Source organism: Leptidea sinapis, chromosome 19 (assembly GCF_905404315.1).
Source record: "Leptidea sinapis chromosome 19, ilLepSina1.1, whole genome shotgun sequence".
NCBI lineage: Eukaryota > Metazoa > Arthropoda > Insecta > Lepidoptera > Pieridae > Leptidea > Leptidea sinapis.
Window position 1 is genome coordinate 8,917,977 of NC_066283.1, and position 144,179 is coordinate 9,062,155.

Below are 144,179 nucleotides of genomic sequence, written 5' to 3' on the forward strand. Positions count from 1 at the left end.
CATCAAAAAGGATTCTAAAGGAATCAATTTTAAGAAAATAAATGTCATTTATGCCTTTTTACCTGGTTGTACTGGCTTGTAGTCTAGGAGATATCGGTGCATGAGTACCGAAAACTATTCCACCTCAATTTTTTTGTGATCATCTTCAAATTGCCCTATTGATGATATAAATGCATATTGCCATGGGACAACCCCGTGCTATATCATATAGGAACTGTTATTTTTCTACCGGACATTTTTTTATTCTTTATTAAAATATATGAAAGGGTCCTATGAGTTTTCACGATAAAGTTAATATTTCTCAAGTTATGAATTTTTATGGGTTGGAAATATCTCAAGTTTGGGTACTTTTGCTCCATTGACATACATGCCTTGACCTTAATAATATTTTAAGCAACTGGAGTAAACGCAGAAATGTATAGACATAGCAGTCGAAGCTTATTATGGTGTCATTTATATTTCGGCTTTGTTTTTGCATGACGTGAATTGTCTATATGTATAGAAAGTCATTTTATATCTTAAAAGGCAACGTTTTGAATAAAAGCTTCCATCTGTCATATGTCGAGTATTATACACAAAACCTTATCATAACATACTCCTATTTCTTTCCCGTGAACACTCTGTATAGTGAAAAACAAATTTAAATCCGTACAGAAGTTTTTGAGTTTATCGCATTCAGACAGACAGACGCAGCGGGGAACTTTGTTATATAATATGAACTAAATATACTTGTGCGCAGTTATAAAAGTAAGAAAAAAAATGATTTATTCAATTAGATCAAAATAACACTTATAAATTTCACTTCGGAAAAGTTGGGCCTTGCTGAGAAGAAGTAGCAAAAATCATATTTCTACTCTTTTTAATCGATAATATGTACAGTTTCATATTGCATCCACTCAAATTTCGTAAGATATTTTAATACTATAATAGCGAAACCTTAAAAAAATAATTTTCAATTTTATTTGATAAATTGTTATATATAATTAACAAGACATGTTGTGAGACACGTATTAAATGATTCAAACATACAGCGCTTTGAAACGATACACATACAACACAATAAAGTATTTATGCTCTCAATAAAACCTTCTCAAGCCACGCACTCATATTTTATGTGAAGCCGGTGAACCCAATTACACATGAATGGTTCACCGTGATCAGACATTTTCGGGGCAAAATAAAAACATGACAAGATTTATTCCCTCACTAGGAGCTAACCGACCATATTCTAATTCATCTTATTAGCGTCGCGAGTTGATAATAAATTCTATACTAATTAATGAGCGTAAAGCTTCACGATTTTTATTATAAGATTTAAAGTGCAACGGACGTGACGCAATAAATTGGTGCAAGAAATAAAAATTACATTTTGAAATTGTTTTTGTTGTCAATAAGAACCTTTATCTCCGACTACCATTAGCTTATCGGAATTAGCATATAGTAATATGACTATAGCACCAATAAAATTTGCTTTCAATGCGCCTATTAACTGTTTACGTTTTTAAGATTTATTACACACATTAATTTAAAGTCTAAATATCCCTGCAATCTGAGCGTCTCAAGGATAATTACTTGCAAGAGTAAACAATTAGGCTTAAGTTCAGTCTCGAGTTGCCTTCGATCGATTTATAATATTGTGTTCATAAAAATATTTTTTTCATACTACTAATTAATGTGCAGAAAAGTTCATTAAGTTCATTCGTATCTTTATACTAATTCATTGTTATTTATCACTAGTGGTTCCTAACAATTCTTTGAAGCGGGATGGATGCTGGCTAGATTATGGGTACCACAACGGCGCCTATTTCTGCCGTGAAGCAGTAATGCGTAAGCATTACTGTGTTTCGGGTTGAAGGGCACCGTAGCTAGTCAAATTACAGGGAAAATAAGGCTTAACATCTTATGTCTCAAGGTATTACGTTCTTTTCTCTTGAACACTTTCTTCGTCTATATATTTAAATCTTGATATAAAAGAGTGGCAATGAGTTTCTTGCTACTTCTTCTCATTAGCTCAACCCTTTACGTAGTAATAGTCATTTCCTTGACCTACATGAAAAAAGTGATTTTGATTTGATTTGATTTGATTTGATATACCCTCACATATGACTTCGCCGGACTGAGACCATTGGTTTGTTTTTCATAGAGTGTGTATTGTATTGTTCATCTGATGGTAATTGATACGCCCTGCCCATTACAATGCAGTGCCGCTTAGGATTCTTGAAACCCCCAAAAATTCTGAGCGGCACTACAACTGCGCCTGTCACCTTGAGACAAGATATTAAGTCTCATTTGCCCAGTAATTTCACTAGCTACGGCGCCCTTCAGACTGAAACACAGTAATGCTTACACATTACTGCTTCACGGCAGAAATAGGCGCCGTTGTGGTACCCATAATCTAGCCGGCATCCTGTGCAAAGGAGCCTCCCACTGGTGAACCGCTACCATATTAATGTTTCTCCTGGTGTCTATGTAGTAATACGTAACCGTGCGCATGCCGTCAGAATATAGTAAGGTCATACATATGAAAATCTCTTCTTCAACTATGATCGCCTGGTACCAAAGCACAGTTATCTCGTATTCTCCCACGGTAAATCTTATGAATTAAGTCTCTTTTTACTGTTGCAATTCTTCGTCGTTTCATCAACTTTAAAATCGCAGCGATGCTAAAGAAGTTTTAATTTTTAAAATTTATTTGACAAAAGTCACAGTAATATAAAATATCGTAGGTACGATCGTCATGATTCATGACCCACTCTGCTTATAATTCATTTAAAATCATAAAAACAGCAAAAAATGTAAGATTGATTGATCACAAAGATTGTATGACAATTGGTGGACTGTTACGGCCTTACATATAAACATGGTATAAAGTTATACCTAACAATAAACCAAGAATATGCAAAATATTTACAAAAAGACATTTTGGTGATGCTTGGTTTTTTAGGACGATTCGAAAGTTTCTAACGTTTATTTTGGAAGGCTACTTGACATACGGAAACCTTCATAATTACCATTGAATTGACAGTGTTGTCAGCGATATAGTCAACATTTTGCATATTCTTAGTTTACTCTCAGTTATAACTTTAGACCAAGTTTATTTGTAAGGCCGTCAGTGTCCAATAAAATGATAATATTAGGTCTTTACCTATGAAATTGCAGTTTTGTATGAAAAAATTTAAACGAATTTTTTGCATGTATTTTTTATTTGTATTAATCGAAGTAATCACTCATGCAATCAATGCATCTTTGACAATGCAGTGGCAGTTTATTGATGCCCATCTTAAAGAAATCAGCTGGACGGGAGGCAACAAATTCTCCAAAGGCATTTTGTACTGCCTCGGGTATTGAATTTTGTTCCCGCCAGGAAGTTATTCAAATTCTGGAAAAAGTGGTAGTCTGTAGGCGCAACGTCTGGTGAGTAAGGCTGATGACGGAGAGCTTCCAACCCCAGGTCTTGCAACCTGGATACCGTCTGCTGTGCAGTATGAGTTCATGCGTTGTCATGCAGGAGCAGCGGAGACGAGCGATTGACCAATGCTGGTTGGAGATGTGCCAGCTTCTCCATCATTGTGTTCAGTTCTTCACAGTACACGGCAGTAATGCTCACCCCTTTTGGTAACAAGCTATGAAGAATCACACGGGCGTTAGACCACCAAACAGTGACCATCACTTTTCTAGGGGAAAGTTTTCTTTTAGGGCATTGTTTAGGTGCTGAGCGAGGATCCGACCAACTTGCTGAGCGCTTGCGGTTATCAAACAGAATCCATTTTCATCGCAGGTAACAATGCGGTTCAAAATTCTTTCATTTGTGTCTCTGTTGAGCAGTGAAAGGCACGTCTCGAGGCGTACTTCGCGCTGGCGATCATTGAGTTCGTGGGGCACCCATTTGTCAAGCTTTTTCACCTTGCCAATTTGACGCAAATGGACCAATATTGTTTTGACGCTTACATCGAGCTGCTGCTAATTCAGCCGTAAATTGTGTATCATTCGCAATCAGCTTCCACAATCGCCTTTAATTCGTCATTGTTGACCAAAGTCTTCGGACGACCGCGAGAACAGAAGCGAGCAATAACAGGTGGTCCGTTGGTTTGTAGTGTTAGCTCCGTAAACGTCGTTGATGTTGCGTGCCGCTTGTGCCGCGTTGCTGCCACGACGGAACTCATATTCCATAATTACTCGAATTTTTAACGTATCCATGATGACGAAAAAGATTGAAATGCGATGAAAATGTAACACTAATCAATAAACAAGTGACTACTTTTGGAAAAAGAATTCCATGTTCTTAAAACAAAATTAATTTGCTAGGCCAGTACTGCAGAACGGCAATTTCATAGGTACCTATTAGTTACTTAGGAAATGTAAGTTCAAAATATTTTCGAACTTCTTGTTTCGACTGTAGCAAAATGACAGTAATGTAGGTCACCATTCAATTTTGTCGTTAGTACATTATAGTTTATGATCCGCTATGGTACGCAACCCTTCTTGAATCGACCAGTTATTTTATTAATAAATGAGAAGCATTGATATCGCAACAGGTAGAATCATTGACTCTCACCACGGAGCCCCCGGTTCGATTCACGCCCACCATGTACTAATTTGTTACGGTTTTCAAGTTCATATGGACGTTTATTTAACGATATATATTATATAAGGCAGGACCGTATGCCTCATACCCTGCCTCACCTCGCCTGTCAAACCTGGTCTCTTACAAAAAAGCAACTGGAGAGACTCAGAAGCTGTAAAAAATCCATGGAGAGAAGTTATATTGAATACACGTTGTGTTAGAACAGCTGATACTGGGACTGAAGTGGAGATAGACTGGCCACCTACAGAGATTTAAAACAAATCGGTGGTCTCAAGCAATTACTAATTGAGTTCCTCGAGATACAAAACGAAGGAAGAGACTCCCATTTAAGAGATGAGAAGACGACGTGGTAAACGTTGCGAGGATACATTGGCAGAGAGAAGCCAGGGATAGATACCAATGGAGAAACTTATTGGAGGCTTTTACCACCTTACGCGGTCCTTACACATAACTTTTTTATATTTTAATTAACTTCTATAACAATAAAACATTTGTTTTATCTAGTGTTTGAATGTAAATATGTGTATAGGAATAATAGAGCTCTTTTAATTTTATTTATTTAGGGTCGGCAACGCTCTTATTGGTTCCTCTGGTTTGTTTCAAGACGTATTAAGGGTCCGCGGTGATCACAAACCACAATGTGACAAGTATGTATGCTCGTTCTCCCTCCCCTTCCAAAAATAAGGGAAGAAAGAAGGTGGAACGCCCTGACCAAAACAATGCGATGTCAATAAGAATTACTAAGACTTAAATTTCACGACCTATATAACCTAATGGTGAGCGACTCTGCCTTCTGAGCTAGAGGTCCCAGGTTCGAATCCCGGTAGGTGCAAACATTTATATGATGAATATGGATGTTTATTTCCAAGTAATGATATTTATAGTATCTATGTATGTTTAAGTAAGTATATTGTATTAAATATATCGTTGTTCTGTACCTATAGTACAAGCTATGATAGTTTGGGGCAAGGTAATTTGTGTAAAAAGTGTGTCGATAATATATATTATAAATAGAGAACTATTTATAGCATGTTTATAATTTAAATTAATAGGTTCATCAAAATATACTGCTATATATGCCACGTTATGAGAGAAGATTGAATTTTTTCAGATTAAACAAAACATTGTTATGATCTCGCCACGCATTGCAACACCACAAAATTTTGCATTACTATATTCTAAGATTACTATTATTATTGTTAAGAAGTCAGTCATAAAATTGGAGTGGTACCTATTAAGGGAATGTCATAAAAAAGGCATATAAGGCATAAAAGGCATTTATTTTCTCAAAATTTATTCCTTTAGAATTCTTTTTGATGTCATTTCTTATACTACTAGATACTACTACCGCTTCGGAAACAAATGGCGCTCTGAGAGAGAAGAAGCAGCGCAAGAAACTCTCCCAGCATTCTTTATTATATATTATTGTACATGTCGACTTATGTCTTAGAGACTAAGGTCGATTATAGTTATATTATTGGTTTTCTAATCAACTAGCTGTTACTTAAACAACTTGTTTACATGTTTATAATTTCTTTATACTGATGTTTTGCGACCCCTTGTCCTGATACAACGTTATACATATAATAACCGTATTACTTACAAACAGAGAGACAGTCTTAAACTATCATCTATTTAGATTACTCTACATATTATATATAGCCATGAAAAAGCGCCAAGCAATAAAAGTCTAACGACTCATTTATGGTTTCACGATTTCATCCCACATTTTTGATTAAAATCTCATAAAACATCGTTATATCAGCAATTTCATACATTATATCCTCGGGTCGTACGCTAATGGATCCATATTATTAATGTTATATTTAAACAGTCAAAGACTCACTAAATTATTATGTCCGTTCGTCGTAGTAAAACATATAATAAAAACCAATATACTGAATTCCATAACACCTCCACACAAATTAAAAAAGTACGGGTTGCACTCCGGGAGTGTCGGCAGAAGTGAAAACTTGAACAATAACGTTGTGATTTTTGAATATTTTGAAATGGCTAGAGGAATAATTTCGCACGAATTGCGTTATTTATCAGTATAAAAGTACTAGCATTAATGTGCTTAAATAAATTATTCATTTTTGTACTATGGTATCCATAAATTACATTTTATATACATACATAAAAAATTTAACACTTCAGAAAATTTATTGAAGTAGGCGTTACTTTGCGGAAATCCATAATTATACAAATGATTTAAGTTTTCTTTAGTGTTAATTCCGCCAATATTTGTTTTTAAAACAATTCGACACGTGTTTCGCCTAAGAGCCGAGACTAATAGTCTCGTGCCAGATTTTGGCGAGACAACACGTCCTGAGGATGCCTCGTGTAGAGGCGAAACACGTGTCGAATTGTTTTTAAAACAAATATTGGCGGAATTAACACTAAAAAAAACTTAAATCATTTGTATTAACACTTCAGAACTATGTATTACAATTAATTTACTTCAAAATGTTTAGCTCTCAGAAAAATCAACTTTCATGCATAGTAAACTGTATAAATATTTCATGGCTGAGATTCGATCCCTCGTTTCGTGTTAAGGCTTAGCAATCACAATGATTCAACCACTGCTCCAATGACCACGTCTTGATCATTAAGTTGACATAGCCGAACTTTAGTTAGTTCGAAGCAGAAGAAGAATCCATAATTTCATCGACTGTCTTACGAATTTTTGATCAGGTCACGTGTCCTGACGCGAGTTTATTGTTGAATTTATATTAGTTTACGAAAAAAAACGTTTACCTTCGAACTAACACAAAGTCGAATGATTTTGTAATTTATAACTACCTAGTTTTTTTTTAGATGATGCAAAAGTTTTGAGGGAATTTAAGTAAATTAGTAAGCTAGCATCTACTTTAATTACTAAACTTCTACGGCCTTACTTAAAATAAACTATATATTATATACCGTATAAAATAAGCTTAAGTTATACCTGAGAATAAACCAAGAATATGCAAAATATTCACTATATCATTGACAACACTGCCAATACGATATTTCTGAAGTTTTCCAAATGTCAAGCAGTCTTGCAAATAAAAATAGCGGAAAAAGTTATACGTCGGAATAAACCAATCATAAGAAAAATATCTATTTATAAACATTTTTCATATTCTTGGTTTATTATAAGCCTTAATATATAATATAACTTTATGCCAAGTTTATTTGTAAGGCCGTAAGATTTAAGAGTATGTCTGTGATAAGAGTGAGCTAAATATTTATTAGACGAGCATAAACTAAAAAGTAAACATGAATGGCTGCCTTATTGGGGCTTGATTTAATACGGCCAATAAAACAGTAACTAACCTTATATAAATTACTGAACAAATAAATAACATCAGTGCTCATCAAGATTATCTTGGACAGGCTGTGGTGCATCAAATTGGTCACTGTTTGTACTAAGGGCAAGGTATTCAAGTTATTTTATTAGCTGGATCGCTAATGACGATATTTCCTTTAATCAGGTTATTTTGTGTTTTATTATGCACCTTTTTTATGCTGATGATTTTAGGCACGACCTAATAAAGATGTTCCTTTTAAATGTAAATTACAAAACAAGATATATAACTAAGGTTAAAGATTGGGCTCCGCTGCGTTCCAACTAGATAGCAGACATCGCGTAGTCGCAAAGTGCGGCAACTAATACTACGCCCAAGTGGGCGTACTCCAGCCAGTCGTGAACAATGTGTGACGTTGACGTGCCACATGTTCTGTTAAACTTTGCTAATAATTAAAACTAAAATGCCGGGTTGCGTAGTAAAACTTTGTAAAAATAATACTACAAGAAATAAGAAAGACACTGGGATCACACAACTTATTATTTTCAATGTAAAATAACACGAAGCGTGTATAAGATACAAAATTTAAAAGATGCCATTGTGTGTCAAGATGCCACGCACACAAGGATCTAATAGTTGCCGTAATAAAAAAGCTATTGTTCTTAGGTAGTGCGGTATCTAATTGGAGCGCAACGGAGACACTATTTACAAATTGGGGATATAAGTAACAAGAGCAAAACTATTTTAATATTGTACCAGGGGATCAAAGAATCAAAATGATAGGACAATAGATACAGAAACATGAAATTTGTTTAAATTTTTATGTTTTTCTTCAGGGTAGCTCATTGAGTGGTGCAGCAGTTAGCTGGATAAGGATAAAGAAACAATTCTATGGATAATTATGGCACATGAGTTGGTCCCCATACTGTCACAAATCTATACAGGAGTCAGACCGCAACGCACTTATACTTTTATAACGACATTCAATGGAATCAGTTTGAGCAGGTTCTAAGAAATGCAGAAAATGACGAAGGTAGCAGTAGGTCTTTAAATTGAAACCATAGATTATATACTGAACCGTCATCTTAAAAAAATCAAAATAACAAAAAAGCAGTTCTGCCGTTGAAATAACAATGCCTAATATAATTCGATAATTGTTACATCTTAGTTTTAAATTTAATTTTATGGTGCCATCGCCACGGTTAACAACATGATACCTGAACTTAAAATCATTAAACATACATTTTCAGACATAAATTTGATATTTACATAGTTATTGCGTACTTACGGAGAGATTTATGTAATAAAGTCATGAAAAGTTAATGTCTAATCACGTTGAGCCATTAAATTGAAGTTATAATTTCTCTACATAGTATCGAGTAGCGACCATTCGTAGAGATATATCTCTTTGTTGTTGGCCACAGAGATTGATGAACGTTCTCCTTAGGTGGCCCATGTTAATCAGATTTTCTTTTTAAGGCTCTGAACCTGTAAATGAAACAAGCCGTTCAAAGCGTGTGAGTTTTTGGATCAATCAGACGGGTTGTGTTTTGTATAATATGTATGTAATATACACATTCCTTTGGCAGGCTTCGTCGTGTTTCACTTAAATATCATTTCTTATGGCGGCGTCGTGGGGCGGGTCGTTCCTTTCCCTAAAATATCGTCGAGGGCTGTATCGATGGTTCATGCGTCATGCTCGTGAACGAGCGCTACTTGTCGTAGCGGGATGATCCTGCCGTCAAAACCTTTACTCCATGTTATTAAAATTAAAATTATATTCGTATTATAATCGTTGAGGTTTACTAGGCGATTGTTCCATAATTATTTTAGATATCAAAACTTTGAACTTATATTGAAAGTACATTACCTGGCCACTGAAATGACATAAATAAATTTAAATTATCAAAGGAAAACTATGCAATATTTTCATATCAAGCACTCCCATACAATTAGTATTTAATGATTTAAAAGATTTTATTAGTTGAAATTATATTATAGTTTTTGATGTCATTTTATTGATTAGGTAATGTCCTTGAGTTTTTTGATATCTGTAATAGTTACGGAATAATTGCCTGGTCACACTTAACAATCACACCCTGTATATCTTTTTAATCGTTAGATAATAACTTATTTATTTACAGTGTGTGTAATTGATGTATCTACGTATTGAATAACTCTTGTGTTTTTATATAAGATACAGAAAAACTGAAGATCATACAGACGATGCTATACCTGAAAGTTGCTTAAAAGCGATACAATGATATAATCCGCGGTGGGGTTAGATTTTGGTATTATTATGTGAAAAACAACAATAAAAGGTTTCATCAATTTCATTAAATCAATTTACCAGGCTCCTTTGCACATAATGCCGTGAAGCAGTAATGTATATTATGTAGCATTACTTTGTTTCGGTCTGAAGGGCACCGTAGCTAGTGAAATTACTGGGAAAATGAGACTTAGCATCTTATGTCTCAAGGTGACGAGCGCAGTAATTGTAGTGTCGCTAAGTTTTGGGGTTTTTCAAGAATCCTGAGCGGCACTGCATTGTAATGGGCAGGGCGTATCAATTACCATCAGCTGAATGTCCTGCTCGTCTCATCCCTTATTTTCATAAAAAAAACTTAAGATCTTATGTCTCAAGGTGACGAGCGCAGTTATAATGCCGCTCAGAATATTTGGGTCTTGCAAGAATCCTGATCGGTTCTGCATTGTAATGGGCAGGGCGTATCATCCGCTGAACGTCCTGCTCGTTTCGTCCCTTATTTTCATAAAAAAGTCAAGGAAATATAATCAGACATATTTAAAGAACTCAATTACAGCGGAATCCATACTCTACAGGGATCCAAACACACACAATTAAAAATTCAACAAAATCGATCCAGCTGCCTGCGAGGTTCACGTGTAGGTGTACGTGTATCTACACATGTAGAGAAGAAGTACATATATAAAACTTATGTAAATGAATTATGCGTTTAAATTCAAATTCAAATTCAAAAACACTTTATTCATGTAGGTCACAGAAATGACACTTATGAATGTCAAAAAAAAATAAAAATATTGTTTCTTATTGAATTTACCGCCACTTTGTAAAGGGTTGAGCTAATGCGAAGAAGTAGCAAGAACCTCACGGCCACTCTTTTAAGTCAAGATTTACATTTTAATTGTTTTACAAATCATTTCAATTACAATATGTGCAAAATGACGCAACAAAAATACTCAAATGTCAAAAACTGAAAGTCTTACACGAGTATGTCAAAAAAAGAAAATTAATACTTATAAACACAAGAGTTATTGAGTATAGTAGATGCATCAATCCACACATACCGTAAATAAATAGAGGCATTATGTGAGCATTTCACAATTTTAAGTTTACTAACAAATATTTTCCTCTTGTTAAATAGATTTACTGAATTGTTTCTTTGTCATTATACGAATGTAGATTCATTACTTGGGTATTGAAATCAAGAAATGAATTAATATCAATAATACAGTCTACGTAACAATATATAATTCCCTTTCATCTCTAATACGTGGGATAAAAGGTATCGGATCTTTAATTAAGGACGGTAATTTGATGGACACTGACAGCTAATATTGTGTTGAAATTGATTTGTGTTCAATTTTGAATTCATTTTGACAGAATCAATAAGCCACCGCTTTCTCGTTGTAGATGGTGAGTAATTTGTATATAATTAAGCCAGAAATTGTGAATCGTATTATATGGGCTTTGTGAATGGAATATTTATATACCGTAAGGAGTGACAGTAAGATAGCATATTGCAAAAGCTACATCAGTTCGTAAATTGGCTATGACAAGAGGGAAGAACTTTTTAAGTATAGAATAACCATCCTCGTCGTCCATCGTCCTATGTTGAAGTTACAGTCCCTTAGTGAAAATTTTGAAAAAATAATTTAAAGCCAAATACTTGCTTAAAACTCTAATAAGTTACTTCATATGAAACAGTTTGCCTTTACTAGGGAACGTTCAAATACGGGTGCAGGTGTTGAGCTTATCAACAATATTTTTGATGTGTTGGAGGAATCACAGAATGCACTTGCACGTAACTTCTATGATTTATCTAAGGCTTTTGATTGTTTTAAATTTTCAAAGCTGGTCACGAAGCTATGTCACTATGTCATAAAATAAACTGCACGCGATCTTCTGATTTCATATTTAAACAATAGAATTAACGTCGATGTGAATGACAGGAGATTTCCTAGGACTCCCCTGACTATGGGAGCTAGCTGGGGCATACCACAAGGGTCTATTCTTGGACCGTTCTCTTATCTACGTAAACGTTACGGATGACACTTCACTCATATTATACGTGAAAAGAAACCAAGTTATGTATGACGAAGTAAGCGATGCACATACACACATAGCAATATACATATGTGCCTATATTTGCAATATACATATCGCTATGTGGTAATTCAGCTGATATTCATACCATCTTTGTGCTGTAGAAGAGGCCGAGGTCTTAATGAACTATGAGCAAAATTTAAGGAAAAAACATGTTTACTGTTGCTTCTCAATATATTATTGATAATTTCATGTAGGCACATTAGGTTATAGGAACACAAGCAATTTTCTAGAAACTGTGATAATCATAATGTTAACACCAGGAACAAACATAAACTTGTTATGCCTACTACTCGGCTAATTCGAGTTAGTATGTCGAGATATAATGTAAGTGATCCTAATTGTTAATTTTTGGGGAAATAACAAAATAACGAAAATGCTTCGTTTATTTCATTTGTGTATCGTAATTTTACACGTACAATAGTATGTGTTTACTTTTATATTACACAATTGAATACGTGATTTCCTCACGTAAAACTAATACTTTACAAACATAATAGCTATTTTCGGAAAATATTTAAATCTTTTTTAGCATCGGAAACTTTTCGATTTTATAATATACTAGCTGACCCGACAGACATGGTCTGTTCAAAAAACGGGTTACACTCCGGGAGCGCCGGCAGAAGTAAAATACTTGAACATTAACGTTGTGCATTTTATAATATTTTGGAATGGTTAGTGAATAATTTCGCACGAATTGCTTTATATATCAGTATAAAAGTACTAGCATTTATGTGTTTAAATACACATATATCGTACCTATCGTACATAAAAATGTCAATTTATATTACATAAAAATTCAACACTTCAGAACTATTACAATTATTTACATTAAAAACTTTATATCTCAGAAAAAATAACTTTTATCTATATTTCAACGACTGTCTTATAAATTTTCGATCAGGATCATTTTCGAACGCGTGTTTAACATTTTATACCCATCTCAAGAAAAGTGATCAAAGTGCTCAAATTCTTGTGGGTGGAAATTCGATAAATCTGTTCTAGAGCAGTAAATTTACGAGTAAAAAACAGGAATATTCCTAGTCTCTAAGCCTACGGTTCTAAAGCTGATGTCGTGATGAGTCAATACATTGGTGGAAATCTCTGATCATAACATACAGAAATCATTCAAATTCAAATTCAAATATTTTTCGCTATCACTTATTGAACGTCAAAAACTACCACCCATTCAAAAGAGACTGCCTCAGACCACAGATTTTTTTTAATATAAAATATGGATTACAATGTGATATCGTAGAATAAACATTTATAGTTAAAGAGCCTGAGGGTATTCGCTTCATTTCCAGTCCGTGGTGTCATTAAGAAAATCGTTTATGCTATAGAAACCTTTCCCACACAAAACTTTTTTAACAATTATTTTAAATTTCGTAACACATTTGTTTTGAACATTTTCTGGGATCATATTGTAGAAGCATATACATCGCCCAACAAAAGACTTACTAACTCGACCCAACCGAGTAGTAGGCATAACAAGTTTATGTTTGTTCCTCGTGTTAACATTATGAATGTCACAGTTTATAGAAAATTCCTCAATGTGCTTATGAACATACAGAACCTTATTAAAAATATATTTAGAAGCAAAAGAAATAAAACTTCATAATTACATTTCAGACTTATATTAGAGACAATCTTAACAAAACTTTTGGTTGTCTCTAATGAAGTAAGATATGAATTCAACAATATATATACTCGTATATAATGTGTGTGTGTGTTGCAGAGTAAAACAAAAATTATAAGCAACAACATCGCAATATCAAATATATTATGACACTTATACAATTAAAAACTAATGTCTTTTATAAAATGTTTCAATTAAAAGTAATGATCGCTTACACCCATTGTTTGTTCAACTGAAGAGTAACTCCGCAACACTCAAGAGTAGTACGTACCTTAGCACAAAACGCCCATCAGTTAATAGACACCGACAAAACGATCTCAGAGTAATTATAAAGAGAATGGAAATGCAAAGATCGGACATGACATGTAAGTTACCGACTGACAACAGCGTGAAGATAACAAGACAGGAACCTGTTTAAAATTCCTCAAATCGAATATAGCCTTTATGGTTGTCTTTAACACGATTATTATATTTTAAGAGGTGTTCTGTGACTTGCACTTATACTAGAAGCGGGTGTCGATCCGTCGAATAAATAGCCTTGCGTCGAAGTGATTGATTAATGACAGGCTCGGCGAAAACAGAGCAGCTACTTAATTAAACACTCCGCATCTCGGTAATACTTAGTAACTTCAGAATAAAATGATTGCAGTCGTAATTAATTATCGTTTTGAGGCGTGAAGAAAAAATTGTTAAGTATTAGTTGAATTTGGTCTCATGAAGCATATATTTTGCTCTTTCGAAGCGCGCACAACGCGTTACCCGTAGAAAGACTAGATATATATTGGAACGAAGTTCCTTATGGGTCGATGCACAACGAGAAATTTTCTGACGTTTGCGACATTAATGATTTTTTTTGGTTTCTTCGTCCATTATTAGAACAGGTAAAGGGTTCAAGCCAATACAGCCGTATTCGTTAATATTCAATAATTTATTTCACGATTTTTACAATTTGTTTTATTACGCGAAAGAATAACTTCTTGCGTGCTTTTTTTTATTTTAGACAGTGGAATTCAGTGGAAACTGCCCATGTTTTTTAGTAAATAAGTAAAGTTAATATTTTTATAATAAGGAACTTTTATACTTTAACTTTTTTCCAAATCAAATGGTTCATATTACATATACAACTATATTATATATACAACTGCTGAAAAATGTACTAGTTGACTAGATTTTACGTACTTATTGAACCGGGCAAACTATGGATACCTGTAGGTATAGTATAAATTATTTTATTTCATTACAGTTACTAATCCAATCTTTTTAGTAACTAAAAACAACTTTCAATAGCATAACAAAATGATGCGTGATATGAAGAAAAAGATAATTGACATAGCTGGCTATGCATGTCGGAGATCTTAGCTGACAAATTGCCTACTACTCGGCTAAGTCGAGTTAGTAAGTATTTTGTGGGGCAATGTATACGCTTTTACATCAAGATCGACCACCCTCAGGCTATGAAATAATAAGTTTTATTGTACGATATTACATTGTAAGTATATTTTTTATGAAAAAAAGCCCACTGAGTTTCTTGCGCCCGTTCTTCACAGGTCTGAGGTAAACTTTTTTCGTCTTTTTTTCCTTTTATGATAAAAACCTAAGTTTTATCATTTTAATTACAATGTAGCCTTAGGCTGATGAGCAACTTAATTTACTAAGTAGAGTAAAACTAAGAAAGTGTCCATCAGCACTATTCTTATTGTGTCTATTAAGGGGAAGATAATATGTTCTTGTACTTACTAAATGTACACTTTTACTACTTTACACTTAGTACATGCTAGATTCATTATTGACTGCACTATTCAAAGTTTTTTTGAGACTTCTTACTAGGTTCGTGTTGTCGAGGAGCTCAATGGCCTCGGCATTCACTTGGTGGTGCAGTCTTAGCTTTGCTGTTGCATATTTTTGAATATTTTTTATGACTGAATCCACCTTAAGGTCACGGTGAAGGTCGTCGAATTCACAATACCCCGAAGCACCTTATTCTGAAAGCGTTGCATAATTTTTATATTAATATTTGTCAATATAGAACTATACTATTTCTCTAGTATGGTGCAACTAAGTATTAGTACTATTGGCAAGTGATCTGAGCTCACGTCGTTTTTCTTATAAGTTCGAAAAACTAGTAAATAAACTTTTATAGATGAAAATATCGATGAGGTCCGGAATTTTTTGTGGTTTAGTAGGCCAATATTTGGGTTTTCTGTGGATATAACCTTACATTTGACATCTCTTACTGCCTTAAGTAGTTCTTTTCTTTTCGTGGTGGTTAATATAGAACCCAAGTAGGTGTTTTCGGTATTAAAACCACCCCCTAGTATACACCGATTACCAAAACATGTTAAGAACCTTTTATATTATTCTCTTTTATATACTCTTTTAATTTATGTATTGGTAGGCAATATAATGCCGATATACTACAGGATATCCTTTGGTCTATACACAAACAGCAAGTGCTTGTGATTCCTGTTTTTCGCGCTTGTAAATTTCATGGTGTTGAATATTTTCTTTGATTATAACTGTACTCCCTCTTCGGGCTGTATACTTGGGGTGTAATGAATTGTAGGGTTTGTAATCCTAGATTATAGTAATATAGGATTCTCGTGAATATTGATATTCGTGATATTCTAGTGAAATGTGGCTCAGAAATCAGATACACGTCAATATAATATATACTACTGCCGTTTGCATTCCATGCCATGATTTTTAGCGAATTCATGATTGACGCTGTTTTTATGTAGCTGTCTTATTGCTATTTTCTAGTTTTTTCAACCTTTCATCAAAGGAGGATTGAATGTCCAATATTTTATTGTTTTCTTTTTCATCAATATTAGAGGTCATCTGCTTAGGTTTAGGCTTCTCAGCATGCTTATAGCTTCTTCTTTTAAATTTTGTATTAGTTTTCTTATTTATATTAGTACAAATAGGAGATTTCTTGTTATTTTTATGTTTTATCTTTCGTATCTCTTTGACTACTATACAAACTCTGTAACACAGTAGAAATATCTATAATTACCGCAGTAGATAAATTTTGGTTTTTGCCAAAAACACCAACCAAAAGTGCAAAATACATTTTTTTTTTATTAAATTTAAGAATTTCTAGATAGAAGGTATTTTCTTAATTTCTAATCATAGACAATATTTATTCTGAAAAGTTCATTATTCATTCACATTTATAAAACAATTTAAACGGTTACAATATACAGTAATGTTTACACCTGGTAGTAAGTATCTCAGTCTTTTGCAATATACAAGGAATTACAAGAGCGTTGCTGGCCTTTCAGGTGTACGTGCTTCTTTTGAAGGTACAGTATATTCCAAAGTTTGTATTGAATCAATGAAAATACTTTATTGCACTAAAAATACATAAAGTTACAATTTGTATATAATAATTATGAAAGCACAATTTGGCGATCTAATTGCTATCCAGCGATAACTTCCAGGTAACTACAGGTGTAGGAGATTTTAAATTTACACATAACTTGACATAAGGCAATAAATTAACATTATATAGGATATATATACACACATACATTAACTTCATAATGTAGAAGACATTCCATTAAAACTAATCGTTGAAAAATTATATTATTTTCAATAATATTATAAAAATAATTAAGATAAATCTTTAATTTGTGTTTTTACAATACGTATACCAACTTTACTTGACAGCTGAAACTGTGATTGCAAATTCACATTGATTACTGGCTGTCAACAAATACATAGATAAGATTGATGACGAGTTAGAACTGCCAATAAAATTATGAAAATTGCGAGTCTCCATTTGTTAACAATGTCTTATTTTGTGTGACAAGTTTATTTTAGTTCTCTATAATAATAGTAATAATGGTATACTTTTACACCTCAAGTAATGTAAAAATGTTGAGAAACATGATAACGGATTATGCAACAGCAACTGAAGTATCTCCTTATGAATATATAAAGATATACATTGAAAAATGTCCGGAGGGAACAGAAGACACAAAGTTGTCCTGGATAGCTGAATCGTTTCTAGGTATTCAAAAACACAATAAATATCTCAAAGAGATCAGCTCTTACATGTCGAATGAGCTTTCAGGTGACGATCAGGATTTTTTTCTGATTATTTTTCATGCCATCACGTTTCAAATATCTCCTACGGATATGAAATATTTGTATAAATGTTTGTACAATTTAAGCAAGCCCCTATTAAATACTTTTACTATTTTTTTGAGCAATAATGAAGCTTTAACTTATGTATCACAAGTGGCACAAAGTTATTATGATGCAACTTTTATTACTGAGAAAATTATTGGACCCTTATTTAACTGGCAACCTTATATAAGTGAAATGGCACATACTTATGCTGAATATATAAAAAAAATAGAACGACTAAAAATGAAACCATTGACTGTACCAATAAAACCAAATGTATTAAATAGAAAAAGTCATCATGATAGTCGTGATGTCGCTAGTACAGCCCCTATTGATAATCCTCCTACTTCAATAAAAAATAAAGGTACTAAAATGCTTACCAAGAGCGCAATTGATAAAAAACTAAACATAGTATATAAAAAAAATAAACAGAGAGCCAATGAACTTTTAACGAAAGTCAAAAGAGATAACAATCACTATGCCAAAGGAAAATCAGAAAACTTTTATAAGAAAGTTTCAGGTATTCAGAATGAGACAGAAAACGAATACAAAGGACCAAATTTTGTGTCCAAAAAGGCCCCTGCCTCTACTAATGTGCCAACTGTTAAGGAAAATACAGCAACTGTTAAGCGATTAAATAAAAGAATACAACAGTTTCAAAAAGAAGAGGTCCAATGGTTAGAAGATTTAGTTACAAACTATAGAAATATGCAAAAAATAGAAGAAATGCAGGAGTACGATCGTCAGGAAACAGAAAGACAACGATTACTAGACATAGAAAAAAAACATTTAATGGGTCTTCTAAGTTATGAAGAGGCACTCATAGCAAGAAAAAAGTTAAAAGAGGAAAATAAAAAGAAATATGAAGATTTCATTAAAGAAAAGGTAAAATGGGAAGAAGAAATAGAAAAATGGCAAAGAGAGGAATTGGAAAGGAATCGAAAACAGGTTGAAAAGCTTTCATTACTTGAATTAAATTTACTTGAAGCTCGAAATAACGCAACTTTGAAGAAGAAAGAGATAGTGGAAAATGTCAAAAAAAATAACAAGGAGTTATTATCAAAAGCTATGAAAGAAAAGGAAGAAGAATTAGAGAGGAAAATAAACATGATCAAGGAGTTAAAAATTTTATCGATAATTGCTAAAAAGATAAAGGTTCCGAAAATTGTTGATTTGACAGAATCTTCTGGTATTGGTTTGCTTTGTGAAATGTCAATTGCAGAGTTGCAAGAGAGGCTTAATGCTACAAAAATGTGTTTAAAAGAAGAGCTGGAAAATAAAAGAAAATCTATTAAAGAAGAAAAAGAACTCGAGAAGAATAAATTAGAAGAAACAAAATCAATGATTCAAGACTATATTAAAGAACGTGAAAGTTTAAAAAAGGATAAAAAACGAATTCAATACCGTACCCAAGCAACATCTAAAGAAATTGACGACTTAAAAAAAATGTTGGAAGAAAAACGAAAAATTCGCCAGTTAATAACATAATTTATATTTGGTGTTAATTTTATTCATATTTTTTTAGTTGTGAATATAAATAATAAAGCGTATTTTTTTCATTTTGAATAGGTTTACTTAAATATCTATGTATATATAATTAAATATAGTCTCTAGACCATAACTCTCGATAACTTAACTATCGATTCTCGTGCGTGCTAAACAGTGTTTTAAACAAAATACATATAATATCTATTTTATTAGTAAATCTGCGCTATGGCTTAAATCTCACACTATTAATGAATTAGGTACATAGGTAATCATTATAAACCAAAAGTTCACGATATATTTTATCAAATTCAACGATACTAATATACTAGAAGGTAATAATGATGTGAGAGGATACATTTGAAATGATAATGTGTTAATAGATGTACCGTATCGACATAATGGTACAAATAACGTGACGATTTCTCGAAATTGGAAAACCTAGTCAATATAATTTGGATTAGAGCAATAAATAAGTCGAAGTCGCCTGTTCATTTGTATCGGCGTATAATTTAAATTCTTTAACGCCAATGTTCAAGATTACGCGGTGAGATAGAGACACGGGCGCCCGTGTCTCGACAACCACCAAATAAATTTATATTTCCGACCGATACAGAACCGAGTTCTCTCTTTGTAGATAATACAGCCGGTAACGTTGAATGACTCTATTAACAGCTTCCCATTTAAGGGATAAATGTCAACTCCAAAACTGACCTCTGCGTACTAAAGAACGTATACGTCTTAATTAGATTTTTAAATTATATTAGCTTTTATTATATTCTTGGTATCTCGTGATACTTCTAATTTTCTGCAATATGAAATATTTATTTCAGGTCCAATAGTTTTTTTTAGACTACAATTATTAATGTGCAAAGTTTTTGATTTTGTGAAAGAAAAGACTTAGTTAATCAGTCTTTCGATTTCTGATCAAATGTTTAAGATATCAAGCTAAAGTAAGTTTTTTATTGAGATATCCTTATGCTTTTAACAGATGATCCCAGAAAATTAACAAAGAAAATTTGTTGTGTAATTCCAAAGAATTATTGTTGAAAAAATACTTATATGGTTACTAAAGTCTAAATGACTTACGAAATTATATAATATATATACATATGATATCTTGGGAATTAGCGATCGCCCCCAAACTATTTAATGTATAAATTTTATTATTATGAAATTTCGTATGAGATTAGTCCGCTGACGTTCTTCTTGTTTTTTCTGTTCTGTGTTTCGCCCATTCTTCTCAGGTGTAAGACATTTATTTTCAAATGGGTCGAAAATTTTAACATTTAGTAATTGATTTAAAAATCCGTTTCTGAAAAAAAAAGTTAGTAAAATATTTGAATGGCTAGCCTTTAAATAAGATTTTTGTGAAGAAAATTTAAAGGAAATCGCTCTCGAATCGCCTTCTGTATCTTTGCATAACGGTTAGTAATACATTAATGTGTTGTACAAGAGTAATTATCGTAAAAATATCTAAAAAAGTTGCTGCCTAACTTACATTAGCAACATAAGGGTTTGAAATATAAAATTGTTTGTTTTCCATATAATTGAATCTAATACTAGTCCCATAGTCTTCATTTGGGATCCGGCCCATAACAATATTTAGTTTATTGTGCAACATAATTTCCTTGGCAGTGCTCTCATTTCATTCTCTTTTATTCTGCTATCATTCATCTTTTGCCATATGCGCTTTATATAGTACTTCAATCATTAGGATGATAAAATAAACTAGCATCGTTCAATGCATCAACATTTGCTTTTTTAGAGTTTACTCCCTAAGAATCGATTTTCATATAAGGCGCCCTGTATGAGAAAAATATGGAGAGTAAAACCTACACATCAAATGGGATAGTAACGTTTTTGGTGCGCATCATATCTCGCGCACCTTTCACTTTTCAGTTGTGTGTGTGTGAGTGTGTGTGTGTATATATACTTGAGTGTAGTCAGCATACACAGTATACTGCGTGATAGCTTTCGCATGTAGTATAATATATCTATTAGGGTGTGCCAAAATGAAACTTCCTTGATGGGCCTTTTAAGGACCAAATTCCAATATATTGAGGCATTTCCTCACATAATTTGAGCGTTAAGGATTTATTTGATTTTTTAATTAATACGCTTTTATTAGCTTCTGATGTGAGGTGACTGGGGGTAAGTCGAAAATGATTTTTGATCAGATAAACAGTGTTGATTTGAAACTGTTGTGTTTTGGGTAAAAAAGTATAGTCAACTTGTTTCTTTAATGGTGACAGAAATCTTTTTGAAACAATATTTTATGAAAAAAACGTTAATAAACTTGGTCTTAAGAAAAAAAATAAGTAGGGAAAGATGAAATGCCGAAGGGGTAAGATTGAAATAGTGACTAAAATCGTTTTGAAGGTCATTATGTATATGTGGTGATCAATAAACCTTCTGCTCTGATAACCTAAATAGCTTGAAAATCAGTCAAAAATTGCATTCTACATGCAAGAAAAAATAATTTATCAAAAAAAATATATCGATCTTACCCCGTTGAAACGGTTGGCAGTCAGGGGTTCTCAACATGTTATAAAAAAATATTAAAAAAAATTAATAATCATGCTCATGACTGTCAAAGCCTTAGTCGGGTCCATAAATAAAACACACGTTTTTATTTAAGACCACGTAGCACACTCGTATTTTATGTTATAAAATAAACCACGAAACAAAACACAACTAAACATTATTAAAAATATTATCGTCACATATGAATACATACATACAGATATCATCTGCCTGAAGAACAGGTTGTGGAAGCTGAAATACGTTTTCCATTTTATGCTTTTCTATCCAGCACTTGTAAGCTCTTGGATCATACTTATCGACTGAAATTATATCTGAATTAAAAGGACATATTCCAGTTTTTATAAAGCCGTTGATAATACTTTCAGATTTTGTATTATTCAATACTTCTGCAAATAAGTTAGAGAATACATTTTAGGTAGCTTCACACAAACGCTATGTCGCTGCCATTCTACTAACTTGGCATCCCAGCTAGATTTAAAAGATTTAAAGACAGCCACGTCCAGTGGCTGTAAAAGATGAGACGTATGTGGGGGTAATTTTAATATTGTGACATTATGTTTTCGTGCCAACTCAACCACTTATATCAACACGAGTGCTATGACCATCGTAGACAACCAGAACTGGCCTTTCTTCGCCAAGTCCTGGAATAAATACTTTTTCCATGTAATTATAGAATATTTCCATCTCCATCCATCCCCTTCTACTAGCTGCGTAAGATAACTCAAAATCACGTGTGTCAGCCATCCAGGTGTCCCATAGATATGTACCTTTAAATATGATTAAAGGAGTCAGTTTCTGTCCTTACTGCTGTTAGAACTGTTATATCTTCTTTGCCTGTATCGTGAGTTGTTCGAGAGCATGGCGCCCCCTTTCGCCCAACTACTTTGGTTAGGGTCTGTTTGTAACCGACTCCATTGGACTTGATTTTGTTTAGTACCTGTTCAAAGGCAATCGTTCTTGAGGAGTAAACTCCAGTCGTGCATCGGAGCTGACACACAAACTTTTTTATTTTTTTCTAGCCTGTACTTCGAAGGTTTTGAGGCACTCTGCTTATTTTCGTTTGACGGTCACCGTTGCTTGTGAAATAACTAGCTTAATGCAACTTAATCAGCCATCGCTCAGCTTAGGTATGTATTTTTCAAGAATCCTGAGCGGCACTGCCTTTTAATGGGCAGAAGAACGTCATTTCTGTCTGGTAAATTTTTCTTATAAAAAATATATTGCAAACCAAAGACACAATCTCATGCCTTAATGAGTTATCATTGTATTAAGTATAATTATAACAAAATTAAACATAATATCCTAATTAAAGCAGTACAAATACGAAATCAAGGCTTTATCTGAATAAGTTAGAGATATCTGTAAGTACGAAGGAGAGCCATCGTTCCGAGATCGAGTTGATAACAGTAAAACGTCAATAATCACCTAATTGGGAGAGAACACTCCGGCCGATACCCACAGTCGTTTGGGTGAGAAACAAATAAATATTGTAACACAGATGAAGATAATTTGAGCGATAACTTAATGTGCTTACATTTCGGGTCAGCTCATGGTTTTATTGAACTACCTACGATATTATCTGTCTCTTAAGGTAGGGACATAAATTTTAAATTATCGCATTTCGTGAGGTGAAATATATAGAGACAAATACTTGGTTACTTAATTAGGTTGTTTTTTTGTGGTTTCAGTCAGCAGAAGGTAATCGTGGGGCTCACATGATGGTAGCAGTGGCACTAACCCTGTCCACCGAGCTATAGGGATGTTTGTTTCCGAGTCATGGCTGTTTATATGTCGTTATTAGTTTTTTTTTTCAAGATATGATCGTCAATATATAGCAAAATATTTGGTGCTGATTAATGTTTTTTTATGATGTAACACTTAGAGAGATTCATAATATATCGTCCAGAAAATACCGTGTTAAAGTTAAGATAAAGTAAAGATAAAGTTCATAAAACCGGATAAGTAAAGTGCTGTTATAAAACAAGCTACCTGACAATTTAACTTATTTTTTCAGTCGATTGTAATGCAATATACACAAAAATATATTACGGAGTCCAAATTATATAAATGAAAACTAAACATTCAAATTGACTTAGCTTTAACAGAATACCTTTATTTATTTACGGTAATTGTGGATGATGCAGCTACTGTACTCAGTAACTTTTATATTAATGTAAATTTACTTTTTTGACTTACTCATGTAAGTCATTGACTGAGCTAAAGATAATACTTTATTAAGATTTAAAATTTAATACTGATTACTAATGGTACAAGTGTCTAGAAACTAACCATATTTTAAACATTAAAAGTCAAACTTATTGTACCCAATAAAAAGCATAACTTTAATCATAACATTAGCCTTCTTTAGTAAGTTGTTCGATCTCGTGGGTACATTAAACAAGTCATAATATGACCGCGAAGCCAATTTGCATATGAATAATATGTGAATTTTATAACCAATGATGTCACAAGTTTTAGTGCTTATTTTGTTGAGAAAATAAAAAGTATCAAGACAGTTTTGCAGTGGGCATAACAAACATGATTATTGAGAAAATTAACATATTGGTAACATCGAGGTGTTTGCTACCTTTGCGATTTTGTATGTCTTTTCTAAATATTCGTATACAACTCAATAATTTGAAGCTTCTAGAGACTGACTATGCCACGGTATGCTGCATTATTCAATTGTAAACTACAGAACCCTTAAAATAATTTATTTGATTTTTATGTGAAGATAAAATATACAACTTTGCTTCGTGATATTATCTGTCTAAAATTATTTTGCTATAAGAAATCTTATATATAAAATTCTCGTGTCACAATGTTCGTTCCCGTACTCCTCCGAAACGGCTTGACCGATTCTCGTGAAATTTTGTGAGCATATTGAGTAGGTCTGAGAATCGGCCAACATCTATTTTTCATACCCCTAAATGTTAAGGGTGGTTCACAAGATTTTTTTTTTTTAAATTTGATGATTCAGTCATGAAAAATGAGTCAGCATAAAAAATACATACAACTTCAAATTTTCACCCATCTTCGATCAACAGTTACTTTTGTATCGCGATTTGAATATCGGTAATACAACGTTTGCTGGGTCAGCTAGTATATTATATAATTTAATAATTAACAAGCAACCTATGCCTCCAATTATAAATACAAATCAATAATATTAAATGATAATCGAATTTTTATTTGAAAAAAAGAAACCCGCTGAGTATCTTGCGTCCTTTCTTCTCGGGTTTGAGGCATAAATTTCCGAATGGGTAGTTTTTGACTTCAAATAATTTGAATTTCATATCCCATTTTGAATAAAAATATTTAAACTTTAATATAAGAGTCATGGATCTTATATTAAACTTTAATGATCTAAATAATTCCTAAATTATCTTCATTCAAGTTCATTACTTTTCTATGTTTAGTATACGGAGTGAATAATATTTTATAATTAATACAAGTTTCAGATACGAGAGTGTTGCAATGGCCGCTAATACATTCCTATCTCACGGTATTACAAATTGTCCGCTCATATTGTTAAGGACTGGACATTGGCGTCGAGGACTATCCTCGGCGATTCAAACGAATAAAATTTATTGTTATTGGTTGGGCGCGCGTACATGCATCCTCACTCCGCGGCTATCACGACTCACGACACTACAACTTTATCTGCTAGCACCTCTATTCTCAACTCCATCTCGATTGTTTTAGACTTTTATGTGACATTTCGGCGACTGATCGACAGTTTTGTATTTCTACCAATGCTTTTTGTTTCACACTTCGATTGATGTGGATTTTTATTTAATATGGTTTAGTTTTCTTTGATTTTACACTCACGTGTTACAAAATCTGCTGCACAATATTCTTCATTCAATCTGGTGATGAATACTCTAACAATACAAACCTTATCTTTCCAGAGCGTTGCATTCATTGAGTTTAAAGCTTAAGAAAAGGTTACAGATTTGAAAATGTGTTATTAATAACATTCTCATATAATAAAGAATACAAAAATAGCCTCATTTTTACTTATTAAGATTTGGACTAAGTAATGAAGTCTTTATTTTAACTGTGAATCTGTTAAACTGAAGTGAATTAGAATTATTTTCGAATAAAAGTATTTTAGTAGGTCATATTCATTTTAAGCTGCTTAGGGTTCCAATTATTATCAATAAAGACGTATTACATTATTCTCAATGCTATTTCTCTATTCGATATTTAGTTTATACACAATAAGTTTAACGAATATCTTTTTATCAGAATAGGGATACGATGCCCTATAGCGTGTAATTCTCCTTACACCGAAGGCAATTTGATAATAGTGCCATAGATCTGTTGTTTTGTTTTTGTTTTTGTTCACTCTATCAAAGCTATTTCTGTCAAACGAATATACATTTCATATAATTAAATCCTAATTAAGAATTTCTTTATATTATCTTTCATTGATTTTTACATAATATGTTTAAAATCTAGCACATATACATTTATATCATAACAGAACAGTGGCAATTGCAGGCCATATATAGGTATATATGTATCTATACACTGGATATATCATGTAGAAATAAAGGACAGTACTAACGTACGATAAGCAAAGTTGTTACTAATATTTAATCTAATTCAAGTACTGGTCTATATATAAATAATTGTGAAGTGTCAGTCTTAAGGGGCTCTGAGCTTTAATATATATGATACTGACCTGTCACGCTTGGCTTAGAAACTATAATTTATGGCACTATATTTATTCAGGCAGGCTTCAATGGTGATCAGAACAATCCAGAAATTATAGAAATTAATAAAAATCGTGTGTCCTTTATTTGAATGTAGCAGCAGTTGATAGCTTAAAGATCAGCTGTCGGTCAGCTGAAGTAAAGTGGTCATCGCCAGCCGCCACCTATACCGTCATGCAATATCACAGGAATGACAGGAGCTTTTCACGCCTTTTAGGTAGGTGCAAGCACGTTTTGAAGTTCTACGGCTTTGAAGCGGTACTGTGTTCTCGTTAGAAGGCGGATGATATGGGCCCTCAGACTGCGCAGAATCGGTGGTCTCCATGTCTCTTTTTTGCGATATAAATATAGACATTGCTAAATATTGTAATGACTTACAGTATACTGGCGTATACACAGACAAAACGTGCGAGGGAGAAGAACATCTCTAAGGGGTTTCCGTTAGTAAGATGAAAAAAGAAAGCGAATCTTTTGTTACTGTCACCAATCTTGTTTTAAAAGTCATAAACAGTGAGTTACGCTTGGCATTAGCTCCTAAGGAGCTATTTTAAATTTTACACCACTAGTTAACGCACACCTTTATAAATCAATACCAGACATCATCATCGGGCTGTCAAGTCGTCTATATCCTAGTCTTTAGTTGTTTAGTCTAAGGTTGAAGTCTACGGGTGTCAGCCTGGTGCAGATAGAATTTGCCATTTCGACGTGACGTCAAATTCATAGTGGGGAAATTCGACTGCCATTATTAATATGAATTTTTATTGCAAGCTAATACTTACTACTATCATTAAAACACTAGCGTGCATCACGGCTTGGTTTAAAATGATCAAAAAACCCTTTATTCACACACTACTTTCCAATAATACAGGTTACCTTTATAAATTCTTACAGCAATTGAACCTTAAAAGCACACAGCGGCTGATGACAAACGTTTGCTATGTCCTTTTTGTTCAGACATTCTCCTTGATTGCCGATATCCGGGACGCAGCAAATCGGGAGCTTATATAATAACAATGGGGAAAAACGATAATTGTCTCGCATAATTTGATTGTTACAGCTGTGAATTACAACGTGTATTGTAAAGATATAAATGGGCCAATTTTCTGAATTATAACATTACAATTTATGTGTTCCGCTGACGGTGAACTGTGGTTTCATTGTTTTGCAGCTTTACATTTTTGTCAAACAAAAGATTTGTATTCTTGCTAAATTATATTTGTCATTCTGTTTGAGTACTCTGAACTGACTCAGAACTGACAGAATAACATCAACGTTCTGCGAACTGCTAGAATGTTGGTTTAAAGTAACACCAGTATCTTACCCGATACTATTTAAATACCTTCCAGCTTACAGGGCACTCCCAACTTAAAGATCAGCAGCGGATCTCTTGATGACTGGTGTTTCGGATGTTCATGGGCGGTTGAATGAAATCTTCTAGCTCATTTGTATGAAGTCCAGAACATTAACTGCCGCATACAATATTCACCATCATCCTTTTTACACTATACATACTAATAATAGCATTATTAAATTTTAATTAAGCCTAGCATTAGCAATTAAAGTGAGGACCCAACATGGCACTACCACTCCTAAAGTCTACGCTTAAATTCATTTTCAGAATTATGGTTAATGTCTAAACCATCCAACCTTGAAGCTAAATTTGTATGACCGCGGAAGCAAATTATGTATGTATGTTTTAAACAATGCTTACGTGAAGGTCGATGAGGCATATTGATGTCAAACAAACTCTAGAGAGCAGGATACTCAATTTTACTGTTTCTTGTTTTGTACAGAAAAATCATATCTAAGTATAAACGGCGGGATTTTCATGATAAGATCGTACAAGACCGAGATCAAGTCTCGTACGTCGGGCGTACGGTAGGTGAGGTAGCGGATTATTTTCTTTTGAAGAATGAACGAAAGAATGAAATTAAGTTTAGAATCAAGTGTTACCCCCAAATGCTATGGACTTTAGTGATTCTTTCATTTAGGATACTGTATTGACTACTTATTGGGCTGATCTTGCGTGTGGATGATATATGAAAGCATTTGGTTGCATTGAGCTGCATGTTGTTGATTGCACCACTGAATTAAACGATCGATATCACTTTGAAGTAGCTGAGCATCTGCAGGGGTATTAATCACTCGTAATCATTTGAGATCATCGGCAAATAAATATACTTTTATATATTGAAATATATTTGATATACTGTTAATGAAGATGTTGAAAAATAACGGCCCGAGCACTGATCCCCGAGGAACTCCAGATATTGCAAGGTAAGGTTTTGACCAAAATCCATTAATAACAGTGTTGGGTTACTTACAAAGATAAACTCCACACCAGTTAAACAATGCATCTGATATCCCAAAATACTTTAATTGTTTCACAAGCAAGTTGTGGTAAACTTTATCCAAAGCCTTTGAAAAGTCTGTGTATATTGGCATCTACCTCCTGATTGTTATCAAGTGCATTTATTACTTCATTGTTGAAGCTAAGTAAATTAGTATTCGTTGATTTACCTTTGAGAAAACCATGTTGATAAGGACTAAAGGAGTTTTTAAAAGCTGTAGTGATATGATCATCTACTAGGCTTTGAAAAACCTTTCGAACATGGAGTGATTGAATCCATTTTTGAAGATGGGCACAACTTTTGCTTCTTTCCATTTGTCACGTTCATCTCTGAGACACTGTGTTATTTGGGATGACGACAAAAACTTTTAGAGCTTCCCGAATGCCTTTTCGACTTGGATTCGACGAGTGACCTCTTCGACAAAAGTGGACCTATCTAACTAGATTAATTGTCCTAGGTAGATGTACTCGTCAACAATTTTAAGAGTACAGTTCCCGACTGTTACGGGAGCAGGTGCAACATGGACATTAGACATGATCTTCGTTTTGTCTATGTGTAAGGTAAAGGGGAATTCATATGAATTTCAATTTAACGCAATGTAAGGTAATCAATTCAATATAAATAAAATAACTTAATATGCAGCGATAGTCCAGACTGGCATCGGAACTATACCAATTTGTGCTGCAAAATAGCAGTGAACTAATCTGCCTTCTGGTGTGCAATATGTAGGACGAGGTTCCCGGTGTAATAACGGATACATGAATTTTTTATAGCTCCGTACCAAAATTGTAGCTGAGATAACCCTGTCAGTCTTTCCATCTCTCGGTTTGCAAGAAAGCTATTTTATGTGTCTCACAAACCAAAATAGTAAAACTGTCGAAATTTTAAGACATTGCATTGCATATTACTACTACTTAATACGTAAGTATTCATCTCTCTTACTTAACGTCTGGTGTTACAAGAGAATGTGAGCGGCGGTGACCACTTAACACTCTTGTTCATCCGTACACTCCTTTTGTCCTCCTAATCCATACAAAAATAGTTATATCAAATTGTGTATGTGTAGTTTCCCGTTGTCTTCTTCTGTTCGTCAGTGAAGATGAACATCACCCTGCATTATACATTAAAACATCAATTGAATTGAAGATATCATGTCTTCCACCGGCTCTTCGACTTGTTGAATAATTCTTTGCAGCTGATTATGAATACCTAACCTTAACATAAACCTAACACCTAAACGACAGATTTAAAAAAAAAATATTAATAAATAGTTTTAAATTTTGTACGAAGCGGTCATATAGTATCGATAAGGCGAATTCGTCATATCGTCAATACATTAACATCTGGAGCTTTTGGTTTGTAAATATCACCCTTTGCGATATTTAGTAATACGAATTTAGCGCCAGATTGCTTTCAATTAAAATAATACTTTAGAACACACTAGAAGCAACACTCACGTTAACTATACATAATAAGCTCAAGTTTTTAGCTAAGGTTGATCACTAAGCTACAATAAATCCTAACAATTATACATCGAAGGCTAACATAAAAGAGTGTAGTTAATATAGTTTGCTGTGCACACTCGTATTGTGGTTATAATTATAGTACCGTGCGCATAATACGCAGCTGTAGGTTTTCAGGAGCACGACATTGAAACCTGTGTTACTAGATTGTTATTTATAATATTTTTATGTAATATTACTTGACCTTTTCTACGGCTTTCCTATTATTTCATCCTAACGTATAGTGTTCGGAGAACAAACAGATGTATATATATTTGTGTTTCAGAACTTATACAGCTGTCCAAATCATCGGTCTATTTCAAAGATTCGGCACATACTTAATTTAACTTTATATATTAGATGTGGCACATACTTAACTTTATTTAACATAGGTTTATGTAATACTTTAATGATGGTAAAATATAAAGTTGAGGAAATTGAAATGAAATTTTATAACATAGATTATGTAAAATCATTTTCAACAATATAAGAAAAGGGTTCTGAATACTAAACTTATGCATTTCGTTTGGTTTCTTTTATAGAACTCTTCAGAAAGTTAAAAAATACCGGTCAAGTGTGTGTTGGATATAAGGGTTCCGAATATGTTAGCGGCATTCGTAATACAATCTCTATCAAAACTTCAGCTGTATAATTATTACAGACAGATGGACAGACAGCGGAATCTTCGTAATAGAGTTAGCCCCGATTCCACCAATGAAGTGTCAAACTGTGTTCAATAAAACTCGTTTTTACGTAAACGAGTTCAAATGACAGTCTTGATCTCAATTAAAGACAAAGCGATTTCAGCAATATCTTTTGAGCATGTTGACTTAAGCTGAGTTTAATTATAAGTCATAAACAATAGAATGTATCAAATATTTGTCAAAACTGTCATCGATAAGTATGAATAAAATAGAAATTGTAAAATGTGCTATTGCGAAAACGATAGTGACAGTTCTTGAACGCGATCAAATATGTTGAACGTCCATAATTCGCCGGTCAGTACTTAAACGCGTTTAGTTTAGTTTGTGTTGGTTAAATCGGAATTCTGTAAACTCATTTACAGACATAAGCTTGATTCAAAGTGTTCTGATGGCGGTCTACTTCAATGGTGAAAACTGACTTAGTTCCTTATGAACTCAATGAAGGTTGGTTATATGGAATATTCCTTGGAGCTGCTGAGGGGTACGGGGGGCGGTGTTAATCACTTAACAATCTTTTGCCATTGCCAAAAAAATTGCATTAGAATATCAGTAAAATCACATTTAAACTAAAAATTAAAGTTATCGCTTCATGCCTTCATAAAAGTATATTTGTTTAAATAAAAAAAAATATATTCAATCTAATAAAATTTATTTCTATATTTAATAGGTACCCATTTGAAACTTAAAACTATTATAATATATTACACATTAAATTATACAACTACAAATAAATAGTTTAATTTGTTGATAACATTTATTCACACTATACTTTATTCTACTAGAATAAAACTTAAAACACTACAGATATATACTAATCCGTGTTACGACATGTCTACAAAAAATAGGAACCAAGACTTAAACTTTAGTTAAATTTTTCATTAACTTAAAAAAAAAATACTCAACCAGTATTAGGAATATTATAACAACTGTATTTTAAGTAACACTTTGGTGATTTTTTTTTTTACAATTAAAACGTGTCTTTACTGGGCTTGAATAATAAAATACGCTTTAGATTTCATGTTGCATAGTTGTGTTCAAATGAAAATAAAAATAATTATTTACACAGACCCTTTAATATAAACTAAACTTAATGAAACATTTGCTAATACGTATATACGTAGTAAATAGATATTTCGCTAATCCACAATGTCTGGATATTATTTCGCATTTTCTATTTATAAATAAAGCAAATTATTTGTGCAGACTTTAATTTACATTGATTCAATGTTGAATCATCAATAATCAGGCTTTATACACATATTTACATAAATTTACAAGTAAACTAGAGTATTAGCACTATATGTGTTTAATTTGCATAATTATTATAACAGATCATTGACACTTAAAAGAAATATTCTCGTTGGATTATCTAGCGATCGTGTTTAGTTAACTGTAAGGGCAAGTCGTTGGAGGTAACTGTTCGTTGTCGGTACGGACTCGGGGTTCTAGAAATAGTTCTGTTCTTTTGTTTCTCAACTTCGTCGTCACTCTCGTCGTGAACGTTGATCTCCTCGTCGGAATCGGAATGAGATTCGTAACCACGAGCCAATTGTATCGACTGAGCTGCCAAGAGTGCTGCCGCAGCTGAATTTGGTACTAAGGCTTTAAATGCACTGTTTTCTAGCACAGAATGGGGTTTAAATGCACTACCGTCGAAGGTTTGTTGTGATAGTACTTTAAGCGCATTAGATTCAAACTGCGCATGCTGTGATAGTGCCTTCAACGTGCTCGTGTCTTGGTGGGCGAGAGCTTTAAAAGCGCTGTTTTCTCCTCCCATTTGCGGAGTGTGGTAGGGAACACGTGAAGGGGAGAGAGAACGCGAACGGGACCGCGAGGGGGAGTGCGGGAGGCGGTGCGAGGGAGAACCGCCACCGCGCTTGAGGAGATTCATGCGCTGGTGGCGCCTCCACTTGGCTCGTCTGTTGGAAAACCAAACCTGTCAGTAACGGTAAATAAACTTGATTAGTATACAACCTTAGCCTGTTAATAATAATTAAACAACAAAATATTCATGAATGCTAATAGACGACATATAGAGGTATTGACTTGTGATAATTACTTTATTTAAGTGACATTATAAAGTGTGGCGCTTAACCAAACGCCGATTAATTAAATCTTAGATAAGAGGTTAAATTTATGAATTCTCAAGATATAACTACCTGAACTCTAGCTTCTGATAATGATGTTTTAGAAGCCAATCGTTCCCTCGTTGAGACACATGGGTAATGTGATTTTTCGAACTCCTTCTCCAGTTCTTCTAATTGGTCTGGACTAAATGTTGTTCGGTTTCTTCTAAACTTTGGTTGTTCACCATCTAATGAGCCTGAATCATCACCATCAATGTCTGCAAAAAAAGTTTTATAATATTTAGTTGCAACATATATTTGATTATGTAAAGCTCACATGGATGATCACTCAGTTAGGTACTACAGTATTACCCGTTTTGTTTTTTTTTTTCAGATTGCTTGCTATCCATATATAGTTCATCCATATATTTATGATATGAAATGAAGTTTTATATGTCTTCATTATTGTCTTTATTAGTCTTAGTCCTACATTATTGTAGCGACGTTATGCTTTAAAAGTTTATCCCAATTAGATGCACTTTTCCACATCTAATTTAATTGCAATATAGAAGTAATTTATCTCCACCTGAGAATAGATAGTAATTCTGTCTCTCAATAATAGTATTTGCAAAATAGCGCTGGTAATTCATTAATTGTTCATATAAATATTGTGTGAAAAATTGTTATGAACTATTTGGTTTTTAAAGATGGATGACCTAATAGTTTTGTGAAATTAAACTCTAATAAACAATAACACTCACCAATGAGCCCTCGACCAGATGATGATAAGAATCCCTGTTTCATAGCGTCGGGGTGAGGTACTCCAACAGATGAGGGTGAAACTCCAGGAGGTAATGGGAGGCTCCCTGGAGGCCATACGCCGGCCCCACTGCCCCAAGGGAAGCTGCCATAGGGCGGAGGAGGAGCATACAAGCCATAGCCAGCAGCCCTGGCGAATTCTGCCGCTGCTCGCTCTGCAGCTCTGTTCCTCAGTATCCTGTTTATTGATGAGACGCTCGGTGCTGTGGCGTTGGTGCACACTCCTGTACAAATCACAATTTACATTCAATTATCACACGAATCTTTTCATTCAAACAAAACAAACCTTATAACTATATTTAAATTACTATTCAACTATTTAGATCGTCGGTGCATCGTGTGGGGGGGGGGGGGCTACTAAAACTACGTCTTCCGTTATGTGGTTGCCATTCGAGGATTTTACTATCCCAACTTTTTCTATCCCAACGTCCATCTGTCCGTCGAGCTATGTGCCCTGCCCGCTTCAGTTTTGCAACCATTTAAAATTATTATGATTACATTAAATTAAAACTATCATTACGGGGAAGTGTACCAAGAATACTGACAGCATTTCCGCGTTAGATAGCTAGGCTGATCTGTTGAACGAAATAGGTGCCAGCGCTTGGGTTTCCAGTAGTCTTATTGAGGCGCGTAGATAGTACTTTGTACATTCTCCGCGCCTCTGGGCCTTATAATAATTTATTTATAAAGTAACTTATTTGTAAATTATTTAATACTTGAAGATTGGAAAGTGTAACACGTTTCCTGCATATCAAAGTATACAGTTAATTAAATAAAGAAATGTGTGGACGAATGAAAAGTGTTTAACAGTCTCCTAAATAAAGGTTATTCAAATTTCAGTTTGTGATACTATCAGGTTGTATTTATTTCTGTTTCAATCTTTGTAAGTTCACATTATTTTTATTATTCACATTTCGCTCTATTTTATTTCTTAATTCTGGTATAATACAACCATAGTTGTACCTTTGTGTAAACTTCTGCGTTCATTTAACGTAAATCTATGTATTTTTCCAAATTCTAGTCTATGCTTAATATTATAAAGAGGTGAAATATGTTAGGTTGCAGGGGGTAATCTCTGGATCCACTGAACCGATTTTGCTAACTCTGTTAACAATAGCCACATTATTTGTGAGTGTCGTAGATATATATATATATATATATAGACGACCTGTATAGCCGAGTGGTTAGCGATCCTACCTACTAAGCTAGAGGTCCCGGGTTCGAATCCCGGTAGATGCAAGCATTTATATGATGAATATGGATGTTTGTTTCCGAGTCATGGATGTTTAAATGTATTTATGTATGTTTATAATATGTATTTATGTATGTTTAAGTAAGTATATTAGAATATTTATTTAATCAAAACAAATCTTATAACTATATTTACAATACTACGACTACATAAAATTAAAACTATCATTACGGGGAAGCGTACCAAGAATACTGGCAGCATTACCCCGTTGGATAGCAAGGCTGATCCGTTGACCGAAATAGCTGCCAGCGCTTGGGTTTCCAGTAGCCTTATTGAGGCGCGAAGATAGTATTTTGAACATTCTCCGCGCCTCTGGGCCCCACGGGCCAAGTGTCTCGACACCAAACGGCACAAAGATGTATGACTCACTGAGACCAACATATTTGCGACGCTTGCTGTCTTCGGCAGTCGAAGCAGCAGCCCCAGCACCAACTGACGTAACATGGACATGAGAAGGAGCCAGAGTGTCGACGCAAGTAGCGTCCCACACCAGCGCCCTTCCCCGTGCCCAAGCCACCAGCGTCATTCCATCAGGACGCTTGCCATCGCGGCGGGTAATACCATTTGGCTCTAAAACAGCTGGTATATTAAGAGCGGCAAATGCCCTGCGGATGACTTCATTAATGCTGGCGTGACGACTGATACGGCCTGCCGATTTTAGGCAGGATAACCCGTGGCGTCCAAGAGCATCTACCTGAACGCCACATCTACATTGATGTGGTTCATTCAGTTTTATACCTAGCCGGAGTGATACGCATATTGACAATGTCATATTGTCAAGTAGCGTTCCAATCGGCGCAGAAGGCAAGGCTTGTAACCAAAAGCCCGACTCATTTTGTGTCACGGCCAAAAGACGAGCACGCTCTGTTATGTCAGTAGATGAGATCAATAGATCATCAAAGGCTGGCTTACAAAGAAGTGCGTCCCATGCTTTTTGACACTTTAAATCGTCTGGAAAATTTTGAATGTTTGCAATATTTAGCCAAGCATTGTTAGCTTCGTTCAAATACACAATCTCTGAGTTACCTGGTACATGATTTACAATTCTAGTAACCAAAGGCTGCGCACTATGAACTGAAGATAGAAATGCTGGTAAGGCAACGCCCGAAATTTTGCGAGTACCCAAACCACCAAACCGTATCGGTAAAGAGGCTTGAGACCATGCACGATCTGTAAACGCGCAATTCAATTCTGGTGTTGCAAGAGAATGTGAGCGGCGGTGATCACTTAACACCATGTGACCCGTACGCTCGTTTGTCTTCCTTTTCAATAAAAAAAATATATATTTGCTTTGCATTAGCATGAGACAGCATTGGAACTTCAACTAATCTGGTAACACTGGTGAATGAGTACGAAGTAGCGGGTAACAACTAAGTAAGTATATTGTATTAAATATATCGTTATCTTGCAACCCATAACACAGGCTATATATGCTTAATTTGGGGCAAGATAATTTGTGTAAAAGTGTGTCAATATTATTATTATTATGATTATTATATACTAAGTAGGTACCTACGTAATAATCCATCATTGTTACTAGCAACTTGTATTTATTTTTTAATCTTCGTATGTTCAAATCATTATTTTAATCCATATATCGAAGTTTTTTCTAAACACTAGCATTTTGTTTCTCAATTATACCATTAATTCATAATTGTATCTCTGCGTACACTTCTTTGGGTCACAAGGTGGTAAGTCCTGTAGTATTAAATGGATATAATAATCTTGTGGAATCAAGTTACCGAAGACTCTCAACACTTGATCATTAACGGTTACGTAAATAGTAGTTCTGCACTATTTCTTGAGCAGCTTACATATAATTGCATGGAGCACAGAACATGAGTAGTTAATCAACAGCGCGTTAAAACCGATGCGTCATTGGTCGCTTCTAAATTATTCGTTATTATAAGTTTTAATGCGTGCAGAGCATCGCGTGCCACAGCAGCCTTGGTAGACCATCCCGCGTAATTTTCAGGAAATACTCCATAAGTGCCATAATATAATCATAACCTGCTCGGTTATAATCGTCGTAGGATTCGTTGAAGCTACTGAGGAACCTGTTCCTTGTCAATTTCAATGTTGTGCAGATATATCGGGGGCTCAGGGCTCCGTGAACGGCTCGATGACCTGGCGTTGCATAGAGATGTCGTTTCATTGTGTGTTTTCTACCACATTTATCACGGGGAGTGTTCCGAAGAGTTGTTTCACTTGATTCCTACCACCTAATTCCACCTTCGCATGACGAGCCACAATTTAGGATTTCATCCTCGCCATATGAATGTGTGGCGTTCTTCCACAATGCGGTTTTCAAGGAACTTTAACCTGTGGTATGTGGAAGAAAGTTCCTTGTGCGCAGGACGATACGACATGGCTACCTTCAAAAAAAGCGCGTACATCTTTTTTAAAGACCGGCAACGCACCTGTGATTCCTCTGGTGTTGCAAGAGAATGTGAGCGGCGGTGATCACTTAACACCATGTGACCCGTACGCTCGTTTGTCTTCCTTTTCAATAAAAAAAATATATATTTGCTTTGCATTAGCATGAGACAGCATTGGAACTTCAACTAATCTGGTAACACTGGTGAATGAGTACGAAGTAGCAGGTAACAACTAGTTACCCTTATCTTTTACCAGCACAATATATATAAGTGTATCTGTTGTAGGTTAGGTATTTAATTTATAAATTAAGTCGTGAGATTACTTACTTTCTGTAGCAGATAAATCATAAATAAAATGTAACATATATATGTAAATATACCGTTTACACCAATTATTAATATGTCGCAAAGGCAAAAACAATTAAATAGTATTTACCATAAATAGACCTATTCCATTCACTGATTATTATTGGAACCTATAGTTTCAACGAGTGATATTTATATTCAGGAACAATTCAATATAATTGCTTAATGAACACTCTTTACTTATACAGCTAGTACTCGTGCATTCAAAGTAGATTTCCTACAAACGACTTGTTAACGCAAATTATACCTCGACGAACTAAAACAAATCGTATCCAATATCATTTATTTCTAGCAAATTTCTTAATAACACAACCGTTTAATATCTGTATTTAGTTATCCATTGGTATCTTTGTGGTTATTGTCTTCCTTTGAGTTTGGATTTAATATGGTCACGGTTTGTAATGAACCTCCATTGTCTGTGACTCGAAACACGTCGACATTAAGCTGCCGCGTCAGATACACCACAACCTACCTGTTATAATTTACTCAAAACACAAAGCCTTATAAAGCATAATGGTAATAGTCAGTTGCTCGCCTCTGCTTATTGTTAGCACGTCGAAAATCAAATGAACCCTATAATAATGTGTCAAATATTGTACAGTGTGTTATCATACAGCTACCAGATGTCTTCAATCAAATGACTTCATAATAATATCTTTACATAACTAATCAGATCTCCCAACTATCATCTAGGTACTTGTATAATTTAGACACGCTTATAGGAGACAAACCTACTGTCAAAACTTAAATATAAGAGATTTCCACCTATGTGTTAACCTATCACGATATCTCTGGAACCATAAGGCCTAGAGATTTGAATATTCCTTTCGGCGAGTAGAGGTCATCTAAGAACTTATTTTACGAATTTCACCCGCTAGAGCTTTTTTTATTATGAACAGAACAACGTCTGTCGGGTCAGCTAGTATATATATAGTTTTAAGTTTTATTTGATTAAATAAGGCTGCTTAAGTAAGAATTAAGAATTCATTTTAAATTTTTCCTGTTGAGGTTTATATGAAGAACTGCAGACATACCCAAATTGTCATCGACTAAAAGTCCTATTAAGGGCAGAACTGTTAGCGGCTACCAAAACTTTTATTGCTGGCAACATAAAGAAAATAACCCGTTGATAATCTGGTAGCAGTTTGTGAGAGCTCAGTAACGCGGAGCCGATATTAATATAGTTCGATGTTACACAAAAAACCAAGTATGAACTTTAAGAACGGTTAAATTGCTTTTTGTTTGGGAACAAGCATCTATTTATCGAGAACATTGTAAGCAATAAGAGTTGGGATAATAGATTTGGTTAAAAAATACACGGCACTATTTTAAAATAGAAGATTGTTTGCATTCAATAACAAATTAACTTTTTATCGAGATCGTGAAGAATTTAAACAAATTTTGTAAAAGCTTTTCTCATTTCGAATATCATGGATTTTATTAGACAAATTAAATTAATTACACAAAAACGTTTTTAGCTTTTAACTTTGATAACAAAATTGTCCTCTATTTTGGTATGTATTAGACAATATTATGACATATTTATTAAATTGTTCACTCAATCCTTTTTTTATTAAAATAACGTAATAACTAGATACAAATTTCTTTGAAAAAGTGGCTTTATTGGACTATATTTCTCATCATCGTCCGATATGGCCCAGTAGTTAGTGACCCTATCTACTCAGCTAAAGATCGCGGATTCGAATCCGAGTTGGTGAAGTTGACACACTTTTACGCAAATTATCTTGCCCTAGACTAGGCATAGCTTGTAGTGTGGACAACGATATATTAAATACGATGTACATACTTAAACACATATAAACATCATAAAAATAAATGAAATAAAATAATCCCTTATTGCTGTTCACAAATATTATAAATGATATTTTACTAAAAATAAATTTAAATCTAAATTTCAGTTCAGTTAAACAGCTTGTTTTTCGACAAAGGTCTCCTCTAAACAATTCCACGCCTCTCTGTCTTTCGCTACTTGGATCCATTTAGGCCCAGTGACTCTTTTGACTTCATCTTTCTAACATTTAGTTTGTCGCAATTTCCTTCTACTACAATCTTTTGGATACTAATCTGTTATTTTTTTTTGTTTTTTTTTTTTAACATGTGTCCTATCCATCGCCATTTCAGTGTTCTACATATTGATTTGCGTCTTTGAAAATAGTTATAATTTTTATATCCTTAAATTTTACTTTATTTCTTCTTTTAACTCCAATTATGCTTCTTTCATCAGATAAATGTATACACATACTGGGATTCCAACCTGAGACCTTTAGCTTAGTAGGCGGAGTCACTAACCACTGGAGTGTATGGATCGTCAATATAATAATAATTCGTATAGATAATATATATTTGATTTTAGTAAAAGAAAAGTATTATTTGTTGTTTTTGTCATACTTACACAGACATCGTGGCAAATGTCGGTCCTCTCCCTGTTCCACAGACCTGACTTCGATGATGTTACATCGTCGCTTTATTACAGTGTGCAAAACAAGCATGTACCTACGATAACGAAACTGCAAACCGTACTGACGCAACAGGACGAGCGCTACGGGGTGAAAGAGTAACGGGAGGGGGCTTCACGTTCGAGCGAGGTCCAGAGATAATATGGCCGAGTATATTTCCTAAAGATAAATGGTTGGTAAATAAATTTCGTGTTTCTCTTAATGATTTAGAATAACATCGAACATAATGCCCAGTCACGGCCACGCAATTTGTCTACAGTCATTTAATCTTGATTAGTCACAATAGCGACGGCTCCTATTAAAGGTTGAGATGCTTTAAACGAATAGAAAACGATAGGCCTGTAAGTTATACAAATATGAAGGCACTCATTACGTGTTTCACTTCTGATTGCTTCCCAAATAAGTCTGCTGTTTTCAAAACAACCGCTGTTTTTACATAAACTTTTAAGCTATGATATGCTTTCAATTGTCGGCTTAGTATTTTTTCTCTCATTAACATTAAACTCCACCACAGTAATTATGGCTTAAACTCTCCCCTACAGCTAATATTACAGTTATAAAATAATAGTATTTTAATATAGATGAAAACATTGATAATGTGTTTTTTTCAAATTCTGTTAATTTTAAAAACAAATATATAATGTTATGCCTACCTATAATTTAAGGTAATTTAAACTATTTTATTGTATTTGTAAATTTTTACTGCATAACCAATTAAATTGTATTTAGTTCGTCACACAAATAAGGCACCGTCAGAAGTGACAATAAAAACAAATTAGCTGGGAAATCTTAACGGATCAGTTCTGAAGTGTCTCAAGCTGGTACCTGCCTAAAAGCTTGGCTTGTCCGCAGATAAGACGGCCCGGCGCCGACGTCGTAGTTGTTTTAATCTGGTTAATTTATCGATAATTGACGGAAAACCTTTTTGTTTGTATTGCCGGGAAGTAACAGTAATTGTCACGCCTTTGAAGATTTACGTCCGCTTCTAAATTGAGACATTAACAATCGGATCTCGTGCCTAATGGTTTCAAATGAATTTATTTTGTTTACTCAAACCGGCTTTCCGATAAATTTGATTAGGCTCATTAGGTATCAAGAAAAGAAATTGAGTTTCAAAATTAAGCGTTACTTATTTACTACGACATATATTATGTGAGTTCTTTATTATGTGAATTATTTAGTAATTATATATGCGTTATTACACTCAGTCTAGCATTCATAGTAACTTTTAATATTCATATATATTTAGCGTTATAAAAAAAAATGTTTTTGCAGTTTTTTTTTCACTGTTGCCTTCTAAATAATTAAAAGATTCATCATTATTATTTACTTATTTCACATTGTTCATTTTATTGCTAATTGATATGTTATGTTATGAAAGTAAATGTAAAGGACATTTTTGAATGAAATTATACATTAAAATAAATTGGGATTTATTCTGTTGGTCTATGATTTTGTTAAAAAGTTTTTATGGGCAGTTTAATCAGAAAACATTATCAGAAATCAATCAGGCCTTTAAATTCAATGTATGTGTCCCAAAATGGACCCAAATCAGGTCAACGCTGAATAAGTAGAAGTAGTGATAAGTGACGTCACGTCGTCTAAATGAGTAATTGTTGTTGATGGTGATTATAAGGCGATGAGATCGAAGCCAATCAGCCGTCACCCGCAGAGTGCACCAAGTAAAAGGTGTTCAGAGCCCCGGGGGGGCTGCCTGCAACCGTTGCGCTAAACGCCTACGGTATGCCCCCGTCGCCCTATTTCAATTAGCAATATAGGAGCAAATTAACACTCACCAATGATTTATTGTTCTTCCTACAGCTTATCTTCCTACAGCTTATAGTAGCTGGGTATTTTATATAATGTGATGTCATAGAAACATTTAACTAGTATAAGATGCACTCAATGACATTCTATACACATATAAGGACATATCATTCTCAGTCTGATAATGGAACGAGACAAGTGTGCTTAAAGACAATGTGAGCACGCTTTTCTCCTAAGTCGTGTGTCTTCTCTCACTGTTCGAATCACACCTGAACTGAATTAATGTTTTATATTGCTTCTTATTGACCCCGAATATTTTAAGCAACTTTAGTAAATGCATCAATGTATAATTATGGCATTCAAAGCTTATTTTGGTGTAGTTTGTAGCGTGTTCCATATTTCGGCTTTGTTTATACGACGTGATTAGTCTTAGATATGTATAGAACGTCATTGGATGCAATTCATAAGCTGTCAACGGGTTTCTTGACCATTTTCGTTTGTGAGTATTCCATGAGTCCAAAAAATATTACTTTTATAATCACTTTTTTATATTAGTCATTAAGGATAGATCCCACATGGTGGTGGGTAGGCTTTTAAAGAAACGATAATAAGATTTTGAATAAAATCGTATTAAAGGAAGAATAGAATATCTTATTTTTAGTGGTAATAAAACTTTATCACACCTGATAGTTCTACGTACGCGACGAAAATGGAATTCATTTGAAACAATTTTAGAGCGATGATTTTTTATGATTTTAAAAGTTCTCTCTCTCCTCAAGACTGTGCCGCTCGTCTTCAAAAAGTACAACTCGTCACCCATCCTGCACATAGCTCCGACCTAGCACCTTGTGATTTCTGTATTTTCCCCAAAATCAAAGATTTGATGAGAGGTTTCACTTTTACCAATTCCGAAGAGGCAGTGATAGCGTTCAATCAGCACGTAGAAAACATGCCTTCAAATCTGTTTTAATTTACATGGTTTGATCGCATGAAAAAATGTTTAAAATGTAAAGGAGAGTATTTTGAAAAGCAATAAATATAATTTTTTGGTTATATCATGATGATTTTTAAGTTACGCTTAACTTTTAATGTGACCTATGTATACTGTAATATTTTGACAACATAAATATTATAAAATACAAGAAACATTACTACTGGCACTATAAAAAAAAAACTTGAGATGTCTTGCTCCATAAATGAGCGAGATTTGAAGCGTTTGAGACAAAGCTAGAAATACTCATGTAGTACGTACACCAGCCAGCAGGCTCAACAAACGTATCTATCATTATGCATCATGATAAAATGGTTGAATGTTATAAATCGTGCCGAGGAAAGTAAGCAGCTCAACCCAATATCTTATAAATTGGCGGAACTTTCAATACATAAAAACACAGAGATAACGTGGATCCGAATATCAAGCCAAATAATTAGCGCCATCTCTGGACATTCGTATGAGTAAAACGTTAAACAGTTTTGACACATTTGAAAAAACTACAAAAAAACAAAAAAGCCCAATATTTTCCACACGAGCTCACTAAAAGAAACTTAATGAACCGTGTACTCATTTGCGATTCTTTACTAAGACGTAGTGAAACCGAACCATTTTGAAAAGATTGAAACCTGGTGATTGAAATTGTATCGCGCTGCATAACGTCCGAAAAAGGTCAAAGTTGGGTCAGGCTTCACAAACTGTGACATTCATCAACCCGGGTGAACTCGCAATAAGGTGATGATGATGTGTATGGTGGGATTTGATGGGCATTATTAATTATGAGTTCTTAGCAATGGTGATCTATACATAATATAGACAAAACACCTTGTATAAAAACAAAACCGAAATATGGAATATGCCACAAATTAGGTACACCATAATGAGACTAATTCGTCTGCGATATCTATAGGTACATTGCCTTATTTACTCCAGTTGTTTAAAATATTCTTGGTCATTATGCAGCAATGCAAAACATTTATTCAGTTCAGATTTGAAAAGTAACAGTTGCCATAAGTAAGGAGAAATGTCTGCGCACATTGTGCTTATGCACACTTTTACCGTTCCGCTACCAGACTGCGACTGATATGTCCTTTTATGTGTTAAGAACGTCATTGGCTATAAGCCAGACAGAACTATCGACTTGGAACTCTGCTGTAAACCACTAATAAGATTAAAGCAATAAATTAAGAGAAAGCGGCCCGAATTGATCAAATGAGAGGTTTTTTGCGTGCTTTGATCACGATAACACTCGACTTCACACATCTTTAGCCAATCAGCAAAAATGAAAAGAGTTTGGCTGGGAGGTGTTAAAGCATCCGCCTTTTAGCCCTGACCTTGCACATTCATATTTCCACCAGTTTTGGTCTTTTCAGAATTCTGTTGCAGTGTCAGGCTAAGTCTAGTCATGTCAAGAGAGGAATGCGAAAACTACATGTCGCGTTTTTTGAACAGAAGTCACAAAACTTCTAGTGCAACAGGATTATGGTCTTGGTTAAATTCTACTGCAATAGCGTCCATTGCCCTGACAATCTGAGAGTTGAACAAGATATACTAAAATTTACGGGCAAAACCCAAGGGGTCGCGGGTTCGAGTCCCACATCGTTAATTTTGGTTACCAATTTAATTCGTATAATTAATCCCAGAAGTGAGTATTATCACTTAAAAAAAACATATTGCTTTCCTACAAGATGGCAAAAAGGCATCAAACTAAATGGCACATATAAACTGAAATTAAAATTTAATTAACTTAAAAAAATGTATTGAAATTTCATATGAAATGCGAAGAATCTTTTTCCCCAACATTATTACTAAGAGAACGTCATAAGATGTTTATGCCCCGCTATGGTGGTTAAACTCGTACTAAAAGCTTGAGAACCAATTTGATAGTGTAACAAATCATTAAATGTATCGGTTTATTGGAAGCTATGTGGATTTGATTTATTTCCTTCACACAATGTTGAGGGACGCAGGGAGACCTTGTTAGTAAACGTCAAAAAAGTTGATATAAAAACTGTGCTCCTATTTAGAAGTTACGACGTGCTTGTTAAGGATGACTTCAACTTATCAACTTCTAATTTCAGCCCTAATTTATACACGATAATAAATACCACGGTAAAGTATTTATACTTATATTTATAAAAATTGATGTTCGTTATCGTTTGACTAAAACAACTTTCAACCGATAATCATTGTGAAAATTGGCATGGCATATGTTTTTTGTAGACTAGGTTTTGCAAGCTAGTCCCGATGAAAATTGTTTTCTTGCTATGTTTCTACACGGAGAATCTATTTGCTGTATTTATAGCTGTAAAGTCAAATATTTTTTTTTATAAAATAAATTTTAGGAATGGTGATTTGCTATCTCGAATTTTTTTTTTTTTTTTTTTTTTTTATGGAATAGGAATTCTTTAGTGAGTTCCTGAATGAGTACGATTTAAGGTTGACGATTTCGCCACGAAATCCTGAAGTTCCATTCTTACGAGAAACGTAATGGTATAAGAGGTACAAACGGTACACAGACGCCTCTATTGATTGGATGAAGTTCCACAGACTAACCCTACTACAATATTATAAATGTGAATGTAAGTTTGTTTGTTACGCTTTTACGCCGGAGCTACTGAACTGATTTTGATAAAATTTAACAGCTCGTACAGCGCCCGCACCCTAGATACACCACACATTGTTTTGATACCCGACGAGACGTTAGTCCTCGTCCTGTAATAGTTTCACTACACTCACTAACACACGGACTGACTGACGGACTGACATACACCACTTACACAACCACAAACACACTCCACAAACAGACACAAACACAAACATACATGCACACTAACATTTACACTACTTACACACATACAAACATACATACATACAATCATAAACACATACACACACACTTACATACATTACACTAAACATCACCACACTCGCCGGCGAGTGTGTTCTTCTCATCTTTTCATCTTCATTTCATCTTCATTTTCATTTTCATTCTCTCTCCTTCCCACAAGCACACAGCCGGTCTGAGGTTCGAGTCTCCTTAGGAGACGCCCCGCGACTGTTGTTGCGTAGTCTTTGCGGCCTCCACGGCCCACGTCCTACTTCTCTGTGAAAGCCAGGGCTGCTAACAGCACAGAGGAGGTTTTAGTCGGTATGGGGCGTCCGCTTACGCGGACACTCGAGTCCGACATATTACGTAACAGTATTTCCTCCTCTCAAAAAAAAAAAAAAAGCTCGTACAGCGATAGACTAGAGCTTGGGAAAGGACATAGGCTGCATTTTATCCCGGAGAAATCCATGGTTCCCGCGGGCTTTGAGAAAAACTGAAATTCACGTCGATGAGCTATTAATATACCAATATTAGGTTTAGTTAGCCATAACAAACTTTCTCGAAATAAGATTCATATAATTTGTTAGGAACGAAAACCGGAACTGGAATAGGACATGAGATAATCTTCAATACCAAACTTGCTTACTTTTTAAAAACCCTGTATCTACGCGGACGAGGTCGCGGCCATCAACTAGTATAATATATATATTTCTTGTAATTATACGTAACAATATCAATTCGCGGAACATATGGTTTAGAATGTATTATTAATTCTCAGGGCTCACTTTTTACCCATGTGTTTGTCTGTATCTTTCTGAATATACAACAAAATGTCTTCATTAAACTATTAAAACTATCGTTAGACATTATTGATTATTTATTTACTCACGGTTTGTTGGAATACGTACCATGGACGAAGGACCATTCGAAGGTCCTTCATCACGGTGACTGTAGTTTAAGACTGGACATCACTACACAAACCCTGATGTACCAACTCCGACGAACCGTGAATAAACCCGATATAAATAAATAAATGTCTTCATATTATTAAACATGAGAAACTTTATTTATCAATAAATATATCGTAAGGTAGAGGATGAAGTTTCAATTTAAGTTTGGTATGAAGGACTTGACATCTTATGTCCTAAAGTGACGAACTCGATACCATTCAGATTTTAAAAAGAAAGAAAAATAAGAAAGAACTAATGGGTGAACAATATCAGTCACTATCAGATGAGCGTCTTGGTGGTTGCGAGACGTCACTCTTTAAGATAAAATAAGAATTTTGTGTATGTACATCATTAATATCACATATATACATTATAAAAGTAACAATTGGTTAGAGTGGGTGGGTGAGTTAGAAAGGGATGCCAGACAGACTAGCACCGTAACGCGTTACGTTACGAAGCGGTTTACCCTCCAATAAGATGTTATCACCTCAAAAAAAGAAAGAGAAATACCTACATTTCACAAGAGCAAACAATCTAATGCACCACTTAAGAAAGTGTGCCTCCACCAGACTTAAGTTTATTCCCACTCCTAATGACTTTCATTCAATCTAACTCAAATTCAAATAATTTTTATCCAATTAGGCTTATATTAAGCGTTTTTCAAGCAAGCAATTTTCACTATAGATATATTTCTTTTAAATTACTGAATCTACCATATGTTCGGAAAAAGTTAAGCTCGTGAGAAGAACATACAAGAAACTCAACGGCCACTCTTTTTAATCAAATATATCAGTAAATATATATCCTCTATATATTCTTTAATCCAACCTAAGGAAAGGCTCCAGAATATTTTCTTTAAATATAAATTAAAATGAAATAAAATTTCGTTATAGACTACATAAGTGCAAAATATCGAAACCTCAAAGTCGTATAACTAGTTTGTTTTATAATAAATTGTTAAGTTTGAAAAGCAACACATCATCCGGTTCGCTAATTAATCGGCGCCATATTATAATTTGTTACGGGGTTGCAGCCCACATTTTGAACCAAGGAGACTGCTATTAATCAAAAGCTGGTCAGTAGCTAGCCGCTTGAAACGCCTCGTAAACAGATATCGATTTAGTTGATAAGTTGCGCAAGCTATTGTCAAAAACTGCCAAGTCATCATTAACAAAGGCGGTAGTGGGTACCTTATTAAAATTTATATGGTGTCGATGAGCCGCTGTTTTGATAACCGCACTCTTGAAGACTATGGCCGATTAACGAGAACCCGACACTGATTAGAAAGCTTTGGTTATGACAGTTTCTATTATCTCGCAAACAAAAAAAAGTTGATTTTACTTACTGTTTCTGATACGAGAGTAAGAAATTCACCTTATGGTAAGTGATACGATTGTTCATTTCAATGCAGTGCTGCTTAGAATTCTTTTGAAGTCAGTTTGAGACAAGTCTCATTAGCCCATTAATGTCATTAGTTACGGCGCCCTTTAAGGCCTGAATTGACTTTGAATACCTATAATTCACTCTAGTTGTAACCGGTTTTATCTAAATTAATATTACTAACAGTTCTACAACAAAAAATTGTGTATAGTATAATAGGTGGGATGGTTGTTGTACTTAGATTCAGCCTTAACGCTCGTTTAATTATAAATATTACTCCAAATAAGATAATTTTGCGGCCCTCGCACCATGAGCGGTCATTTTATAACGCCTTAATAAAACACAATAAGCTTGCAGAAATAGGCGCCACTGTGGTACAACAAGTCAGCATTGATAAAGAAACCTTCCACTGGTAAGTATTATGTTATACTTGTTAAGACAATTTTTGGTACTCTACAGTAGCCAGATTATCTAAAGCACAGGGCTCACTTGATGTCAGGTGACAATCATCACGCCTCCTTAGTTTGGGAAGGGAGGTTAATTATCCCAATGGTGTTTACCCTACGATCATAATTCAAATTCAAATATTTTTATTCGAAATAGGATTCAAAATCACTTATTGAACGTCAAAAACTGCCACCCATTCAAAATAGACTGCCTAAAACCTGAGAAGAACGGGCGCTTCTTCAGTGGTTTTTTTTTTCTATAAAAATATGGATTACAATGTAATATCGTAAAATAAACAATTATAATTAAAGAGCCTGGGGGTGTTCGCTTCATTCCCAGTCTGTGTAATCATAAAGAAAATCGTTTATGCTATATTAACCGTTCCCAAACGAACCACAAACGTTTTTAACAATTCTTTTAAATTTCGTAACACATTTGTTTTATACATTTTCTGGGATCATATTGTAGATCCATATACATCGTCCAAAAAAAGACTTACTAACTCAACTTAACCGAGTAGTAGGAATAACAAGTTTATGCTTGTTCCTAGTGTTAACATTACGACTGCCACAGTTTCTAGCAAATTAATACCACCCGGAAATTTGTCGAATAACATAGAACTAGGATTTGGAAATACATAATATTATTTAATTATATATAAGAATATTTTTTTCTTATTCTTAATTTCACTAGAGCCGATGCCCTTCAGATCGAAATAAAATAATGTTAACACAATACTGCTTTACGGCAGAACAAAGCGCCGTTGTGGTACCCATAATCTAGCCGGCAAAGAATCCTCCCACTACTAAATACCCTTACTCGCCCCCTACGACACCCTTGGGCCTGGGACTTCCCTATTCTCTTTGGGCAAAATTAAACTAAGCATTTGGAACGTATGATTTTTCCATAAAAGAGATCATCACGAATTATTTATTTTCTTGAAATGATTTGACATAATCGACCAAAATGTGTGGTTTATTAAGTCTCTAAGACTTGAAAAACCACATAAACTTATATAATTCAACATCGAAGGAATCGTGTCATTGAAGTATCATAATAAAATGTTTTGTTAATATGGTTGGAATGTGATCACGGAGTATTAACTAGTTAGTTATCATGCAGCCAAGTATCGACTAATGCACATTTCTTTAATGAGAGTCCAATATCTATTACGAGTAGAATAAATATAATAACGCAGTCACTGATAATTTGATCTAATTTGTTACGGTATACAAGTGTAATAATGATAAGAATTGAAAGTATTCAGTTATGAAATTTAATCAATTTGGTGAGTTTCATAAGAGCGATTCGGGCACGTGTTCATTTACAAAGGCCTGTCATTGAATGTGATCGTTCGGTAATCAAAATTGTCTTATATTTATTTATTATAAGCTTAATTATATAGTGAATACAGTAACTGATTATAATACTCCATCATTTAAGAGGATATGAGTTGATCCCACCATCAAAATTGATACTGAAACATGAATGGACAATGTTTTTATGAATCCAAAACATACATTTAAAAAAACAGATTCTCCATCGAGTAACTAAAACAAACTATAAATCACAGGATCAGTATTGTCCATCAGAAGAGAAAATCATGTAGCTTTTAAAGTATTCATACTAGCTGCCTGCGACGTCGTCTGCGTGGACGCTTTACAGCACGAAATATATAATATACATATATATTATATATTTCGTGTATATATATATATATACCAGCATCTAGCGTGACAATAACTATGTTGCATATATGTTGTCCCGACCTCGTGTTAAAATTATAAATTTGAATTAAATTTATTAAGTAGTGATATTATAAAAATATTGGTATACTTTAAATACCAGATGCGATAAAAGTATTTATTATGATATAAGGATGAATTTGTCACTACCAAATGTGCGTAACAAATGAATTATCAATTTTTATTGTATTTTTGGTACACACATAAAAATAGATACATGTTATCCCGGGCTATTTTGTAGGACTAAAGATAAACATTTCTATTTTACATTATAATATAAGTGTTACTCCACGCTTTTTACGGCGCACGTAAAAATAGAGATAGTATACTAATTTTTCTACTTATTTGAAACCTATCGATATATTTTAAATCATTCACACTATATCTTATTAATTTATAGCCCATGTGTTATTTTGATGTGTAAGATATATTATTATAAAGTTTCGTTAAAATCCATTCAGTAGTTTATGCGCGAGTAACACACATACCTACATTCATTTATTCTTAGAAACATTCGCGTTTATATCTTATATTAGTAGGATAAGTACATTCGCGTTTATAGTATTAGTAGCAGTAGAAATTATTTTATCAAAGTAGATATTAATAAAATAATACAGTCTTTATTTATTGCGCCTTTTACATATAAATGAATGTACGTATAGAAAGAATAAAATATATGAATACATATGAATTTTATGGAATGTAAGTAATCACTTGGATTTCTTTCATAAACTTAAACCAATTTGTGTGCATAATAATGATTCTCTCCGTTATTATTAGCATATATATATAATGATAAACGAATAATTTCGAATGAGTTTTCTGTCGATCGAAATTTTGAAAAAGCCTCCTGAGTTTCTTGCTCCCGTTGTTCTCAGGTCTAAATCATACTATTTTGAATGAGTGGTAGATTTTGACGTTGAATAAGCGATTTTAAATCATATTTGAATAAAAATATTTGAACTTGAAGTTGGATACCAATGTCAAAAGCATGGAGGGCACAGAGATTAACATACATGTCACGTCGGCTACTCTAACTCGTTTACATACTTTAATCATCATAAAATAATATCGTATCGTATCAAAAAAAAATTGTACGAAATGTTTACATTAAAAACTTACGTTATTGTAGAGTACAATACGCAAATTTTAAAACTGTTCAACGATTACTTCTCTTATTGCATTTAAATTTGAACACTGCAAGCATCAAGTTTTTGTAAGATTATCTTGTGACTTTAAATGTAACGTTTGATCGATTTAATTCGTGATCGATATCTCGGAGGCTCCTTCATCAGCAGGTGGTCCGGTCCGGTCAACACGCTTTGATAAACCGAAGCCATCATTCAATCTAATAAAATCAATCATAACTACATACAGAGTACGGACAGGAATTCGTAAGCCGAAAAACGAACGGCTAAATGCACCTCTTGCAAGTTAACCGCATAAGTTAACTGTACCCTTAATGATTTTAAGAAAAATATTACTGTATTTGTTGCAAATATGTGAGCATTCACTCATACAACGGACAAGGGTTTGCGTGCGATTTTGAACATTCAACGTAGGCATGAGTGCACACCGCAGTCAACCAATTATTTTAAACACTTTTCAACAACAGACGATAATGTCAGCCAACAGCTATATTTAAGAAATGTAACAAAGTTCTCTCATTCAAAAATAGACTTAATCACTTGAAACGTTGTTATTATTTTTAAGTCACCAATACCAATCATTTTCCAATTCATTATGTTATTCCAAGTATCACAATAACAATGATACAATTAATAATATGAATTGCGTTGATAACACATTGGTTATATAATCTTAATTTTGTTTCATTAGGCGCAATGAGTAGGTTTTAATGATGATGATTCAATTGTACATAGAGTACTGCGCAGAACTCCATTAGGAATCTTATCGTTTCCTAATCCGGTATCCAATGATATCGTAAAGTAGAATTGGTCTCATAAGTGAAACCTGTTCCGCAGCCCATCGCACGCACTCTATTCTAGAGAAATTGCAATGGCAAAACGATTTAGTCCTTAGCAGAGTTCTTTATTAATTTCCCCGCAAGGCATTCTAACCCGTAACGAATTTGTGTTAAGTCGCATAATTGGGTATCAATCATTAAACCATTTAAGTTGTTTTCGTAGGCGCTTAAAATCCAGTATTACTACAGAATATGTCTTTTAGTGCAATTACTACAATTGGCTCGTTGGCCTTAGACCAGACGCCCCTTGTGCATTCATCTTGTAAATAGTCCGAAAGGCACTACACAATGTCTTTGCGACTGTTTCATTGCGCACATTAAACAAAAACATGACAGCGACTATTTAAGAATGCCGTGTCTATGATTTCAAAAGATTTTCTGCCAATTTCTTGAAATCTTATCTAATATTCCCTTAGAACACTGATATTTCTAAATTGATTTCGGTTTCCTATTAAAGGGTACACTTCCAGATTAAAAAAATTTGTCTTGATAGGATCCACGATAAATTAAAAGAATTCAAAAACTTTTGTATTTTTAACAATAAATGAAAGATCTTGGTATCTGATTATTTTTTCATATGAAAAGGTTTTTATAAAACATAATAATGGGTCTCTATAAAATAAAATATTTAATTAAGATTGTCCAGTTTATAGCAGTATTTGAATATTAAAACTAAAGAGATTAACCGAACTATTGGTACCTAACTATAATATCCTTTTAATCGCCTTTTTACCGATAATCTTCTCAGGTTACTCAATATCCCCAAACTGCCGGAGGCCATTTTGTAACTATAAGACTATTTTAGGTAAGCATTTCGTTGGCTTTACCAACTGACCTCACAAACGTATTGACATTAAATACTAAAGTTCATTACACAGGATTTAATATAATTAGATAAACCGCTTGGCAGTAATCCAAATAGTAAATAGATTGATTAGCTAATTCAAGTTACGGTATCAAGTAACTTGTGTTACATATAAGAAAAGCAAAATGGAGTTTATTTATTTGAATACAAAAACAACTACATACATGAAACATAGAAATTGAAGAATATTTCTTTTATATGTAAATCAAATGAGAAATAACTTACAAAACTTAAAAACATCGACAAAATTAATTAATGGTGACTTACTTAGTATCATGTATTTATTTAGATTTTTTTAAGATAATTGTTACTATTCTTAATAGGTTTTGTTGAAATGTAAGTGATTTTATAATTTTATAATATACTAGCTGCCCCGACAGACGTTGTTCTGTAGATAATAAAAAAAAACTGTTTTATAGGAATTTGCCAATAATATTTCAAAACATCAAGATTTATTTCGTAAATGCTCCCTGTTGTTGTAATGAAATTGTTTCATAGTGGAACTGTCAAACCATGCGTCAATAAATTCTCTCATAGAAAATATGTTCATACAAAACAAATATTGAAAATAAACATATGGGTCCCAAATTGAAATAAAAACTATCCTATCTCTCAAGTTGGACCAAACTGTATTCCATGAAGTAATCCCCATTAAAATCCGTTCATTAGTTTAGGAGTCCATCGCGGACAAACAACGTATCACGTATTTTATGCTTAGGAGCTTGCAATACAAACGACTATATACTAAGCAAGAGATTATTAGAATCTTGCAACGGCTTTGCAAGTAATTTATTGATATATGGCCCTTCCCATCAATCGCATTGAATTCGAAAGATGTTCGAAAAAAATGGTTATCTGTAAATTACCTACAAAAACCTTAATCTGCACAATATTAGCATACTCGACTCTCAATTATAATCACAAATACTATATTCACTACTATGGGAGCTAACTACTAGCATATAAAAAAGACTTTAACGTAAGTAGAAATCACTGCCGCTTTAGGTCTAATAAACATCATTAACCAAAAAATCAATAGTAAAATCCATCCTAATTGCAATAAATTATTTTTTGCTTTATTTAAGTGAGCTAATAATGCATGACTGCACTTGATGGTAAAGCATCACTTCTTTAATTATATTTGAGTTCTAGTGCAAATTAGACTGAAAACGGCCCTTATATTTTCAAATATTATTTTGTGCCGTAAGAATTAATTAATTACAAATTGCTACCACCCAGAATGTACTCAAGTTTATGTGTATAGATGTCGTGTAAACCGTTATGTGCCTGACGGGATATCCAAATTGAATGTTTTTTTCAATTTAATTTGAAAACCAAACTTTATGAACGAAGCGGGGCTCGAAACCGCGACTGGTTTCGTCCGAGCGCTCTTCCAACTGAGCCAAACGTTCAGGTGACGTATGGTTCGTAAATCTTCAGGATCTACTTTACAGTTGATAGCCTGCTCAACCCTAATAATTACATATTAGTAAATTGACTTGGGATTTCGCTCTTTCAAATCTAATCAACTTGTTTCATCGCATCGTTCATAACTTTTCTTTACAAATTTAATGTAATTAATCCTTGAAGTGAGGGATATCACATTAAAAATAACAAATAGTTCAAATATTTATATTCAAAATAGGATTACAATTCACTCATTGAATGTAAAAAAACTACCACCCATTGCTCAACATAGTACCACTACATACACTAAACCTATATATTCTTTAAATTTAACTATTCTTTAAACATGATTACGAATAAAATAAAAACAAAGAAGGTTATTATAGCAATTATATGGAAACAACAGAAGCAAGCCTGATACACGCAACCTCTCGCTTTGTAATAGGAGACGAGGCAGCACCAGTATTACGCGGAATAACTTAACTTCTCGGAACTGTTGTTATATATAATATTATTATATCTACATGCATACTTTTAGGTTATATTACAATATAATATATAATATACCTAATATTATATTATAATGACACACTCTTACACAAATTATTTTGCCACAAACTAGGCATAGCCTGTACTATGGGTATAAGATAACGATATAATACTACAATATACTTACTTAAACATTAATACATATAAACATCCATGACTCGGAAACAAACATTCATATTCATCACATAAAAGATTGCACGTACCGGGATTCGAACTCGGGACCTCTAACTCAGTAGGCAGCGTCACTAACCCTTGGGCTATAGGGGTCGTCAACACATTAAGTAGTAATATTCATAATTTTTACTAATGGACCGAAACTAATGAAGAAAATAGGAGGAGGTCTTTGCCAATAGACCCACTGTATTCCCATCAAGACCTAAGGACAACAAGTCACCACAGTAGAGAACTTACCCAAAAAAACTCACGAAAGAGAATCAGAAACTGTAAGCTATTATCTTATCTTGCGAAGTTGAAAAAATAGTTAAGAGTCACGAGATGGAGAAGTCCCCAGTACTAGACAGAATCGCAAATGAACTCACGAGAGGAATGATAGAAGAACTAAATCCAATCCTAACAAATTTGTTTAATGAAATCTTAATAAGTGACAAGATTCCTAAACAATGGGTAAAATCTCATTACATAGAAAACTACAGACCGAACAGTCAAACATATTATACAAAGTGTTTGCGAAGATATTAAACCTAAACAGATTTAGTAAACTACTCGAATGAATATTTTCTACGAAAATGAACACCACGAAAGTAGTATAGAAGAATCAGTATGTGAAATGTTTACCTGTGAAATGTTTCTTTATTTGGATTATTGTTGTAGATAACAACACAACCTAAGACAGAACACGACGCCATTATATTTCTTAATTAATATCCGTTAAAACACAGAACAATAACGATAAAAACACTAGAATTAAAATGCAGGCCAAGTTGACAGGAGACTATTGGACACTAAATTGTTACAAAACGGTTTCACGCTCCATCTATTCCGTATCTTTCTCACACCTAGGATCTATTACGCTAGTATTCTAAGTTTATTTTACAAACATACAGAAGTATTTAGTTTTGGCGTATCTATATACCAAGAGAGATACGATTAACCAATATTTATAGTGACGATTCAAAAGCGCTTAGTTTAAGCTTAATTGAATAAAATTTATTTGACTTTGAGTTTGAAATGATTTCTAAAGTATAGAAATAACGAGGTCTTAAAGGTCTGCAACATAATAATATGGATCCGGTTAGTGGTTACTAATGAGCATTAATATGGGTTTACCTCCTTTAAACGAACTATGAGAAACTCGACAAGTTAATAGAAGTCACGACGCTATATAGGAGGGTGAACTGTGGTCAAGCCATCTTGTCTACGTCAAGTAAATACTTTTTAAAAATTACTATTTGGTTTCCTGGATTGATTTGAAAGTCAGCGTGGTCGCGAGAGACTATGATACACTGATATCACTTTAGTAATATGTAGTTACCGATATATTGTTATCATAAGGTAGTCAAAAGCGAGACGATAGAGACATAATAAACAGGTAAATAAATGTATAGGATTCAGCCGGCGAGAGAATGAGATGGGATGCATTATACAGTGTTTTGATACCAGGCGATCATAGTTGAAAAAAAGATTGTCATAATTATGACACGAGTGTTCCCTTATATATTATTCTGTCTTCATGCGCTTGATGTATTATAATTACTACATAGACACAAGGCGAACATAAATATAGTAACGGTGATAGTAATGTCTTTCATAGTGGTTTAAATCATGTGTCATCCTAGCAATATGTACCAGGAATTTTGCATCGGATACAGCGATTCCGTTAATTGAGTTTTTGGACGCCAAATTAAAATTGAAAATGTCCAGCAGTCGCACTGTATCAACAACAAGATCAAAAATAATATTCGACGCAGTATTTCAAAGATATATGGACCATATTAAGACCAAAGTATTTATTTCATACTTTAGTTACCATTAGCCTCTTGTATCATTTATCGGAAATGTAGGCTCTGAGTCTGAATAAATCTATGTAATATACCTATACGAATAAAATGTAAAATAATTATCAAACTTTGTATCACTATGATATTACTAAAATCTACAATTATTATATTCTTAACGAAATTTTGCATTAGTCTTATTTTTTTTTTATGGAATAGGAGGACAAACGAGCGTACGGGTCACCTGTTGGTAAGTGATCACCGCCGCCCACAATCTCTTGCAACACCAGAGGAATCACAGGAGCGTTGCCGGCCTTTGAGGAAGGTGTACGCGCTTTTTTTGAAGGTACCCATGTCGTATCGTCCCTGAAACAACGCACAAGGAAGCTCATTCCACAGCTTTGTAGTACGTGGAAGAAAGCTCCTTGAAAACCTTGTGGCGTGTCGTGCGAAGGTGGAATTCGGCGGCAGGAATCAGGTTAAACAGCTCTTCGGAACACATTATCTTGAAGCCTAAATGTTTTGAAGGTTTCACTTCTACCTCGTGTGAACTGTGTTTTATTAGTTATCATCTTTGGAGAATAGTTAGATATAAAGAATAAATAGGTTCAGTATATGGTACTCTGTAAAGCAAGGGGTCTATCCCCTATTAGTTTACCAATAACTACCTAGAGTAAATTTTATTCTCATTTTCGACTTTTACACTGAGGTATAATGGAACGAAGTGTAATGTATACGTTTTTATCAGAAAGAGTGACGAAACGAATACGTCATCTGATGGTTAGTAACACGTCCACCGAATTAGAGCGCCGCTCAAAATTCTGGGCTCATCACCTTAAGATATAAGCTTTTTAGTATTAGCCCAGTAATTTCACTAGCTATGGCAGCCTACAAACCGGAACACAATAATGTTGTACACTATAGCTAGGCGGAAGAAATAGATGCCGCCGTGGTTACTATCTAGCAGACATTATCTGCAAGGAAGCCAGTTTCCCAGTGGTGATAGTTTACCTTCAAAACACCACGCACACTGTTCCAAAAGACTGGCAACGCTCCAATGAGTCCTCTTTTGTTCCCGATAGATTAGGGACGGTGATTTCTTATTACTCGTATCAGCTGACTCGTACCTACGCTCATTTTTCCTATATTATATTCTACTCTTAAAAGGTATAAGATACAAGAGGTAACTACAAAAAATGTATTTAATCGATAAAAATACACAAATTTTATTTTAACAGTAAAGTTGATATAATGAACAACCTGGTTTATAATCTTAAAAATACACTTTATGCACTTACGAGTAGATTTATAATAGCATTTTAAAATATGCAATCTTCTTTTTTTATAGTTCAACTGGCTGATCCGTCAAACGTTGTATTTACATATAAAGTAATAAAAAATTGCAATAAAATATGGGTTATGAAAAATAGATTACAACCAATTCTAAGACCTACTGAAAATACATATAAAATTTCAAAAAATCGGTAAAGCCGTCTCGAAGGAGTTTCTCAACTAACATTTTGAAACGAGAATTTTATATATTACCTACCAGCTGACCCGACAATCGTTGTTCTGTGAACATACTAAATAAAATATGTATTTTTTAAGAATTTGTCGATAACATTTCATGACGTCAAGAATTTAGTCGTAAAATACGCTCCTTGTTGTAATAATGAAATTGTTTCACAGCAGAACTGTTAATGCTTGTGCCAAGAAAAAATATGTCCATACAAAACAAATATAAATGGTAATAAAAATAATTATGGGTCGCAAATCGAAATAAAAACTATCCTATCTCTCAAGTTGGACTAAACTGCACTCCATGAAGTAAAATCCGTTAGTTAGTTTATGAGTTCACTGGAAACAAACATCAGGTTGCTGGATTTATATAATATATGTTTGATTGACAATTTGCATAGATAAAAAAGCATAGTCGCTGTACAAGTACTATATCTGTATTGCAATAATTAGGGCCAAGTATAAAGAATAATAATTGCGTTGTTATATTTTTGAATCTCTTTGTTGTCACAAGACAGAGCGTGTTTCGCAAGCCAGTGCGCAGAATGTGAACAAATGCGCATTTTGCTGCTCGGTCAAACGTGATCGCTTGAGGCGCTCAATGCCATTATTATTATGTTCATAGTGGGAACATTTTAGCTCCTGACTTATACAAAAACTGCTGTCAATAGAAGCAAGCAACTCGCTGATCGAATTGTGAAAGTGTACATATTATAGAGTATTTTCTTTGATTAACGCGAGTGTTACACATTTAAATAAACACTTTTTAAAGAATTAAAAAGCGTGTAATTTTTACTGTCTAACTATCTTGGGTTTTGCGTAAAAGTTACATTATTATTATTATTATTTACTAAACCTGACGTTTCGTGACCTTTCCAGATTACGTTTTCAGGGGATTAAGTTATTAATATTAAAGGTATAAGGTTTGCATAAGAGACGTATTTAATAAAATCTTTATTTAGTTATTTTATACTTTACAGTTTTTGTAGTCCTTTTTTTGTAAACATAGTTTTTATTACTTTTTAGTGTTATTAATCAAGTAAACTATAAGATTTCGTATTTTTTTATAGTCATATATTAAATAGTATTTTTTAAGTAGCTTTGGGTAGGCCCGTATTGCTTAAATTATCTTTGGGTAGGCCTACGAAAGGTTCCACGTGCCTTAGGGCCGTTTTCAATAAACTATCTTTCCTTAGTTTAACTTACTAGAGGTAGACAAATCTATCAATTTACGCTTACATACATTCCAATAACCTATCGCCTAACACCTAACCTTTATTGGACATAACTATGGATAAGTAAGATCTTGTCATTAAGCGGTGACAGCAATGTATCCGTAACTAGAGATACGTTATTGAAAACGGCCGGTAAACAATATAGATCTCCTATTTCACGTTCTTGACACTGAAATATCGTGAAGAAAGTTTGTTAGCTATGAATATGGTAGCCTAAGACCTAAGCCTTAAGACTTATCGGCAAACGGGTTAATAATAATATATACTCATTCTAAATAAAAACTCCTAAACAAGGAATACACAATCTACAATAACATCATCCACGTAAACAGAAATATTGATAAGATGAAAACTTCTAGGCCAAACTATGTCAAATTTTAATGGGACCAAATGGCAAACATTAAGCATCAAGGAATCATGAAAATTAGATCATCAATCTCAGCGTGATCATAGGTGACATACATAAAAAAATACCAAACGAATAACAACCTCCTCCGAGTTCGAAGTCGGTTGAAAATACTTCAGGATAGCTTTAACTTGAATTTCAATTTAAATAATATGCAATATTTTTACAGGTGTGACGCCTCAATTCATTCAGAAAATTACAAGTAATTGGAGACACATCGCCGACTCATCAGATGATCACATTAGATGTTCATTAGATGTTTCACATAAACAAATCGCGCTTACCTTCAGAGATCAGCCGCTCACGGATCTCCCAGGCGAAAATTGTCGGGTTTTCACGTTTGTACTGTTCTATCTTCGACACCACAGCAGGGGTCGCCACTTTGGGCTTACTACCACCAATCAATCCTGGTGGTCGAAGTGTACCTGTTAGAAAAGTATGCTGTTAATACGTATAAAGAAAAAAGTCATTCGAACTTCCGTAAAAATAAATTCATTTCTCAAAAGTAAAGTTTTATATATCTGTCGAAGTCAAGAGCGTTGAGCATAAGAATCGAGTACGAAGATGATTCGATATTCGTAGTAGCTCTGGTGTATTCAGCGTGCGGTGCAAGTACGGGCGAGAGCGAACACTGGGCGAGCGTCGAGCAGGCACTCAGGGAAGAACTATGAAGCGAGGCGCTTGTGCCACACACGCATGCCTGGAGACGTTCTCATAATATAATTATAAGTCTTTGTGAAGTGTACCTAACATTACCAGTGTAACGTTTGTTACTAGTAATGATACTTGTGTTTGTAACACCGTGTTTTAATTACAGTCGTGATCAACGTCCACAACAATGGACAACCAGAAACATCCCGACCATGTGACGTCCCTTCCACAGTCATATCTATGTATATGATATGTCTCCAGATCAATTCTGTATGGATATCTTAAAAGTCTAACATGAGCTGAGGCCTGTTTCAGAAGCCAAGAATTTTTAGACAATATACCGTCATTTTAAGCACTTTTTAATGTACTCTAGTACATACTTTAAAAAAAAGCAAAACTAATAATAATGATGATATTTGAAAATAATTTTGATCTACGGTTGAAAACCAAGGAGAAAAAGTTGAGAACGTGTTTGGAAAACTGACCTAATATGTTAAAGGCGGGTTTCTGTGAAGTGTGATCGGGGTCACAAAATATTATTAATAATTAATTTAGGTCAAAACTATTTAATAACGTCAATTGGGAAAAGCTTTTATTGATGACAGTAAGTAGCCAGAAACTCATTACCACCTTTATATATCAATTGGCATTTTACAAAATATTGATGTGAAACATCTATAGCCGCATGTAAAACCGATTTCTGGCGTGGCGACGCATGCCGTGGCGACGCGTCGCCTTGTCACAGTAATACCGTCCTCAGAGGCAATATAACTATTACCGAAGTCACTGATTAAACGAATTAAGTAGTCACGATTTGAAATAAATTCGTAAATTTTTGTATTTAATGAAAATAAATGTTTATTCAATAAATAGTCATCGTTATCTGGAAAAAATCGTAATATTTTATTTTATCATTATGACATATTTAGTTCCTATCATAATATGTTCTTTTCTGCATATTACTTTTACAAAATAATGTCGATGTTTCACAACTGCCAGGCGTCCCGTGACGGCTCGCATTTTTATTTTATACTTTATGGCACCATATTAACCATATTTTATGGCACCCTTAGCGCATTCTTTTGATGCAACTAAGTCCTGTATTAGCATTTATTTCTAGCGATTGTTTGCAATCTGTGGCACAATCGTTACGTGTGGCACATCACTAAGAGGGGCGATACCCGTCCTTGAAGTACAATGTTATTTGTATAAAATTTTTAACTTAAAAAATACGAAACTTCATGGGGTTGCGCTGTCAAAAAATTATTAATAAAATTGACAAGATATAATAATATGTAAATATGGTTATAGAAATTTATTATAACATGTATGTGGTAAATTTAAGGTTTCTATAATAATCTAAATAATATTATATCTTGTAATGGAGCGTCAGCCTCCTTGAATGAATAAATATTATTGTATGGTTATAATCATGTCTTGGCTATTGACATTACATTCTGTTAGAAAAATAAAAACATTATTATGTTTAATGATTATTGGTTTATGAGATCAGTACTAGAACGAAAGCAAGCACAAAGTGGGTGTTTTATTTTAACAACTACATTTACTGTAATTTCGATTACCTATGAAGGGAAAAGAAATATTAGTTTAAAATAAAGCTAACGACTGAGTTCTTATTTCTTATTATTTTTCCTGTGGTTTACCGGGACATAAAAAGAATACGGATGTCCCAGGCCTAAGGGTGTCGTTACAGGCAACTAAGGGCATTTACCAGTGGGAGGCTTCTTTGCATAGGATGCCGGCTAGATTATCTGCCGTGAAGCAGTAATAAAAAAGATTAAACAGTGTGTAATTAATTATTACTGAATTGTTTTATTAAACATAGTATTATGTAAAAAACATAATAATTATTTGTTTTTCCTGATTTATTGGAAAGTCAACGAGCGAGAGATTCACTTAGTAATATGTAATTACCTATACAATATATTGGTATAACAAGGTAGTATATAAGAACATTGTTTTTATTAATTTTTATTATTTATTCGTCATCATGTTTGGATTATTATAGTTAGATTTAAAGAATAAATAGGTTTAGTATATAATACTCTGTTATGCAACGGGTTATATCCCGTATTAGTCAACTTTTACCAGTGGGAGACTCCTTTGAATAGGATGCCGGCTAGATTATGGGTACTACAACGGCGCCTATTTCTGCCGAGAATCAGTAATGTGTAAGCATTATTGTGTTTCGGCCTGAAGGGCGTCGTAGCTAGTGAAATTACTGTGCAAATGAGATTTAACATCTTACGTCTCAAGGTGACGAGCGCAATTGTAGTGCCGCTCAGAATTTTTGGGTTTTTCAATAATATTGAGCGGTACTGCATTGTAATGGACAAGGCGTATCAATTACCATGAACGTTCTGCTCATCTCGTCACATTTTGTCATAAAAAAAATGAAGCGCAGCAAACCTGTGTATTTGTGTCTGGCTGTTTCAGAATTGAAAAATACGTAATCAACTTCAGTCAAACTTCGATGCAGTTGTTACAATTTAAAATCTGTTATAATTATTTGATATTAAAAATACATCTAAAGTAAAAGTAAGTAGAATAGCGTGTTAAAAAGTATAAATCACTTCAGACTACATTGTCACATTATGTCTTGCTTCCGGCTTAAAGACTAAAAATAAATATAAATCTACGTGCCTTTTGTCATGAGACGTGGTTTGAACAGTTACTTAAAGACTTCAGAGAAAAAACCTAAATCAAATTAAAGTCTATTATAAAAATACCGATAATAGCGATCGACTCCGATTGATGTAATTTCATTGAGTGCTAAACGTGAGTAAACGCAGATGGATTGTCACAATACCTGGCCAGTTATAAAACAATTCCGCACTTTCCCACTTTATAGTCTTTATCCACCTATAAATAGAGTTTATATTCCTCTATTACATGTGTCTGTTTATTTATCGACATTCGAAAGAAACATACTTTCTTTCGAAAACTGATTAACAACCGGCGGAGTAACAATGGAACTGTAAATTAGTAATAATTATAGAAACAATGACATTAATAAAATAAGAATACATATAGTATAACATTTTTTTTATGTTTTAAGAGTTAAAATATGCATAGTTACTAGTATTTATGTTATCTTTATGTTCTAAAAATGGGATTGTATGTGAGGAGTAAATATAAAAATACTTTCTAATTATGAAATGAAATCTATGAAATATATCTTTATTGCTCACCACAAAATAATATAATAAAAATCGAGACTACAAAAAGCAATAGGTGGCCTTATCGCTCAAGAGCGATTTCTTCCAGGCAACCTGTAGTGGAGTAGTTTTTTTTGAAAAGATAACCGAAGGTGATGTTAAATTTAATACTCTATATAAAAATTTCTAATTATAAATAGTGAATATCATTAAGTTTGCAGCTTGCAGTTGAGGTAACTGCATTAATTTAGTTGAATTGGATCAAAACCTTATATTTAAACCAGCAGACAACATCGTATAAAGATTCTATAATTTACCATTTCAATATTATTCGTTATTGCAAAAAGGTAAACAAACTGACGGAATATTAAAAAGTAGGACTTTAAAATTGTAAATAGGTCTTTACCGACTTATATTGACAATGCGTCGTTTCAATCAATTCCAGCATTCGAGATGACGTAAAACGAAAAATACTTTTGTACGGACAGATCTAAATTGCGACAGGCGACAAAAATATTATGAGACTATCATCTTTTAAAAGATCGTAAAGCTTTTTGTTTCGGTTCAATTTGAATTTCATAACGACGATACGGCTACGAAATATGAATTAACTCTGTTTCGAACCTCGAAAATGTGACGCTCGTGAGAAAAACCTGTACTCCTATTTTGTAATCACAATAAATTAACTTGAACGCGAGGAATAGGTAAAAAACAATCGAATTCTGTAATTCCTAAATCAGTTAGAGGATAATGGATGAGTGCGTGCCTCGGGACAATTACATAAAAAGGCAACAGAGGTTGAATTCCGGCAGGCGGCAGCGCGAACCGTTTTTCTCAGTTGGAACAACGGCCCTCCGAACCGATCACGCTGAATTATTCATCACATTATTTATATTCTCATTTTTGTCAAAGCCATTCAAGATAAATTCATACGGGTCTTTATGTCTTGATAAAAGTAAAGCCTAACGCCGAAAAGGGTGCTGAGGAGAGAGAAAAAGTCACGGTTTGAATTTACACGTTGCTAGCCGTACCGGCCATATTAGGAGCCATTACATTAATCCAATATAGAAACTTAGTGTAATAAGAACTGGACCTTATTACTTCAGATAAGATAGCTGATGTTTTTATAAAATACCTCTGTTTAATTCTTGTTAAGTACTGCCGTGATAAATAAAATCAATGTCATATAATTATGAGCGAGATACATTGAAAATATGTTTCAAGTAAAATGAGTTTTGTTATGTTTAAGTGATGTCAATAGCTTGTTCAACCTGAGAGTTGACCAAGATTTACGATCCATGCGTCACTCGAACGGTTAGCACAGTTGGTACGACCGCTCGGACGGAACCCGGCAGTCGCGGGTTCGAGTCCAGTATCGTTCCTAAATATTGGTTACAAATTTAATTTGTGTAATTATTCCCAGAAGTGAGGATTATCACTTTATAAATAAAAAATTGTTTTGATTATTATGTTATTACTATTTGAAGCCTTTATTTTGTTATAATTAATATTCTGGTAAACGTATACTGTAGTTAATTCATTTTATTATTCATAGTAATTTATTTTGTAAAAGTTTTGATATAACAAACAGACTCAATTTAAATTTATATTTATAGATTATTAATAGTTCCATATGAGAATACTTTATATCTCTCTATTTTTGATCCCTTTTTGGAATGTCAGATTATAATGATCAAAAAAATAATCAATCATTACGGTATACTATAAATATCCATGTGACATTAGTTTATATAGTTAATATCAAAAGCATATAAGTAATACTTTTTTTAAGTTAAAATATATGCTTAAAAGGAGGTTGTTGCCACTATTTCTTAAGGAGGATGGGAAACCAATAAAGATTTTTCTAATATTAGTTTTTCTGCCAACAAGCCAAACATATTTTTAAAGTTTTTCCAATTGCTTGCACTTCCCTTACTGCTAGTGCTAAATGAAACTCTAATCCCACAAGCACACAGCCGGTCTGAGGTTCGAGTCTCCTTAGGAGACGCCTCGCGACTGTTGTTGCGTAGTCTTTGCGGCCTCCACGGCCTACGTCCTACTTCGCTGTGAAAGCCAGGGCTGCTAACAGCACAGAGGAGGTTTTAGTCGGTATGGGGTGTCCGCTGACGTGAACTCTCGAGTCCGACATATTACGTAACCGTATTTCCTCCTCTCAAAAAAAAAAAAAAAACTCTAATATAATTATATCAAAAATGCAAATGTTAAGCTCTTTAATAAGATAAACAATTTATTGATTTGTAACTAATAAGATAATTATTTAATTAGGCGTTATTTTGTGGAAATCCAAAATTATCAAAAATAAAACTTTATCAGTATTCTTGAGTGCATTTTGCGCTTACATTCCTCCAATTCGACACGCGTTTTGCCGCTTCACGAGGCTTCTTCAGGAGATGTTGACTCGCCGAATTTCGGCATGAGACAGTCTTGTACTATGAGTCATACCTTTTTCTTATTTTCTCTATTACTTTTTTACTAATTTTACCTTAAGATTGTTTTGGAAATAAGTTAAGTTATTAAGATATCGTAATGACTAGTTATATTAAAGAACAGTCCAGCAATCGCAACACGATCAATTCTACACGTTACATTTTCCACCACATACAAGATCCATTACCTTTCATTCTGCACTATATTTTACTACAATGATTGAAAACCTATAAGGCTGTTAGCTCACAAGTACGCTATCCTCTGATTGATAGGTAAATTGCAGGAGGCTGGTGCAATGTTCATTTCGCGGTAATTAAATACGCTAGAAACGTAATCGCATGACCAGAGGCAATTACCCAACGTGGCCTAGGCTCAGGAGGATCGTGTGAGCCATTCAAATTGTTGTTATTATTGAGTGAAACTATTCCAACTCTAATTTCAACGCGTCTTTACTGTTCCGAGCTTCAGTATGTTTATTTATTTATCAAAGATAATGCAACATTACAGATTAAATTTAAAGCGTTACAAAGATATTATACTAAAGAAAAAACAAACAATGAAAATTATAAACTAGTTTTCTTATTTTATAGAGCTTACAGGCATCAAACTCTCAAATCTTTTCTTACATTCTTTGACCAAACATTCCATCGATATGTTCAATATGTTCTAATATAGATTCAATTATTGTATTAAAATAAGCGTTTTTAACAATCATTTTTGGTTTTAAATTTGTATAGATCTTAACTTGGACTTTGCTCAGACTTAACTAACGTAACTTAGCTAAGTATGATTAAACGTGGGCTGTCTTAGCTTAAGATCAGCAAATGGTCAATTGACTGTAAAAACGTAATCAAAGATTACGCTAACCTTACTCAGTTAAATTTACATAAGAAAAGTCTGAGTGAAATCTTAGTACGCTCTATAGATCTCAGTCTAATATTCATTCAATTTGAGCACGCCTCCAGATCTATATATCGATCTGATTTTTTTAGTTATCCGTTCAGTATTGTTTGCGATCACTATAAATTATTTTAGAGATTTTTAAGAACAAAGAATAAGTATTCGACGATCTGAAAACAATACCGCATCAATAATTATAGTGAATATCGTTTTGAAAAAAATATGTACTAAAATATAGAGTAGAATAGAATACAATTTAATGTTCCTAACATTAATTAATAATAAATCAAATAACATTAATGCCACTTTAAATTAAAAAAGACAAGGTAGGCAATAATTAATCACCTCTCGGGAAGCGGCGTTGAGTAGAATGCACGTCGAAACCGTCAGTTAATAAATTTCCATACAACAGACGTTTATGATCGGTTAAAGTCATTACACGGTGCCTCCACAATGAAGGGCAAGATCTTTTTAAGCGACGCAGAATGGTTGAAACTCTGTTGATTAAATTTGAATTAAAAAGTGGCTCTTTATATTAGCTGGCGCTAACCACACTAGATATGCCTTGTCATGTAGTTAATAGATCAAAATCTTTACAGCAAAGTGGTGTGTGTAGCCGGCCTTATAAAACTTTAATGCGATACGTGTGCTAACGATGCCTGATTCGGTGATTGATCGGTTTTTTGTTGCATGTTGAAAATAGACACAAGAGGCTTCTTCAGAAGCATAATATTTGAAAATTATTACAATAAAACTTGTTTAGGCGCGACTTGAGGTGAACTCATATTTTTTTTTTTAACTAGTAACAGTGTCTTCTAGCAGAAAAAAATCAATTCAAACAGATTTTGAACCGTCAAAATTTAAACACTGAACCAACTAATTTAATTATATGTATTACTTGCGGGATTCATTGTGTATTAATGACAAACAAAAGATAAATTGTGTCATGGGATGGTCAAGTTAACCTATTTATTTATTACATAAAAAATATATTCACCGGTTAGTGCTATTGTTAATGTTAAATAGGTAGCGGATGTGATAAGTTTGAGTTGCAAACCAAAGTATTCTTATTTACTGTTTGTGCAACAATAATTCATTGAATCATTCAAATAATTATTTATTTTAGAGTTTGACTTATTCAAGATAAATGTAGCTTATATACCATCAATCTAATAATATATATATAAATAGGAACTCGCTATTATATTTTAATTAGGTATGTACCTCAACCTTATAAACATTGTATTTTCATTTTTACTTAACTTCTTCATGTGTATGTTTCTTAGCTCGACATTTCAAAAGTTTCTTATAAAATATTCAATATTGACTTGATTTTTAACCGACTTCAAAAAGGAAGAGGTTATCAATTCGGTCGGTATTTTTTTTTTTGTTTATGTATGAACATCGATTACTCTAATTTATGATCCGATATACGTAATTTTTCGATGCAGAATAGATGCCATTTAGTCCCATAAAAATTGTACATAGCTTGGCCCCGTAGATTTCATTTTATGAAATTTTTTTTTACCTCGATGATATAATTGTTTTTTGTGTACGGCTTTTATAGGAGTATTGATTTAGGTGGACTATATATTATAATTATTATCTGACACTAAAAAGAAAAAATAAAAAAAAGTACATTTAAAAAACCGACTTCAAAAACTGAAAAGTATCAAATACCTAACTAAAAATTTTATTTAATACGCCTTTACCTTTACTATTAATAAATACTATTATTTGTATGTGCTATATATTGATAGCTTTGAAGTCTGTGCCAAGCCAAATGTAAATGTATGTAAATAGTAAGTACCTACACTCGCCACGCGTGACTTTGAGCGGGATTGCTTCGTCTAGAACAAAACAACCAAAGCGGACAGACACGCGTGGCCGTACAACCTTAATAATTACAGTAAGTAAGCTGTTTATAATATTAAGTTTTATTTTGTTTAGGGCTTGGCACCGACTTAAAACCTATCAATAGGTAGCACATATAAATAAAAGTATTTTATTAATATATTTTTGGGAAGGATGCAGTCCACACAAACAATATGATATTAAGTAACCTACTAAAAGATGAACGCAAGTGAATATTCCACAAAATAGATTTCATAAAAAATTCAAATGAATCGGAGCGTAAAATAAAAGCTTCATTTGAATAGCAAGAATGTCAACTATAGATAATTCAATTTTGATGATAGTAGCGATGTTTAAGTAATATGGCTTCATTACTGTGTGACGATCCACGGATATAATCTTTGGAGTTGGTCATTAGCTACCACCAAAAATTATAAGACCCAAATAAAATGACCGGTCTAATATGAAATTACACGCGCCATGACTCCGTTTATTGTACAAAGAATCAATGTATAAGTAAGCTTATCAAAATGTCGTTTCGTTCATGACCAAATTAAGTATAGTTAGAGAATAGCTCCATACTATACAATTATCAAAATTACTTGACGACTACATGCAATGATTTGGGTTGACTAAGAGAAAAATAAAGGTTAAACAAAGAAAAGAGTATTAAAGCAAATGAGAAGGGTAGATGAACCTCCAGACAAAATATTAATTATTTCGGTATAATATTTTAAATATTTAGACCCAAGTGACGAGACGAGCAGAACATTCAACTGATGATAATTTGATACGCCCTGCCCACTATAATGTAACATCGCTCAGGATTCTTGGGAACAACCCAACAATTCTGAGTAGCATTGCGCTCGTTACCTTGAGACATAAGATGTTAAGTCTCATTTGCCCAGTAATTTCTCAAGCTACGGCACCCTTTAGACCGAAACACAATAATGCTTACACATTACTGCTTCATGGCAGAAAAAGGCACCGTTGTGGTAGTCATAATCAAGCAGGCACTCCCAATATTAATGGTTTGTTATTTAATTAGAGCAAAATTGAATTTCAATTCTGCTTTATTCAAAATAAAATAAAAATTGCACAACGTCTTGCATAAAAGCCACCTAAGATTGTGCCTGAACTGGATAACCCTGTGTTTTAGGCGTAAAGCTGACATACAAAATAAATAATCACAAAAACTAAATAAATTATAAAATAATTCTACAGCTGTTTATGTATATACGTATAGTCCACTTAATAAAGTTATATTGGTAGTGACAGTAATGATTATTCAAGAATGGTTGTTGATATTGCTTGCTAATCTTATTTACAATCTAATATCTGACAGTACACTAGGACTCATTGAACACTATAGAAATTTAAAAAAAAAATTGTATCTATATATATAAAAATAAAAAATAAAAATCAATTGCTGTTCGTCAGTCTCGCTAAAACTCGAGAACGGCTGGACCTTTTTGGCTAATTTTGGGCTTGAATTATTTGTGGATGTCCAGGGAAGGTTTAAAAGGTTTGAATAAACATGAAAATAAAAACAACAATTTTGATGTTCCCCCATCGTTCAGAAATCAAATTGAAAGAATAGTTGAAAACGAATAACTAATTAGAATTTTTATATCTTTCTAACTTACTCAGGAGGTAAAAAGTAAACTTAATTTTAGGTAACTATAGTAGGTAGATTAACTACACTTATTAACTATCTATCAGACTATTTTTATGTAGATTTATAAATCTTAAGCTTTGTCACAAATTACATTTCTGAACGCAAACAATTTTATTTGACATTTGACAACCAACTATATTATGAAGATTGATAAATCTTAAGTTTTGTCTTTGTTTTTATTTATCCATTGAGGCAGTACGAAGTCTGTCGGGTCAGCTATGTATATATATTATAATATATATATATTTAATGATCAAAGATGCTTTGACAAAGAAGGCATACTATAGTATAGCAGATTATACAGAAGATACATGGTTTTTGGCTGGTTCTGCGCAGACCATCTTAAATTGTGTATATTATATTACGTAAACTAAACAATTTTGCTAATATGATATAAAAACATGGGCTGGGAGTTTCTCATCAGTTATCCTCCCGATGTAAAAGCCCCTTTACAAACTGATTTCGCTTCATTACCAATTGTTGCAATATGATATGGTCATCCTTAAAGCAAATAGATATAATTATATTCAATCCATGGTGATATTTTATGGGATAGAAAGACAATTAGGCTTGTGAGTTAATTAGTAACTAACTTAACAGAACCTCCTATGTTTCAATGAATTACCATAAGATTTAAAAGAACTTCGCCACCTTCTAAATAATGAATAATCTTCTAAGGAGTTAATACCTTATTGCAATAACAACCTGAGAGTTGAACAAGACATCAGCTTTACGATCCATGCGTCACTCGAACGGTTGGCAGTTGGAAGAGCACTGGGACGGAGCCCGAGACGAGGTCATTCATAATTTTTGGTTACAAATTAAATTTAATACCTAATCGCTTTATCAAAGCACCCAAGTTGTATCAACCTGAAAAAGGCAATATACATTGTTCTCAATTTTAATTTTTTATCTGAGTATTGTAAGTGAAAACAAAATCTTTCAATCTCATAAGCCCACCCGTGTTGTCTTAAAAAAGAAATGCTGTAACCAATTGATATCGTAATGCTAGTACACGCCTGTTGTAAATGCAATAGACTTATTACGAAGCGTTCAGTTTTTAATAACAATGTAAATAGTTAATACCTTGCAGACATTTAATAGATTCTTGTTCCTAATTGTAAAAATAGAAAGAAAACAACTTAAACTTACTTTATTTACACGTAAATTGGTGGGTAATTGAGTTTTTGTTAACCACGTAATACGAGCGGCTCTTTTCTGCAAATTATTATTAAAATAGAAATTTTTTTATTTAGAAAAGGGTTTTAATCTCAAACTATTTAGAATAGGAAAAAGTGGCTTGTTTTAGCCGTTAAATACAACAGATTCCTAATGTTAAGACATATTGAGTCAGTTAACATAATTTTAATGATAGATAATATTGTTTTTGCATTAATAAATCAAATCAATTTACTCTGAGTCTCGCTTTATATAACAGAAAATTTCTAACGGCACCTAATATTTAAATCAATTTGATAAAGCTATGCTATTAATGTCAGAAATAAGAAGGTGAGTTTGGTCTTGTAAAAAAATAGAAAATTACAGTTTATTGCGAAGCTTATTGATTGCTTAGAAGCTTTTAATCTGACGATCAAGTTTTCTGTATCAGACGACATCAAGTTTCCGTTAACTTGCAAAGTTATCGAAACAAAATAATTGTTGTTTGTGAGCAGTCATTTCCGAGCAATTGTGGAGAGAGTTATTTAAGTTGGATAATAACTTTTGAAGTAAAGCTATGCTATGTACCTATGTTAAATACTTAAGTGGTTTTACATGACGGCCCTGGGCGGATCATAGGCAAGCTTCCGTGGGAACTAGACATGTGACGTTACGAAATTACCACGGGCGAAAATTGATTGACAATACTTCGACTACATATAATTTCATCAGTGTAATAACGCGACATTGCCTTGTTTGTGCTGACTGAAGTGGGAAAGGAAATAAGTAGTAGGTATACTTGTTCATATAAAATATTATAACACTTGAAATGGCACTAATTATAGAGGTTTAAGACAAATAACTTGACACAACAAACATGCAACTATTTGAGTTGGAAATATATTGTGGCTTTAGAACAAATCTGATTTTAGTCTAAGAAAAATTCCAAATAAATAAAGAAATAAATACGGCCGTTCTTAAATTAAACTGTTTTGTTTTATGAGAAAATGTTTCGAGGCAAGCGAGATGTTCACCTGATAACAAGTGATACGCCTGTCAAATACAAATTGATTTTTGATTTCAGCCAAAATTTTGAGCAGCATCGCTCGACACTTTGAGATATTAGATGCTATGTTTAATTAGCCCAGTAACTTCAGAAGCTACTCCTTCCTCATCCTTCAAACTGAAACACAATATAGCTTGCATATTGCTACTTCAAGAATGTAAAATGCAACGACCCACCAATCGCGTCTTGTGCAAAAAGCCTCCGACTGGTAAAATTAAAATTAAATTTTATTCGGTTTATGTTATATAACAGCCTAAGGTAAGGTAACACCTAGATAACAGTGAAATGATTAATGACAAAAAGTGGAGATTAGCGCATTTAATTAAAAAAAATGGCAAATTACGCGCCGATAGCGGCGCAGTAACAAAAAATAGGAGCGAATGCGGAATGTATTTGCGCAAAAAGATACGCGTGGCAACTTTAGAAGTTTGGCAATGGACATACGAACATTTAACTAATTTAAATTAAAATGAATAAACAAAAAAAATACGAAGAATTTTTCCAAACACATTGTCTATAATGCCATCATCATCATTTTAGCCGGAAGACGTCCACCGATTGGTCCTGCGCTGCCCTCATCCAACGTGTTCTGCCGTCTTGACCAGATCGTCAGTCCATCTTGTGGGGGGCCTATCAACACTGTGTCTTCCGGTACGTGGTCGCCATTCGAGAACTTTTCCGCCGCAACGGCCGTCTGTACTTCGAGCTATGTGCCCTGCCTACTGCCACTTCAATTTCGCATCCATCTGGGCTATGTCAGTGACTTTTCTCCTACGATCTCCTCATTTCTGTTTCGATCTCGCAGGGAAGCTCCGAGCATAGCCCTTTCTATTGCCTTCTGGGCGACAATGAGCTTCCTAATCCCACAGTATAAGAATACCTATACTTTATTTCGAATATTAAGAAATATATAGTTGGTGTAATATAAGCATACGTATAATATCTGACTGGCACATCGTAATAATAGTATATACAACTTCTGTAGAGAGAGATAAAGGGCAAGTTTATGGTTGAAAGTGTCCTGATTATACGTTCTGTTTTGCTTACCCACGCGCTACTGCGCTCTGAACCATCCTTTCACGTATCTTGAACAAACACAAAGTAATTCGTGTCCTAATTGCATCATTCATGGTATTAATTCATGTCACTGTCACTAGACCACGAACAGGTTTGAATTAATAGTTAAACGATACTACTAACAGTTACAATAAAAAGATTATAGCGCACAAAGCAACAAAAGATGACAATTAAATTCATGGTTTTTGGTTTCAAAGGGTAGTGTAAAAGTTATGAAACATAGATTAAAACAAGGAGGGCTAACATTTGTTGGAAGCAATTATTAATTGCGTCAGTGATCATGACCATCATGATAATGAAGCATCATTACACAATCAATGAATTCAAGCTCTAAAGTTTGATACATCCAATATACGATAATTTATATTTATACAGTTAATTCTTTATTACTTTTTATGTAATATTTGATATTATTTAAACACGATTCATATATTGGATGCAGCTCCTTACAAACTTCTTTGTTATGTATATTACAACTATTGTAAAATATTGTATTTGATTGAAAAGAGTGGCCGTTGAATTTCTTGTATGTTTTTCTTACTAACTCTACTTTTTCCTAATATATAGTAGCTTCAAGAATTTAAAACACTTGAATATTTGTAGTGACGATTTAAAAGCTCGTTATTTAAGCTTAATTAAATAAAGTTTATGTGACTTTTCCCCGTATGTATGTAACAATCTTCGATCGTGATTTTCACTCACTTCAAGACATTCTATTTACTTCAAAATTTGAGCACGTGTCAAAGAACGACGACAATACTATTACTAAATTTTAAACGTATAGAATTTACCCTTTGACTGCAAGTGTGAATGTAAGTTTGTTTGTTAGCTATATATAACTAAGCCGATTTTGATAAATATTGCTACATTTTATCCGGGAAAAATCCATAGTTCCCGCGGGATTTGTGAAAAACTGTAATTCACGTTGATGAGCTAAAACTGTACCAATAGAAGGTTTTGTTTGCCATAGCAATCTTCCACGAAATAAGATTCATATTAATATATGTAATATGTTGGGAACGGGAGCGCTATCGGGAACTGAAACTCTAATAGGACATGAGATAATGTTCAATTCCAAAGTTTTCAATTATTTTAAAAACCCTTTATCTACGCGGACGAAGTCACGGGCATCAGCTAGTACATAAGTAAATAAAATAAATCATATCTTTAAACAAATCCTGTTTTTAAATTGTTTACCATATTAGTACGCTGGTTTGTTATAATAAAAAGACTCTGTGGAACCACTAATATAACTAAATCTCCATATATTGAATTATTTTCTAATTTTTAAACATATTATAGCTTTGGCAAATTCATAATTGACGCTGTCAATTACGTTACGTTTTCAGTAGTTTTATCCGTGTTTTAATGAGAAACTGATACAATAACATTAGAATACAAAGGAAATTTACGCCACTATATACAAGACTATAATAGCTCAGATGGGACATTGGGTGATCCGGAAAGCAGAAGACCCCGATTCGACTGCAGATGTCCTATTAGTTTTTTTTTGTTCAAGTTTTGTACCTTCTTAAAATCCGAGCAAGGCTCGGGCGTATATATGCAATTAAAACTTCACAGAATTTATTTTACAGTTTTCTATTACTAAAAGAATGGCCAGAGAGATATGTTGACAATACATACTTTTGTCTGCAATATTCTTGTTATCAACTCTTCCATAATAGCTCACTTATTGTTAGAGCAGTACACATTCGGTCCACATTTAGTATAGATATTTTTGATTATTTTTATTTTGAAATAAAATTACTGCTTCATATTATACTTTACATTTATTCAATCAGATTTGAACTAGTGAATTATAAATTAGATAACATTAAACAACAAAATATTAAATCACAGATTTATTACAATATACTATCGTTCAGACAAAATAACTAATTGTGCGAGATAGAAGAGCATCTGTAACGTAGACACAGTAAGATAGAAAAGGAAAACGAATCTATTGTGGCTATAACCGATTTTGATTCACAAGTCGTAAAAAGTCAGCATTGTTTAACATTTACTCCTAAGTCTGAGTTGCACCAAATAACTTAAACTATAACAAACATTTTTTAGATGACGTCATCACTTCAACTGTTAACCGTAACCGTTCAATCTGCGTCGGTTAAAGCTATTGTTAATGTTTAAATAGCTAAAAAGCGACCTGTCAATAGTTTCAAATAAATATTCGATATTGACCCTATATTTCACTTTTTAACTTTAACTATGCTAAGGAATACGATGATGCAACACATTCTGCAGTCTATGTAAAATTCAGCGTTACTGTAAATGTTAAATTTGCCTTAACTTTAACAATGAATATGCTACAACCCATTCTAAGTCTATAACTCTTACTACGATGAATTTCGTGAATACCTTCAGATGTCCAAACGATTATATTACAGTTGCAGTCAACAGTGACATTCAGAATTAGTAATATCATAGCCGTGATCAAACCTACAGATACTGTTTTGATAATAACCATAGATTGTAGAGGTATCAACCGCCGGCGGCTGTCTCGCAGACGACCGCAGTGCAGTGGCTTATAATTAACACGCTGCAAGTCTTATGAATCGATTAGGATCTAAGCTTTCGTCAATAGCAACTCTCAGGCCAGATCTCTTATCGCTGATTAATTGCAATTGAGATTTTCGTTCCGAGCGTATCATTAAGACTCGGATAAACACAGCTCTCAAGACGCGGCTTTCGACAAATCACCAAAGTTCATTTAGCACATTCGTATCTTTGATTTGAAAATGCACTCTAATGATAGGGTATTCGGATACCTTGGCAATTTGCATTATAACGCTAAAATTTTATAAACAATATTTCAAACTGTGAATTATTCAATAGCTTCTTATGCTCGCCTTAACCCTACACATAAGATAATCTTCTAAGGCTGGTTACAGATCATAATCTATCTTATCTAATACCTTTAAATGAGCAATTATTGTATATATAATCTGAATCTCGGAAATGGCTCCAACGATTTAAATAAAATTCAAAAATACAAAGGTAAATTTCGCCACTATATACAAACATCTCAGATGAGACATTGGGTGATCCGGAAAGCAGAAGACCCTGGTTGGAATTCAGATGTACCTATAGCTTTTTTGTTCAAATTTTGTACTTTCCTGAAAATCCGAGCAAGGTTCGGTCGTCCAGATATTACTAATAAATTAGGAGGCGTTTTTCTGTTCAGTTCTACTGCTAAACTACTGAACCGATCGGAATAATACTTATACCATAAGATTGCAGCGAGTTTCAGAGAAAGTTTTAGTTTATCATATGTTGGTGATTACTTATCAGAAAAGTATATTTTTTTGAATTAGAAATATCTATAATATATTCACAATACAAATACAAATGATGACAATTTATACAATGAGCGGGCGCGGTGTTCTTAATTTATATAGCAAAACAATGTTTTCTGGATTAGCACTTGTACAAAATATTTGAATGTCTGTTATGTATATACCAAAAGCAGAGAGCTGAAACTTTAAAATGGTTGCATCGATAGGTGATTTTATAATGCGTACTAAGGACATGTACAATATTTAAATTCATAGATCATTTAGTAAGATTCACGAAGATCGATGTTATCTTCAGAGTATATAATGAGTTTCTCACTAAGTCTTCTCAGAAGAAACTTTCCAAACCAATTACTGAGGTTAAAAATAATGGTTCAAACCATTCTGTTATATATTATCTACTTATATATACTAGCTGATGCAACAGAGGTACTGCCTAAGCAATGCTTTGGCAGTACATCTTTTAATTGATGTTAATAAATGAATTGAAAAATATTATACCGTTGGGAAGGCTTTTCAAATCTTAGCTTTGGCCGTAATGTCAGTTTTATTATGATGCTTTGTCTGTCTTCTGTCATACTCTTAACAAGGATTTAAAAAATCTTTTAAATAAAACACTTTAAATTATTAAAACGCATGTAATTGTAACTATGTTTTAACATTCGTTTTTGCGTAAAAGTTTCATTTTTATTATTATTTTAACTATTACACGCGTTTTAATTCTTCAAAAGCGTTTCATTTAAATATATATCACTCGCGATAGTAAAAAGAAATACTAAAATGATATCTTCAAAACCTAGACATATTTATCGTTTTATTTATCAATTCCAAATACAAAAATTGCTTTAAATACTAAACCTTACAATTTATAAGCCTACTTAACAAATATAAACTCTTTTTGCGCTTCTTATACAGGTAAGTAAAGAAGAATGAAGTAATCGAGCGCCATATTGATCGTTTAAAGTAATTATTGGCAATAACTTGATCAGTGCAATAACGGGCCACAAGGCTTCGACGGAGCTAGCCGCTAGCCTCTTTAATATCGCTTATATAAATCAATACAGCACCGAAGACCGCAATAAATATAAACTGCTTTAATTACAGTGGAAATGATATCCAGTAGGCAGAATACGATTTATCAATTATTATCGCTGAAGGCAAATTTTAGCTTTCCCATGGCTATTCCGACTACAGACTACAGCATAATAGTGTTATTTTATATATTACATTTATTGTGTGTATTTAAGAAGCGTCTGATATGAAACACAGTGAGTGTATCCGTTTGTTCGTTTATTTAAGCAGGCGTTTATTTTAACAGTGAGAGGCTCCTTTGCACGGGGTGCCGGCTAGATTATGGGTACACAACGGTGCCTATTTCTGCCGTGAAGCAGTAATGTGTAAGCAATATTGTGTTTCGGTTTGAGGGGCGCCGTAGGTAGTGAAATAACTGGGCAAATGAGACTTAACATCTTTTGTCTCTAGGTGACTGTCATTGCTATTGTTATAAAATAATCATAATCTGGTCCCAGGCTGCCCTATCACTTAGATATTCAGCTGTGGAGTGGAGGACGACAGAGCCATTTTAAATTTTAATAAAACATTTTAATTTATTTATAGATAATGCCTGAATAGTGGCTGTGACTTTATTATAAAAGTGTTTACATTTACCCTTAATGCTATGTATCTTATGAAGCCTACTAGAATTAGTTACAAGCAATCCCTCATTTCTATTGTTATAATAATGAAAATAACTATAAATGTACTGCCAATGAACAGCCATAATATCTATTTCTTTATTTTTTTTACATGATAACTATAGCATGAACAGCTCTGTTTTGCAGAGCAAATACTATATCAATGTCAGCAGCATAATGCCACAGCAATATACCGTACGTCATGATGATTTATAAAAAGAATTGAATATAATATCTACAAAATAATGAAATTTAGGTCATTAATTGGTAAGAAAATAATATACTATAAATAATAAATTAGTATGAAAGATGTGTATATTAGTATTAATGAACAAACCTCTTAAGCAAATTAAATAGACGTAACTTACCAAGAAGCTTAGTGACTGCGCCTTGTTGAGATAGAACGTGGTGGGCAATGTCGTAATGTCTGAGACCAAATCTGGATAACTCCAGCAGTCTCTGTTGTGAGAGCAGAGATGACAGTGGATGAGACGCCGCGCCTGGGTACAGAGCAGTGCCCGAACCACCGCCTGATGATGAAGGGGAAACGGGAACTGTAAATAATATTAGGAAATTTAGTAATTTGAATATTGTTTTGACAACCTTCGTCAAGATAAATCGAAATTGCTGTACTGGACAAATACATGCGAACAGCGGCCGGCAAAAGTTGTATTAAAAACTATATTATATGTTGTGGTTTATCGGAGCCTAGCGAAACTCTCTAAGAAAAAAGCGTAGTAGATTTACAGATGACGGCTTTAATCTTGTGAAAAACGGAGATAGCCGAAATCTACTGCGTTTTAACCAAGAGTTCGCTTTCAAACTTAGCTGGATTATACTTCGTCGCCATAATATTGTAATAACTATTTCAAACTTATGTCAAATCACTGCATGTTTCATACTAAACCAAATTTCAATTTTTTATTTTGCAGTGCCGCCTCTTATTACTTAGTATTTACATCCTCTTTGATTTATCGACCAAATAAATTACAATATACATAATTAACTCATATCTGTCACGTAATTCAAAAATGGAACGATCTTTTACTCCGAACATGCAACCAAGGAGGTATATAAGAACATAAAATTTAACACAAGGTTTTATTTAAATTTCGATCTGGCTTGCAAATAGAATGTTGCTTATTGACAAAAAAATGAACAATTTAACGCGGGAAAAAATTAAATTATTGTTGTTTGTTGTTCGTCATCGATTTTGAAAAATAATGGGTTCAAGTGAAGACAAATGAATTCAAGTGAAGATAATAAGTGTGATGAACTTACTCTAACGCTAATTATGAGTCAAGAGATGGCTAGAGCCGTTTCGTTATATTTTCCGCACATTATTAGTAACGTATTATTTTTAGCGCGTTAAGGATAAAATTATGAAAGTGAATGCTTACGATGCGCGCGTATAGTGACATAAAACGGACAATTTTTATTTTTTATTTTTATTTTATTTATTCGATCCACCAGTGATAATTACATTAATTCAAGCAACAATAAAATATTTAATCTAAAGTTAATTCTAAATGCATTATCGTTTAAGGTAGATACAGCATGCAATTAATATAAAGCTTACAAATATTTATATCAAATGAAGTACATACTTATACATAATTTAAAAAACGTATTAACTTATTACCGAAAAAAAAAACACAGTGTATAAAATATATTTTGTTAATATTACAAATTATTTAATTTATAACATAATAAAATTTTACTTCGGAATGTTTTGAGTGAGTCCCCGAGAGGATCCAAATATTTGCAACTATCGTTTAGTATTTTAGACATCCTGGAAATTGGTGAGTTATTGCCGAGAACAGTTTTTCGAAAAGGTCTTTAAAGAAGTGTTATTGCTTTGCGGGGATATTGAAAGGGAACATTAAATTTAATCTTGGAAACTAAATCAGGATTATCATAGATGTTGTTAAGGCTCTTATATAGAAACATAAAATCCAACAAATCTCTTCTTTGGCTCAAGCTATGTATATTAAAATATGTTAGCCTTTCTTTATACGAAGAAAGTTCTTCGTATACTACTTCGTAGACAATTTGAATGTAGAGTGATACCTTTCTATATTCTAGATCTTTATTCTGATATTTCTAAATGAACAATATGCTTATGTGTATGTTTGTTTCATCATATATTATTGAATCTTTCGTATACACAGATTATGTAGTTTGTGTTCTTGGTTATTTTATTTATAATATAATATTTTCTTAAGAACCTGTAACTTCAACATAACATCACTGACACTGAAAAATATCGAATCGATTCAGCCATTTTGAAGTCCACAGAAAACGAATTTGTACTGTATGTAATTTGCACTAATTTTGGATCTGTATGTGGAAACTTATTTACTTTCGAAGATCTCTTTGAAAGGGCACAACTTTGTACGAATTTTAGTCTCAATCTCCTTCGGAATTTGCATAATTTGTGAAGCTTAAAGCTATTCGCGGTTAATGTAGTATTATAAAAGAGTCGTAAGAAACCCAATTATAAATGAAGCTATTAACTTAACACACTATAATTTGTTTATCAGGTTAAGCATCGAAATTAATGCAAGTGGCATAACTTGTCCATAACTTAACACTTTTTATTAGCGAGACCATAAGGTGATTTCGTCAAGAAAGGTAATACGGACTGATGCAGAAAGCGGCGTACAAAAACAGATTGTATTAACAGCGATTAAAAGGTTTAATTCCCTTGCACCGGAGTCGTACGCAGCACTTACGACTGACGTCGTCGAATAATTTCTGATGTAATCGCTTCAATAATAGTAGAAAAAAGTGATATTATCTGCCCACGGTCAATAAATTAACACCGTTTAGAGCGAAAATGTAGAGTCTTACTGTCGCTGCTATTATAAATACTGTAGAGTAGAACGAGTCGGGAATGAGAGTCCGTGTCTTTGAGTGCGTGTATGTTTTTATTTGGGTGCGTGAGCAGTGAGGCCTTATTAAAATATTTCGAGTGGAAACTGGAAGGACCACTTAGTGTTGCGCGGGAGTTTCACGCCCGGCCTGATACCGCATTAAGTCAACAAGATAGCTTATTTGTGCTGAGCCAGGGATTAGGACCAATAAATCACTGATTAGAATGTATTGACTGGCGTTCTGTATGGCGCGTCCTCTTGTGACCTGTGGCTCTTTACTTTTTATGACTTCATTATTTTCATTGTGTTACTTCGCCACAATTTTTTCTATTGTTAATAAAATTATATCATCAATAGAGCACGGCAATACTTCAAGCCGGCCCACATTCTAGCGCTCTACAAAGCGCATGTCCGGCCACACATGGAGTATTGCTGTCATCTCTGGTCTGGCGCACCCCAGTATCTGCTCGATCCATTTGACCGCGTGCAACGTAGAGCAGCTCGAATTGTCGGGGACTCAGAACGAACGAATCTGAACGGCTGGATCTCATGGCGTTGCGTAGAGACGTCGCTTCATTGTGTGTCTTCTACCGCATTTATCACGTGGAGTGTTCCGAATAGCTGTTTAACCTATTCCTGCCGCTGAATTCCACCTTCGCACGACACGCCACAAGTTAAGATTTCATCCCCACCATCTGGATGTGTGGCGATCCTCTACAGTGCGGTTTTCAAGGAGCTTTCTCCCTCGTACTACAAATCTATGGAATGAGCTTCCTTGTGCGGTGTTTCCCGGACAATACGACATGGGTAGCTTCAAAAAAAGCGCGTACACCTTCCTTAAAGGCCGGCAACGCTCTTGTGATTCCTCTGGTGTTGCAAGAGAATGTGGGCGGCGGTGATCACTTAACACCAGGTGACCCGTACGCTCGTTTGTCCTCCTATTCCATAAAAAAAAAATTAGCAACGATTCGGATATTTAATCTTGTCATATTTGTATAAAATCAATTATTTGTCTCTGTCGGTTAAATATCGTTCAATTTATTTTTTGTTAATGTGAATTGTTGAGATGTTAGTACTCGAAGCTAAATAATATTTGGGCAGGAACTTGGTATAAAAGATACATACGTAACTTTGCCAACATATTATAGAACACGTTATCTCTGGTGTAATTGGAGGTGATCGCCTACTACTAAGTGATACCCGTCCATGAGTGGCTCACACAAAGAAACCGGTCAAGTAGGAGTCGCATGAAGGGTTTCATGTCACTATTTACTTCGATTGTATGTATTTCATTCGATGCCGTTATTTATTAATATATACCATGACAAAATGTCAGCTATCCAACACTTATGGATTATGAAAAACAGGCAGTTGACAGACAGACGAACCAACAGACAGCACACTGTAACATAACAGCATTAACATAACAGTAATAGTAAATTCAGACAGTATCAGGCTAGTCAACAAATTCAAAAAAGATTATAATTTTTGACGTAAAAAATTACAATAGTTATTTACAAATTAAGATGACCGAAAGGCAGCATAATAGTTTTTCGTCAATTACTCAAATACTATTAAGGAATTCTAAATTCTTTAATTAACTTTTATCGTGTGATCTTGTTAAGTATACTATATATTGTTACTTATAAAAAGGGCTCCACGAAGCGAGCAATTGCATTTTTTTATTGTCTAGATATAGTTGTCGTCATTCCGAATTTAAGGAGCTTTCGCTAATATCTTTGATACTTTTTCAAAAATTATTGTTAAAACTTGTTAACTAACCCATTAGTAATATATCTCCCCTTGGTTGCTCATTTAGGTACGAAACCAAAGAAAGGGTAGCTAATTTTAAATTATTTATCTTGTTATCATTCATCGCTATTAACACAATACCTATGCTAATATGAGCAAATACGCCTTAAAGATCAATATCTCCATGAAAATACTTTAATATTGCATAATTCTGTCATTAATGATGCATTTCGTTAGTTGAAAAAGCTCCCATAATTTATTAAGTTATGGTCGTAACTTAGCATTAATTAGTTTTTATTCGATACTTATTTTCTTTTATTAATTGAAGTCAATGAGATAATATTGGGCCTGGCATACTATTATCACAGCTGCATGTAACTTGATGCAAATTATACAGTAAGAAAAACATTGCCATCTTCGTAACAGCTCATGTAAAGGGGGTTTTCGTATAAACTGGTCAGTTATGGAGTGAATTCTTGAATGAAGTAGAGACATATATACAGCCTGTAATTGTTCAGTGTGGCCAGGCTATTATTCCGTAACTATTACAGATAAAAAAAAGACATCAATAACTTAGTGATATTAAACACTCCCATACATTTAGGTATGAGATTGTGAGAAAGGTCATTGTATCGCACAACAAGGACATCACTTCAAACATCTGTTTTGAATTCAAATTTCGAACTTACTAAGAAATAAATATTATTCAATAAAAAGATAGTTTTATTACTTTATTAGGTTGATAAAGACTTTCCTTTAATATCAGTACCAAGCTAAAATAATATTTTAAAGTAAGGCAACTAAAACCTATGAGCTAATGTCATACTAAACGTATGGGAAGTGTTTAAATACAAAATTTTGGATTTTTCTTGTTTGATTTTTAAAGGTTATTGATGTCATTTTACTGAATCCATAAAGTTTTTTGATATCTGTAATAGTTACAGAATTATCACTTGGTCACACTTAACGATTACATCCTGTATATGTAATAGTTTTCGTTTATATTTATCGTTTATCGTATAGGTTTTATAGAAAATCAGATCAGTTTTAAGCGCTGCATATTTAAAAAATTATAATTTCACAGAATATATACACAATGATAATGGTCTTAGTAATTGTATTCACAAGAAAAATTAGTAATAAATAACAAAATCTACAAAAAAATTAAAGCTCCGAGTCTCGAGTTAGTTAACATCACACAGCTGTACCAACTTTAGTGTAAATTACAAATAAACGAAAGCATATTCACAAAATTCTACTTTATTTTACAAAAATTGCATTCTGTATCACTTCTGTGGAACGGTGCAAGAAATTGATGATTATTACGTATGGATATGAGCAAAAATAAACACAGATCTTGTGCAATTTGCCTTTTAAATGCGAACCAAAGCAATTTCAGTTAAATTGTGTGTAAAATGACTTGATCTTGAGGTGCAAATACCAAGTGAACATTTCGTACGATGTTATCAATAATATCTAAATTGATCTTTTGTAGCTCTCATTCAGAATTTATTGAGGAATTTTTTTTACAACTTTTACTTCGAAAGCTCAGTATAATCTGGTGTGCTAATTTTATTAAAAATCACATTCAAATTATAATTAAAATGTGCTTTATAATAAATGTTTAATGGAGCGATTTTCTATTTGAAGAAATGAGGATTATTTGCATTGATATTTGGTTACTGAGTTTTTTCACACCGAAAATCCTTTATTTTGAGCAATGCACGCACACTAAAACAAAGTGACATACAATTCGCGAGTGTAGTAGAGAGTAGCCGCACACTTAACTAATATTCCTGGTTTGTTTTCATCGTTTGTCTAACAGCAAGAGACGCTATCTAGATGTATAAATTATTTAAAGAAAAAATTATGAGAGTGAAAATTTAAGATGCGCGCACATCACTGTTACACAAAAGTAACAGGAAGAAGATGGCTCTTAAATATCTCAATAATGTCTCATAATCTCATGTTCACTATCGTCACTAAAATACCATATGCTATCCATTTCCAAATTATCGGTAAGTAACGACCTCTTACAACCTAATTTAAATACACGACCTTGGTATTTTCACTTCCCTAGATAGAATATTTCGTATTCTGACAGGTTTTCTTAAAATTGTTTTCTTCATTGCTTTGGTGACCTTTGCAAGTGCAAGTGTTACAAACATAAACACAGTTATATTATACGAATCAGTACACAAAAATTCGATTAATACCAAGCAGATGAAGAGTTTCGAGAATTGCAAATGGCTCCATGCCTACATTTTATAATGTTATCATAGCATTTCGGTTCTCTTTATTACTACATTTTAATATTGCAAGAAAACATCACAAAGATTGGCCAAAAAAAACACAATATTCATTTTATTAGAACTACAGGTTCCAAATTCAAACATTATATTATCATAGTTTTTTTATTGTAACAGTATTTATGACTAGCCTGGTGTATAATTATGGTCGTCCATTTTAGATGCATCTTTTTCCCCAGTTATTTTTGTTTAAATGCTTTATATATAGAACACATGTTCTTATGTTTGCTGTTCACAGAGGGATAGGCAAAGATAGCGGACCTTCATTTACTACGGTCCTAACAAATTTCTTAAGCTTCCGCTATTCACAGCTCTTATGCATGTCTTCTCATACATGACTTGGAAGCGATCCACCATTCATCTTTAAATTCGAGCAAAACCAAGAATAGCCCCCTGGCTTAGGTCGTATTGAGCTGAATATTACTCTTGTGAGATATACATGCCAGATTATTTGGGTCTGTTTATACTGTTTAGATCTGAGATGTAAATATTTGAATGAATCTGCAAACCCGTTTTGTTTTACGATATTGAAGGGAAAGTGCGTTCCTGATATTAATTTAAATATTTAACGTATCTGTTGCAACGGTTCAATATATCGTTTAATAAAATGTCGGTATAATTGGATACCAATGTTAAAACGATGTCCTTAATAATAGCAAACGAATCCGATTACCATATCGAAGCTGAACGAACCACTGTGGTGGGCGCATACATTGATTTATTCATGAAAAGAAGGCTTTCGCTGAGGCTACTCATTGAAGAAAGAATATTTATATTTACTAATGTTGTAAAACCGCTCGTTCGTTCCGTGCCTTCGTACAAGATATAAAACTATTTACTTCTTAAATAATATACTTATTTGCATGGTGGCCATGTTTTTAGCTAATTAATTAAAATAATTAAAGCGAATCCATTATTGATGTATTAATATTGTATCGCAAGTCGTATTATCTTGTTAATATTTTGAATTTGTTAAGAGATGGTCGATAGGAAGGAGTATCTTGTTCTGCTGCCACTTGTTGCTGTACACACTAATACATACACTTACACACTCAGTTACACACATACATACATACAATTAACACGTTGATTCACACAAAATCCAGTTATCAATAAACTAATATTTATTCTCCGCAGCCCACTGTTGTTGCTCTCCGCTGTGAGCTATATAATTTAAGCTTTGACACTGCCCGATTCGCTGGAAGAGCTATTGAACTGCGAGCCGATTTTGACCGAATTTGATCTGAGTCCGACATATGGGCCTATATAAACACAGTATAAGAACGTGAATGTATTTTCCACCTATCGAAAAATTAGCAGTTGTAGAGACTGCCGATAGAAGTGAAATTGAAGTGAAAATTTGTAATATCGTATTGTTTAAAAAAAATCAAATAATGATTTAAATTTACTATAATAATTAAACAAAAATACTATTTCAACAATGCACAGTATAATTCAATACATTGAACTTTTCACTAAATCCATTCTCTTATAAGATATACACAGGACTAATGTTGTACTATTGTATATATACTATATAATACGGCAGCCGTATAGCTACAGAAATACTGCTGTAAGCATTTCCTCGACGCGAACTCACGAGATTTCACCTATCCAAAAAGTATCTTATTATATATATTTATATTTATTTTTTTAGTTTTTTGTCTGAGCTCTGACACCGCGGGATGGTCGGCAGTGTTATTCCGTTGTCTTCAAGAGTCAAGTTGGAGGCAAAAAGAGTGCACAGGAGATCGGCTTTCTCTTTTGACGTATGGGCCAGGGTGTCATTCCTCATGTGCAACGGTGGCATAGACGGCTGGTTGAAGTTACCAAGAGCAGCATTCGACAACGACCAGAACTTGCGTGTTCCGGTCGGGTAACTGGAAAGCTGCTCGCAGATTTTGACGACGTGCATTGACGTCGCACGGGCGATTTGCCGCTTAAAAAATCTGGAGGCACGGTTATATTTTCTCTTTAGAACTTTGCAGCGCCACAACCTAAGTTCGATACGCCTGTTTTTTGCAGTCAGATGCTGCTTTAACTGACGCGTCGATGTGTGATCTGCCACCGATCGGTACTACAGAGCTTGGTATAAAAATATCCATGCCCTGCAGTATCACATCGGCTACTGCAATGGCTCAGGCACTAGGATCATCCGAAGGGAAACAACCCTTGCCCCAAGGGTAGGATGCAAAAAGGGAACGCATTCTATCCCAATCTGCTGACTTGTAGTGCCAAACGCGGCGGGTCGCTGGTGATCTGCGACATTGGCGTCGAATAGTCACTACACTCCTGACCAGGCAATGGTCGGAGTGTAGTGAGTCAGGATAGAGGAAAGTCATAAGATTTCCCCTACCAAAAAGTGCACAACGCGGCTAAAAAAGTTTTCTCTTCAAAAATGATCCTTACGTAGACGTGATTTTCGTATTAAGAAAAATCAGCATATGACTAACAAGCGGTTCCATTCATTTTCTTTTTTCCCCTCAGTACACTTACTGTCACGTTTTAAGTTTAATATGAACAAGTGTTACACCGCATGCGTTTATGTCTTAAAACACATTAGCGCCGCATTTGTTCATTAATTAAGCCGCTTCGGTCTGTTTTAAAACCAGCTTATTATTATGCGTAGCCATCACTTGAATGGAACCTAATTAAATTCAATATTGCACCTGATATAACACATTTGGTAACATTTTACATATGAATGGGAAACATTTTTAATAATATAATGAATCGCTTCGTCAAAAGTTCAATTAAAATTGATTAATCTCTTGTTATACTAATATATATAATTTTCATTAAGCACTTAAACTAATATATCTAACAAAATTGCCGCATTTAGCTCGAAATATATTTTCTGTAACGTAAAGAATAGTTTCATTAAATTTGATATAAACATATAAGTATGTTTTTTTTGTATATATTTGGTTCGTAAGAATCAATTCTTCACAAAATTTAAATGAAATGTATAATACTGTTTCCATATATTGTTTAGTGGTAGGTTAACAATGGTAGCTTTAGACATTCAATTAGTGATTTAAAATCCTATCTTGAATAAAAATATTATTTGAATTTGAATTAAGGGACCAAACTGAACGCAGACACAGTAGTGGTGTCGTTGCAGGCGTACCTACAGTAGTAAAATTTATTGATCAAAGGATATATTATACCAATTTTTAGCAACGTAATGGAAGATCCATTCAAAAGAATATATAATATTAATTAATATCCATATTTCCAACTATATATGGACGGCTGTAAACAATTGGGCATAAACACTTTCTGTGATGTACTAATGTATACTCGTATAAGTCTAAACTAATTGCTCGCATCACGGTGCGGTTATACTGCGACATATTTTCATAACATTATTTATTATAATTATGTTCGTCTAAAGTTTTTTCGAGTGCTACAAATTTATTATCATAGCTTTAATAATTGTTTATATTATTTCGTGTTTTATGACAACACAATTTTATCAATTTACATACTTTTCTATTATGTATAATCTCATCAGCTCCGTAAAATATTCTCGTCCCGAATACCACAGTGTTTGAAGATGAAAGTTTCTAACCAGTGTGTTTCCAGTGATGACTTACGGTATGCAGAGATGGTCGCTTACTATGGGCCTGATGAGGAAGCTCATGTTCGCTCAGAGGGCAGTGAACAGGACTATGCTCAGAGTTTCCCTGCGAGATCGAATCAGATTTGAGGAGATCCGTAGGAGAACCAAAGTCACAGACATAGCGCAGATGGTTGCTAAACTGAAATAGATAGCCGGACAGATAAGTGCAGTAAGGTCTACGAATGGAGACCACGTACCGGAAGACGTAGGTAGGCTCCCCATAAGATTGACCGACGATCTGGTCAAAATTGCAGCAATAGGTTGGATTAGGGCAGCACAGGGATCAATCGTCGTGACAATCTTTGGAGGGGCCTTTGACCAGTCCAACTTAGAAATCCTTGTAGTTAAGAATAAGCTTTTAAGTTATTCATACAATGTCTCGCCTAAAATATAAATATAATGTCATCCCTTACAGTGGATTAGAATGAAAGATTAACAAAACTTTCCATAAATAAGTTAATGAAATCCAAGAAATATAAATATTAATCATTAAGGACGAAGCTATTTAGCTCATTTAAAATCAAGGCCTCCGGTCCTCGACACTAACCTATGCGAAACAAAGCGGCACTAGGCCGCTACTTCACGCCGGTATTCTGTGCGAGTGTAGAAAGTACCCCGGACGAGTCTGGCCCGATTTTGCTGACGTCAAAAGACGGCAGCGTGACTCTCCCACTTCTAAAAAGCCCATAGTCGCCTCTTACGACACCCATGGGCCTGGGACTCCTCTATTCTATATTATGGAAATAGTCCGGTTTTCAGAAGATATTGTCTTAAAATACCCGTATTTCTGTCAATAACATATGACTGGTAAGACATTTTTAAGTTCACAAAATATCGTGTAATATATTCACTAAGCAAGTATATGATAATATTCAGATATACTGTTATTACAATAAACACACCTTACAGAATCTATTTTAAAATGCTACGAATAAATATAACTCAAGTAAATAATATAAATAATAATACAATAATTATATAACAGACGAAGGTAAAAATAATTAGTGATAATAACATATTATCTCTACCTACCGAGTAGATGCTCTGTAACGCTCCGCTGTCATTGTTGGGTGACCTTTAATTAGTCATTATCCCAACAATTATGTTATTTCATACATTTGCTGTTAAATATTATTGGATATTTTTGTGCATTTTTTATCATTTTGCTAGTCATCAACCTAAGAATGCAGCATGACACTGAGTCAGTTCCTTTTGATAACAATAACTGCTACACAGTACTTTTGAATTAAGATAATCACTTTAATATTATGCATACATTTGTTTTTTTTTATCATTTGTATATTTTTATGCTATAAGTTTAAAATTACTTTTTTACCTCTAAGTCTTTTTAGTTGTATTATTCTGTGTGGTTTGTGTTTGTTATTAATAAAGTTTTCATTCATTCATTCATTTAAGAATGTGATATATTTTTATTCGTAACTAATTCATACTCGTTAAATAGAAGTATCTACATATTTGACCTGGAATAACCGCGCAAGGAATCTCATTACATTATTATATATATTTTGGTTGTATGTGGAAGAAAGATGTAATTAGGTCTTACAGCTCTTCGGAACACTCCCCAATAAGAAATCCCCAACAATCCAGGAGTACATTATAAAAATTTTGATGTTGAAATGTTTCCTGATGGTCACACAGGTTGGTTAAAATGGGAAGCTTAGACCATTTATACGTCTAGATAGACTGTGATAGCTGCAAAAACCTCGATAAAATAGAGGTTAACAGTTAACCTCAATTTTAAGCAATGCACGCACACTAACACAAAGTGACATACAAATAGCGACTGGCCTGTTTTCATCGGTTAGCAGCAACAGAGTCTATCTAGACATATAAATTATCTAAGAGTTACAGTTATGTAACCGCACAAGGAAACAATGCATATCTATATAATATATAAAAATGAATTGCTGTTCGTTAGTCTCCCTAAAACTCGAGAACGGCTAGACCGATTTGGCTAATTTTGGTCTTGAATTATTTGTGGAAGTCCAGGGAAGGTTTAAAAGGTGAATAAATATGAAAGTGTTCGGAATTAAATAAAACCAACAATTTTGTTTTTCCTTTGATGTGTCCCCCGTCGTTCAGAAATCAAATTGAAAGAATAGTTTCAAATGAATAACTAATTAGAATTTTTACATTTCTTTCTAACTTTCTCAGGAGGTAAAAACTAAACTTAAACTTAATTTTAGCTAACTATAGTTGGTAGGTAATCTACAGTTGTTAACTATCTATCTGATTATGTTGATGTAGATTGATAAAAAAAGTTTTGTCTCAAATTAAATTTCTAGACGCTAACAATTTTATTTGACATTTGACACCAAACTATATGTAGATTGATAAATCTTAAAATATGTTAAAAAATAAAATTTCTGAACCTAACCGCACCACAAAAGAAAACAAAAAATATAGTTCATCAGAAAGCTTTAAATTAATTAACAGACTGTATCATGACTGTTTGTGTCTGTCAATTTCAAATTGAAACCTTGTAAATAGCCAGAAATTCAGGAAAACTCTGTTTGTAAGTAGGCAACGTCATGTGTAATTAATTGAAAGTAATAATTAAATTTCATTCTCACCGAGCATTTTTTTATTTGTTTTAATAAAAAAAGGATTACTTTTGATTGTTTGAAGTTTATTTTATACAAAAGTTTAGGTCTTTTATTTATCGATTGAGGCAGTACGATGCCTGCCATGTCAACTCGTTATGTATATTTTTTTGGAACACTTCCCGTAAGAAATCCCCAACAATTCAAGGAGCACCGCACCATATATGCATTTTGATAGTGAAATGTTTCACTCAGGTTGGCCAATAGGGGAAGTCAGTCTCAAAAAAGATACCCTAAAAACCTCTTAAGCATATCAAATATGAATGAACGAATTTCTACTTAGCTTGATGAACATTAATCATAACACTGCGTCGTATATGATAGTTTGAATATTGGGTAACATAGACCGGAAGCGCTACTGTATCATATATCGGATCTAAAGATTAATTAGTTTGATTGTCAATACAATGCTAACAATGTCCTGTGGGTTTGTCTAGAGAACAATTCGCTCACTCATCGCGCCACCTGCCCGCCCTGTGACATAATAAATGACAATCTACTTAATAATTCATTGGAATTTATGTATTCTTTGTTGTAATAGAATTTCTGACATGTCACCTGGCGCTGAATGACCATTTAGACATCCTTTTCTGTTACACTGTAGGAGTATATGATAACGTAGGTATTACGAAATTCAAAGGATTTAAGACGTTTATATTATAAAGGTTACCAGAACATAAATGACTCTCTTAATAATAATACCACAGATTGGGAATGGAGGCTGTTGTAAATCATAAAATTGATAACGAAATTTTAAGAAAAAACAAAAGAAACTGAGCTTCTTGCATCCGTTCTTCTTAGGTCTGAGCTTTGTCTGACGCATAGATATTCGATGGTACGAGTAGTTTTAACGTTCAGTGAGTGATTTTGTATCCTATTTTGTAAATAAAAAACATTGGAATTTGAATAAAGTACGGATTCAAAGAATGTTTAGAAATCTGCTTAAAGAAGACTTGGCTTTAATTTAAGATCTGAATATCATGTGCTATTATAGTTATAATGATTATATAAAATAATGATACTAACAGAGTAACGGCAGTTATAAAAATGTAGTATATATAGTTATATAAGTGGCAGGGCTTGTAAACAAATATTATACAAGTCACCGCTGTCGCCGTCTCGGCAATTTTGAGGGTAGGGACCTGTCTACTCTCTGGCTCCGCGTAGATTTAGACGACCGCGTATCTATGCGTGTGTCTACAGGTCCCATAGTGGTAACGCAGAAACCGATTATCTCATGGGCTGCGTTCAAGCGGCAATTGACGACGTGCTTGCACAGATCCCCTCCGCTAAAATCGTAGTCTTGGGTGATTTCAACGGGCACAATGCCGAATGGCTTGGATCACGTACCACAGACTACGCAGGGCGATCTGTGCATAATTTTGCATTGGCTTATGGTCTGTCCCAATTGGTTGAGTCGCCAACGCGGCTCCCGGATGTGGATAGCCACATGCCGTCCTTATTAGATCTTCTGCTGACTACACATCCCGATAGTTACCAGGTCTTTGTCGACGCCCTTCTCGGAACGTCCAACCATTGCCTGGTCAGGAGTGTAATGCCTATCCGACGCCAACGTCGCAGACCACCAGCAACCCGCCGCGTTTGGCACTACAAGTCAGCAGATTGGGTTAGGATGCGTTCCTTTTTTGCATCCTACCCTTAGGGCAAGGTTTGTTTCCCTTCGGATGATCCTAGTGCCTGCGCCATTGCAGTAGCCGATGTGATACTGCAGGGCATGGATATTTTTATACCAAGCGCTGTAGTACCGATCGGTGGCAGATCACAGCCCTGGTTCGATGCGTCAGTTAAAGCAGCATCTCACTGCAAAAAACAGGCGTATCGAACTTGGGTTGCGGCGCTGGGCACAAAGGATCCGAACTGCAAAATTCTTAAGAGGAAATATAACCGTGCCTCCAGAATTTTTAAGCGGCAAATCGCCCGTGCGAAGTCTAAGCACGTCGTCAAAATCGACGAGCAGCTTTCCAATTACCCGACCGGAACACGCAAGTTCTGGTCGTTGTCGAAAGCTGCTCTTGGTAACTTCAACCAGCCGTCCATGCCGCCGTTGCACATGGGGAATGACAAACCTGGCCCATACGGCAAAAGAGAAAGCCGAGCTCCTGTGCGCTCTTTTCGCCTCCAACTCGACTCTTGACGACAACGGAAAAACACCGCCGACCATCCCGCGGTGTCAGAGCTCTATGCCTGAAGTACAGTTCAGACAGAAAACTATTAGGCGAGCTCTGTTTTCGTTGGACGTCAGGAAGTCGAGCGGGCCGGATGGCATTTCTCCAATCGTGCTTAGAACGTGTGCCCCTGAGTTGACGCCGGTGCTAACGCGTTTATTCCGGCACTCTTATTCCAAAGGCGTAGTCTCATGTACTCATGGAAGTCAGCCATTGTCCATCCGATCCAAAAAAAGGAGACAGTTCGGATCCGGTGAACTACAGGCCTATTGCTATCACCTCCCTGCTCTCCAAAATCATGGAGAGCATAATTAGCCGCCAGCTTTTAGTATACCTAGAGGGTCACCAGTTGATCAACGACCGACAGTACGCTTCCGCCATGGACGGTCGGCAGGTGATCTTCTGGTATACCTATCACATAGATGGGCGGCGGCTATTGAAAGCAAGGGGGAAGGCCTGGTAGTTAGCCTGGATATAGCGAAGGCATTTGATCGTGTATGGCACAAGGCGCTCCTTTCAAAACTTCCATCATTTGGGCTTCCCGAGAGTTTGTGCAAGTGGACCTCCAGCTTCCTCACTGGGCATAGCATACAGGTTGTTGTCGACGGATATTGCTCGAACCCGAAGCCCATGAATGCTGGAGTGCCCCAAGGCTGTGTGCTATCGCCTACGCTGTTTCTTCTGCATATCAATGATATGTTGGACACCTCCAACATGCATTGCTATTCTCGACCAGTGCCGGGAGAAACTTGTGTCTTCTATCGAGTCCTCTCTCGAGAAGGTCGCGGAATGGGGTAAATTGAACCTTGTCCAATTTAACCCCCAGAAGACTCAAGTTTGCGCGTTGACCACTAAAAAAACCCCATTTGTCGTATCACCGCTCTTCGAGAACACTTCTCTTAAAGCCGCGCCTAGTATCGGAATACTGGGTCTCGAAATCTCAAGCGATTGCCAATTCCGTGGCCAACTGGAAGGCAAAGCCAAATTGGCTTCGAAGAAGGAGTCCGGCCACACATGGAGTATTGGTGTCATCTCTGGTCTGGTGTACCCCAGTATCTGATCCATTTGACCGCGTGCATCGTAGAACAGCTCGAATTGTCGGAGACTCAGTGCTCTGTGAACGGCTGGATCACTTGGCGTTGCGTAGAGACGCTTCATTGTGTGTCTTCTACCGCATTTATCACGGGGAGTGTTCCGAAGAGCTGTTTAACCTGATTCCTGCCGCCGAATTTTACCTTCGCACGACACGCCACAAGTTAGCATATCATCCCCACCACCTGGATGTGTGGCGGTCCTCCACAGTGCGGTTTTCAAGAAGCTTTCTCCCTCGTACTACAAAGCTGTGGAATGAGCTTCCTTGTGCGGTGTTTTCGGGACGATACGACATGGGTACCTTCAAAAAAAGCGCTTACACCTTCCTTTAAGGCCGGCAACGCTCTTGTGATTCCTCTGGTGTTGCAAGAGAATGTGGGCGGCGGTGATCACTTAACACCAGGTGACCTGTACGCTCGTTTGTCCTCCTATTCCATAAAAAAAAAAGTCATTAATCTATACTAATATTGCTTAAATCCCCCTGAAAAAGTGCTCTGAAAGTGCCACGAAGCGTCGGGATAGCTAAAATAATAATAAAAACATAATTTTTACGCAAAAACTAATGTAAAAATAAAGTTACTTTTACACGCATTTTAATCCGTTATAAAGTGTTTTATTTAAAAGTGTAGCACTTGCGTGAATCAAAGTTAATACGTTGGTCTCTTGTGTTATTATTTCTGAAAGCGTTTTTTTGTTAATTTAATAATTTTTAGGATACAAAGGCGAGCTATTTATTTTCTTTATAATCTTCAAACCGTCCAATGCAGTAGTTATAAATTTTAATAAGTTTGTACGCGACTTGGTTTTTGATGAACTTGGAGTTGTTGGCCCGACTTTACTATATCTAATTACGGCCCATTACTCTAATTTAAATTCTAATCAAATATACCTTAAGTGATACCACTCCATTCTGATTTCTTGGGTAAGCACTTAGTACTATCTTGCATTATTACAAGTATCACATATTCAAAAAAAATACCTCCTTTTTTAAAGGACAAAATTGGTAATTTAAGGTATGTTCTTGTTGGATGAAAATCTCTTTTTTCCAACTAACACAATAGCTTTCTTTCTTTTTCCCCTTGCCTCTACAAACGTTGCCGTGGAAAGGCAAATTGATTCGAATATAATAGATACGGTACTTCAATGATAGATCACTTATGTCTTAAGAAGTGCTAAAAGTTACTTTAATTCAAGAAAATTAATAAAGGTTTCCTAAAATTAATGCAGATGTGTCATTAGCTCTTGATCTGATCGGAGCATCGAGGTTGTAATCGATGGTGTATGCTCCGACTTAAAGCCCATAAAAATGGTGTCCCGCAAGGAAGCGTGCTATGCCCCACAATGTTTCTTCTGCATTCAATAATATTAGTCACTCATTGCTATACAGACAACAGCACAAGTTATGCTTCTTACACGTCCGTGCCAACATCTCTCGCGATAGCATCGACGAGAACAGGAACAAACTTGTGCCTTCTATCGAGTCCTCTCTAGAGAAAGTCGCGGAATTGGGTAAAATGTACCTTGTCCAATTTAACCCCCAGAAGACTCAAGTTTGCGCGTTTACCACAAATAAATCCATGTATCATATCTTCGACAACATCTCCCTTCAAGCCTCGCCTAGTATCGGAATACTGGAGCTTGCCTACCACGTACCTATATGTATTTAATTAGATGTTCTTACGGTGATGAAAACATCCTAGAAACACCTGCGGAACTGAAAGGTTGCGTATAAATCACAGCATAAACTAACTCGAACTAGGCTCGTAAGGGTTTGAACCCTGCGGGTGTCTTCAGAAAATAGGCACAGGCGTCGAGATGCGAAAAAAAGGATTTGAGCTGCCTCCCAACTGATAAATATGTTAAAGGATTCTATAATTATGTTGTGATATTACCAAACAGGCATATTATATTATTGGGTCACTATTACACAAATTATCTTGCCCCAAACTAGGCATAGCCTGTACTCTGGGTACAAGACAACGATATATTTAATACAATATACATTATTAATGATGCATAAATATTTAGACATCCATGTCTCGGAAACAAACGTCCATACTCATCATATAAATGTTTGCACCTACCGGGATTCGGACTAGGCTATCTGGGTCTTCTTGTATATGTGTAGGTACATAATATAATGAATTTTTATCTGCGTTTATGTAATTATTTTCATTATTTTGTGGTATAATCAAATGTGGTATTGAAACTACAACGGTAATTGAATATTAATAGAAATTAATTTTAGATACATGTTTAGTATTTATATAATATTCATATCAGTTTGGTGTAGGTAACTTATTTTTTGTTTTTAATTTTAAAACTGTAAAGGAATAATTATTGTTTGTGTTCACCTCGTATGTGCTTATTATTTCAAAGATTTTCACTGTTTTTTCATATTTTTATAGGTCGTAAATAATAATATTTATATACATTATTATTTTGAGAAATAAAGTTCAAAAATTTTTGGTAGGTAGCATTGTATATTATTTTATTACGAAAAACATAATGTTATTATAGTAAGTTTTTAGTAGTACATACATTTGTAGTAGGAATAAGTGGTATTATTATTTAGTAGGTCATTAAAGTAATCTATATTCCATAATATTTTCGTAAAGTTAAAATAATAATAGATAATTGAGAGAGGTGGTCTTATATTTGATATCTAAATAATACTAGGTCGCCCCCATACTTACGGATAAAATTGGACGCCATCTTTATAAAAGTTTTAAAATGTAGTTTTGATGCGTTTCAATAAAGCTAGGTACACGAAATAGCTGAAAATTGGAGTGCCAGATGAGTTCACTGAATAATGCTTAATGAAGAATATAGTTATTTGTGATTCTTTATTGAATCTGAATAAATCCGAACTCTATTTTAAGAGACATGAGAGGTGTTTTTTTTTATGGAATTGGAGGACAAACGAGCGTACGGGTCACCTGTTGTTAAGTAATCACCGCTGCCCACAATCTCTTGCAACACCAGAGGAATCACAGGATCGTTGCCGGCCTTTAAGGAAGGAGTTCGCGCTTTTTTTGAAGGTACCCATGTCGTATCGTCCCGGAAATACCGCACAAGGAAGCTTATTCCACAGCTTTGTAGTACGTGGAAGAAAGCTCCTTGAAAACCGCACTGTGGAGGACCACCACACATCCAGATGGTGGGGATGATATCCTAACTTGTGGCGTGTCGTCCGAAGGTGGAAGTTTCTGAAACGATACGTCATACGGGTACCTTCAAAGATAGGGCGTACACCTTCCATAAAGGCCGGCAACGCTCCTGTAATTCCGATGATGTTGCAAGAGTATGTGGGCGGCGGTGATCACAAAACACCAGGTGAACAGTACGCTCGTTTTTCCTCCTTTTCCATATAAAATCATAATACTACACTATATCAACAATCAACAATCACTGAGACTGTTAATAAGATACTTAATATTATTTTTTGGGGCTAATTTAATGCCTCTGACACAACTTACCTACCGCCAAAGGACGTAAGTAAGTACGTAATTTATTAGGGAATAAGTAACAAAGTGAATTTTATTAACGTTTTATTTAAAACACACTGACGTTAGTTGGTCAACTAGACCATTTGTATCATACTTTAGCTACTATATGCCTCTTGTAACATAAATGTCTACTGAACAACAACATTGGACAAGAAGAAGACTGACAACTAGTGATGAAAAATAGATGGTGAAAAACCCTGGGCTAGCTCGCAATAAGGTGATGATGTGAGTATGGTGGGAGTGCAGGGGCATTGTTCATAATGGGCTCTTACCGTCGGACAGAAGCACCGCTTTAGATATCTGCTTCAAACCACTGCAGAGATTAAAGTAAGAAATTAAACAAATTGAATTTGAACTATTAGGTTCCGTCTGAGCGCTCTTTCCAACTGAGCCAACCGTTCGATTGAGGGATATATATCGCTTTAAAAATAATAACAAATTGCGAGAAATTAAAACAAAGTGGCCGGAATTGATCAAATGAAAGGGTGTGGTTTTTCATCACGATAACTGAAATTGAATTTAGCTGGGAGCCCTAATCTTGCACCTTCAGAGTTGAACCTGATTCGGTCTCTTCAAAAGTCTATTAGTTAACATCAAGAGAAGTTATCTACTTATCGTTTTATATTGATCAGAATTTCCAAATTTCTACAGCAGCGGGATCATGTCACCACTTTCAAGATGGCACACAGTCAACGATAATGTCACATAGGTGTATACAGTCAATAAATACAAATAACCTTTGAAAAAAATACATGTTGCACTCCGGGAGTGCCGGCAGAAGTGAAACATGAACATTAACGTTGTGATTTTTTTTAAATAATGACATGGTTAGGGAATAATTTGGCACGAATTACTTTATTTATTAGTACAAAAGTACTAGCATTTATGTTGTTAACTACGTTATTCATTTATTGCGCTATCGTACACAAAAATGACAATTTATATAACATAAAAAATTTAACACTTCAGAACTATTACAATTATTTTACATTAAAAATTTTAAAGAAAATTCAACTAATCATCCACAGAAAAGTGCTCAACGCCGCTAAAGAAGTTTTCACCTCAAAAATTGTTTTGAGGTGAAAACTTTGTTGAGTATCATATCAAATGAGAAAAAACTTATTCACCAACCTCTTATTAGAAACCAACAGTGTGAAAATTGGCTGCCATTTCCTCAAAAAATATATCAGTATAGTTTTGTCTATGCCCGGAAAACCACATGATAAAGTTATTAAAAGTAAAAGTTACAAAATCTAAAACATTTGAATACAAAACAGTCTAATAAATGTGTAAGAACTCAATTGTGTATTTTTAATATACTTAAACTAACATGCCGTCGGGTAGTACACTTAATAAATAAAACTTAAACTAAAGAAATTCAAAACTAAAAAAAAAATAAACTCTTAATGATACACTAAAACAAGATTTATATGTAAATTAATCGGCTAAAATTATGCCATGAAGCAATGCGCTAAGAAACATTTTTAAAATAATATTTTTCTTTATAATGTTTTGATAATGATAATATTCTATATTAAATATTTTGGACTTATTAAATAGACTGACAATATTATAATGTGATAATATGGAATTACTTTACTCCAACAATATTCAAACTAGAGGAAAATATGATCAAAGGTGTGAAAGGTTCTTTTGTACGAACCTATGTAGATAATATTATGTTTTAGGTGTTTTTACCAATTTTTGCGTTTAGTCAAAATATATTTGCTAGTAAAAATCAAATAAGTGTGTATTTTTCTATGCAACTTACCGTTCGGTGACATATTGAGCGACTGATTAATAGCAGACGAAGGCGCCGGCTCCATCTTCCAGGATGCGCAACAGGACGCCGGCGAGAAGTCAGGTGTTGGGCCGCTGCCCGCCGATATCAACATGGTCTACCACCGCGACAGCATACGCCACCAGGTTCACTACACCACGAACTGATCAGTCCAGCGCCGGTCGGTCAGTTCCGCTCCGCTCCGCACGCGCTCGCCAGAAGCTCAGCCAGAACACTGAAGAGCGCGCTTGTCGAGTGGCGCGCCCACCTCGCCAACTCCCATTAGCACGCCTCGGAAAAAATCTCCACCGAATAATAATAAAAAACCTCCACGGACTCGAGCCTCCGCGCACCTCTCACTCTAGCGCTCTTAATTCGATTTCCGAACGCGTTAAATCCACGCCAGTCTTCGATTCATTTACTACCTTCATGTTCTCTACATTTATAAAACCATTCATGCGATTTTCTCTACTAAAATTATACCCACAAGAATGTTAATCCGTTCCATATTTTTAAGAGTTACGCCTTTACAATGCTGTATTCATAATAAAACTACTTCTACTCGCACTCGTTTGATTCAGCTTAAGCTTGAAGTGTGCGAGAGAGACAGGTGCACTATCGCTTGTGTCAGAATTACAGTAGTGAGCACAGGTGATCTTTTATTAGTTCTGTAGAAAGAAGGTGTTAATGTATACCTTACCCGCTCTATCTAACAGTAGCGTGTGAACGTTTTAAGAGACAGAGGCATTGCTTAACTTAGTTAATTAAGCGCCGCTCTACTTAACCATGCTTAGCATTTTAATAGTTTGAGTAACGTGTGCGTACCATTCTAATTAAGTGTTAAAGAAGTTATTATATACTTTAACATTACGCTTATAGCGTTGTTTTTAGACTGCGTTATATTTTATGTGAATTAACGAGCAATTAAAAATTGTTGTGATTTTAAATTACAACATTGGTTAAGTATTACTTGAAGGACATAGTATGTATATAACCAAAAGTATAGTTCCAAAGATTTTTATTTATTTAAAAAAAACGCTTAACTAGATTTAAAATTATTAATACTATGACTACTTATAACTTAGCATATCTTAATATAAATAAATCGAGTGTCCTGATGTTTGTTTCCAGTTAACTCCTAAACTAATGAACGGATTTAAATGCGGATTACTTGATGGAGTGCACTTCTTTAATCAATCATTTAGTCACACTTGAGAGATAGGATAGTTTTTATATTGAAGTGAGACCCATAATTATTTTTTTTTACAGTATTGTTTTTTGTATAGAATGGAAAAGAATTTATTGACGCACACTTAAACAGTTCTGTTGTGAAACATTATTTATTATTTTTATTAATTATTTCATTATAAATTCACGATGTTATGAAATATTATTGACAAATTCATAAAAAACAGTATATTATTTATATCATGTACAGAACAACGTCTGTCGGGTCAGCTAGTTTTCTTATAATTTATGTATTTGATATTATTGTAAGTGTAGTAGGTAGTTTAAATAAATCCTAACTTTAAGAGTTCATGAATATACTTCCTGAATTGAGCAATTTATTTGAAAATTATTATTAGGTACTATTAAACAAAATGGTTAGAATTGAGACATAATTATTTTTGAAAAATCGAACATGTACTGGCACATATTGGAAAATTTTTATTATATAATAAAATATAAAATTAATTTGAAAAAGAAATAACAATACACGATTCAGAATGATTAATAAAAGCAATAAGGCATAAAATACAGACAATAATTTATATTTATTGAATGTATCATGCACTTAGTATAGGTTTTTATTTATAATTACAGGGAAAAGAGTATTGCCGGAAGGTCTTCACCGAGACACAACTGGCGCTGTTTTATATTCCAACTTGTTCTTTTTGATCGTAAACACACTTTCATTGTACTCTAGCTCTTTAATTTGTAGCAATCTCGATCGCTTGCGGTTTCCGCTTCATTCTATACTACAGCGATTTAATTGGGGAGCATGTGGATTTAAGGATTTTATGTCTAGCATATTGTTTGATTTTGTATTCTGTTAAAAGTTGTGTGGATGGATTGCTGGGGTGATGACTATGCATGAAAGTGGATAGACTCCAAATTTTTTCATGTACTTTCACACAGACATTGAAACTAAACAAAACCTGCCCTATTAAATAAACTACCCAATAGAAAACCCCCCGGAAGTTTAAATTAGCAGCAGTTATATGAGTTCAATGTAATTTCAAAGTGAATATGGACAGAAGTATTGTAAAAGGTTCATTTTATCATCAGGTTGAGGATCTACTTTTTGAAGAGGGCTAAAGTGAACATTACGATAATTAGAGAGCTTAAATATGAGACAACCGGATCATTCACCTGATGTTAAGTGATCACCGCCACCCACACTCTCTTGAAATCACAGGAGCGTTGCCGACTGAAAAGGTGTTTTGGAAGGTACCCTTGTCGTATCGTCCCGGAAAGACCGCACAAGGAAGCTCATTCCAAAGCTTGGTTGTACATGGAAGAAAGATTCTTTGAAAACCTCACTGTTAAGAAAGCCACACATCCAGATGGTAGGGATGATATCCTAATTTGTGGAGGTCCTTCATCAGAATGAGTGGAGCAAGTTCACGGTAACGTCCCGTCTCGCACTCGGCAGGTTAAGTACCTGCGAAAACAAATCTTATAACCATATTTACAACACTATGATAACAAAACATTTTTTTTTGTTATATTTCAAGAATGAAAAGCCATTCGCAGGAGTTTTCTCATGACACGAGAATTTTATGTAGTAGATAATATATATTGGAAAAAATAATCATCAAGAATCAACATTCAAGAATATTTTTAATGAATGATGAAAATAGTAAAATTTGTGATACGAATTTATTTAATTTTGTACACCAAACATTGCATATTATTATATTAATTAGGCTAAGTAATTGTGTTAATATGATTTAAGAGATGGGCTGGGAGTTTCTTATCAGTTCTTCTCCCCATGTAAAAACCCAATTACGAACTGATGTAGCTTCATGACGTTTAGCAAGTGTTGCTGAAATATATTATCTATGCTATTTTCAATCCCAATCGTAAATAAATATATTTCTATTCTATTCCATCACACTTACTTGTAACCGTGATTCGAGTGACGTAAAGTGGGCTCGGGGTTTCGTTCTTTTGAGTTTTCACTTTCGTCATGTGGTCTTAAGCAGACAATCTTTTTAAACCTTCAGAAAGGAGCTCCTCAGTCACCTAAACTGTTTTCAGCAGTCTTAAAACAAATATTTTGATGCACCGATTGGAACTCAAAGGATATAAACATAAGCGGCCATCATTTCAGATTTGCTGATGACCTAATCATAATAGCTGAAACATCAGAAGACCTGCAGTAGATGCTTCACGAGTAGCGCCAAAGTGGGATTAAATATGAACACGAAAAAAACGAAAATGATTAGCAACAAACACACGTAAATATAGAAATCAACAAAGAGACAATTGAGTATGTGGAAGAATATACATATCTTGGCCAAATAATAACCACAAAACAATTAATGATCAAAGGTATATTGGTCACTTAAGCAAATTATAAAAAATAATAATAGTAACCAATCCCTCAAAAGTAAAGTCTTCATGATCTGTATTCAGCCTTATATAACTGCCAAACATGCAGCTTATCTAAGAATAATCTACATAAATTAAGAGTTTGCCAACAAGGTATAGAACGTAGTATTTAATTACGAGATAAGATAAATCTAACTAAAATAAGCATGAAAACTAAACTAGAAAGTATTGAAATTAGTGTTAAGAAACTAAAATGGCGCTAGGCAGGTCATGCAGTAAAGGAAAGTAAAGGAAAATGGATAAAAGAGATTATTGAATGGTATCCTAGATACGGAAAGAGATATAAGACAAATAATCAGATGGGAAGATGATTTAAAAAAGGTGGTAGAAACAACCTGGAGAAGAACTGCTATAGATAGACAGACATGGAAGGATCTAGAGGAGGCCTATATCGGAAGAATAGCGAACAATGAAGAAACTAGAAAGTAAAACAATTATCGTGTTAATAATGTCCTGTTTTTCCAATTGCTTGCAAATAGAGGCTTTCATTCATTCATTCATTCACTACGCCCGCTTGTCCTGCCCGCTTTGCCATTAAAAAAATCTAAGAAGTAGATACTCAAAAATCTGTGAATCCCTTCATCTAGAAGAAAAGTAATATTTAATACCAAATCCAATAAATAAAAGTGAATAAGTATGACTACAATCCTTTATACTTACCAATTGAAATAGTTCAAGTTTATAACCGGTGAGGATATTTTATTTATGCGTTTGTAGACAACCGCCAAGTTTGAATGAGTCAGGATTTAGTGTCGAGATAGGAGGCTGGACTCACCTAATGAATATATTTGTGGTTGCCGACCTTATCTGACATCTGCGGGGAGACGCGACCGCTGTCTGCCGATACATGCGAGAGTAAAGCGACTTAACTGAGTAACATTATAACGTACAAGTGCTGACCCGGCAAACGATATTTGCAATATTTTATTTGTCTGAAACGGCTAACTTTTTAATTCAAGTGTAATATGATTCACCTATGAAATTAAAATATTTTTTGAAAAATTTTAATGTAGGTACTTTAAATAATTTCCTTTTTTAATTCGTTGATAAATTTTTTTTAGCTAATTGGCCAATACAGTAAAAATATGTTACATTTTTATCAAACAAGTACCACGAAAACCTCACAGGTTTATCTGGGTACCTACATACAGACATTCAATTTTTTTTAAATTATCAATTTGCAAACTTTTTTTTCAAAACCTTTTTTTTTCAGGAAGTATTTTTAAAGCGTGTTTTGATTTTCGTATATTAATGTACGTTTCTTGAGAATTCAGCTTTGAGAATTAGAGCATATTATCTCGTATATCCTACTACAAAGTGTTAGAGACTGTAGCATAGATATAGATTTATTTAATAGAACGGTAACGAAATTAAAACACCAGCTAAGCAAAAATATTTATAATAATATCGACAACAACGCCTAAATTTATATAACATAATAAGTTAAATTATAATCTATACTAATATTATAAAGATGCAGTGTTTGTTTGTTTGAACGCGCTAATCTCTGGTACTACTGGTCCGATTTGAATGATTCTTTCAGTGTTGGGTAGTCCATTTATCGAGGAAGGCTATAGGCTATGTTTTTTTTCAAAATTAGGGATCCGTAATAAAATTGCTATTTTGTAACACAAGGTGTAAAATCGGAAACCTATTTTTGCGTGCGCTGCAAAAACTATTGACAATAGATCAAAATGATGTACAGGCTATAATATAGGCAATATTTTATTACTTATAAAACTATCGCGTGAATTATACTTTACATGGCAAAACAACGTTTGCCGGGTCAGCTAGTTTATATATATATTTTATTATTAAGTAGTCGCTAGATTACATTTTGTTATCTTTGATTTGTTTATATTAATCTAGTAATCATTTATTTTGTAATTAGCTAGAAAATATCTGTGAAAACTTGTAAATAGCCCTTAATGTTATTTTTTTCCTAAATATTATTGTATTTACGTGTAAGTTTTCCAATTACAATAAAATAAAATAAATAAAGTTAGAGACATAATCTAACTCTTCTTGAATGTTTTATATAAAAGCAGTTATTGTTGTGAAAGGCTTCGCTGATTTGTCAATTAGCAGCCTCCACATCACTCTGTCATCAGCCTGATGCAGGGCATAAGACTTAATGGAGTACTATTACGGTCTCTAATTCTTTAAGGTGTTTTGCTCCTGATATTTTTCACTACCAATTCAAATTCAAATATTTATATTCAAAATAAGATGTGACATCACTTATTGAATGTCAAAAACTACCATCAATTACAAAAAGTATGCCTCATACCTGAGAAGAACGGCCGCAAAAAACTCAGCGGTTTTTTTTTTCATTAAAATTTGGTTAAGAAGTAATATAAACTTATTGTTTAATGGCCTGACGGCGGCCGCTCCATTCCAAATCTGTGGTATCAAGAAAGTCAATCAGTTTCTCCATATTATCTGGTTGTCTCCGCACATACATATAAACATATCACGTCGTATAAAAACAAAGCCGAATTAAGGAACATACGACAATTAATTACAACGTAATAAGCTTCGACTGCCATATCTATACATTGCCGCTTTTACTCCAGTTGTTTAAAATATTGTTGGTCAACAAGCAGCAATGCAAAACATAGGTAGCCCGCGGTTATGTTGAACTTAGATACCGATTCGGACAGTGACAGTTGACACACGACCAAGAAGAAAAGTGTGATTTCATTGTCTTTAAGAACACTTTCCGTTCCGCTAACAGACAGCAAATGGATATGTCCTTATATGTGTATAGAACGTTATTGTATGTAATTTTCTTAGATAATTTAAAAGTCTACATAGAGTCTCTTGCTGTTAGACAACCTATAAAAATAGGCGACGAATATTAGTTTAGTGTGCGTGATAAGCTACGTCTTACACTCGCGATTTTTATGACACTCTGTGTTAGTGTGCGTGCATTGCACAAAATAGAGGTTAGTTCTAAATTCATATATTTCGACTTTTCACAGCTATCATTGTCTATAGAGACGTATAAATGATCTAAAGTAATTTTGAGCAAAAAATTAAAGTAAATATTCAGTAATTAGTTATTTCTTTACACACATAATACTCTTATTAATCTAAGTACTAGGTAACAATAATACAAATCACTATATATATATTATATAAGGACATGGCATTTTCCGCGTAACTAAACGGACTTAACGTTGCAAGTTACAATTAGTTGTGGTCCGATCCATAACAAAGCTCCTACCGCCTCACTCGCGGTGCCTATTTCCATTATAATACATTCAACATATATATCAGGGACCACCCACACACCACCTGACATACGATCTGACATCTACCTGTTAGAACAAAACTCTATTCTTATTTAAATGTACACCCTTCTCAACAGGTCCCTGGATCAATTTTTCTGGCGAATCCAAGAACATTTTTAGCTTAAATGGTTTTAGTTTTTAATAAGTATTGAAAACAAATATTATATTACTGATTTCATAGATTAGTGTTTTCTTCATTTTGTTTCAATTATTTAAAATCTTCTGTGTGAACAATTTGTTATTTTTTAATGAATCTCAGAAGTGAGTGTTATCACTTTGAAAAAAAAACAAATTGTTTAGATTTGAAAGAGCGACATCTCAAGTCAATTTGGGTTGAGCAGGTTATTAACTGTAAAGTAAATCCTGTAGAATAAACCACAAACTGAGAGTTCAACGGTTGGCTCAGTGGAAAGAGCGCTCGCACGGAACGTGAAAGGTCGCGGGTTCGAATCCCGTTCATAAATTTTGTTTTCAAATTTAATTTGTGTAATATTTAAACTTTAATATGCTTAAGTATAACTAATACATATAGTTTGGTGGGAAAAATCCAGGAAACTGGGAAAACTGTCTTAATGAAAGCTGTCTTCAAGCAGTAGTATGCAAGTACTATTTATGTTTTGGTTTGAAGCTAGTGAAATACTGAGGTATTGAAACTAATATCTCAAGGATCCTGACACTAAAAAAAAACTAGGTTGATTAATGGCTACACATACGTAACTAACTTCTATGCACACCTTTACATCACAAGTTGACGGATACAGTATGGTCATATGGGGGTTAAATCACTTCTTAGTTTTATTAGTTTGTTGCTGACGTTTTATAAGGTCGGCAATGTAGACTTGTGATTCCTCGGGTGTCACAAAATAATATAATGGGCTGCGGCTGATCACATACCATCAGGTGACCCGAATGCTCGTGTGTCATACTCTTCAATAAAATTATGTAGATGATGCTTTTCATCAAATATCCGCTAAATAAATACTTGGAAAGGATTCTTGAAAACCCAAAAATTCTGAGCGGCACTCCGTTTGCGCTCGTCACCCCATGAGACATAATATGTTAAATCTAATTTGCCCATTAATTTCATTAGCTACGGCGCCCTTCAGACCAAAACACAGTAATGCTTACACATCAGTGCTTCACGGCAGAAATAGGCGCCGTTGTGGTATCCGTAATCTAGCCGGCATCCTGTGCAAAAGAGCCTCCCACTGGTGAATTAAAAAAAAGAATTTTAGCATTAATACGAAAACCGTCAAAATAAAATAAAGATTTTTTTAATATAAGTACAAAAAATAACAAACGAACATACGGCTCACTACAGGAGTCGCAAGAAAGCTGTTGGCATTACAAAGCGTCAAACACACATAGGTAGGTACCTATAGTCAAGGAATTTGACTCCCGTACCGCTTTAAGCCTTAAGTGCTGATGAGAAATGTTAATACTAAGGTCTATCTTTCTTTGCTACGCTATATGACTTTTATTTGCTAATATAGGCTTTAAAATATTGCATTTTCTTTGATTAACGTGAGTATTACACATTTAAATAAACCAATTATTAAAGGATTAAAACGCGTGTAATTGTAACTTTGTTCTTTCATTAGATTTTGCATAAATTTTTATTTTAGTTAACCCGACGTTTCAAGACCTTATTAGGGACTGCAAATGGAATGAGTCAAGATAGTATCTGTCATAGTTGTCATTGTGAAGTTTACCGCCATTGTTGTTTGCTGAGTTCTCGTAACAGGTTTCATCATGCTCGCTTAAATGTCACTGCTTGTGGCGGCGACATGGGACGGGTCGTCCCCTTCCCTAAAATATGGTTAAGGGAGGCGATGGCTGGCTCATGCGTCATGCTCGTGGTGGCGGGATGATCCTGTTGCCGGAGACTCGGTATATATATGTATGGATATATACATCTTTATTTATTTATAATCGCTCATAAAATGCACACAGAATACCTTTATTGATTTATGGTGTATGTGGATGATGCAGCTACTGTACTCAATAACTTTTGTATTAATTTACATTTACATTTTTGACGTACTCGTGTAAGACATTGACTATTTGACGTTTGAGTGTATTTGTTGCATCATTTTACATTTTACATATTATATTGTAATTGAAATGATCTGTAAATCTTGATATAAGAGAGTGGCAATGAGTTTCTTGCTACTTCTTCTCACTCTCAACCCTTTACGAAGTAGCGGTAGATTCAATAAGAATTTTTTTTATTTTTTTGACATTCATAAGTGTCATTTCCGTGACCTACTTGAATTAACTGATTTTGATTTGATTTGATTTGATTTATTGCCTCGGAGGTGATATTTGCTTGAGGCAGATTGAGGTTTTTGGCACTGTCAGTACATTCAAGCAACAAGTCATCAAAAAAGCAATAAATTCGAAAACCAAAAACACATTGGTACATGGCGGGCGAGCATCAAATCCGGGTCTCCGTGGTGAGAGATTGTTCTACTAAAAGCGCCACCGACGTTCAATATCAATGAAGTATCGACTTCAATGTAGTTGCAGTGCAAATACAGACAGATACAAAACAAATAAGATTGATGTACAAAGCCATAACTTGTCTCACTAGTGAACGATGACCGATAGAGAAGTGCCCATTCAATACAGAAATAAGTGCAGTTAAGTGGTGAATGTGACGTACCGCCCAGTGGGCGGGGCTAAGTTGGACACGCCCTCGACATCCTCATCCGTGCCATGGTAGAACAAACTCTGTTTGGAACATAAAATATAAAATAAATTTGCAGGCGAAATACTATTTTGAAATTTTAGTGAAGGGATCTGTTAATAATGTAATTCAGAGTTTTTAATGTGAATGCAACTCTGTCTATCCGTAAGTTTTTTTTTGTAATGTAAGTAATAAGTAAAAGTGGGTTATACTGTTTATTTTTTTTTTTTTAAATATTTTTTTTAAACATATAGTATTCTCAATATACCTATAATTATGTTGACAGTAAGTGTAGGTAGATAGGTTTTGTCCCTTTTAAAGTAGTTAATAAATATTAATTGAGTTTAAACTGTATTGTTGTATGTACCTACGGTTAACGTATGTTTCAATTAAACCAAACTAAACATAACAGATATTATCTTCCCCCTTTAAAGGAAAACGAGTGATGTATAAACTAATGTGGGATCAACATATTTTATTGCTACAAATAAATTTTAAAACAGTTGAATTTATTTATTAATACACACATATTATGAAAACAAGAAATAAGTACAGTTAATAATAACTACAACTGGTTGAAGTGACTGAAAATAAATACAAAGATATTTATTAAAAAATAGACTTACCCACTTATTCATAACTAGCTGACCCGGCAAACGTTGTTTTGCCACATAAAGTATAATTCACGCGATAGTTTTATAAGTAATAAAATATTGCCTATATTATAGCCTGTACATCATTTTGTTCTATTGTCAATAGTTTTTGCAGCGCACGCAAAAATAGGTTTTCGATTTTACACCTTGTGTTACAAAATAGCAATTTTATTACGGATCCCTAATTTTGAAAAAAAAAACATAGCCTATAGCCTTCCTCGATAAATGGACTACCCAACACTGAAAGAATCATTCAAATCGGACCAGTAGTACCAGAGATTAGCGCGTTCAAACAAACACTGCAGCTTTATAATATTATATATATATTAGTATAGATAGTCTGCTAACTTAAAGCATTGCTGATTCTCGCTCTGTCTTCTTGTATTGACCTAAGTCAGAATGAGAAAAAACACTCCTTAGCGACTGTTTAAAGTTAGCGGACCATTATGAATAAGGGGGTTACTCTTATAATTAATTCAATTGCCTGAGGGTGATCACTATGACTAGCTGACGATAATATGAAGTAGGTACCCCGCACCCGCTCACCTCATTTGCCTGATTGAATAACTACTCGTACAAATTATCTCAGGTCCTCGCTGGAACGTGAAGCCTCTGTCCCGTTCCTCTTTCACCTCCTCGCGCTCCTGTTGCTTCAGTACGGTTTGCAGTTTCAGAACTGTTAATTATATTGTATACCTACATATCGTGATATTTTCTATCACTGCTTTAATCGTGAAGTTTTTATTGTCTGACTTTTGTTGTAATCATTCTGTAGTTTCTGTTGTTCGGTCGCAATAATAGTACTCCCAGAAATATAAATACTATTTTACTTACCCCGATTGTTTCATTGATTATTCATCATTATAATAATATTAATCCGCGTCACAACACAACACCTGTACATCAATCTATAATAGTGATAAAATAAATCGTTGTTTATTTATTAATAACTAGCTGACCCAGCAAACGTTGTATTGCCGATACTAAAGTAACTGTTGATCGTAGATGGGTGAAAATTTGAAGTTGTATGTATTTTTTAATGCTGACTCATAATCAAATAAATTTAAAAGAAATGTCAGAAAAAATTAAAAAAAAAATTTCGTGTGGCAGCAAACGTTGTATTGCCGATATAAAAATCGCGATACAAAAGTAACTGTTGATCGTAGATGGGTGAAAATTTGAAGGTGTATGTATTTTTTCATGCTGACTCATAATCAAACTTAAAAATTAAAAAAAAATCGTGTGGACCACCCTTAACATTTAGGGGTATGAAAAATAGATGTTGGCCGATTTTCAGACCTACTCAATATGCTCACAAAATTTCATGAGAATCGGTCAAGCCGTTTCGGAGGAGTACGGGAACGAACATTGTGACACGAGAATTTTATATATAAGATAATATTCTAGTGATGTTTGTTTTGCACACCGTAACAAAGCGACCATGTGACGTCATCGACGTCAGGTACAGTGATAATAAACAAACAGTGATAAATAACAATATATTAAAGTATTTCTATTACGAATGTACTTAGAGGTATTTATAAGTCAAAAAATATAGGTTTTGGATAAGTAATCACCAACATGTCATAAACTAAAACCTTCTCCAAAACACGCTGCATCTTATGGTGTAAGTATTATTCCCATTGGTTCTGTAGTTTAGCAATATAACTAAAAAACTAGATTTTCGTTTATTATTATAGATGAACATAATATACACGTATAATTTAACTTAATATAAATAAATCCAGTTTATTGATGTTTGTTTCCAGTAAACTTCTAAACCCTTACCCTAGTGAATGGATTTTAATGAGGATTACTTGATAGAGTGCAGTCCAACTTGAGAGATAGGATAGTTTTTATTTCGATTTGGGACCCATAATATTTTTATTTCAAATATTTCTTTTGTATGGACATATTTACTATGAGAGAATTTATTGACGCACTATTTGACTCATCTGCTGTGAAACAATTTATTTATAATAACGGGAAGCATATTTTTCGAAATAATTCTTAATGTCATGAAACATTATTGACAAACTCATAAAAAATTATATTTATTATTTACAGAACAACGTCTGTCGGGTCAGCTAGTAAAATTATATAATTTGACAATGACAAAACTAAGAAAATATTAAATGTAGAAGTACTTAGAAATATTATCTAAACAATTCAAGATGTAGATTATGATTTAACACAAAAAATCGCTGAATAAAAAGTTTAATTATTTATTAACTACTCAAATAGTAACTCGGAATGTATATTGTGAATTATACATGAGAACACGATGTAGCCAGTAAGAATAGTAGACCGCCCACCAACATATGGTGCTAGTACTGTAAGGGTGATAGTCGCTCTTGCCTGTACCCTGTACTGCCTACCCCGTGTTTTAACTCGCCTAATTGCTTCCCATTTACATAAATTAGGTGAAAAAACCCGCGCAACTGACGCTTGAGGCCCACTATGTAAATACGAGCTTACATACCGTCACGAAGGCAGCTATTAGGGCGTACCCGTGCTTCGATCACGCAAATTTCGAAAAATTTAATTGCTAACATCGATTGAGGGTAGTTACTAATTATCTGGGTAAGGTAAGCTTGGATAATGTTCTAGTGACAATATACTTATAACGGTTTTATTTTTTCTTTCGCATTCACCAATGGAACCTTCTTTTTGTTAATAAAATATAAAAGTATTATGCGTTCGTATAATTTTCAGCATTTGAAATAATTTTAAGCAGAATTCCCGACGGGATCGAACAGAAAAAAACTCATTTACGAACATATGCCTTGTCCGGTCACTTAGTTCGTCATACTTTTGATAAATGAACGACCCCTTCCACGACTTCACCAACAATAAGCACAAGCAAGCATACTTTCGTATATAGGGAGAATAAAAAGTATGTAAACCTTACATGGGCAAAATAGACAAAGATCTTAAATTCTTAAATCACCCCCTCATCTCTCTTTCTCTCTGTATATCTTCTTCTATCGGCTATGTGGGCATAGACTTTACCCATACTTGACCCATACAGCCAACGTGGGAATATGTAATATTACAAAATATACCTAGCAACATCTTGGCAATTTATAATAACAAGTTTTTTCTTCAGTTGACATAAAAATGTTTAGTGTAATAATTTAAACATGAAAATATTATGAATGTAATATACACTGACCTTCAAAATTAAGTATCACACTTTTAAAATTGGGATAACGTTTTAAGTTCACAAGATATACTTTCGAAATAAAAAGGACTCCAAAGAGAATTTAATTTTGTACATAAATACTTTATAGTCGGTAACCTTCTTTTAAGAATTGGCTGAAAAAAAACTTCAAAAACAAAACCATTCCTTTTTCAAAGTGGACGTTTCCGAATTACAATTTTACCATTCACATTTTTCTTTCTGTTTTAAATTTTTTTCAAGATTGATGGGTATTGTTTTAAAAATTTATGCTAAAAAGCACATAGCATTTATTTATCATGCCTCTTTCAGTTGAAGAATGTGCTAGGATCATGGCTTTTCTGGAACTAGGCATCAGTATGCGTCGCACTGCAAGAATGGTGGGTGTGACGGTACGAACGGTCCAGAAGGTAAAGCGAAGGTACGAAGAGACTGGACACCATCTGAGGAGACCTTGTAATGGCAGATCCAGGTGTACCAGTGCCCGAGAAGATCGTTATATTATTTTCACTGTGTTAAGAATTCGCCACCAAAATGCAGTTGAAGTCCAGCAACAGCTACTTCAGACCCGGAGGGACTACATTAGTGACAGTACAGGAGAAGAAGACTTGCTGAAGCAAATTTGAAACCCCGAAGACCAGCGAGTAGCCCAAAACTCGAGAGACAGCATCGAGTAGTGAGACTGCGATACGCCTGTGAACACATGCAGTGGGATGAAGAAGAATGGTCAAGAATTTTGTTTGGAGATGAGTCTCGATTCTCCCTTAACACTTCTGATGGAAGGCGAAGTGCTTACAGACGACCTGGTGAGCGATACCTTCAAGCCTGCATCTCAGAAAGAGTCCAACACGGTGGAGGCAGTGTACATGTATGGGCTGGCATATCTTCAGAAGATCGCACAGAGCTAGTAGCCATAGAAAACGGCACCCTCACTGGGCAAAGATATGCTCAAGAGATTCTCAATGAGTATGCAGGGCCGTATTTAGCAAATATGGGTGATGGACCGACGCTGATGCATGATAATGCCCGGCCACACACGGCTCATATCGTACAAGAGTATATTCAGGAGGTCGGTATCAGCGTGATGGCTTGGCCATCAAGAAGTCCTGATCTCAACCCGATTGAACACGCCTGGGATGAGCTTGGTAGGTTAGTCAGAAATCGCAGACCACCACCTACTTTACTACCCTCAGGGCACTAAAGCAGGCCCTGGTAGAAGAGTGGGAGAATATTCCCCAACATCGGCTCCGAAACCTAGTGTTCAGTATGCCAAACCGGCTCGAAGCTGTAATCAGAGCTCGAGGAGCCAATACCAGTTATTAAAAATTAAATAACATGTAATACATTTTAGTTGAATTTTTTTACACTAAAAATGCCTATTTTCATTGTTTTATATTTTTTAAGTTAAAATGTTACTAATGTATAATTTTAGTTTCTAAGAATTAAAGCCTATAAAATTTGCAACAAAACGTTTTTAATCTTAAATCTCTACCTTCTATAGTTAAGAAAAATAATTAATTTGAAAAGTGTGATACTTACTTTTGCAGGCCAGTGTAGTATACACTACGTATTACCTAATGTTTCAATGAACCTACCATAACCAACCTAGATTTAGTTGTCTGTGGCACCAAAACATGTGAGCTTTTTTGGCGACATTATAGTACAGTTAACAATGTTTATTTAGGCCAAAAAGTATAAACTTTTACAAATACTCAATAATTAATAATAATAATAAGTAAGACAGTCTTTCAAAGAACAATTTAAAGAAATAAATATTATGACTGTTCATTGTCAGTACATTTATGAAAATTTAATATATGTTCACAAAAATCGTCACCTTTTTGCTCTTAATAGTGATTTTCATTATTATAACACTAGAAACAAGGTATTGCTTATGACTAATTCTAGTAGGCTTCATAAGATACATAATAGCTTTAAGGGTAAATGTATACACTTATATGATAAAGTCCCACTGTTCAGGCATTATCTATAAATAAATTTAAATGTTTTATAAAAAACTGGCTCTATCGTAAATCCTATTGCTCCACTGCTGAATATCTAAATGATCGGACAGCCTGGGACTAGATTGTGATTATTTTATAGCGATAGAGATGACCCTACAATATTGCATATTTTTATTGAAAAGAGCGCAAAAAAAGAATGCTGGGAGAGTTTATTGCGCCGCTTCTTCTCCCTCAGAGCGACATTTGTTTCCGAAGCGGTAGTAGTATCTAGTAGTTATAAGAAATGACATCAAAAAGAATTCTAAAGGAATCAATTTTGAGAAAATAAATGCCTTTTATGCCTTTTAATAAAGTACGTACTTATATAGTTGATCGTGATTGTGTAAATGGCAGATAAAAGTAGAGAAGTAGAAAACTCTACTAAAGCCGCTTTACCAACTAGAACCATTACACATTTAACATAGTTTGTTACTTTTAAGTGACATCTCTCACTTCTGGTATTGAGCACCTGCCACCATGCCACCACCATGCGCGGTACAAACCCACGCCTCTCGTGTTATATCTCAGCGCTCTTACCATGATCCGTATATCTTGGTATGGTTTTGTTGAACTCTTGGGTTGTGGATAAATGGCTCCACGATCTACTTTTTCAGTTGGTAACCTGCTCAACCCTTGTTCAGGTTCCACATCGTCCACAAATTTTAGTACAAATTAAATTGTATATTTAAATAAAACACTTTTTAAAGGATTAAAACGTTCGAGTTCTGTGTTCTTAAATTAGATTTTTACGTAACATTTACATTTTTATTATTATTATAACCCGACGTTACGAGAACTGTTTTCAGGGGGACTGCGATTCTACACAATAAGCAAAGTAACAATTACACGCGTCTTAATCCTTTAACAGTGTATTATTTAAAAAAACACTCACGTTAATCAAAGAATATTACGCACATAGGGAGAAAAGTAGGTCATTCTCACCCGCTGGATGTTGACACCCGAGCCGAAGGCGGACGACAATGTCCTACTCACGTGGTTACGATTATATTTCTCACCTGGATGAAAAGCTCGCCTTTTGTCCCTGATACGAGGGACAAAAGTCGTCTTGCCGGGAAAAATCTGCCACTTTTCTCCCTCGTACCAGGAACAGCTTTTCATAGAGTTGGGAAAAAAATACTAAAATGTATATTTTTTCTGCCAACATCATATCGTAGTCAACATATTGCAACACACTTGGTAAACTTCATGAAGTTACTTCAATTCGTAAAGGGGCAGTGACATGGAATTAATTATTAACTTTAGATCATATTATAATAACTTGGCCTACTACTTTTGTAGATATTATGTCTGTAAATTTCCCACAAATGTAGATATCGATAAATGAATAACGTTATTAATATTTATCATCTAATTGAAACTGACCATTAGATATTGATTTGTACATTTGATGGAATGCTCCCACATAACGTTTTGAAATGTAACGTCTATTATTCAATAGGAACGGTAGTCATTATCCTTTCAATTCATTTACAAACCGCTAATTATGAAACAGTCGTTAGGTAATTAAATGGTGGTGAGAACCAAAAACTAACAATAGCTGATGTATCGAGCCGAAACTTGACGTGTAAAACAAGCAACCAATACTTCCACTGGGAATGGTGTACGTGATTTTTTAGTGTTAAACTGTATGAGAATTATTTAGAGACATTTAGATGTAAAGCACATTAGATCTATATATATTTAGATCAGAAATAAAGAGATCCGTGTGAGAACCAGAGTCACAGCATAGCCCGATGATGGAGAAACTGAAGTGACAGAGGGCAGGGCACATAGCTCGACGGACAGATGGCCATTGGGCCATCTCGAATGGCAACCACGTACCGGGAGACGCGGTGTTGTTGGTCCCTTCAACAGATGGACCGACGATCTGGTCAAGATCGCCGGAATACGTTGAATGAGGGCAGAAATCTTTGGGGGACGTCTTTGTCCAGCAGGGGGCGTCTTTCGGCTGATGATGCCACTGCCACATACATATATACATAACAATCTCTCATCGTTAACGCAGGGTTCGTAAAAAAGTTTTCGTTTAACCGTTTTTTCTTCGTTTTACTTATCAAATCCGATTACTACGGAAATGTCTTCTCATTGTTCGGGTTAATGTAGGCGCCATCTATTGGCACTCACAACTATTACAGAACATATTATAGACTAGAAACTCCCCTAAGCCCAGCATTCAAAGTGGTTTATTCGGTCCGTAGTACAGTGCAGAGATTGGAAAATGGAAGTGTTAATTTTAAGAGTTTGTAATTTTCAGTCTTATTTCTACAGATTTAAAGTACAAGTTCCTTTCTATATATAACAACAGAAAATATTTATATGGTAATGTTCGGATGTGTTAGTACAACACCAATACCGTTGCTCTCACAATAGCAGAGCTTATCTTAAATCAAACAAAAGCCACTAACAACTGTTCTCGTCGTTTCACATACAGTTTCCCTCGTACAATCAAGACGAACCTTCTGGCTACTATGTCTAAACAGAGTCTAGATTTCTTCTGGCAATTATGTTGTAGGGATGAGTTGCATTAAAAAATTAAATGGACAAAATATTACTACTCAATATAGTTGTACAGTCTTATTTTAAACGTATTTGAGATCAATGTGGAGATAATGAGATGGTTTGTCATGTAGAAATATGACATTATAACCTAGGTCCTAAAGATTCATCAGCAGATTTTAAGGGATCCATAACCAAATGGCAAAAAACGGAACCCTTATAGATTCGTCATGTCCGTGTATATATAACCACTTTTTTTAAAGAAATAATCATTTAAACTGTTGCATCTCAATATATTCTTCATAATGCTATTTATGTTCATAGGCACATAAGCAAGTTTCTTGAAAACTGCGATTATCATAATGTTAATACCAAGAATAAATATAAACTTGTTTTGCCTACTACTCGGTTAGGTCAAGTTAGTAAATCTTTTATTGGGCGATGTATATGCTTCTACAATATGACCCCAAAATGTGTTAATAGCAGTTCAAATGTAAAATAGAGCGACCGCCCTCAGGCTATTTAATTAGTAAATTTGTTGATTTAAAATTTTAATAGAAGAAGCAGAATTTCTTGCACCTGTTCTTCTGAGGTCTGTGTTTTTGGCATGCAATAAGTTTTTTTAGAAACCTATTTTGAATAAAAAAAAACTGAATTTTAATAAAAGAGAATTGATGAAAGCAGATCTACTGTGCAAATGAATAGGGCAAATTTGAGTGGAATGGAGCAGTATTTTTAATCGAATAGAAGAAAAATGTACCTAGGTCAAGGCATGGGTCACCGGACATCTCATGTAACACCAATGGAATTACAGTTGCCAGCCTTTTAGGTAAATGTATAGTATAATATATGTATGCTTGGAAAATCATGCTGCTTCCACAGCCTTCGGTTCTATTTATCTTGATGGTACTAGTAAGCAAATATGAGATCTCCACTGTGATCCAACTGATCTTCAGGGCTGTCATTGAATTGTCACTAGTGCTTTGCGCTTTGAGCACAGATCTCACAAAAAATCCAACCACCGTTCGTTGGGCAATGCAGATTACTGCTGATCTGCGGATTTATTTAGGTACACAATGCCTCATGCCGAGTAGAGAGCCAACGGGGCGAGCCATTAGTTCCCATTTTCTTTAAATGTAATTTCAAAAAATCACCATTGTGACAAAGTGTTTTTTAGTTTGTTTTGATTGTAAATCTTTGACATTGTAAGTAAGGCATTAGAAAGTAGTAAATTTTCCCTCGATAATAGAGTTTTACTGCACTTAAAGAGCATCCTTAGGGGCTAAGAGTGGAGTTCAAACCCACTCTCAATACACCACCGAACAACCCTCTTCAACAGTAGCTCATTAGCTTTTCCAGTGAAACGAGCAGGTGTCTTCAGTGTCCAAACGACAGAATTTGAGAAGAAATATTTTAGCTAGGTGCCTTTTTGCAATTTCCAGAGGGGTAGTCTGTGAGGTTATGTTCTTAATAGTTGTTGCCTCGGTGATTTGATAAATTTGTGATGCGCATCATCAATTGTGGAACAATAAGCAACTCGACTCACAATAACGTCCAAAAATTCTCTAAAGCTAAACTCTGCCTACGCGTCTATTAGGCAGAGTTTTCCTTCAGTTGTGTTTTGGCCGCGCATTGGATACAACGCCACGCAATGACAAAGTATTCAGTGAAAAATTATCCCAGTAATTAAAAAGGTTGGAGTGTCCTATTTCATGTTAGTGCCCTTTTAAATTGACAAAATTATGTAACTAACTTAAAATTTTTAATCATTTTTCTAAATAATTATGTTTTAATTTGTAAAGCAAAATACGTCGCCGACGACTTATACGAAAGAGACCTCCATCTCTTTGCATATTTTGACAATAAATTGACAATAATCAATGAGCTTCTTATGATAGACTTTGAACATTACTGGCACGAAATAACGTGGTCATTTGAATGAATGTTTTCATGTTATCTGTATAAGGTATTATAATATACATAATATTATATCCGATGCCACTCGAACATTTTTGAAGAACTTTTCATAGGCGATTGTGTCTAGTCTCTTATAGTACGGCAATGAGCATACTGGATCCATTCGGGTTATACTGGATCCATAAGAGTGGTCTTATGGATCCACACTGGTGCGCATTTTGAAATATTTGCGTAAGAGTAGGTGGTTGTGCACCGCTAACAAGAGGAATGAATGTGTGAATGAATCAAAACCAATAACAAGCTGTGGAATGAGCTTCCTTGTGCGGTGTTTCCGGGACGATACGACATGGGTACCTTCAAAAAAAGGACCTACACCTTCCTTAAAGGCCGGCAACGCTCTTGTGAATACTCTGGTGTTGCAAGAGAATGTGGGTGGCGGTGATCACTTAACACCAGGTGACCCGTACGCTCGTTTGTCCTCCTATTCCATTAAAAAAAAAAAGAGGCTTTGCAGCGAACTTACATGTAATATATGATTTATGTTTCAATCACCTGTATAACAGTTTTTTTATAGTGTCGATATTATTGATATTAACTTCATGGGTAGATATTTTCCTATTTTAACACACTAATAAATACTGTACAATATTTAGAATTATTCGGTAACGTACACACATATCACTTTATGTGTAAATAACTTTTCTTCTCCAATAAAAATGGACTATAGGATTGTCATTGTATTATATGTATTATGTCATTGTATTATAGCTCGTATAAAAATATTAACAACTATTAAAATACAACCTTCATTTAATATTAAGGCTTTTGTTTTAAAGTACTTAAAAATTATTGCACTGTAGCATGCCCTAGCCACAATGGGCTTAGGAAAGTTTGATTCTCATTTCTGATATGCTTTAATAAACTCTACTTATGCTAATATTGTAAGAGGTGCTTCACACGTATTTGTGTGGAGTAAAGACCATGGTTGGTTATGTAGTGAACTTAATAGTTGACTACTGCATTGATTCTTCTTAAGTATACCTATTTTGTGCTTATCTATTCTTATTCATTAAAATCGCGCTTCGGCACTCTCAAAATTTCGGGATAAATTGAGATCTTGGCTTAGCTTGATATTGTAATGACAATGCAGTGCCGCTCAGGATTCTTGAAAAACCCCAAAAATTCTGAGCGGCACTACAACTGCGCCCGTCACCTTGACACATAAGATGTTGTCTCATTTGCCCAGTAATTTCACTAGCTGCGGGGCCCTTCAGACCGAAACACAGTAATGCTTACACATAACTGCTTCTCGGTAGAAATAGGTGCCGTTGTGGTACCCATAATCTAGCCGGCATCCTATGCAAAGGAGCCTCCCACTGGTAGATACAAAAATTATACAATAAAATATTTTGATATATTTTTGAAAATACTCGCGGTTTCCGTGTCCTGTTTTCTATATCTTTAAAATACAAGCTAATATAAAAGTTAAAATGGTTACTGCATTTCTCGAAAAGTCTTAACTTCTTAATCAGTTCTGGTCTTTTCTATATTCTTACCATCTCTCGTTGATCTTGCCGAAATTTCAATAATTTCTTTGGCAAAATTTATAGGTATTTTATAGAAAATATTGATATCTTAATATGTATAAATCCAGTGTCCTAATGTTTGTTTCCAGTGGACTCCTAAAGTAATGAACGGATTTAAATGAGGTTTAATTACTTCATGGAGTGCAGTTTAGTCCAATTTGAGAGATAGGATAGATAGGAGAGATAGTTTTTATTTAGATTTGGGAACCACAATTATTTTTATTTCCAACTTTTGTTTTGTATAGACATATTTTCTATGAGAGAATCAATTAACGCACGGTTTGACAGTTCTGCTTTAAACTAATTTCGTTTTAAAAACATATTTTACGAAATAATGCTTGATGTTATGAAATATTTTTGACAAATTCGTAAAAAACAGTATTTTACTTAATAATTACAGAACAACATATGTCAGGTCAGCTAGATTTGATATTAAACCTGTACTACCTGTACTGTAGAAGTATTTTTTTTTTAATCTACTACAATTACGACTAGAGAATTACCAGACAAACAATAACAATGAAAATACAGATACTAGGATAACATAAACTAACACGAGTTCATGGAACGAGATTTGATTCTCTCTTGATCTGTTTAATGTTTCACGCTTGTGAATTTCCATGCACCACATAATCTAATGTAATTTCTTTTTTAATTAGTGGCCGCATTTCATAGGTCAGTCTCGATCAAGATATGAAGGTTTCATGTGAATGGCCTACAGTCGGCCCGTTGGTTTACCGCTGGTCGCTCACGCATCGTAGCAAGCACGATTATATGCAAATAAGATGTCATAACAAGTGAATAATTACATCCAGCCATGAATTGCCCTTTCGGACGTATTTCACAAATTGGGTTTACGTGAAAAGCAAGTTTCACGCGACATGAAATTGATGTTTCCGGGGGGTTCAAAATGAGAAATGCTGTAAAAAATTGATGTATCGCAGAAATACATATCATGTATACTAAAAACGTACAACATAAAAATGTGTATTGATTAAGAACATTTAAATAATTCTTAACATTACACGAGTAAGTAGAACACCCTACTTATTATCGGCCGCGTGCTACACCTGCACGATACAACGCTGGTAGGGAAGACGTTCTACTTACTAGTGGCCGCGCGCTAAACCTACATGATACAAAAAGTCCCACATTTTCGTGTCAATTTATTGCGTTTCATCCGTAAAAATTTTATCCTCATGAGTGCAAAGAAGTTTTTACTTCAAAAATAATTACGTAGGTTATTATCTCTAAACATTATTTTTGCGTACCTATAGGTATATCGATTTTGTTTTTCAAAGAATTAGTTAATGATGTCACAAAAGATCCGTATAATATAAATAAATACTATTTATATTATATTAGACTCAATCAAGAAGTGAATACCTACAAACATGTTTAGTATATATTATTTCATATACGAATGTCAGAGAGACCGTGATTGTCAATTCGTTTTGTTATCAGGAGCCGATGTAATGCGCCCCACAATGTTTACATCATCTCTCTTTATTATTTTTTTATAAAAGAGGACGGCAAACGATGGTATGGGTCGTATGCAGCATCCCAATAAACAAAGCATGTTTTATTTTTTTTAATTTAGGAAGATAAACGAGCGTACGGACCACCAGATGTTAAGTGATCACCGCCGCCCACGTTCTCCTGCAAGACCAGATGGGACAGGTGGTGAGGATGATACACTAATTTGTGGCGTGTCGTTCGAAGGTGGAATCCGACCGCAGTAATCAGGTCTTACGGCACTTCGAAACCCTCCCCATAATAAATGCGGTAGTAGACACGCAATAAAGTCTCTAAGCGACGCCAAGTTATATAGCCGTTTAAAGAAAACTGTACATTTTATACATTTATATCAGAGGTCATTCCAGTTCACTCATGCACGGGATCGCCCGACAGGATGACAAATTTTATTTAGTCAGTATATTGCACGACAAGGCCGTCTACGAACTGACTACCCCGCGTATACGTGGTCATAGATGGCACGTATGCGAGACTGCAGGTAAACGCTGCTCGACAGTTTCTAAAGCATTGATTGTGCGAAATTCGGCTTACAAGAGAAATCAAAGGAGTGTTGTCTTTTAGAAAGGAGTACTCACTTTTTTTAAAGCTATCCATGTCTAATTGAACTGGAAAACACGCACAAGAAATCAAGCTCATTCCACAGCTTGAAGTATCCAACGGATTCTTGGCGGACCATAGATCCAAATTGTCTTCTTCTTTTTCACATCTGGCAATGTCCATATTTCGACATTTTGGCTAAGATTAGCATTCCTAGATAAAATATCTATGTTTCTCCACATTTATTACTTTAAAAACCTCAAAACAGTTCCATTTAGGAAGGACTGTTCAAATACAAATAGTAGTTCCATATATTCAACAGCAGGAACACAATGTATCCCAACTAGAATCAACCGGTCATAAATTCGGTCTTAACTACACCACTTTTCATGAAATACATTGCATGAAAATTGCGAAGAGCGCAACGTCAGGGGGCAGCGTGACCAAGCTTGTTGCGTTAACGTGGCTTGCTCGTTATGCTAATGGTGCCTTGACTTTAAGAAGCACAACATATGCTGATAAATTATCACGCTAATATACACCTTTTGCACAAACAGAATAGAGGTTATTTTAGTACAATTATGGCTTAAAGTTACCGTAAAATATTGTAGGAAGGTAGCGTCCTGCGTGTCGAGTCGAGTGCCTGTAGTCGCGATATCAGGAAAATGGACGGTTGACTACATTTATGGCTGACCCGCCACTGGCGAGATTTAATGCTTGTACTTGTTCCAGACTTAACATGTGTTATTGATAGACGCGAAAAAAGTTATTCCAAATTTAAATCTTTTGTTCTTTATCTTAACTTGGAGTAACTTTTCATTGCGTTTACTACTAAGACAGAACATGTTATGGAACAATAACGCTTCAATGATCTCTTTTTATTCTGTGAGTGTGGTAATTATTTGACATTGAGATTCATCGGCTTTATGATAATGTCAGGTTAATAAATATATTGTCAAATTCATTCGTTTGCGTAGATTTCGTTTTTAGACTGATAAATGTGATTTCACCCACATCATCGTATGGTATACTTTTTGCGCCGAACTGTAATTAATTTTATATAAATATAAGTGATCTACGTTATTACTTATAACATGAGCTGTCTGACAGTGAAAGTCTCGTCAAAAGCAGTCCAGGTCTTACAGAGATAAGCCAGAGTATACTTAAAGAAATGCTTAAAAAATTTAGTAAAAGTACTGTTTCAAAACTCGCAGTATTCGTATGCCTTTAGCAAAAAGCTATGTTATGTGTTATATATAAATTTTGTTAACTTTCATCAAAAACAAGAGAGGTAGTTAACTCAATTGTATTCTGTTTGTATATTTTTAGTATCATATCTCCATTGCTTAGGAACCAATTTGAATTTTATTTACTGTGAAATTATACTTCCGAATAGACCCTTTTGTTAAAAATTTAAATCTTCTCAAAATTTATGGGCAAATATAACAAAGTTTTAAAAATAGAACATGCATTTATATACAGAAAGAATTAGTAGAGGTGATGATGAAGACCACAAAAGGTCAACGGAACCTTTATGTATATGACAGTATTTCCGTAATGTAGGCTTACCTGGTTGGGCTAATAAGTTAAGTGACAATAACCCACGAAATTTGAAGGAAATGAAAATATGAACCTTAGATCATTTATACGTCTAGATAGACTGCGAAAACTGTGAAATCGTCGAAAAAAATTAGCTCTTCTAACTGATGCTTCATGATGAAGCCACAACCTGAGAGTTGAACAAAGCATACAAGAATTTATGACGATACGTCACTCGAACGGTTGGCTCAAATGACAGAGCACAAGCACGGATTGCGGGTTCGAATCCCGCATTTTGTTATCAAATTGTATTTGTGTATTAATCCTAGAAGTGAGGGTTATCATTTTAAAAACATAACAAATTGATCACAAGTTGTATCACCAAAATCTCGTTTAAAAGGCAGTCCACTTCGTTTGTTGAATTAATTAGGCTTGGGCTAACATCATCAATAAAATCAGATTATACTAAAGATTTTCTGTTACATGAAATAGGAACCTCTATTTAAAAATATTATGTATACAACCACACAAGACAAATAAGCAATACAACAGACCTCGGCAAATACTCAACATAATATATTCTTTAAAAACAAATTACAATGTAAAATCACAAAACTGCGGAAACGAATGCGGTTTTGAGGTTTTACACTTTCAAATGAATATGAAAGGATGCGTTTATTAGCACAATGATTATTGTCAACACATGTTTGTTAAAACCGTTATAAATACATCTGATTGAAAATAAGTCGGAGTGCGCGATTTTTTACATAATATTTAGTTTCGAATAGTCACTGTAGTTATTCTTGTTTCTTTATTAAATAGCAAACATTTATAGTTTGATTTTTCATCAATTGCTTTTAGCATCACTGTTATGAGTTGTAATAAGATAATTTGAAACGGGCATGCGAATGTCAATCAGCCTTGCAAATAAACGCGGTTAACGTTATAAATAAATCTTACATGAGAATAAGCCAATCATAAGCAAGATATCTATTTGTTAACATTTTGCATATTCGTGGTATATTCTCAGGTATAACTTTATTCCAAGTTTAATTATCATTACTAGTCATATCTCAAATATATTTAAAATAGTAACCGATTGCTATAACCTGTAGAGTGCAGGTGTAAGTCCATCTATATGAACGGTTTCAAATATTTTAATAAAGTAGATACTCTGGTATTAAATTTGTGTGATTAACGCGACACATTTAAAGAAAACAGAAGGCATGACGGGAGTCTAAATTTGGGGGTTAATAAGAGAATCATCTGCTGAACAATTTTTTTAAATGAAAATAAGGGACGAGGCGAGCAGGACGTTCAGCTGATAATTGATACGCCAAAAATTGTGAGCGGCAGTTGCGACTGAGATGTTAAGTCTCATTTGCCCAGTAATTTCACTAGCTACCGCACAGTTCAGACCGAAACACAGTAATGTTGTGTCGTTGTGGTACTCATAATCTAGCCGGCTTCCTGTGCAAAGGAGTCTCCCACTGCTATCCTGCTTGTCGAATTGTCCTGTAAACATACATAAATACGCGCTCATTCAACAACTCGGTTTCTACTAGGAAGAAAGTAGAAACAACACTGTCTAGGAATATAGCAGGCTAGACATCCAGATGGTGAGAATGATATCAAAATTTGTGTCGTGTCGTGCGAAGGTCGAATTCGATAATTCAAGTATTCACAATGTTTATTTTGCAAAAGTCACATTCTGACCAAAAGTGACATACTGAACTTTTTATTTATCTGGGATTCATTACTTCTAATTGTTCACAAGCTTTCAAGAGTTTCTGGAATATAAATGGTTTGTAAAAAAGTAAGCAACCAATTTGTTCCGCTAATCGTTGAATTCTTATTAAAAATATAATATAATCATACATATTAGAGATATTTTAACAGCGGTACAAGGAACCTTAACCGCTACCGCTCTCACACCGTGAATTTTACGACACAAAAGTCGGAACGTATTGCAAGATAAAGCCTTTGTGGTTACAACGTTTGATCTGTAATTAGGGTGTTTAATAACATAATAGTGGCGTAACGGTCCCAACAATCAGATAGCATTGTGTTTTTTGAAAGCAGTTCAAGCGCCTCGATAAAAGCCGTAAAGAAATTGTACGGTGTCCTTCAATTAGTGAAATTAAATAAATTAATCTGATTGAGAACTATTATTGTAAGTGTTAAGTACAATTGTATGTCAACGTCTACGGTGTGGAATTATGTCTTTAGTATCTTTGACAACATAGTGATATGATGGTTTATTAGAGTTTATTTCCTTACAATAGCACATAATAGTCATTTTCTTTAATTAAAAGGAGCTTTGAAGGAATTAATGATATTCTAATATGAATAAAAAAACGAGAGTGCTTTAGAATACACGACTGAAGTAAAACAAAATATTATTTCATAAAATTGTTCAAGAACGAAATTAAATTACGAAATAATCAAGTAATCACCGTTCGGGTAACGCTAGAGTTCATTCGTAACGCTCTCGTCACGCATTCACCAGCTTACTCCCCATGCGTACATCCATACCCTCTAGAAACACCATAAGAATTACAAGACATAATATCAATAATATGAACTCGAAAACCGAAAACAAATTGGCTATACCTACCTATCTATTGTGCCAACGACACGTGCTAAATTGTTTTAAGACTTTTTGAGTATATTCTGACTATTTACAAATACTTTTTACAAGTTTACGTAAATATTTTATTTGTGCTTTGTAGGTAGGTACTTCGAGCGTAAATTTGCAGTGCTAGACGGGACGCGACCGCGAAATCGTAACGCTCATCCTGATGAAGTACCTCCGATTGATCCAAAACTGGTCAATACCAACGACAAATGGTGTTTAAGTGTAATTACCGTAAACATATTTTGACGACCCCTATAGCCTAGTGGTTAGTGACCCTGCCTACTGAGCTTGAGGTCCCGGGTTCGAATCCTGGTAGGTGCACACATTTTTATGATGAATATGAATGTTTGTTTCCGAGTCATGGATGGTTTATATGTATTTATGTATGTTAAAGTATGTATATTGTATTAAATATATCGTTGTCTTGTGCCCATAGTACAGGCTATGTCTAGTTTGGGGCAAGATAATTTGTGTATTAGTGTGTCAATATTATTATTATATTTATTCAATTATTGAATGGATGGTAATACAAAACAAATAAAAGTTAGCATGGGGTACATTCGTATATTGAGTGCAAACAGTAGACATAAGATATTATTGTAGAGACAGCTGAGTTCAAGACGGAGCTTCCTCCCGGAGTCGCGACACTAATGAACACAATGAAGACGTATTCCGAACATATCCGGCGCTGATCGATTGATTTACTCGCTGCCACCGCTCGAGCTTTTTGTGTTCGGCTGTCGCTTGATATTTGCATATCACAATCAAGGGGACCGAATTTGAATAATACAGACTTCTACATGATAGATGCACGCTGTCTATCAAATTATTGTTACTGTTACTTAAGCTCGTGGTAATTTAAATATTACGTCTACTCAGAGAAACGATTTAAGGTTCCTCATCCAAACCTTAAATCCTTATGTTCTTATTTCTATTTCACTATGTTTATTTTATGTTTAAGGATATATCTGTATTAGTATATAAAAACAATAAATAAAAACAAAAAAAGAACCGTTCCGATCAAAAGAGCTGTTTCCGAGGTTGCAAAATATATATTTACAAGACAAGAAACCGTTGTTTAATAATATAATAATAATATTGACACACTTTTTACACAAATTATCTTGCCCCAAGTTAAGCATATATAGCCTGTGTTATGGGTTATAAGACAGTGATATATTTAATACAATATAGTTACTTTAACATACATAAATTCATATAAACATACATAAATACATTTTAACATCCATGACTCGGAAACAAACATCCATATTCATCATATAAATGCTTGCACCTACCGGGATTCGGACCCGGGACCTCTAGCTTAGTAGGTAGGATCACTAACCACTCGGCTAGACAGGTCAAATTCAAATTCAAATTCAAAAACACTTTATTTATGTAGGTCACAAAAATGACACTTATGAATGTCAAACAAAAATATATAAATATTGTTTCTTATTGAATTTACCGCTACTTCGTAAAGGGTTGAGCTAATGAGAAGAAGTAGCAAGAAACTCATTGCCACTCTTTTAAGTCAAGATTTACATTTTAGTTGTTTTACAAATCATTTCAATTACAATATATGCAAAGTGGCGCAACAAAATACTCAAAAGTCAAAAACTGAAAGGCTTACATGAGTAAGTCAAAAAAAGAAAAAAAAGTAAATTAATACTTATAAACACAAGAGTTATTGAGTATAGTACTATTACTATACATTTTTTTACATAAACAAGGTTTTCATATATGTATTGCGATGTCAAAGTCAAAACTTTTATTTCCTTAAATTTTTCCCTTAGTGACACTCTTGGTCCTAATTTATAGATGGCACGAATAGCTCGCTTCTGCAGTGTGAAAATGGTGTTCACATCGGCAGAATGTCCCCAAAGTAAAATACCGTATGTCATCAGACTATGAAAATAGCTGAAGTAGACCAACCTCGCGGTATTTTCATCCGTAAGTTGCCGAATTTTTTTAACTGCGTATGCTGCAAAACTAAGCTTTTTCGCCAAATTCATAATATGAGGACCCCACTGAAGTTTGGTATCTAAGGTAATCCCTAAAAATACGGTTGTATCTACAGGTTTCAACTCATCGTCTTTTACTATAATATTTGTGTCAACCTGTCTAACATTAGGCAGGGAAAATTTAATACATTTTTTTTTTTTTTCATTAAGAAGGAGATTATTCTTAGTGAACCATTACTTTGGAGTTAGCATTGTTCACGTCATCAGGTCGTAAATAGAATAGGGATAGGTATTATATTGAAATTTTGTGGGCTCTGAATCACAAATGTATAATAAATTTATATTATTTTACATCCACATACGAATATAATTCAGAGGAATCCATGGCGTCATAAAGTTAATATTAAACAAGATTTTAACTATCATATTCACTTATCGATACAAACATTAGCACATTTTCAAAAAATATCAAAACTTGCACTTTCATGATGCCAATAACCTACATTAAAATTACGTTCTTCAAGTTATACCTAAGTATATAACACATGATAGTTTGAAGATGTGTTGAAGTTGTTATAATTGAAGATAGTATAATTATGTTAATAACTACAACCGATATAATTATGTAAAACGTTGTACAAAAGATATGATAATAAATTGCGCGGACGATTTAGCACCCCAGTCTTATATAGAGACACTTTGAACAGGGGTCGCATATCTCAAGGATCTACAAGATATCAGCACTACTAAAATATTTTTATCGTTTTACAAATGATATTTTAAATACACGTAATTAAACGGTTTTTTCAATATAAATTTGTTTTAATTAGTAAAAGTTAAGTAATAAGCAGTTTATTGAAGTATCAGATTATGAAACCGTCAAATTGGAGAGACATATGGGATGTTGAGTTGATTGAGCTTCAGGGCTGTGTGTGTTGTGATGTATTCAACGTTTTAGAACCAATAAATTCTGATAGTTAAGCAATACGACTAAGTTAAGTATCTAGTGACATTCTATACACATATTATAAGAACATATCAATCGAAGTCTGATAGTGTGCTTAAATATCTTTAGGACCGTTATCAGACTTCATTTCATTTTACTGTCTGACTTTTATTGTCACACTTTTCTTTGTACTTTTCTCCTTAGCCGTGTGTCAACAGTCACTGTCCGATTCAAATCTGAACTGAATAAATGTTTTAAATTGCTGCTTATTCACAAACACTATTTCAAGTAACTTTAGTAAATGCGGCTCAGAAATGGCTGCACTTCTTGAACGTATGGAGCGGATTAGTGGAGAGATGGGATTTCCCATAAACAGGTCCAAGACCAAAGTCATGGTGGTAGATAGATCTGGGAAGTTGGAACTAACTGGTGCGCTGGGCCTAGAAATGGTGGACAACTTTATCTACCCGGGTTCCAACATAATTAACGATGGTTCGTGCGAGAGGGAAGTACGCAGGAGAATTGGCATGGCTAAGAGTGCTATGTCTCAGCTTGGAAGAATCTGGAGAAATCGCAAAATTTCCGTAAAAACTAAGACCAAAGTTTTACGGACCCTAGTCTTCTCGCTATTTTCGTACGGCACTGAGACTTGGACACTGAAAGCTGCAGACCGCAAATTTGAGATGTGGTGCTGGAGAAAAATGCTCCATATCCCCTGGACAGCATTTCGATCTAATCTCTCCATACTGCGTGAACTCAGGATCTCCTCGCGATTGTCTTCCGAATGTCTGCGCAGAGTTTTAGAATACTTCGGTCACATTGCAAGGAAGGACGATGGAAACCTTGAGAGGCTCATTGTGGTCGGCAAAATAGATGGGAAGAGGCCTCGTGGACGCAGTCCAACACGATGGTCCGACCAGATCCGCTCCGCCCTCGACTCAACGGTTCATAATGCCTTTCACACGGCCAGAGACAGGAATAGATGGAGAGCGATCATACGTGAGAAAGTGATACAGATGGGTGGTCACGACCCTCAGTACTGAGGATTACGACGCAGGGAGGAGGAGTAAATGCGCCAAATGGTGTAATTTGTGGCATGGTCTATATTCCTTCTTTGCTTTTATACGACGTGATTTATCCATACGTTTAGAACGTCATTAAAAATATCAATTAAATATATTGTCATAATTTAAGTATTGTCTCTTAGAGGTTAAGCAAAGACTACATACAGATCTTTATTATCTATGGTAAAATGTATATCTAAAGTGCGCCTACGGTCCATTTCTATGTCAAATCACAATCCTTAAATGGCGATCGGAGATTAATATTTTAATCTATTACCATTTAAATGTCGATCTATGGAACTATTTGGTGATCTGTTATTTCAGACCGTCTATGAAAAAACGTATTCGTATTTTTAGTTTGGTATTTGTATGAATGTGACTCTTATAAGCGTTTTCTAAATTATATAATATGGATTTAGAAATGAAGATTTAAGATCGATTGACAAATGACAACACAATCATTCTTGCTTTAAAGTTTTATGCAACCAGCCTGCCTATATGTATTTAATTAGTATAATTAATTTATAAATTAAAATCATTAATACATTGTATTTTTAAAACCAGTTTAAACCGCCTCATTATCCACTTAACAAACGATTTAATATTGATGAGGCGTTTTAACTGTTTCCATACAATGCGGTATCCCCTAAACAATTTCTGACAAGCTGCTAATCATATTCAAATGTACACCTTGCGATATTTTGATGTCTGGCGCTTAGAATTTTAAAACAGGCTCACCGAGAGCATTCAAAGGGTTAACTTAAGCTAACGAAAGCAGACAGGTGCCTTCACTTTATTCAGTAAAACTAATTTAAAATCAATTATTAAACTGCTTAACTACAGAGTCATTGTTAGGAATAAAACCTTAATGCTCTTAAAATATTCTATGTAGCTGTAGGTACTGTGATACGATTTTACAATAATATAATTTTAATTGTATATAGTCACCGACATAGCTCAAATGGTTGCGAAACTGAAGTAGCAGTGGGCAAAGCACATAGTTCAACGGACAGCTGGCCGGTGGGACAGAAAAGTCCTCGAATGGCAACCACGTACCGGAAGATGCAGGGTTGGTAGCCCCCCCACAACTGATGATCTGTTGGATGAGGGCAGCACAGGACCGATCGTCGTGGACATCATTGATGGAGGCCTTTGTAGAGCAGAGGACGTCTTCCGGCTGATGATGATGTTGATGAAGTATCTAAAATTCAAAAGTTATAAGCTTTGTTACTGTAAGTTTTACGCACATAATAATAAAGTAGGTGCGAGAGAGATAAAGGACTGGTGAAAGGTTTCTTTGTGCGGTGATGTGAGGCTTAAATCCAGCATAAACCTGCGGAGTTTTGCCTTCATATTTCAAGTAGAGGTATATACCATTTTAGAATGTGCGGAAACCAATATCCAAAAAGGCTACTTCAACCAAAACATATACATTTACTCTGATAGTCAGGCAGCCCTGTTGGCTTTATACGCATACTTGACGGTGTCAAAATTAGCCAAAAACTATACACAACACAGGAAAAATAAAGTGACCCTCAGATGAGTCCCAGGGCTTGCCGGAATCATAGGCAATGAAATGGTCGATGAGCTCGCAAGACCATGAGCCAAAGCAGTCCAATGTAACTGTTTATCATTTAATTAAAAAAATTTAGAACTTGTTATTTGATTTAATTTATTGTAATTTTTATTTTAAATATTATCTTTATTTCAATTGTATTTTTCATGGGTTGGTTATGCCTGAAATAAATGAATTTTATTATAATATGGTCCGGTACCTATTTGTGGACTGCTTATAAGAGGGACTGTTATACCCTGAGGAACCAATGTCAACTAGAAGTACTTAAACGCTGGAGCAACTCAACAGGTTAAAACCATTCTCAAGCACTGATAAAGGCATTCAATAATAGAAACTCGAATGAAGCCCTAACATTGAGCAGGAAAAACCTATGCATATATGCATACCCACCAGGATGCTAACTGGGCACTGTCGCCTAAACAAGCACCTCAGTGTGGTCGGAATAAACAACGAAGGATCTTGCAAATTTTGCCTTGAGGCCGATGAAACGCCTCTTCATCTCCTCTGCGATTGCGGCCCACTAATGCTTAAGCGTAACACCATCCTGTGTGACTACACCCTGTTACCAGATGCTGTTTGTTATACTCTCGTCAAGAAGATACTGCGGTTTGTAAAGGCGGCAGGGGTTGACGATGAGCTATAAGTATGAGTGGCGAACACAATAATTCAATTCTGGACGCGGTGTTACTAGGACTTATTAGACAAATAGCCACCCTCTCCAAATAATAATAAATAATGACACTTTGTGTTAGTGTGCTTGGATTGCTCAAATTAGAGGTGAACTCTAGACTAAATGTTTTTCATTTTTTCACGTTCTCATAGTATATCTAGACGTATAACTGATATAAGGTTTTTCGCATAAAATAGTTTTTTTTTTATATGAGAGGGGGCAAACGGGCAAGAGGCTCACGGGATTGGGAGAGGTGAGGCAACCGCCCATGGACATCCGCAACAACAGGTGTGTCAAGAAATGCGTTGCCGGCCTTTAAGGTGTTAGTATGCTTTTTTCTTGAAGGTCTTGAAGATACAGATCTCATGACATTTGTAAAATTTATTTCAACACTATCTTGTATCTTTGAAAAAATATATAAGTCCGCAGTCATCATTATTATGCCTTACTTAATACTTAATTAAGTTTAACAGTCCATTATGTAACCCATAAATATGAATATTTTAAATGTTTCCTTCACTTAAATTTGTTTAACTTAAGATGTTGTTTTATGATCGTCATGGACAGAGCACAAAGTTTACTCGATACGGTTTTAATTACACCAAACTTAACTCCACCCTTTTAATGTAAGTTTCGGTTATTACCTAAGGCCTTGTGCACAATGTACAACGGCAAACGAAGCATCTCCCGTCTTTTTCACTCTATTCTCTACACTATGCTCATTCTCTTTCATTCCGCAGTTGTCTTTCGCCAAATTCGTTACATTAAGGTGGTTCCTATTATCATGTAAATTTGAATGAAAATATATTAAGATTGTTAATTACCTTTTATTCTAAGCAATTTGTTATTTTTTTCTAGTTTTACAGGATATCTAATTCTAACTATGTAGTAGTTTCTGTAGACGGAGCCGCCACTGAAGAGTTAGGGAAATACACCAAGATTTATGAACGATGGATAACTTAGTGATCTTCACACTTGAAAATTAACTAAAACATGAATTGAAATTTATATCATAAAAGATTTTTTCTGAAGAGTTCTGATTTAAATAATTACAGTTGTATATGTCAGTTTAATATATAATAGTATATTCTACTATTCATTCAGTCACAAGGGTGGAAAATAGGTTATAACAAAAGAGCTGTCATTAACAAGCCAGAGACGAACGCGAGTGTTTTTAATGCCACGAGTTTGCAATAAATTATACACCCCAGTATTACACGACGTATTTCAATATAGTTGTGGGAAATATTAAAAAAACAAATCAAAGAATTAAATAAGTTTATTTCAACATACTTTTAGGAAATGTCTCGTTTTTTGTAACTGCATTTTTTTTTACAACGAATCTAGGCATCGGGATCATACGAGTATACAGCCTATTCGATTTTTGACAAACGTTGATGTTAAAATAATTAAATTAGAACTGGTAATTAAATATAATAGACAATCATTTACAGAAATTCTGATAATTCCACGATAAGATGTTTTATCATTAACTTTTTGCATAAAATCCGCACCACGGAGCCCCTTGATCGTTCAGCCAGTTCGATCGTTGCCCGTCCAGTTCGTAACGAAGTGAAAACAGAAACAGGGCAATGTTATTTCGGTTTTCGTTTTCATATGTAGGTTTATGTAACGCTTTAAAGGCCAGCAGGGCTCTTCTGATTTCTCTGGTGTCACATAGTATGGGCCGCGATGAACTCATACGACGAGACGAGCAGGACGTTCAGATGATGGTAATTGATAAGCTTTGCCTATCACAATGCAGTGCCACTCAGGATTCTTGAAGCCCTCTGAGCGGCACTACAATTGAGATATAAAATGTGAAGTCTCATTTGGCCAGAAATTTCACTAGCTACGGTGCCCTTCAGACTGAAACATTAATGTTTACACATTACTTCTTCACGGCAAAAAAGCACCGTTGTAGTACACATAATCTAGCCGGCGTCTTGTGCAAAGGAACCTCCCACTCTTACATAAATAAAAAACTTTGTGGTGACTTAAGTATTTGGATGTTAGAAGTTTTCGCAGACAAATACACAGTACAAAAGTAATATATATAATACGGCTAAAGTAATTAATTCGACACATGTACGTATTTTGAAGAAAGGTATTTGATCAAGATAAGTGAGGGCTAAGCTATTGTTATAAGGCCATGTGAAAATTGTTTCATTCTAAAGCTGATATTAAAACGTAACGGCCACCTAATATGTTTTTAATTACTTTCATACTTAAGCTAACTTTAAGTAAATAAACGGGGAATATTTAATTTAACGGTAATAAATATAACTAATGTAAGTTTACCCCTTCAGGATATCGTAAATAAGTAATAAATCGATTTGTTTTGTACTGTACCGTTGGAAAAACAATCTAATGATTTTGTCATTTATTTTAATGTTTAATTATTCGAAAAAATTATGATACAGGCATTAGATGTTAGGTGATACGCTTTGCCCATAACAATGTAGTGCAGCGCACGACTCTTGATTGAACTTAAAACTGTTGGCCACGAGCGCGGCATCACAGTTGCGCTCGTGGTCTTGACACATACGATGTTAAGTCTCACTAGCCCAATAATTTCAATAGCTACTGTGCCCTTCAAATCGAATAAAATAATAATAATTGCACATTACTACACGGCCATATTATCTCTGGACCTCACTGGAACGTGAAAATTTACAGTTTTTGGCTATTTATGAAGATTTGTTTGAATAAATAGCCCAACTTTTCTAATTAATGATTTTGTGTTATACCTTTATTGTTCTCAACACTCACTCTTTAATATATATTATATAAGATTATGTGCGTGTTTGTGTGTGTGTGTGTGTGTGTGTTCAAGTAAAACTCGAGAAGCATTAGCACAATTGAAATGAAACTTTGCACACTATATGTGTTCTAAGTTTCAATATATGTGTACTTTGCACACTAAGTTTTTTTTGCAATTAATTTAATTATAAAGGGATGCTGCACAATTTGTACTTAATTTTTACATCTCGCCAAACTGTTGCAACAGTTTGTGAGTTTACGATCTAATACTATACTGGCGTGCATCTGTAGTATTATTATTATAGTACGTGGTTGGATTATAATTGGTTCGTAATATTATGTTACTTAATGTTACGTTACATTATGATGACATGACTGCTCCGAGGAACATAGTTACGAGCTTTGAGTCGAAATTAATAGCTTTAATAAATAATTTTATAGATTGATTTTCAGGCAGTTTTAATTTTTGATATTTTCTTTGATTTTACCTTTTTGTAGGAGTTGTACATGTACGAAAAAGCATGTAGGCATAACATTATGTAGGTGTATTATTAACAAATGTTTATAAGACATCCTTGATAAAGGCGTGTACAGTGGGGAGAGCTTGAACTGTTAATTATAGTTAGGGGAATGCTCGCCAATGACTGAGCATTAGGGTCCTTGTACATAAGACACACAAGTTACAACGTAAGCTTGCTATATAAAAACGAAAACTCACTCAATTTATGTTCGCTTAACACTTCTTTTTCAACACACTTGCTCGTAAAGTAAGCCTTATTACATCGTTCTTGGAGCCATAAACAGAATATAACATATTGAAGGATTGGCGAATACGCTTAGTTCTGCAGCATATGCGGTTAAGTAAATTAGACGGTTAACTGACATAGATACGGCGAGATTAGTATACTTTAGTTATTTTCATAGTATTATGTCCTATGGTATATTGTTATGGGGCAGTGCGGCCGATATTAATACTATCTTTGTGGTGCAGAAGAGGGCTATTCGCGCGATTTATAACCTAGGTCCTAAAGAATCATAAAGAGAAAAATTTAAAGAAATAAACATTTTGACTGTTGCTTCTCAATACATTTTCGATAATGTTTTATATGTTCATAAGTTATTTTATACCTTTCAGTTTTTGAAGTCGGTTTTTTTAAACGTAGTTTTTTTTTATTTTTTACTCTTTGGTGTCAGTTAATAATAATAATATATAATCAACCTGAATGAAAACTACTCAAAAAATCGTACGCAAAACACAATTACGTCAACCACGTAAACAAGAATTTTCATAAAAAAATTTCATAGAATGAAAAGTGAAAACTACTTGACTATATAAAAATTTTATGGGACCAAATGGCATGAATGATCCGCATCGAACTAAAGAAGAATTACGTAAATCGGATCATAAATCTCAGAGTAATCGGTGTACATACATAAAAAAATAGCGATCGAATTGAGAACCTCCTTTTTGAAGTCGGTTAAAAAGATAAGACATTCTTCTTTAAAATATGATAAGTAGTTTAACCGACACAGGACCATAAACGGTCTACATTTTAACTTTAAATACTTATTTGACATTATATTTTAAACAATATGAAAAAGATGACTAAATGCTGTATTACTCGTAGATATTATATTTTGAGAGCCGCAAAATTTAAATGTAGACATGTTTTACAAAAGTTCATATTCTATGGTAATATAGAAGGACGGCACAAATCAAAGGATAGTTAAAACTCATCGTAATGTATGCTAATTGTTTACCCTCTGGTGTTATTCTGTGTGTGCTCCACCACACCTAATTATTCTACCTAATATAACACAATTGACCATAGTTCATTTTAAGAACAAAAAAGCAACAGTACAAATACTATTTAGTTGTTTTTTTTTACATTTTTTTTTATGAAATAGGAGGACAAACGAGCGTACGGGTCACCTGGTGTTAGGTGATCACCGCCGCCCACATTCTCTTGCAACACCAGAGGAATCACAAGAGCGTTGCCGGCCTTTAAGGAAGGTGTACGCGCTTTTTTTGAAGGTACCCATGTCGTATCGTCCCGGAAACACCGCACAAGGAAGCTCATTCCACAGCTTTGTAGTACGAGGGAGAAAGCTCCTTGAAAACCGCACTGTGGAGGACCGCCACACATCCAGATGTTGGGGATGATATCCTAACTTGTGGCGTGTCGTGCGAAGGTGGAATTCGGCGGCAGGAATCAGGTTAAACAGCTCTTCGGAACACTCCCCGTGATAAATGCGGTGGAAGACACACAATGAAGCGACGTCTCTACGCAACGCCAAGTGATCCAGCCGTTCACAGAGCACTGAGTCCCCGACAATTCGAGCTGCTCTTCGAGCAGATACTGGGTGCGCCAGACCAGAGATGACAGCAATACTCCATGTGTGGCCGGACCTGCGCTTTGTAGAGCGCTTGAATGTGGGCCGGCTTGAAGTATTGCCGAGCTCTATTGATGACGCCCAGCTTCTTCGAAGCCAATTTGGTTTTGCCCTCCAGATGGCTACGGAATTGGCAATCGGTCGAGATTTCGAGACCCAGTATTCCGATACTAGGCGCATGGATGGGGAAAATGGGGATTTTTTAGTGGTAAACGAGCAAACTTGAATCTTCTGGGGGTTAAATTGGACAAGGTTCAATTTACCCCATTCCGCGATCTTCTCGAGAGAGGACTCGATAGTAGACACAAGACGATTGGAGAAATGCCATCCGGCCCGTTCGACTTCCTGACGTCCAACAAAAACAGAGCTCGCGTAACAGTATTCTGTCTGAACTGTACTTCAGGCATATAGCTCTGACACCGCGGCATGGTTGGCGGTGTTTTTCCGTTGTCGTCAAGAGTCGAGTTGGACGCGAAAAAAGCGCACAGGAGCTCGGCTTTCTCTTTTGCCGTATGGGCCAGGGTGTCATTCCTCATGTGCAACGGCGGCATGGACGGCTGGTTGAAGTTACCAAGAGCAGCTTTGGACTACGACCAGAACTTGCGTGTTCCGGTTGGTAACTGTAAAGCTGCTCGCCGATTTTGACGACGTGCTTAGACTTCGCACGGGCGATTTTCCGCTTAAAAAATCTGGAGGCACGGTTATATTTCCTCTTAAGAACTTTGCAGTTCGGATCCTTTGTGCCCAGCGCCGCATTCCTAGTTCGATACATTTTACATTACTAGACGCATTGAACCAGGGCTGTGATCTGCCACCGATCGGTACTACAGAGCTTGGTATAAAAATATCCATGCCCTGCAGTATCACATCGGCTACTGCAACGGCGCAGGCACTAGGATCATCCGAAGTGAAACAAACCTTGCCCCAAGGGTAGGATGCAAAAAAGGAACGCATCCTATCCCAATCTGCTGACTTGTAGTGCCAAACGCGGCGGGTCGCTGGTAGTCTGCAACGTTGGCGTTGGATAGGCACTACACTCCTGACCAGGCAATGGTCGGACGTCCGAGAGGGGCGTCGACAAAGACCTGGTAACCATCGGGATGTGTTGTCAATTTTTTCTATAAAAAAATATGTTTCACCTGAGTGACTATTTCACCAATAAACAAAGTAAGCTGCTTTTACACTTCACCGAGCTGTATACTAAGGTTCTAATCAGTGGGTGTGTTACAATTATTTAACCCAGAGATCCGCTTACGAGTTAAGGTCAATAATTATTTTTGCCAAACATCTGCTAGGAGCCTCTACAGTTTCTTATACAAACTTTTTATTTATTCGCTACCCTCTTTACGGCAGTAAACATTTGCTAGGTGTTATCACATACATGCGTGCACTTGATAGGATTCGTATAAAGGTTATCTTCCTAGGTTTGTCAGATCACTGACTATAAGAACAGCTTGAGACATCTTCAATGAAAAAATTTTTATTTAATTAGCTAAAGCTGTATAGACGTGTTATTAACTTACTACATGTTATCAACTTACTTGTAAAAATAACACTGTAAAGTTAATTAAAATAAATTTTATTAATTCGACTCCATTCCTCTCTCATAGCTTTCTAAAAGTGCGGAGTTATATGGTCGCGGCCGCGACGCGTCGCGTCGCAACACGGAAGCTTGCTACCGTGCAACTCTATTGTTTTCGGAACACTCCTCCAAATTGGTTACCACACTTAGTTGGATGCGCTTCATAGGATAAAGACGCCGCTCCTTTTGTCACCTGTCTACACTACTAACTGTTTACTACTAAAATATCTAACGACCTACATTGTTAAGAATTATTCGTTTAGTCTGCCCACATATTTATGATATTATACTTATTAGTAATATATCTACTTATGAAAACGTCCTAGAGGAATTGTTGCCCAAATGAACTAATTTTGCGCGATTTATTTTTTATATAAGAGTATTAATTTTCGCTAATATTTCAAAACTGCTTAATTGCAAGTCAGACTGACGTTATTAAGCAATGGACAAGTCACGTCACTCGTGATACTCTTAATTGTAAATTAAAAATTCAATTGAAAAAAATAATTTGGTATGTTGTTAGACTCAACCAAGGATTACCTAAGGGAGCTTAACCCCTGTGCCCAATCAAGTTACGTCTATAACGCGAAGTATCGAAGTGAAACCATCACCTACATCATACGTTTAAGCTAAGTAAAATGAATAAAAATAGTTAAAAAATAAAAATTCAATAATTTTCATTTGTGATTCTAAAATTACCTAACACACCGCCACTTTTTTCGTATTTATCTTATTTACAGCACTTTTAAACCTTACCTAGCTTACCTACGACAAACACAGATTTTGTATATTTTAGGCAAAGAAAAATTTTTAAATTCTTATTCTGTGCCAAACATATATATAGCTATTGACACCAAACACCCCCCCCATGCTTTTATTTCTACATGAGTGTTCGTATGTTCGTATTATTCGATTTTTGCTCTTAATTGTGATTTTCATTATTATAACACTAGAAATTTTGTATTGCTTGTGAATATCTTGAAGGATAAATGTATACACTTTTATAATAAATTCCCACTGTTCAGGCATTATCCATAAAGAAATTTAAATATTTTATTAAAAAATGGCTCTGTCCTAAATCCTACTACTACTCCACAGCTGAATATCTAAGTGATCGGACGGCGATGGACTAGAATATGATTATTTTATAGAAATAACAACGACAGTATAATATTATATATTTTAATCTAAAGAGAGATTATTGCGCCTCTTCTTCTCTCCCAGAGCGCCATTTGTTTCCGAAGCGGTGGTAGTGTTAGATATGACATCAAAAAGAATTCTAAAAGTATCAATTTTGAGAAAATAAATGCCTTTTATGCCTTTTGTTCCCTATACGTTCAGATTTTGATGAAACTTTGATAGTGTTGTGGAAACGCCTGCAACGGTTCGTGGCCCAAAAAAAATTTGGTCGAAAAAGATTTTTTTTTTTCGACTATATACTTAACGTATTGCAAAGCTGCCGGTATAGCTAGTTTACAATAAATTACATCTTTTGTAAATCACACTATTCTTGATTTAACTAAATTCAAGAATATCTGTGATTCAAAAGCCACGAAACCAGGCCAATTGTTGCGCTCTTCAACATAAAATTTTCAAATACACAATAAAATTAGAACACCTTTTGCCTTCATCGGAATGCATGTTATAAATCATAATCCTTAATCCAACATCACACTGAATCTTCGTCAAGCACAGCCTTCGAGGATTACAATAAAGTAATTTACGACCTTAAAAAGTGTAAACAATGCGGCCCAATGTGTCAAAATACGTTCACAATACTAAGATGATGAGCAATGAAAGGGGAGCGGTCGGTAAAGCAGTGCACAATGGAGCGAGCTGCTAACAAAAGATGTCGCTGGTGAGTTGATTGAACATAAAAAATAGATACTATGAACTACTGTGGCACTTAATAAAAAACGTCACAATACGATCTCTGGGGTGGTACCGACAAGGGTCATCGTTATAATTCGTCATTTTATTTGGTTTTCATTCTTTTTAATATTCACAACTCGTTTTAATAGGTTCATTTT

At 34.4% G+C, this 144,179-nt stretch overlaps 2 protein-coding genes across 3 annotated transcripts; one reads left to right on the forward strand and one right to left on the reverse strand.

The window, feature by feature from the left end:
• The first annotated feature begins 17,675 nt into the window (after positions 1-17,675).
• On the forward strand, positions 17,676-19,573 carry LOC126969767 (cilia- and flagella-associated protein 99-like). Its single transcript, XM_050815326.1, has one exon. The coding sequence runs from the start codon at positions 17,724-17,726 to the stop codon at positions 19,497-19,499; it is 1,776 nt and encodes a 591-aa protein (XP_050671283.1). The 5' UTR covers positions 17,676-17,723; the 3' UTR covers positions 19,500-19,573.
• Positions 19,574-32,016: 12,443 nt separating this feature from the next.
• Positions 32,017-101,705, reverse strand: LOC126969769 (paired box protein Pax-6-like). Of its 2 annotated transcripts, none has more exons than XM_050815329.1 (6): positions 101,472-101,705; positions 80,096-80,281; positions 60,996-61,136; positions 34,149-34,430; positions 33,481-33,665; positions 32,017-33,257 (listed from the first exon to the last, which is right to left on the reverse strand). In XM_050815329.1, the coding sequence occupies exons 1-6, from the start codon at positions 101,593-101,595 to the stop codon at positions 32,691-32,693; spliced, it is 1,485 nt and encodes a 494-aa protein (XP_050671286.1). In that variant the 5' UTR covers positions 101,596-101,705; the 3' UTR covers positions 32,017-32,690. The 2 variants fall into 2 exon arrangements, with proteins under 2 accessions (XP_050671286.1, XP_050671287.1); XM_050815330.1 differs by having other exon boundaries at positions 32,934-33,240.
• Positions 101,706-144,179: the final 42,474 nt, after the last annotated feature.

Coding starts and splice junctions, on each gene's coding strand:
- LOC126969769 (XM_050815329.1), bottom strand. CDS start 101,595: ATGTTGATATCGGCGGGCAGCGGCCCAACACCTGACTTCTCGCCGGCG. Junction 34,431..60,995: donor TGAGCGGCTGATCTCTGAAG/GTAAGCGCGATT, acceptor TGATTTGTACAG/GAGTGTGCACCAACGCCACA. Junction 33,258..33,480: donor TATCAGAAGCTAGAGTTCAG/GTAGTTATATCT, acceptor CGTTACTGACAG/GTTTGGTTTTCCAACAGACG.
- LOC126969767 (XM_050815326.1), top strand. CDS start 17,724: ATGGTATACTTTTACACCTCAAGTAATGTAAAAATGTTGAGAAACATG.